General features: G+C 45.6%; 3 protein-coding genes, 1 non-coding gene and 1 pseudogene across 5 annotated transcripts in view; 4 read left to right on the forward strand and 1 right to left on the reverse strand.

Moving 5' to 3' along the window:
- Nucleotides 1-19,371: 19,371 nt before the first annotated feature.
- On the forward strand, nucleotides 19,372-19,463 carry LOC130875275 (U6 spliceosomal RNA; annotated as a pseudogene).
- Nucleotides 19,464-28,762: 9,299 nt separating this feature from the next.
- Nucleotides 28,763-58,602, forward strand: Acbd3 (acyl-CoA binding domain containing 3). Its single transcript, XM_057770304.1, has 8 exons — nucleotides 28,763-29,108; nucleotides 36,843-36,984; nucleotides 38,043-38,183; nucleotides 39,372-39,530; nucleotides 41,600-41,774; nucleotides 50,016-50,202; nucleotides 51,985-52,269; nucleotides 55,689-58,602. Exons 1-8 carry the CDS (start codon nucleotides 28,826-28,828, stop codon nucleotides 55,898-55,900), a joined length of 1,584 nt encoding a protein of 527 aa, XP_057626287.1. The 5' UTR covers nucleotides 28,763-28,825; the 3' UTR covers nucleotides 55,901-58,602.
- Nucleotides 58,603-98,827: 40,225 nt separating this feature from the next.
- LOC130874254 (histone H3.3A) lies at nucleotides 98,828-108,786 on the reverse strand. The gene is made up of 4 exons (XM_057769284.1): nucleotides 108,654-108,786; nucleotides 107,028-107,178; nucleotides 105,282-105,435; nucleotides 98,828-99,484 (listed from the first exon to the last, which is right to left on the reverse strand). Exons 2-4 carry the CDS (start codon nucleotides 107,153-107,155, stop codon nucleotides 99,356-99,358), a joined length of 411 nt encoding a protein of 136 aa, XP_057625267.1. The 5' UTR covers nucleotides 107,156-107,178; nucleotides 108,654-108,786; the 3' UTR covers nucleotides 98,828-99,355.
- Nucleotides 108,787-127,836: 19,050 nt separating this feature from the next.
- LOC130875282 (U6 spliceosomal RNA) lies at nucleotides 127,837-127,945 on the forward strand. Its single transcript, XR_009057211.1, has one exon. It is a non-coding gene; the product is annotated as a U6 spliceosomal RNA (small nuclear RNA).
- A 14,614-nt stretch (nucleotides 127,946-142,559) lies between these two features.
- Sde2 (SDE2 telomere maintenance homolog) overlaps nucleotides 142,560-143,392 on the forward strand; it is a 14,211-nt gene continuing 13,378 nt past the window's right edge. For both annotated transcript variants that reach the window (XM_057769086.1, XM_057769087.1), the window contains exon 1: nucleotides 142,560-142,720. In XM_057769086.1, coding sequence (XP_057625069.1) covers nucleotides 142,601-142,720 — 120 coding nt within the window. In that variant the 5' untranslated portion in view covers nucleotides 142,560-142,600. The remainder of the gene's footprint in view (nucleotides 142,721-143,392) is intronic.

Below are 143,392 nucleotides of genomic sequence, written 5' to 3' on the forward strand. Positions count from 1 at the left end.
TGTCAAGAGTCACAGGTTGAGAATCACTAATCCTTTCCCTCAAACACACACATGCTCTCTCTCTCCCTCTCTCTCTCTAACACACACATACACACACATATGTACACACATATATGTGCACACATGCTCACGAGCACACACACATACACACACATTCATACTCAAGTGTGCGCACACATACCCCTCCAACCTCTCTTTTTTAATTTCCTCTTTTATTTCTTTGCCAGATTTTTAGACTCAGGATATGGAATAGGAAATCAGATTTTTTTTTTTTTTACTTTTCTATGCCTTCTTCTATGCCATACATATATGAGGGTCTTGTGTATCCCAGGCTACCTAGCCTCAAACTCTTCATGGAGCCAAGGGTGACTTTGAACCTGATCTTCCCACCTCCACTGCACAAAGCTTTCCTTACAGGCATCGCACACGATGCCTGATTTTAGGCAATGCTGGAGATCAATCACAAGGCCTGTGTGCACCAGCCAAGCACCTTAACAACTGGCTACATCCTTCCAGCATTTGTTTATTTATTTAGAGACTGGGTCTCAATGTAGCCCAGGCTGGCCTTGAATTTGAGATCTACCTGCCTCAGCCTCCTAAACATGAAATTTCATACCTACTTTTATTCTTTTTTTTTCTTTGATGCTGAGGATTAAATCCAGGGCCTTGCACATGCCAACAAGGTCCTTACCACTGAATTACATGCCCAGCCCATCACTCACTCTTAATCCATTATTTAAAATGAATTGTTTAAAGGCCAAAAACAATTATGGCTATGCTAGCCTGTACTTATTATGTATGTTCTTTTATAGAAGGTGTGTGCATCCCCATCTTACTCTTGAAGAAATACGCTATGATCCAGATCAAAGCCCAGAAACCTGAGGAAGAGATGGTGTGGCCAAACTGACCTTCAGATGTGACTCCATGGTAACATTAGACCCCAGTCTTCTTGGGAGGTGAGAGACACCCGTCTCTGCCACCCAGGAGCTGCTGTCCTTCAGCTGCAGTGATGGCTGCTTCATAAATAGATACACTGTGAAGCTTACGGATCCTTAAAGGCAGCAACAGGCCAGTGCCCTGGTTTCTGAATAGTAGATTGAAGTTCAAGGCTAGCTCAGACAGCCATAGCTGAGATTAAGGTCTGGATGTGCCCACTCCAAACCCAGAGTCAGCTCCTATGATGTGCTAAATGCTTCAGGCCACTACTCTATTTGGTGTTGATAACATCTGTTGAAACAGACACAGGTGAGGACTGGGTGATACAGAAGGCAATTCTCAGACACACCTGTGCCCTGTGGAAGCCTTTGCCACCCAGAGCCACAGCTGGGCTGGTACAGACAAGACCATTGTTGCTGTTCCTTCAGCATCTTCCACATTCCCCCGCCTGACTTTTCCATCTCCAACACCCAAATATCAGAGGCCTGTCTTCCCTCCCCAAGTGCTAAGTGCTCTCTTCCCCTGCTCTCTTTGTAGTTGGAGTTGGGCCCTATCTCTGGGCTGCCCAGGACCTGATGGAGGAACCCAGGGTGCTTATTAAAGGGGAAACCAGGAAAAGGCAGCCTAGGGGAGTCAACGGCTCTACTTCCCCCTTGAGATCTCAGGGGCTCTTCGTCCCTTTGATCCCGGCCTCACTTTGATTTCCTCTGCTCTGCTCCCCACCTTCAGTTTCTGAAGTTTATTTCACAGTCAGTGGTTAGAATAGACAGAGACGGTGTCTTTCCAAAAGGCATAACATGGCAAGCCATTAGGAGCCTTTCTGTGTTCTCCAGGCCAAAGGTATAAATTCATATGACTAACATAGCATCACTTTTGATCCTGGCATGGGGACTCTTCAAAAGGAATGGCATCTTTTCTTCTTGTGGTTATTTGTGCCAGTGCTTCCAGGTAGGAAGGGCTCTCTCGGGGAATCTCTCATGAACTGATTTATGCAACTAACCAATAAGGTGGAAAACACCCGAGAAAGAAAGCCTTGGAAATGAAGATCTGAAAGAATATCAAGATACCTGAAGTCAGGTGTGCTGGAGCACCCCTGTCATCAGCAAGACCCGGTCAAAGCATCAGCAAGAAAGAATATTTGGTTCTTGAATCCATTGTCTGACTTTCAGACATAACTTTCTGGAACACGCCTACTGAGCCCTTGAGTGGCTGGATGGCTTTAACCACACCTGTGCAGCTCATGGGACTCACCTCCCCCTTGGAGATCTGTAGACTCCTACTCAACCCCCTCCTATTAGGAGCCCCAAATATACTTTCACTTCATCTCTTCACTTTTACAAACAGCACCACAGACCAGCCTCTTTTTAACTTGTTTACTTGGGGAATTAATTAAGCTCATTAACACTGAGATGTTGGTTGCGAGCTACCATTTCCCCCTAAAAGAAAAAAAAAATACTCCTTGGAGAAACAGCCCATTCTAAGGTTGAAATAGCAAATATTTTGGCCTGGAAATTTTAGGTACAGAAAAAAATGAGAAACAGTAGCAAGCTATGGAGGAGGAGGTACTCTTAAAAGATAATCTGGGGACGGGCAGACGGCTCAGTAGGTAGAAGAGTTTGCTGCCAAGAACGGTTCCTGCACACTGTCCTCTGACTTCTACAGATGGGATGAACATGGACACACACACACACACACACACACACACACACACACACACACTAAATGTAACAATAACAAGAAATTTTTTTTTTTTAAAGAATTAACTGATTTGGCCTGGAATCACTTGCCTAGCATTACGAGACCCTGGCTTAAGTTCTCAGAGCCGGAAGAAGCAGGAAGAAGCAGAGGAGAAATAGGGAGAGAGGAGGAGAGGAAAAGGGGGAGAAGGAAGCAAAGCTGGCTGTGACGGTGGGAGAACATTTACCTACCATATGTGGGGACTTGGGTTCCATCCCTAAGTATTGCAACAACAAAAACGCAGTGCATTTGAAACAAGTGGAGGCAAGGAAAATAAAATGGGGGTTATGGGGTTGAGAGATGGTTCCGCTCTCCAGACTGGCCAGAAGCAGGAGGAAGGCAGTGTCTCCAACAGCCTCAGTTAGGAGCAGGGTTTTGTTGAAATCACAGACCAAAGCCTTCATTTACTGTGTCCCAGGGAGCACCATTCCCAAGAGCACTGGAGTTGGCTGGTAGGGAGCACACTCTGCCTGTGGAGGGAGGAGGAAGACTCTAGGAGGTAGGGAAGACAGAGACTGAGCCTGGAAGCAGTAGGGGTAGGTGGGTTGTGAGGAGCAACAGCAGATGGACAGACACCAGGGTGCAGATGCGTGAGTGCCAGGCCTGTGCACTAACAACGGTGAGTAGCCAGTGGGGCCCTGCACGGAGACTGGGGACCAGGGCTCTGCATCCCTAGGATGCGGAAGGAGTAAGTTGCTCACCTGCAGAAGGGACAGCAGGTTCTTCCTCCACTGCCCCAGGGATACCTGTCCCTCCAGGAAACCATCTTCCCCACCTGGGCTGTCCAGGACGAGTAACTGGGGAAGTAACTTCTGGGCTGTCTCTAGCAATCTTGAGCATTGTCACATTTCCTCTGCGAGAATTACCTCGAGAAAGCCCAGCAAAGGAGCCGCTCAGAACTCTGTGTGTGTCCCACAGTGTGCAAACCAAGCTCAGAGGACAATTCTCCAGAATCAGTTCTTGCCTTTCTTTCATCACGTGGACCCAAGGGATCAGACTCGTTCGGCAGCCTTTGAGGCCCGCACATGTACCTGCTGGGTTACCTTGTTGGCCCTTTCTTGAGTTTTTGAGACAGGGGCTGACAGTGTTGCCCACGCTATTGTTGAACATGACAAGCCATCCCCCTGTTTCAGAGTATTGGGATGATAAGCATGTGTCACCACATCTGACTTTTGTTTTGCTTTTTGAAACACAATTCAATGTCCAGAACGTCAGACATTCTGTTTATCTCTCGTCTGTTTATTGCAGCACTGTGAGGACGTCACAGCTGCTAAACGGGTTCTCTACCACTGAACTGTATCTCTAGCCCCGTGACAAATCACATTCCAGCAGCAACATATTGTGTCCCCAGTGCGCCTAGGATACTACAAAAACTGTACTAAGACTCTCAATATTTATTTGCTATGTTAATTGAAAGAAATTTCTGAGCCAAGTGGTAGCGGTTCATGAGTTTAATCCCAGCACTCAGGAGGCAGAGGCAAGTGGATCTCTGAGTTCCTGTCCAGCCTGGTCTAAACAGCAAGTTCCAGGACAGCCAGGGCTGCACAGAGAAGCTCTCTCTTGAGATACCCACTACCCCACCCCCACCCCACCCCTACTGCTACACACACACAAAAGAAAAGAAAAGAAAAGAAAAGAAAAGAAACTTCTGAATGCACAACCCCCCATCCTCATGAAGTCTTCAGGGGAGACAGGCCTCAGCAAGGGCAGGCACACTTGTAACTTTCCTTATGCACTTTTGAAGCATTGGTGACAGCAGTTGTCCCTGAAACTCTTGTGATCTTGGGTATAGTCTGGATCTGAATGGACAGGGACATGCCAGTGAACGGAACCCGGACCCACAGGTAATTGGGAAGACTGTACTACCAAAGCAAGTTCTGCTATGAGTTATCAGCCACTGAATCAGGTAGGAGAACAGTGTGAGCTCACTCCAGCAAGCCTTGTCTGGGCTGTGTCCTTTGGGGCCTCCTGTCTGGATCCAAAGATACAACCTGGGAAATCTAGGATAAGAATTAGGTTTAAAAGAACACATGGTGCCGGTGGTGGTGGTGCACACCTTTAATCCCAGCACTCGGGAGGCAGAAGGAGGTGGATCTCTGTGAGTTCGAGGCCAGGGCTACACACAGTGAAACCTTGTCTGGAAAAACAAAACAAATAAAAAAAGAAACCCATGGCTTGAGGACAGATGTGAGTTTGTTTCTTGGGGCTCTAGGAGGCCTGGGGGACAGGGTCAGCCAGGGCCCAGGTAAGGAAGGCCTGATGAACCTCCTGGGAACATCCACCCCACTCAAAAGGTTTCTCCTCCCTGCTATCAGCCTACAGCTCCATCCTCTCCTGTGTGTGGGTGTCCTTTCCCAGCCTGGAGCCTGCTCCATCCCAATGATCCCCCACCATCTATTCAGTCACCAGAGTTCTTGACCTTGCTTGGGGTTCAGTCCCACATGGCCGTGAAGGAGTGTGCACTCTCAGAAAAAAAACCTTTTCCCAAGAACAGGTCATTGTCCTCTGCAGAGTACTCACTCTTCTGACCTATACTGACATCACCAGACTAGGATTCCTCGTGAGATTGTTCATGGTACCCATCAGAATCCGAGCTTGTTCACTCCACCTCAAGGTCAGCCCAGAATGTGCTGGCACACAGAAAAAGATTCAGTCAGGGGGCTGGAGAGATGGCTCAGTGCTTTAAGAGCATTGTCTGCTCTTCCAAAGGTCCTGAGTTCAATTCCCGGCAACCACATGGTGGCTCACAACCATGTGGAATGAGGTATGGTGCCCTCTTCTGGCCTGCAGATATACACACAGACAGAATATTGTATACATAATAAATAAATAAATATTTAAAAAAAAAAAGATTCAGTCAGTGTCAGAGAGGGTCGTGTGAAGGGGTCAGGTGCCACTGCTGCTGGCCTGTAACTAAAGGACCCCAAGTACCCCTGTGCCTCTAGATCAGGACTCCATACCATGAGCTTCCCAGAGTCTGGAATTTGTCTTCATATAGTTTCTTATTGGCTGTCCGCTCTCATGCAGGCCCCTTGGCTTCTGCAAGCTTTGTTTCCCACCTGCAGCCCATATCCTGGAGGAGCAGAGAAGCTTGCCTTTGGGACTTTCTATGCTGTCTGGCTTCCCTGGCCTTCCCTGACCTTCACGTGTCACAGCATCCAGCTTATGGTGTCCATCCTCAGTCGTCTGTGTGTGAGGCTGCAGACTGACGAGGCCTAGAGGAGGGATTCACATTTACTTTGGTTCTGTCTTCTGCCCGCCACCTACCCTGGCTGCCACCTGGCCAGGTCCCTGGCAAGGAACCCGCCCAGACCACTCAAGTCTGTCACATCCCATATACATGTCTTTGCAAAGTAGGTGGGTTGGTTTTGTTTTTGTTTTTGTTTTCTTTTTTTCTTGTGTGCTGGTTTTGGCTTCCATCTGTCAGTGAGATCCTGGTGGGCAGGCCTTAGAGGATCTCAGACAGCTTTGGTGGTGGATGTTGAGGCGGTGGTTATATGAAGATCTGGGGCCTCAAACTCATGGGGTGCAAAGGTAGAGACTAAAGCACCCACTCAGTCTGCTCCAGAACAGACGGTGCCAAAAGAAATGAAAAATGAGACCCAGACTGGGTAGTGGTGGCTCCCGCCTTTAATCCCAGTGCTCAGGAGGCAGAGGCTGGTGGGTCTGCAAAGGGAGTTCCAGGTCCTAGAAGGCAGAGAGGGCTTCTCTCAGCCCCTGAAAATGTCTCTCAGCTCGTCTGTCTCCTGAGGAACTAGACCCGCAGCCAAGGGTTTGCAGCTCTGCAACCCACCTCAATGGTCAGGCAATGGACAGCCTCTTTTAAAATCTTAGGGAGAGTATACCTGCTTCCCTGTCTTCCTCCCTGGGGGCTTCGCAGCCGAAACTTCTCACTTACTTTAAAAGGCCCAGATGAAAGGCTGTGGTCGGATGAAAGGCTCTGGGGGGGGGGGGGCCTGGCTGGAGGAAGTGGCCAGCTGACGGGTAGTTGCTAAGCCACCTGGAGAGGTGCCAGTGGAGAATTAGCATGCCATCAGCCACACCTAGGGCGTGAGGGTGCTGAAGCCTGGAGGGGCCTTTATCAGGGATAAAATCTGTCATTTCCCTGGGAAGGGGGCCTGAGTCCAAGGCCTGGGAACCAGAAAGGTGGTCCTGACTGAGCCCCACACTCATCCATAAGACTTGGTTTCCAGGGATGGAGAGATGGCTCAGTGGTTAAGAGCATTGCCTGCTCTTCCAGAGGTCCTGAGTTCAATTCCCGGCAACCACATGGTGGCTCACAACCATCTGTAATGAGGTCTGCTTCCCTCTTCCGGCTTGCAGAATATTGTATACATAACAAATAAATAAATATTAAAAAAAAAAGACTTGGTTTCCAGACCAAGGGGTGACTGAGCACAGCTGTTCCCCAACTCAGAGTCATGCTGGAATGATAGGACACCTGGGGTGGGGGGGTGCGTGTGCATGCACAACATGATGGGCAAAGTTTTTACTACAGAACCACACGCTCAGCCCTAGAAAACAGTGGTTATTTCCAACCATCTCTAAACTATACATTAAAAGGCAAAGCAAGACAGACCTGAAAGCCATGAACGCAATCTTTTTACTAGTTCTGAGTCTGGATTTATTCATCCCCTTTGATCGATTATTAAACAAACAACCCTAGAGCATGGCTAGGGAGGTGGCTCAGTGGGTAAAGTCCTTACATTGCAATCATAGCCTTCACAACCTGAGTTAGAGTCTATGAAACCCACGTGCAAAGCTGAATAGCAATAACCTCAGCACTCCCAGGTGAAAGACAGAGACAGGAAAACCAACTCACGGGCCAGTTAGCCTGGAGTACCTGCCCAAGGGGCAAAAACAAGAGAGACCCTGCCTCAGACAAGACAGGGGGTGAGAGCTAACTCCTGAAAATAGTCCTCTGGCCTCCATATCATATGCATCCCTTGATACTGTTTAGTAGTCTGAGCTACGGTAAGGCTGAGACAAGCGGATCAAAGGAGCTGGGGGTTCAAGACTAGCCTGGATACACAGTGAAAACCTGTATTTAAGAGAGAGAGAGAGAGAGAGAGAGAGAGAGAGAGAGAGAGAGAGAGTAGATGATCTCATCACACCCTTTTCCAGGAGTGTCTCCAACCGGAGGGGTTTAAAGCCTGAAGGCTGCCCCCTCCCCCTCTCCTATCAGCCTCTCTTAGCTCTGAATAAGGCCCTGAACCAGCCCTGGTCCAGATCTCATTGAAACCTCTGGGGAGGCTCTAGATCTATCCTGGGGACCCAGGTGGCGAGAAGGGACCTGCCATGCCTGCAGACCCAGAGATTCCCTCCAGAAGAGAGATGATCTTGAAGCCCATAGACATTGCTAGTGCTGTGCTTAAAGTTGCTGGGATGGAGGATTCAGATGACCAAACTCCTATTGGGTTTTCCTTGATACTCGGCCTCTCCTGTTGTTAGGGTGATTCTTGTCCTCCTCCACAGTGTTCGAGGGCTTTGGGGAGGCCCTGAGTTCTTCCCTGCTGAATGTTGTGTAACGTGAAATAGGAAGCTGCCCTCAGCTGCCCAGGCAACACTGTTCTCACTGTCTGTCAGGAGACACAGGCTGATGGTCCTCTGATCGTTTCCATAGCTTCCCATCAACCACCCCCTTCACATGGACCCAGTTACAACGCAGCTTAAGGGTCTTAGCATCCCCCCCCCGCCTCTCTCTCTCTCTCTCTCTCTCTCTCTCTCTCTCTCTCTCTCACACACACACACACACACACACTTAGAAACAGGTGTTGACTTGGGACAACTCCTGACAGACCCCATGGACTGAACCTGTTGAAAGGAGGAGGCAGGGCAGTGCTGAACATGTTTCCCAAGAGGCTGTGCGACTGAGCAGCCATAGTCCACTCTCACCATGGGCCATTCCTCCCAACTTGATATATGGGGAGGATGGGCTCACACTTCCAAGCTCTGTTCCCTTTCTGGACTCTGGCTTCAGGGGTGAGGAAAGCCAGAGCTACCTGCCTCAGAACTCTTCCTCCCTGCTGTCACACAGGAGCATGAGGAATCAATCCGTGTCCTTTCCGAGAACCCCAAATGAGGGAAGTCTTGAGGGAACAACCCTGTCTTCAGACAACCACTCTAGGGACTGAACAAGCACCTGCTCCCTGCTGTGTAGTGGCCTGGCAGTAGCCAGTGTATCCTCCTCAGTCCTCCTAAAGAAGACTTAGTCCTCATTAAAGAAAACTTTGTTTTTCATTATTATGGTGTACGTGACATATGTGGAGGGGGCAGGCCATGCGAGGCTGTCAAAGGACAACTCTGTGGAGATGGCTCTCTCCTACCTCTACTTGGGCTCCAGGGATTGAACTCCCGTCATCTGGCTGGGAAGTAAGTGCCTTGTCCCACTGACCATGCCATTACCTCATCAGTTATCATTCCAAAGTATACAACACTGTGGCATTTGGTACGTTCACACTGCGCAACCGTTAGGTCTATCTAGAACCAAAATAGTCCTGTCAGCCCTAACAGGGACCTCCACTAGCCGGTGTCTCCCCATTCCTCCCAGGAACCACTAATAAGTACTTCCTGTCTCTACAGATTTGCCTATTCTAACTACCTTACCTGAAACAGTGGGGATCACTATTTTTCAAATGAAGATATGGACACCCTGGGGATGGGGCTAGACAATTTACCTCAAACTTGATTATCTAAGCTGTTTAGTGTGCAAGGCTGGACTTGAACTCAAGTCTGCCTTATACTACACTGTAGTCTAATTTAACTATCATTATACTCCAATGCTCGTGTGTGTGTCTGTGTGTGTGACTGTATGCCACATGTGTACAGGTTCCCCTGGAGACCAGAAGAGGATTTCAGATCCCCTAAAGCTGGAGTTACAGGCAGTTATGATCTATTTATTTATTTTTCACCCAGATTTTAGAGCATTTTCTCAGGCCCATCTGTGCACTTGCACTTCCTTGTAAAATTCCTCTTTACAGAATACTGTAAAGTCGCTTTAACAAAAACTTCCCACCCTTGATGTCTGAACATCTTGGATATTTGTTTTGGTGTGGATCTGAAATGACCTCTAGGGCCCTGTGTGTTGACAGCCTGGGCCCCCAGTACAACAATGTCTAGAGATGAGTCTCCTGGGAAGTGATTGAATCCCAGGGGATCTGACCTCATCAATGGATTAATCCATTGACTTGTTCGTAATTTTTATATTTATTTATTTATTTGGTTTTTTGAGACAGGGTTTCTCTGTAGTAGTTTTGAAGCCTGTCCTGGAACTAGCTCCTCTAGACCAGGCTGGCCTTGAACTCACAGAGATCTGCCTATTTCTGCTTCCCAAGTGCTGGGATTAAAGGTGTGAGCCACTACCACCCAGCTGGACTGGTTCATAATTTGATGGGTGGTTAGGAGGCAATGGAAATGTAGGAGATAGAACTGAGTTGAAGGGAGGAGAACTAGATGGGCATGCCCATAGGACTACAGCTTGTTCTCTCTCCTCCCTCCTTCTCTGTTTTCCTCTCCCCACACTCCACAGTGGCCATGAGGGAAGTAGCCTTGTTCCATCTTACTCTTACACCACGAGGTCCTGCTTCACCACAGGTGGAGAGAGAGATGGCTCAGTGGTTAGTAGCCTTAGGTGTTCCTATAGAGGACCACAGTTCAACTCCCAGCACTCACATAGTGGCTCACAACTGACTGCAACCCCAGTTCCAGGGAATCCACGGCACCAGGCATGCACATGGTGCACACATATGTGCCTGCAGGCAAAATACCCATATACAGAAAATAAAATTAAAAAAATAAATAAAAAAGGAACAAGGGAGCCAGTGATGATGAACTGTAACTCTGACCCAAAAGAAACTTCAGGTTTTTTTTCCTTTGAGATATGGCTGTCTTAGAACTCACATGTAGACCAGGCTGGCCCCAAACTCAGAAATCTGTAATGAGTCTTTCTCTGTCCCACTACCAGCTCCCAAATAATGACACCAAGACTTATTATTATGAAAGTTTAGTCTTTACCATAGGCTTGTTTCTACTAGCTCTTATAATTTAAATTAACTTGTATTTTTTGATCTATTCTCTACTACCTCTCTTCCATCTTGTACCTCCCATTTTCTCTCCATATCTCACTGGCAACTCTGACTTTCTTCCCAGAGTCTTCTCTGTTTTGGAAGTCCCTCCTAACCTCTTCCTTCCTAGCTACTGGCCATTCAGTTCCTTATTAAACCAATCAGAAAGTACCTTGGCAAAGACACATCTTCACAGTGTAAACAAATATTCCACAACATTTCCCCCTTTTTGTCTAAATAAAAAGGAAAGGGTTTACCTCTAATACAGTAAAATTATATATAATAAGAACAATTATCAGCCAGGTGGTGGTGGCGCACGCTTTTAATCCCAGCACTTGGGAGGCAGAGGCAGGTGGCTCTCTGTGAGTTCGAGACCAGCCTGGTCTACAAGAGCTAGTTCCAGGACAGGCTCCAAAACCACAGAGAAACCCTATCTCGAAATTAAAAAAAAAAAAAAAAAAAAAAGAACAATTTACAACATCCAGTCCATTTGTATTTGGCAATTTAGGAGAAAATACTCTATTATCCACCCTATCTTGATGAATTCAGAGTTTTATAGCTAAATTATTTTCTACCGTAACTTGTATTACCACCCTAAAACTATCTTTTTAAACCTCAAAACAGTTTCTTTGATAAGTTTTTATGTCTCTCGATCTTATACACTTTATACCTCTTTTGTGAGTTTCTTTTCTGAATCTGGTAATAAGACAAATTGTAACTATAACTATCTTGTCTTCACTTTCATCAGAGACCCAAGAAGGATATAACAGTACCTAGGTAAGCAGAAAGTGCAGAGCAAACAACTCACGTAACTATAGCAACGACAGAGACATCTGGTTGCCTGGACAGTCACCCAAGTTTCCTCAACTACACAGGGACATCCATCTTTGGCCTACAGGCCTATGATATTTAACAGATTTTTCTGTGAAGCAGGAATTTTGAAGTACTATACCTCCTTGTATTGGCAAAGTTCAGCAGTTTTTTTCCTTTGTGTCCTGCTTGTCCAATTTATACAGTATACTGTTAGCAATTGAGGCAAAGGCAGTTTCTTGCCAAAATGGCTGACTTTGCCACATTGAAAACAAATTCCATATGGTGATCCTTTGATGCCCATCATTCTTTTATGAATTAGATTGCTGCTGCCAGAAGCAGATATGTCTCACTGTCATGAAAAGCCTTAAGTTATTAAACATATTAAATGCTATATTCTGTAAGTCTCTGAAGCATTTGAATATCACCTATCTATCTAAAAGATATCTATGTTGAACTTGGAAAACATACCTAACATAGCTACAAGTTTGATTATTATAGATGTCTAACTACTAACCTGTATTTCTTGTTTATTTTAAGATTGATTGATTGATTGATTGATTGATTGATTATGCAGTATCCTGTCTGCAAGTATACCTGCAGGCCAGAAGAGGGCACCAGGTCTTATTATGGAGGACTGGGAGCCACCATATGGTTGCTGGGAATTGAACTCAGGACCTCTGGAGGAACAGCTAGTGCTCTTAACCTCTGATCCATCTCTCTAGCCCCTAACCTGTATTTCCTTTTTTAAAAAAGATTTATTTATTTATTTATTAAGTATACAGTGGTCTGCCTGCATGCATGCCTGTAGGCCAGAAGAGGGCACCAGATCTCATGGTTATGAACCACCATGTGGTTGCTGGGAATTGAATTCAGGACCTTTGGAAGAGCAGGCAGTGCTCTTAACCACTGAGTCATCTCTCCAGCCCTAACCTGTATTTCTTAATTATACATTTTTAGTGCATTACATAGGTACCTTAAACAAGAGTAGAAACAAATATACAGTATAACAAAAATAACCTTAAATTTATACCTATATACAAAAATACATTAAACAAGAATAGGAATACATATATATATATATATATATATGAGAGTATGTTGTACAAGAATAGGAATACATATATATATATATATATATATATGAGAGTATGTTGTACAAAATAACCTTAAATTTGTATTAATATACAAAAATCCATATCAATGTAAAATATTTGGAACTAGTAGTTACTTTTTAGTCTAAAAGTTGATTCAATAACCTACCCTTTTATCCTATCATTCCCATACCCCCTTTCTCTTTTCAGAAAGAGATCCTTGAATCCAACCTCCCTTGCTTAGTTTCTTCCCTTACCATGACCAGTAACAATTTGCAACCAACCCCCTTTAAATGAAGATAAACATTGAAAAGCCATCGAATGAACAAAAACCACTCACCCCACCTCTTAAGAATGTGGGCATTGTATTATTAAAATTAATTCCTGCTGTTTTGAGCAACAGCATCTTTTGGGGACCCTGAGAAAACTGAGATAATGGTCAAGTCTTGGGAAAACTAACTGTAACATTGGTTGTCCTGTCTCTGTATAACGGGAAGGTGTAAAGCTTATCTGAAGTCTTAGCTGAATAGTCTGTGAGGCTGGACCATCTCAGCAGCTTTGAAGTTGTTCTGGATGCAGAATTTTGAAAAAACTGCAACAGAGGCATTCTGAGAGTCTGAATCACCTGGGCTACTTGTCTTTATTGGTGTCTGGTCCTTTTGTTCTGAATATACAAACTTTTAAAGGTAACATACATATCTGCATTACCACAAGTACAGAGTGTGCAGTGTGCAGAAGTCAACTAAAAATGATTTTTGTTCTATGTTTGAGCAGGTTAAAGGCATCTGTCAACTTTAAAAGTCCGTTTTGATGGCATAATCAACTTTCATAAGGACTCTGTAGTCAACAAGATTTATCATGTCTCATCCAGTCTCAGAGCTGTCCCCATAGTAGAGAGTTCAGCAGAGACATCATCTGTCTGTAGTCTTTCTTGGCCTCTTTTTTCGTGTCTATAGCCAAGATTTTCAGGAGGTATCCCCCAATCAAATCTCATCTTTATTAATTTTGAAGAAAACTATAACTTTCTGTTTACTGTGGAAACAAAGGCATAAGCTCTCCCCCAATTAAACATATTTTTTTACTTCCATTCTGAAGTTAAGACATTGTTATATATGCGTTGGTTTAATTTAAAGTTTTCATTGTCCAATTGTCAGCAGCTATTGTTTTTTGTTCATGATCATTTGAAAGATTCAAAGTCAACAAACTATCATACAAAATCCAGATGCCCTGTACTTTCCATCCTTATGCAGCTTATTCTTTTTATATTATTTTAATTAATTTATTTATTAAATAATTTATTTTATTTATTTTCTTTAAAGACTTTATTATTTTTAAACTGTTTATTTTTTCTATGACTGCCTATGCCCATTTTTTACAGTATCCATTTAAAGGTTTTTTTTCGGTCTGGATTACTTTACTGTGTGTTGGCTACCTTCTCTTACCTTGTGAGCCAAGCCTTAAACCCACAGTTCTGCATATGGGACTGACTTGTTTAAGCCCTCAGGCAGCAGCCATGAGTTCTATCTTTGTATTCCATGGCCTGCCAGAGAGACTGTGGAAGTAGGAAACCATGTTTGGTTCTATGTTTGTATGTTTGGAACGTTTTTAAGGGCTTTCTTGAGTCCTATGTGGAAATATGTCTCCTTACATTGGATGTTATAAGTAACAAGTCTTTCTCTGTTCCACCAGCCAACTCCTGAATAATGACACATATTAATCATGAAAGCTTGGCCAATAACTTAGGCTTGTTCATAACCAGCCCTTATATCTTAAATAACCCATACCTTTCAATCTACATTCTACCACGTGGCTTTTTAACCTTTCTTTCATTCTGTACTTCTGACTTGTTCTGCATCTCCTGGCATTTCTTGTGCACCTAAATTTGCCCCAAAGTCCCACCTCTACCTCCTACCTAACTATTGGCCCTTCTGCTCTTTATTAAACCAATCGTTAGGCACCTTGGCAAAGACACATCTTCACAGTGTAAACAAAAAGATCTTCCTGCCTCTGCCTCCTGAGTACTGGTACCAAAAGTGTGTGCCACCAAACATGGCTAAAACTTCACTTTCTTTAATAAGTTAATTTTTTTTCCAGGCATTTTGTCACAGCAAAAGAAAATGACATTCAGTTCTCTTCCATCCACCAGATGGTGTCTGTTCATCTTGGTCCCTCTTCAGCAAAAAACCTGTTTGGTCAGTTTAATCAGAATCCCCTCGATCTTTGATGCTACCTCTGGTGGTGTTCACCCACTCCTCCATCCTGCTCCATGGCTGCACATCCATACTTGCCCTGCTGTGTTTGGCACTGAGCTCTAAGTCTAAGGAGGAAGACCGGATCAGTCATCCTCATCAGCTTAGACCATGAAACCCAGTATGGACAAGTTCAACAGAACCACCATGTACGGGCTGCCCATGCATGCTTCAGCATTGCCAGGGCATAAATATCGATTCATTCCTAAGCCTGCTAAGCCCTAAGGAGATTCCATAGCCGTCTTCTTAACTTCATGATGGGTCCCCGCCCTAACAGACATCACTGTTTTTTTTTTCATCGTCCAGCACAACCACCTTTTGTGACGTGCTATGCCCGCTTCCAGGTGTGTCTGAGAGTCCTCTCTACTTAAGTGAGCCCATATGCCTGTTTGTTGTAGGCCAGGTTGTTTCACGGGGCATATGGTAGTTCAAAGAACATTTAGACTCAACAAAGAGACCGTGCCTTTCAATACGCTCTCATGGGAAGAGGTCTCCCAAGAAATGAAATGAGGAGTGAGTTACCCAGCAGGGTGTATAGTGCCTTTGTGGGGCTGGAGAGACGGCTTAGTGGTTGACAGGACTTGAGTTCTGTTCCCAGCCCTCACATCAGACACCCGATAACTTGCTATTTCTCCAGTCCCAGGGACTCCCATACTTTTTTTTGACCTCAGGAGGCACAATACTCACATATAACAAGCCCATACACTCTCATACACTCAAAGTTAAAAACTGAAATTAAAATCAACTTTCTAAAGGCATAAGTGGGGGAAAGTTCATTTATATGCTTTAAGAAAAGAGTTTAAGCTGGGTGTGGTGGTGCATGCCTCCAACCTCAGACACAAGGAGACTGAAGAAAGAGGATTCAAATTTGGATTCCATCAGAGCTACATAAGGAGACTTCGCCTCAAAAACTAAATAGAAAATAAGGTGTGGAGGGGAGTATAAAAAAGAAGATCTGGGCTCCGTTCCCAGCACCCACATGACAGCTCACAACTGTCTGTAGCTCCAGTTCTAGATGTGGCATCCTCACACAGATCTACATGCAGGCAAAACACCAATGTACATAAAATAAAAATAAATTATAAAAAAATAAATTAAAAAAATTGAAGTTTCAGGTCATCTTTGGCTACATAGTCAGTTCAAGGCTGGCCTGGTGAGATCCTGTCTGAAGTAAAATGAAAAAAAAACAGAAAAGGGAAAGAAAGAGAGAAGAAAAAATAAACAAAATTGCTTTTTCTAAAAAAGAATAGATGAAACTTGACACCCAAGACCGTACCTTTAGGACTTGTCATAAGGCCTTTTATAACCGGGGATCTGTTTAGCGCCTCCCTATCTGCCCCAGCCGGAATCCTGCTGTCTGACACCTGGAAGCCAACGTGCTGACCTGACTTGTACACATTTCCCTGGATATCTGACTTCCTGCTGCTAAGAGATATGCAGGGAGAGGGCAGCCAGACCAGTCTCAACTTCCTGCTCTCCCTGGCTCCCCTAGCATTCTCAAGCAGTGCTCCCTAGAGCCAGAAGCCTCTGCGATTGCTTCTTCCTGGGGGTGGCAGTTGATTCATGGTGCGCTGGCTGGCACACCCACCATGGTTTTCATGTACACTAAAATTTCTAGTGAAAGGTCAACCATATAAACTAATTTCTTATTCTTATAGGTTGTTTGTAATTTAAAAGTTCGTCTCTCACTTAGACAACAATGTGGACACTAAGAGAGACTTACATAGATCTAATCTACATGGGAAGTACAAAGTAGAAAAAGACAAGATCTCCTGAGTAAATTGGGAGCATGGGGACCCTGGGGGGAGGATTGAAGCGGGGAGAGGAGAGGCAGGGAGGGGAGCAGAGAAAAATGTAGAGCTCAAAAAATATCAATTATGAAAAAAAAGAAAATATAAACAAACAAACAACAAAAAGATCGTCTCTCTGGGCCAGAGTATATAGTTCTGTGGTCCAACACTTGCCTAGCATGTGAGAGGCTGGGTTTCATTCCTAGCACCACAGAATCCAAACAAAAACCAAAACTCAAGTGACACCTACAAACACAGCACTCCCTGCTGGTCCCAGGCATCCGTGGCAGAAGTTTCCTTGATGCTTCCGTGGAGAAAGGCAAGCATCTTGCCTCTTCACTGGACTCGGAGGAGTCGTGCGCCAATGTTCACAGTTCTATAAGGTGTTTCCCAGTGTTTCCCCTTTCTATCACCAGCAGGGCACTTCCAAAGTCACTGCATCAATTCGCTTCTGAATGGATGAGTCTCCTTGAGGTAGTGAAAGAGCTACTAAAAGTGATCTGCTTGGCAAAGAGGCTTTAGGAAATGTTCTCTGAAGGAAAACGACCTGCCTATCATGTTTGCTTAATCCACAGCAAATGTTTATTCAGCATCAAACGTGTGTCAGGAAGCAGGAGGCATCACAGCCATAGACTTGGAAGAAAGATAAGGAGCCAGGTGTTGTCGGGGCACAGTGCACACCTTTAGTTCCAGCATTTGGGAGACAAAGGCAAGCAAATCATGGAGAGTTCAAGGCAGAGCCCAGCATTCAGGAGACAAGACAGAAGGATCTCAAGTTGAAGGCCATCCTAGTTTGGGGGTACAGCATGGTATCCCACAGTCTCCAAGCTGCTTTCTCTCTTTGCTTGGCAAGGATCTTGTTCTGCAGCCCTGTCTGACTTTAAACTCATGGTAATTCTACTATCTCGGCACCTCAAGTGCTGGAATTATTGCTCTTGAGTTTGTGAACAGTGCTCAAACATTTGTTGAATGAATGTTTCCTCCTGGGAATTTTTTTAAGTTCCTTGCTTTGTCCTGTGTGTACAGAAAGAGACCAATACATCTTTCTAAACGGATAGGTGAAAATGGTTGAGATTTTGGAAGGAGAGGAAAGTTACAAAAATTACATTTAGGATAATTTGGCAATTTAACCTGCTCGCTGAGAACTGGGGAACATTTAAGGGACTGATGCAGTGAATTTAATAAATATTCTCAGAAGAAAAATGAAGGTAAGAAAGGGGCCCTAACCTATACACCACATCTGCTCATCCACTGGACAAGTGTTTACTTAGACTCTGTCATGTGTTAAACACTAGGAGGCAACATTGCCGCAGACTTTAAAAACAAAAAGGTGTTTAGAAGCCAGATGTGGTGGTGCATGCCTATAATCTCAGCACTTGGGAGTCTGAGACAGGAGAATCTCAATGTCAAGGCTATCCTGGGCTACACAAGTTCCAGGTCAACCTCGGCTACATAGTGAAACCCTATCTCCAAGAAAATAAGAAAGAAGGAAAAGGATAAGGAAGAGAGGGAAGGAAAGAAAAGAAGGAAGGAGAAAAGTGATTTGAAATCAAAATAAGCTAGGCCTAGTAGTTTATTTTTACAGATCTGTATTCCCAAATCCTCAGGAGACAGAAGCAGAAAGATTAGAAGTTCCAGACCTACTGTGGCTATAAGGTAAATTTAAGGTCAATCTTGGAATTTAGTGAAAACTCTTCTCCAAAGGAAAAATACAATAAGGGGATGTAGCTCAGTGGTAGAGAGCTTGCTTAACATGTGTGAGGCCCTAGGTTTGATAACCAGTAACCTTCTCAGACAGATGTGAGTGACATGTAGAAAGCAATCCATGTGTAGCGTCTGCCCTTACACTCGAATCCAGATAGATGTCTGAGATGCCAGGCAGAACCAGGTGCTGTACGTGCTGCTATTTCCTGTGTAGGCACACGACTACTTAACTCTAAAGAAAAATGAAGTTTAAAAATTTGTAGGAGGGGCTGGAGAAATAGCTCAGTGGTTTAGAGCACTGCCTGCTCTTCCAAAGGTCCTGAGTTCAATTCCCGGCAACCACATGGTGGCTCACAACCATCTGTAATGAGGTCTGGTGTCCTCTTCTGGCCTGCAGACATACACACAGACAGAATATTGTATACATAATAAATAAATAAATAAATAAATAAATAAATAAATAAATATTTTTAAAAAATTTGTAGGAAAATGGATAGACTTAGGATGTATAATATGCGTAAGGTGGGGGATGGAGAGATGGTTCAGCAGTTAAGAACTCTTGTTCTCCTTCAGAGGACCTGCGTTTAGTCCCCAGCACCCACATGGCAGTTCAAACCATCATTGCCTCTAGTTCCAGATGATTTTATCCCCGCTCCTGGCCTCTAAGGGCACCAGGAATATACATGGTACATGCATACATACATACATACATACATACATGCATACATACATACATACAAACACTCATATACATAAAATAAATCTAAAAACATGAAAATATTATGCAAGGTCACACAATATCAGAAAGAAATAAACTCCCATGTTCTTATATGCAGAATCTAACTAATAATATATATATGTTAATAAATGGACACGTGACTGCAGTATAACATGAAGAAAAGGAAACAAGAAAGGGATGAGGAAGGACTAGATGCAGGTAATGGACATGAGTTATGAAGGAGGATATTGCTGTAGAATATTAGTCAAAGTGCTCACTTTGGCGGCACATATACTAAAATTGAAACGATACAGAGAAGATTAGCATTGCCCCTGTGCAAGCATGAAGTGGTCCATATTTTTTAAAAAAAGAATATTAGTTCAAAAGATTTGTTACATTTATTTATACTATGGAATATTTGTTTAGTGATGTAAAGATGTATTTCATTCTTTATGTTGCATTTGTTTAACTCTGTGAAGCTGTGTTATTTTGCCTGTCTAAAACACCTGATTGGTCTAATAAAGAGCTGAACGGCCAATAGTAAGGCAGGGGAAAGGATGGGTGGGGCTGGCAGGCAGAGAGGAGAAGTAAGAGGAGAAATAAGCGATAGGATAAGGAGGAGATGACGGAGCCAGTCAAAAGGCCACTGAGCCACACAGCCACACAGACAGACACAGAATAAGAAGGAAAGAAAAGATATACAGAAACAGAGGAAGGTAATAGCTCAGAGGCAAAAGATAGACGAGATAATTTAAGAAAAGCTGGCTGAAAATAAGCTTAGATAAGGCCAGGCATTCTTATTTTTTATTAGAATTTTGCTTTATTGATATAAATTTATTGAGGCCAGGCATTCTTAACTAGAATAGGACTCTGTGTGTTTACTTGGGAGCTAGGTGGCGGGCCCCCAAAGAACCAAAAAGTAAAAACAACCAACTGCAGGATATAAAGCTAATTTATTTTGTAGTTCTGATTCTTTCATGGAGTGTTTGGTTTTGGTGGTGGATAAGGGCATAAAATATATCCAATACCAAATGTGTAGAATTTTTTTTTTTTCAAGACAGGGTTTCCAGGGCTGGAGAGATGGCTCAGAGGTTAAGAGCACTGACTGCTCTTCCGGAGGTCCTGAGTTCAATTCCCAGCAACCACATGGTGGCTCACAACCATCTGTAATGAGATCTGGTGCCGGCCTGCAGGCATGGAGGCTAAACACTATGTACATAATAAATAAATCTTTAAAAAAAAATACAGGGTTTCCCTGTGTTATAGCTCTGGCTGTCCTGGAACTCGTTTTGTAGACCAGGTTGGCCGTGAACTCACAGAGATCCACCTGCCTCTGCCTCCTGAGTGCTGGGATTAAGAAAGTGCACCGCCATCACCCGGGGAAAAGTGTGAAATTTCATGTGAAGCCTCACAGCTTCCATTCCAAATGCCAATTCTAATCTATAGTTCAAACGCTGGGTCTGGTGAATTCTGGCGTGTATGTTTTTATTTATCTGCAAGGTTTTTAGTAACAAACTTTATAAAATGGAAAGAGAGAACAATTAGAACAATATATTGTAACCAAAGTTACGTAGCTGTGCCCTCCCAGTCTTACTGAGGCATGTTCACTTCAACGACAGATGAGACAATACCTGTGTGATGATGGTGATGTGGAGACACAGCAGGAGCTACCATGTAAGTGCCACGCCACACAGCCCTACCATGTGGGGACTCCAGTAACAGAGAGCTAAGTGCCTCCCAAGGAAATGATTCATATCCTGGCAGGAAAGACCGGATAGCACCATTCCATCTTGCTACTAAGAACAGTGTGAAATTTAAACCTTATGAATTATTTATTTTTGAATCTTTCCATTTAACGTTTTTGAACTGCAGGTGACCACCAGTACCTGAAATTAGCTCTTGTAGATCAGGCTGGCCTCGAACTCACATAGATCCCCCTGCCTCTGGTTGCCAAGTGCTGGGAATAAAGGCCAGGGCCTCATTTGTTTTTAAAGGCAGGATGTCACTATGTAGCTCTGGCTGCCCTGAAACTTGCTGTGTGTAGAGCAGGCTAACCTTGAACTCACTGAAATACACCTGCCTCTGCTTCTGCCTTGTAAGCACTGGGATGAAGGACATCACCACTGTCCATGACAAAAGCCTGCTTTCTCTCACAGAGCCCTGGGGCTATTCCTACAGAAGACTACATCCAGAGCAGAAGCTAGGGTGTTTGGGTCTGGAGATTTGGCTTTAGGATCTTTCTCATCCTCTTGTTGACTCAAGACTCTGAAAGGGTTCTGTAAAATCATAATTGTAAATGCACTGACACTTAGGGAAAGTCCTCTGTAGATGGAAGTTTCTGTCCTGCAGCCATTCAGTCCCAAAGAAGAACCACACAGAGGCTTCTATTAATGATAAACTGTTTGGCCTATTAGCTCAGGCTTATTATTTACTAGCTCTTGCAACTTAAATGAACCCATAGTTCTTGCCTATGTTTAGCCACATGGCTTGGTACCTTTTCTCAGGGACGCATTCTCATCTTGCTTCCTCTGTGTCTGGTTGGTGACTATGTCTCTGCCTATCCTCATCCCAGAATTCTCTTAGTCTGGTTGCCCAGCCTATACTTCCTGCCTGGCTACTGGTCAATTAGTGTTTTATTAAACCAATATGAGTGACAAATTTTTGTTTTTTTGTTTTTCGACATGGTTTCTCTATAGCTTTGGAGCCTATCCTGGAACTGGTTTTTGTAGACCAGGCTGGCCTCAAACTCACAGAGATCCACCTGTCCTCTGCCTCCCAAGTGCTGGGATTAAAGGTGTGTGCCACCACTACCCAGCCTGAGTGACAAATCTTTACAGGGTACAAAAGCATATCCCACAGCAGTCTTCAGAGCTGGTCATTCTTCTAAGCAGGGCTGCACGTGTTAAGTACTGTTTGTCCCGTGTTCTGATTAGCTTCTGTGGACAGCATTCTATTTTGTAGATGTAGAAACTGAGGCATGGAGTGGTTATGTATCATGCCCAAGTTCACACAGCTAGGATAGTGGTGGGATTGCCTCTAGAGCTGTGCAAACCAGTTCCCCTTTCTGCTATTGATGTTTTGTTATTATAGATCTCCCTGACTTTCCATTTTCACTTGTATAAAATGAGGCCCTAACACCTATCTAGAACAGAGATTTGTTCTGTTTTGTTTGAGACAGGGCTTTGTGCTCAGGTATCTCAGACTGGCCTCACACAAACTATATAGCCAAGTGACCTTTGACTCCTTTATCCTCCTGCCTGAGATGGCAGATGTGTGCTACGTGGGGCTGAAGATGGCACAATGGGTAAAAGCACTGTCTACAATTGTGAGGACCTAAGTTCAAATCCCCACCATCTGCAGGAAGCCCAGAGGATGTCTATAATCTTAGAGCTCTTACGATTATAGGTCAGGTTTGTGCTACCACACCCTACGTGAGAGATTTTTTTGAGTAAGAAGTTAGGTCAAGCATCTCAGAGTAAATGTGAAATAAAACAACTAGCCATGACTAGTATTCTGAGAGCTCCCATTGGTGGTATGGCATGGGAGTGTGTGTGTGTGTGTGTGCGCGTGTGTATCCAGAAGGGCACTGTGTATAGACCCCGACCTTGCAAGGACAGAGCCCCTAAAAGAACGCTTTTGTTAAGGACCGGCACAGTAGCTCAATGGGAGAGCGCTTGCTTCACATGTGTGAGGTTTTGGATTAATTTCAAGTACTTCCAAAACAATGTTTTTATTCAGGAGAGATGACACATTGGGTCAGAGTTTGGATTCCATCACCATGTAAAAAAAAAAAACAAAACAAAAAAAAAAAAACACTGTTGGAGAGATGGCTCAGTAGCTAAGAGCACTGACTCTTCTTCCAGAGGTCCTGAGTTCAATTCCCAGCAACCACATGGTGGCTCACAACCATCTGTAATGAGCTCTAGTGCCCTCTTCTGGCATGCAGGCATATATGGAAGGAATGTTGTATACATAATAAATAAATAAATCTTTAAAAAAACAAACAAAAACCTGAGCACCAGACATGGTGGTCCATGCCTTTAATCCCAGCACTTGAGTGTAGACAAAGGCAGAGTTCCTGTGAGTGAGTTCAAGGCCAGCCTGGTCTACATAGAGAGTTATAGGCCAGCCAGGGCTGCATAGTGAGACCTGTCTTTTTAAAAAAAAATCTGTGTGTAGCCATGCACTCATCTGTAATTCCGCTGTGGGTGCTGTGGGGAACTGATGCAGAAAGATACTGGGATTTGCGGGCTACCAGTCTATCCAAGTTCAGAGTTAGACCCTGACTCAAAGGCGTAAGGTAAACAGTAATAGAAGGCTTCCAGAAGTACACCTCACACATAGCTATGCATGCCACATACACACATATGCACAATACTACATGCAAACACATGAATACGCACATACACACTCAGATACATATATGTACATGCACATATACACATGAACACATACAGTGCAGCTTAAATCATATGACCATGTCCTGTTGAACTTTAGTTTTTAATTTTTTATTTTTAATATTTTTGTTTTCTTTGAGACAGGGTTTCTGTGTGTAGCTCTGGCTGTCCTGGAACTCTCTCTGTAGACCAGGCCAGCCTCAAACTCACAGAGATCTGCCTGCCTCTGCCACTACCACCCTGCTGAACTTTAGCTCTTATTGGGAAAATTTAGAACATTTTTGTCCTCTGTAGACCACTGCCTGGGGCTGACCAGTCCTCAGCTGTGCTTGTCTGACTCCCAGGCATGCACAGCATAGAGCTTCACCTCTCCTTGCAGGCTGCCCTATCTTTTTCCTCCAGGAGTGGGTGGAGTAGCCCTGACCGCCCCATTCCGCCCTGCTGATGCAGCACTACTGCTACTGGGCAGCAGGTGGCGCAGAGGGACCTTGAAACTTAAACTTCGGACTTGAATGAATCCCTAGGACAGCCTTTATCCATCTTCACCCCATCTTTCCCTCCCCTTTCCCTCTACTCCCTCCCTTTCTCCTCTTCCTTTTGTGATTTTTTTGTTGTTGTTGTTATTTGTTTGAGACAGGGTTTTACTGTAGCCCTGGCTGGACTAGAACTAGTATGTAGACCAGGGTGGCCTTGAAGTCACAGAGATGCACTTGCCTCTGCCTCACGAATGCTGGGGTTAAAGGTGTGTACCACAATGTCATCACTTTTACATTTGAACATGAAAACATATCAAAAATGTCTTAGTGGAATCATGTCTTAATGTTTTTCAGAGCCAGGCGGTGGTAGCACACGCCTTTAATCCCAGCACTCGGGAGGCAGAGGCGGGCGGATCTCTGAGTTCGAGGCCAGCATGGTCTACAAGAGCTAGTTCCAGAGCAGGCTCCAAAGCCACAGAGAAACCCAGTCTCAAAAAACAAAAACAAACAAACAAACAAAAAGAATGTTTTCAGAGGCTGGAGAGATGGTTTGAAAGCACCTGATGCTCTTGTAGAGGACCAGAGTCAATTCCAAGCAGCCACATCAGACAGCTCCTAACGGCCTGCAGCTCCAGGTGTAGCAAACTGAAGGAGCCAACAACCTTTTCTGGCCTCCTCAGGCACTCACCCCACACGTACACAAATAAGCAATAAAATAAATCCTTAAATGTTTTTGTTTGTTAGTTTTTGGTTCTTGTTTTCTGGAGACAGGGTTTCTCTGTGAAACAAACAGCCCTAGCTGTTCTGGAACTCTCTTTATAGACCAGGCTGGTCTTGAATGCATAGAGATCCGCTTGCCTCTGCCTCCTGAGTGCTGGGATTAAAGGCCACCATTGCTGGGTCAAAAAGAATGTTTTGAGTCAAGTGGAGTGGTAAATATCTGTAGTCCCAGCTACTGGGAAGGCAGAGGCAGGAGGATGACTTGAGCCCAGAAGTTTGAAGCCAGGATAACGTTTCCAAAAAGAGAAAAACTGAATATCTTCTAAATTTTTCTGCAATCCAAGACCTGGAGGTAGAGGAACGAGGACCAGGTGTTTCGTGCTGGGCCAATAACACGGGTCAGTGAGCAAAGGCTTTTGCTGCCAAGCGTGACAAGCTGAGCTGGATCACTAAGCCCTACATGGTGGAAGGAGAGAACAAGTGGTTCCTAATCCCTGACATGTTCCATGTCATACACAGATGGATACAAAAATAGTTACATGTCATGCTTCAGTAAACAGAAAGTTTAGACCAGACAGGGCTACACGTGACTTTCTCAGAAAGCAAGCAGGAAGGGAGGGAGGGAGAAAAAGAGAGAGGGGAAGGGAAGAGATGCCAAGTGTGGTGTAGCTCACACCAGTAACATCAGCACTCAGTAAGCTGAGGCAGGAGGATTGCCTTAGCTTAAGGTCAATTGGGCTACATAGTGAGTCTGAGGCCAGTTTGAGATACATAGTAAAGCTGTCTCAAAATAAGAGAAGATATTCTGTGCCAGCAGGCCGAGAGGAATGACGCCAGCTACTGAAGATTACACCTTCTCACTTACCTGCGTAGCTTCTGGAACACATGAAGAGATAGCCTAAGCCTACTAACACTGCACGATAAGACCAGGGAAGAAACGAGTTCTCTCTCTTCTAGATAAGAGATGATGGTTCCTGAGTGCATGTGTGTGCATGTGTGTGTGCATGCGTGTGTGTGCGTGTATGTGTGACAAGGTTTCAGGGAGCCCAAGTCAGCCTTAAACTCAGTTTGTAGCAGAGGATGATCAGAAACTTTTAACAATTTTATAGTCATTGGTATTTTGCTTTCATGTGTGAGGGTGTCAGAAGCCCTGGGACTGGCATTACAGTTGTGAGCTGCTATGTGGGTGCTGGGAATTGAACCCGGGTCCTCTGGGAGAAGATGGTACTCTCAAACACTGAGGTATCTCTTCAGCCTGATCTTAAACTCTTGACTCTTCTATCTTCATTTCCACATGCTGGGACGGCAGCCATTTGCACAGTGCCCAGCCTCTTTCTTCTGTATACAGAGAGAGAGAGAGAGAGAGAGAGAGAGAGAGAGAGAGAGAGAGAGAGAGAGAGAGAGAGACCAGCTGTGCTGTTGTAGACCGAATGTCATGTCTCCCAAAATTCATGTTAAAATCTAACCCTCACTCTTCTGTGAGGAAGAGCATCGGGGAGGTGATTGGCCACAAGGGCACCACCCACATGAGATAATCATCCTTATTCAGAGGTCCCCAAGAGCTGCCCTGTTCTTCCTACCATGGGAGAATATAGCAAGAACATGGATGCCCAGGACCAGAAAGTGGGCCCTTATCACTGCTGTGTGACAAAACCTCTCCTGGGAAGATGCATCACATAGGTCTACTCACCCCTGATATGGAGCCCACGATGGACCCAAGTACAGATACCACCAAAGTCCAAGTTGGCAAACGCTAAATTTTATTGACGTTACTTCCAGGAGCAGAGATGACTCAAAGACAGCTGCATCACCAAGGCCCACCCCAGCATGAGTGACAGCTTACAAAGCTGAGAACATGAAGCACTCACCAAGGCCCACCCCAGCATGTGTGACAGCTCACAAAGCCGAGAACATGGAGCACTCACCAAGGCCCACCCCAGCGTGTGTGACAGCTCAGAAAGCTGGGAACGTGGAGCACTCACTAAGGCCCACCCCAGCATGAGTGACAGCTCACAAAGCTGAGAACATGGAGCACCCTACACAGCCTGCAGGCAGCTCAATGGTTGAAGACGGTCCCTCCAAGGTGTCTCAGTTGGTCCAAATCTCTTCCGGGCAGGATGGCTGGTTTCTGCTGCTTCCAGGCAGCTGGCCTGCTCTCAGAGTCTTCTTTACCGTGCAGCTCTCCTGTGGTCTGAGGGGGACGTCAGCTCTAATAGTTTACTCTGACAGGAAGGGGCCTAATGAATCTGGTTAGTTTCAGGGGCTCCTGAAGCTATTTTGAGTTGCTGGCCTTCCTGCAGGATGGATTGTCTTAATCTTGAAGGAAGTGGTCACCCAACAACCAGCCTTCTAGACAGCAGTGTCTTGATCTTGAACATCTCAGTCGTCAGAACCTTGAGAAATAAAGACCTGCTCTTCATAAACCGCCCACTCTGTGGTATGAAGCAATAGCACAGAAACAGACTGAGAGAAGTGACCGATGTCACTGGATAACATCATCAATCTGTCATTTTACGTGGCTTGTGATAGATAACAACTTGGACCGTGTCTTGTCACACAGGACAGGAATGGCTGTGAACTTAGAGTACATCTCAAGACCTCCTCACAGCACCAGCTTGGACCAGTAAGGACCAGTAAGGTTAGCCCATAGTCACTAGATTGCTTACTTTTCTATCTGGTTCGTGAGTGCATTGTTTCCATCTTACAAGGGAGGAAACAAGTTAGGGAACCCACTCAAGGTCACTGACGCTGAAGGAACTTCCAGCAGCCTGGCCTACTACAGTGTTCTGTTCTGGGCTCAGCCCCTGGACCATGATGCCTAGGGGCTGGATACAACAACTCCTCACGTTTGTATTTTCCAGAGGTAGTCCTTAAATGTGTGTTGAGTGGAACTGACACCAAGTGTGCATCCCTCAGTTATCCACTCAGTAAGACATTCCTAGGGTTTGTCCAGGGAATGGTACAGGAAAAGCTTGCGATTTTTCACTTTTAATAACTGGAAGACTCTGCTAGGGAACAACCCCCAGAAGGCCAGGTACACCTTTAATGCCAGCACTCTGGAGGCAGAGGCAGGCGGATTTCTGGTTCGAGGCCAGTCTGGTCTGGTCTACATAGTGCGTTCCAGGAGAGCCTGAGGATGCAGCTCTAGACCCTGGCTCAAAAACAAAACCAGCTGGGCACACTCACCTTTCATCCCAGCACTCGGAGGTGGAGGCAGGCGGATCTGAGTTCTAGGGCTGCCAGGGCTGTCACACAGAGAAACGCTGTCTTGAAACACTCCCCCAGTCCAACCCCCCAAAAAGAAAAACAACAACAACAACAAAAAAAAAACACTAAAAACCAAAAAAGACTGCTATGTACTCTCAAAACGGTTTCTCTATAACTACCATCAACTTTCCTGTACCCGCACTGACTCTGCCCTTTGGCCCTACGCGTTTGTGACACTGGTCTCAGCTATCCTTAGTGCAGGTCCCAGAGGTGTGCACCTGCAGTCAAAACGCTTGGGAGGCTGAAGTGGGAGGCTAGACAAAAGTCCAACGTGAGCTAAGTGGGTTCAAGGCCTGCCTGAGTTACAGAGCAAAAACGCACTCAAACACTTTCCCCATAGCAGACTGATTAAGGGAAAAGTGAGGACGAGGCCTCTGGGGGAGGAAAACCCTGTTTTCTACTTAAAAATAAAAACTATCCGCCATTTGCCCTGCATCTCCTCAGAGTCTCTCTGGAGACTAACTGAACCGGGCGTGCAGAGAGCGACTCTTGGCAGACTTTCCCTGCAGGGTCGGACCACGGCGTGCGTTCACCTCCCGCGCCCCCGATCCACGCGAGCAGGCGGACGGCCGGGTCCCCTGGGAACGCCGCAGCGGGAGAAGCGCCCCGGCGGAAGGGAGGGGTGAGCTCGGAGAGGGGCGCTAGGCCCCGATCGGAGCAGGACACGTAGTCCCGAGCGAGCCAGCGAGCAGAAGACGCGGCAGGGGCGCGACCCACACGCCCGGGGGCGGGGCACCAGGCCCCCTTCACGCCCGAGCCGCCTCGGCAGCGGAAGTTCCGGTGTCGGCGAGCGGGGTGAGAGGTCAGCAGGAAGTCGATACGTGGCCGCCGCCTGTGCCCGCCGAGGAGGCGCTCGGAGCGGAGATGGCGGCGCAGCTGAACGTAGAGCAGCAGCTCGAGGTGTCGCTCGACGGCCTCACGCTGAGCCCGGACTCGGAGGAGCGGCCCGGCGCGGAGGGTGCCCCGCTGCTGCCGTCACCGTCCTCGCCACCCGGGACTGGACGGGCCCCAGGCGCCGCGGGGCAGCAGCCAGAGCCCAGGGAGGCGGCGGCGGCTGAGGGCGCGGCCGAGGAGGCGCGGCGGATGGAGCAGCACTGGGGCTTCGGCCTGGAGGAGCTGTACGGCCTGGCGCTGCGCTTCTTCAAAAGTGAGCGGGTTCCCTCGCCTCTGCGGGGCCGCCCCACCCACCCGAGCTAGGCGGGGGTGACCGGAGCGCTCCTCCGTCCTTGGCGGCACCCGGAGTCTGTCACTGCGGGTCTGGTCCCCGTGTCACATCCCTGAGGGGCCCGGAAGCCTGGCTTAGCAACCAGCGTCGCCTACGGTTGCTGGGGCGCTATTACCTGGTTTAAGTTGTCTGGTTTCCGAGAGCTAGAGTGGCAGAAGGAGCGCGCGCTCCCAGGGCTCCCGTTCTGGGATGGATTTCTCCTTTTCGTTGCTCTTTCTCCACCGGTTTGCCGTTTCCTGTGGCTCGCCACATCAAACCGATTTTTTTTTTTATTTAATCTTAGTGGAAGAAAATTGTCTACCTTTTTCTAGCCTTGGAAACCGGGAGCCTATATAGGACAGGACATGATCATTCGGCGGTAGGGATGGGGCGAAGGAGGAAGTAAAATACTAAGTTTGTTTATGCCCTTTTGCTTGTATGTCCTGGTAACTTCTAAATGGTTATGAAATTTTACCTTGTAAGTGAAATTTGAAGAGTAAGGCCCAAAAGTACACTCCCACTTTCTCCCTCCCTTATTCCCGTCTCCCCCTCCTCCCTTCTTCCTTTCTCTCCCTCTCTCTTTCTCCCCCCCCCCCCGACAATTAACTTTTTTAATGCCAAATTCCGGTGGGTGGTGGTTTTCTTCCCTTTTTTTCCTTTAAAAAACTGGGTTGCTCATGTAGTTAATAATGGAGGTACCACTCAAAAGATTTGGTCAGTGGGAAAGAGCTTGACTAAATAGTCTGATTCACAAATATATTTAGTTCTTGAAAGCCGAGAGAGAGAGAGAGAGAGAGAGAGAGAGAGAGAGAGAGAGAGAGAGAGAGAAGGGCAAATGAAACTTTAAAAGTGGTTGCTAGGCTCCACATGCATTCCAGAACAGCTTATTTATGACATTTTCCTCAAAGATAGTACTTTCAGATTACATATTTTACCGGCTGAAGTTGGGTTGTTCATTGTAGTGATCCATGTTAACATAGTTTTATTTTTAAATGGCTTTAATTGTGCAAACTTGTGAAATTCTGTGAGAATTCCCAGAACATTAAGTGGTTATTCTGCAGTCATTGTATTTTTTTGTTTTTAATGTAAGAAGTGTATCCTTGAACTGTTCACTGCCACTGCTGTGCTCTAACTGGCTTGAGGACTTGGTAATGAGTTTAGAATTACTGTCTCTTGAGTTTGGAGTTTGTTGTAAGTAAATGCAAACCCACTTGTTTCTGTGCAGTTAACATAGGTATTCTTGCCCTTAAAAGTTAATTTTTGGGCTAGGCAGTGGTGGTGAACACCTTTTATCCCAGCACCCCGGAGGTAGAGGTAGGAAGGAAGATCTCTGAATTTGAAGCTGCCCTTATCTACTAAGCGAGTCCAGGACAGCCAGGGCTACACAGAGAAACCCTGTCTTGAAAAACAATTTTTGGAACTTGCCTTTCAGTAACATAAACTGCAAAAAAGAACCAACTCTAGGCTTTTTCTCCTTAAACTTAATTGTGTGTGTGTGAGAGTGTGCTAGGAATTGAACAGGAGTCTTTGGGATGTGCTCTGCGTCATTCTGAGCTACTAAAATAGGACTCTAGACCCAGGAAGAACCAACTTCTAATCCTTGATTTTGCTGCATAGGTTAAAAAAAAAAAAGGGTAATTTCATCTGAGCCCATTTTATTTGAAAATAGCAATATCTGCTTCAAGAGATTAAGTTGCTGAGCATGGTGTTAAACACCTTTAATCTCGGAATTTGGAAGGCAGAGGCAGGGGGATCTCTATGAATTTGAGGTCAGTCTAGTCTACACAGTGAGCCCTGGGACAGCCAGAGCTACATAATGAGTGCCTGTCTCAAAAACAAAACAAAGCAAAAACCTAAACAAACAAATAAGTTAATTAATTTTTAAAAATTGCATAATGGGCCGCAAATTTAGCATTGTTTTGGGTCAGACTCAATTTAAATTATTGTTGCTATATAAATTCCTAGAAAACTAACTTTGCTACAATCAAGTTTCTATATAAAGAAGATGAATCAGGTAACACTGGTTGCCTCACATTTAAAAGTTAGTAGTCTAAACAGACTATTTTAAATTGCCTTTTGAGTCGCAAGGGTCTTCAGAGAGCCCGTATTTGAGGTGCCTGAGTTACCTGCCACCTTGTAGAAGAAAATGCATTGATAGGGATAGTTTGCTCAGTTTCTAACTTAACCTGCTCAGAACTGTAGCCAAGCACTTAAAATATAGCTGTTTAGCAGTTCAGAGCACTTCTCTGTGTGGATTATTATTTGAGATAACAATGAAGGGCTGGCAGTGGAAGGGCACTAGTTGGAAGAGGAAAAGGGTATAGAAGATTAACAGAAGTCGGGTGAGTCCAGAAGTATTGCCTATGTTTTTGTAGGTTGCGTACCTCGGTGTGTGGAGGTCACAGGTCAGCCTTGGATCTTGGTCCTTCTTGAGGCAGGATCTCCTTTGCTGCAGTGGGCTGCTACCCCCATAGCTCCTGGAGAGGTTTCTGTCTCGGCCTCTCACTGGAGGAGCACTGAATTTGTAGTTGTGCACCACCACATCTGTCTTGATGTGGAGTCAGGAGGTCTGAACTTACCCACGGAGCCATCTCCCCCAACTCAGGGCTTCATTTTAATGTATGTTTTTCTCCTACAAAATAAGTGTGGCAGTTGCTATAAACTAGTGTCTTACTTTTTGGTTTTTCAAGACAGGACTTCTTTTTGTAAGTTTTAGGATAGCTCTCTGGCTATCCCAGAACTCACTGTGTAGACCAGGCTGGCCTCAAACTCACAGAAATCTACTTGCCTCTGCTTCCCTAGTGTTGGGATTTAAGGTGTGTGCATAACCACATAGCTCACAATGTTTTTAAAATTACACTTTATCTTCTATGGACTAAATGTGAATCTTGAAAGCAGGATTATCTCTTCCATTGAAAATACCTGAAAGGGTCTGGGATGTAGCTCATTCTGTTGAGTGCTTGCCTATCTAGCTTTACGACCCGGGTTCTGTCACCAGGACCATACAAGCCAGGTGTGGTTGTGCAAGTCTGTAATCACAGCTCTCAGGAGGTGAATCTGAAGTTTTTTTGGTTTTTTGAGACAGGGTTTCTCTGTAGCTTTGGAACCTGTCCTAGAACTTGTTCTGTAAATCAGGCTGGCCTCAAACTCACTGAGATCTGCCTGTTTCTGCCTCCCGCGTGCTGGGTTTAAGGGAATACGCCACCACCGCCCAGCAAGGTGAATCTGAAGTATAACATCATTCCTAGCTGTACAGATACACACACACCAAAAAGAAAGAAAGAAAGGAAGGCAGGAAGGCAGGCAATGACAACAATGTAACCTGGAGTCTGGAAGTCTGTTTTGTATTCTGTACTTGTCATAATGATGATCATAGCCAATAGCTTACTATGTCTACTTCTCTATTTTTTTAAAAATTTATTTTTATTTCATGTGCATTCATGTTTTGCCTACATGTATGTCTGTATGAAGGTGTCAGATCCCCTGAAAGTGGAGTTACAAGCAGCTATGAGGTACCATGTGGGTTCTCTGGACGAGCAGTCAGTGCTCTTAACTGCTGAGCCATCTCTCCCGCCTCCTACTACACCCACCTCTTAATTTTTTGATGAAGTGAAAGTGAAATGATGTAGGCTGGGGGTATAGCAGTGATAAGTGCTTGTTCAGTATCTGTAACACAGCATACATAGTAAGACCCTGAGTTCTGTCCCCGGGCATGGGGTGTGTACATATAGATGAAAATGTCCCTTATGATGTTCTGTAGATTAACGTTTTCCTGTCTAACCGCCAGGGATTTTTGTGCCCTTATGGATAAGGTTTACTATTAGAATTACTGCCGTGTGGATGGTGCAGACCTCTTTGCCCTTCAGGAGTATGGAGTCAGGAGACTTAAAGAGCTGGTTGATAACTGCAGCACAGGTGGAGGAAGCAGAGGGCACAGGGGAGAGGGATGGCAGGCTTGTGTGTTTGGAACATGACAGGAGATAGTTTGATGGGGGAGAGGAGAAATCTGAAATTAGATCCTGGAAGGACACGATGAAGTTGTACACAATTTAGCCTTTCTGTTAGGTGAAGAACCAGTGAAGGTTTTGTTTTGTTTTTTTTAGAGCAAATTGCTCTTAATTCTATTTTAGCAAGATTAAACTGGCCTTTCATAGCTTTTTATGTTAAGGTCCTAAAGAATTCCAAAGCTCTATGCTTCTCTGATGGAGTTAACTTGGGGAATTAGGTTTTGTTTTTGTTGAGTTATTCAGGAGCTAGATTTTTTAGATGTTTTTTCTTCTCTATTAGTTAATGGCTGTGTTACATTTGTCTAGTAAACTGGTTGCATTCATTTATGATTTCACACTAGTGGTTGTCAGTAGTTACAGTGCAGATGTTTACTAGATGTCAGGTGAAGGTTGTCTACACACTATTTTACCTACTCCTCCCATGAGACTTGCAGTTATCTGCAGTGCTGCGTGAAGGAACCTGGCCCAGACCACTCAACCAATCCATCATAAGAAACAAGGCTGGATCTTGGTATGGCTTCAGACAGGTCTTCCACTGCAGGGGGTAAAATAGATAGGACTCTGCTTTCTGATAAAATACACAGGGGAAAATGATTTCAAAAGAACTGTCTAGTTACTTTGTCCCTTGAATAGTTTTTGGCATGAAAATATTAAGAACTAGTGGAAAGATCCACGTTGGTTTTGTTTATTTTAGATTTATTTTATTTATATGTCTGTATGTATGTGTGCCTACCACTTGGTGCCTGGTACCTGCAGAGGTCAGATGAAGACAGCAGATCCCCTGGAACTGGAGGTGCAGGTGGTTGTGAGCTGCCATGTGGATGCTGAGAACCAAACTTGAGTCCTCTGGAAGAACAGCCTGAGCCATTTCTCCAGCCCCCAAGTTTGCTTTTAAAGCATTATCCCCTTAAGGAAAGTTTTAAATGTATTAAAAGAGTTAATTGTGAGTGGGGCTAGACAGATGGCTTAGAAGTTAAGAGCACTTGTTGCTCTTGCAGAGGACCTGGGTTTGGTTCCCAGCAACTTCCTAGTGATTCCCAATCATCTAACTCCAGTTCCAGGGGATACAGTACCCTTTCGACCTTTGTCGGGTGTAAGGCACAAATGTGGTACATACATACAGGCAACCACTAATACACAGTACATCTTTATTTTTATTTATTTATTTTTGAGATAAGATCTCTATTATGTAGCTCTAGCTGTTCTTGATATATAGTGACCTCAATTCATAGAGATCCACCTGTCTCTTCCTTTCCAGTGCTACAGAACACACCATAGAAGAAAGGAACCAACTCCCACAGGTTTTCCTCTGACAACCCCTCAACCCCCATAAATAAACATATGTTAAAAACAATTTTTGTTTTGTTTTGTTTTTAAAGACAGGGTCTCTCTAGGTAGCTCTGACTGTCCTGGAACTCCCTATGTAAGCCAGATTGGCCTCAAACACAGAAATCTGCCTGCTTTTGCCTCCCAAGCTCTAAAATTAAAGGCATGTGCTGCCATACCCTGCTAAAATTTGTTTTATTTTGGAGATGGAGTCTTACTCTGTAGCCAGGGTTACTCTAACATTGCTATATTTGGATTTTTTCGAGACAGGATTTCTCTGTAGCTTTGGAGCCTGTCCTGAAACAGCTCTCATAGACCAGGCTGGCCTCGAACTCACAGAGATCTGCATGCCTCTGTCTCCCGAGTGCTGGGATTAAAGGCATGCTCCATACCTGGCTGGAGATACAGTTTTAGTTCTAATCATCCTGACAGGCTTTGTTCAGTATATTTTTAGTAAGTCAACAGTGTGACTTAGCTGTGGAAGAAAAACTTTGACCTTGAGCTGCTTTGGCGGAAATATGTGGTACCTGTAGTGAGAAAGAAAGGGGCCTCTGTTCCCTGCACAGGTCAGAGGAGCCCTCCATATTGCCCTGTTTGAGGCTCATCTTCTAGAGTCAGTGATGAGATGAAACTCTCGGGAGAGAGTGACTTACATCAAGTGGGGACAACTTGCAAGGATTAAACGTGGGTCATCAGGCCTGGTGGTGGGGCCTAAAATTATCCTCTGCACCATTGCACCAGCCCCTGGTTTGTTTTTTTTGTTTGTTTGTTTGTTTATTTGGGTTTTTTTTTTAAATACATTTATTTATTTATTATGTATACAATATTCTGTCTGTGTGTATGCCTGCAGGCCAGAAGAGGGCACCAGACCCCATTACAGATGGTTGTGAGCCACCATGTGGTTGCTGGGAATTGAACTCAGAACCTTTGGAAGAGCAGGCAACGCTCTTAACCTCTGAGCCATCTCTCCAGCCCTGGGTTGTTTTTTTTTTTTAAGTTTATGTCATTTCCATATGGACTCTGCCGAACTATCAGGTGTTTTGGGTAGGGTTTCTCTGTGTAGTCGTGACTCTCCTGGAACTTTGTAGACCAGGCTGCCCTCAAACTAGATCCACCTACCTCTGCCTCCTGAGTGCTGGGATTAAAGGCATGAATCACCACATCTGGCTGTCTTCTTTCTTATTTGCTTGTATGGAAGCCTACCAGAGCCAATGATAAGGAAAAAGAATCACACAATTGGTATTAATAATAATAATGTACTATTAACTTCTGAAATTCATTTTATTGATGACTCAACTAAGAAAGTAATTCATCCAATGGCTTAGAAATGTCTGAGTTTAAACCCAGTCCATCTGCAGGCGGATCTCTGTGAGTTTGAGACCAGCCTGGTCTACAACAGCTAGTTCCAGGACAGGCTCCAAAACCACAGAGAAACCCTGTCTTGAAAAAGGAAAAAAAAAAAAAAAAAAAAACCCAGTCCATCTGATTCCAAAGCCCCTGCCAAAACATACCACCTCATTAGAGCGGTTATACTTTAAACATACCCTTTAAACATACCCTTCTATTCAAAGTGATTAAAATGAGTTTTGTTTTTTGTTTTTAATCAGTTTTAAAAATCATTTTTAACTGGGTGGCAGAAGCAAACAAATCTCTGAGTTTCTAGCCAGCCTGGTTCTGCATAGTGAGTCCAGGCCAGCCAGTGCTACATGATGAGTCCCTGTTTCACAAAGAAACAGCAATAAAAATAAGCTTTTGAACCAGGTGGTGGTGGTGCATGCCTTAAGTCTCAGCACTCAGAGTGAGTTCCAGGACAGCAAAGGTTACATAGAAAAACTCTGTCTTGGGGGAACATTTAAAAATTATCATTGTATATTTTTTAATGTATGGCTAAATGTTCAAATGATACTGTCTACATGCCTGTAAGCAGTTTGACAGATGAGTTTCTCTATGGTAACTTTAGTATAAATAATGATAGTTGTTCAACAAATAAGTCAGATTAGGTGTGATGGCACATGCCCGCAATCCCAGTATTTAGGGACTGAATCAGGAGGACTGAGTTGAGGCCTGCATGCGCTGCGTAAAGAACTAGAAACCACCCTGACTTAAGAGAAAAAAATAAAAGGAAAAAATGAAGAGAGGGGAGGAAGAAGAGAAAATATTCTATAAAGGATTTCTGTTTTAGGCTCTGACTATTAAAATTCAATAAAAAATAACAGTCTTTATATACTGCTTTTACCTGTTATAGGCAGTTATTGACTTTAGCAAACAAACCAGTGTCTTTCCAATGCTGAAAATTGTGTATTTTGACAGTACCAATTTTTTTTTTTAATTTGTTCTCTTTCAGTAAAAGATGGCAAGGCTTTTCATCCAACTTATGAAGAAAAACTGAAGTTTGTGGCACTGCACAAGCAGGTTCTCTTGGGCCCATATAACCCAGACACTTGCCCTGAGGTTGGATTCTTTGATGTGTTGGGGAATGATAGGAGGTAACAAGTGTTTTCTTTTTTAATAAATTTAATAATGATGTTAGAGGTATAATGTGAATTGCTTAAGGTGTAAATAGTTAGCTTAACATTGCAACTGAAACATTCATTTTGCTCATAGTGAAAGAAGTTTACTTACCTGGTTTTGAACATAATACAAATACAGTTTTATCTAACACTTTCTAAATAATACTAAAAACAGCAATTTTAAACACATACTACTGGGTCTGGAGAGATGGCTTAGCTGTTAGTCAGCTGTTGAGAATCAAACCATCCCCGGATGGTGGTGGTACACACTTCTATCCTAGCACTTGGGAGGCAGAGGCAGGTGCATCTCTGTGAATTCAAGGCCAACCTGGTCTACAAAACGAGTTCCGGGACAGCCAGGACTGTTATACAGAGACACCCTATCTTGAAAAACCAAGAAAAAAAATTAAAACCATTTATAATTCCAGTTTCCAGGTATCTGATGCCCTCTTTCATCCTCCAAGAGCACATACTATGATTCTCTTATCTAGACATACATAAATTGTGCCAAAAACGGAGTAATTTTGTTTGACTCAAGCTAAAATATGTAAAGAAAATAAAATATGCTTTGCTTTTTAACAAGTGTGAATAATCAAAGTGCATTTATATTTTGGATTGTTTTGGCATCTTATTTAATATATCAGTATATGTTTGTTGAAACTTGACATTCTGAGCTTTCTTTTTTTTTTTTTAAAGATTTATTTATTTATTATGTATACAACATTCTTCTTTTTTTCTTAAATATTTATTTATTATGTATACAATATTCTGTCTGCAGGCCAGAAGAGGTCACCAGACCTCATTATAGATGGTTGTGAGCCACCATGTGGTTGCTGGGATTTGAACTCGGGACCTTTGGAAGAACAGGCAATGCTCTTAACCACTGAGCCATCTCTCTAGCCCCCATTCTGAGCTTTCTGATTCTAGTAAAAGCATTTCATTTTAATTGTAGTCGAGTATTTTTTATATAGGTTTAATTAAATAAGAATCTCATTTTGCTAAAGGAAGGTAACTGTTTCTTTTATTCTTTGCAGGAGAGAATGGGCAGCCCTGGGGAACACGTCCAAGGAGGACGCCATGGTAGAGTTTGTGAAGCTTCTAAATAGGTGTTGTCCTCTCTTTTCGGCCTATGTTGCTTCCCACAGGATAGAGAAGGAGGAAGAAGAGAAAAGAAGGTGATGTTATAGGGCGTGGTAGTGGGCCCTTGCACTGATGCTTTTGCTTTGTTCTAGGTCCTCACTTCCACTTATTCTGGCAGTTTTTCAGCACTCCTGGTAGGAGCAGATTTTCATATAAGTTTGAAGGAAGCAGGGGTGCTTCCTTCTGGTTGTGCCCTTAAAGTGAGCCTCCCATCTACAGCAGCATCTTCTGTTTTCCTTTGAGCAAAGTCTTGCTCTGTAGCCCAGGCTGACCCCCTGGGTGCTGGGATTACACATGTGTACTACCACCCCTGGCTACCTTTGTCTTACTACAATAAGTTTTTTAACAAGCTCAACTGCTGAGCCATCTCTCTAGCCCTCCCCATCCCGCCTCATCACTTTTTATTGTTTGTTTGGTTTTTTTTTCTTTTTTTATTGTGTTTTTTTTTTTTTTTTTTTTTTCTTTTTTTCAAAGCAGGGTTTCTAAATTGTGTGTAGCTCTGGTTGTCCTAGAACTCACTCTGTAGACCAGACTGGGTTCAAACTCAGAGATTGCCTTTCTCTGCCTCCCAAGTTCTGGGATTAAATGCACCATAGTCCAATCCCTTTTTTATTGTTGTTATTATTGTTGCTTGTTTTTGCTTTGTTTTTCTACACAGGGTTTCTCTGTAGCTTTGGAGCCTATCCTGGAACTTGCTCTGTAGACCAGGCTGGCCTTGAACTCACTGAAATCCGCCTGCCTCTACTTCCCAAGAGCTGGGAACCCAATTCCTTTTTAAAGAGAGGGTTTCACTGTGTATTTCTGGTTAGCTTAGAACTCCTGCCTCTGCCTCTGCAGTGCTGAAAATCACCATGCCAGGCTAAGACTTGATACTTAATAAAAATGAAATAGCATAGAAAGTTGATTTATGTATTTTAGTGCATTGTTGAATTAGATGTAACGCCTTTCAAAGTTGTGTTTTTTGATTCTTGCTTTTATTTGTTTTGTTACTAAAGACTATGAAAGCAACCAGCTAATAATTATTCTTGATGTAGTCATGTATGTTGTGAGATTGATTTCATTTTAAATTTCTATTATATGGAAGTTTATGTGTTTGAATTTTTGATAGATTGCTATTCTCTGAACAGATTTTTGTTTTATTTTTCACTGGGAAGTGAAATTTAAATTATTTAAGTATAAGATTCACTGTGCAGAGTTAATTCTCTTTGTTATGTACCTTGTAGAAAGGCGGAGGAGGAGCGAAGGCAGCGTGAAGAGGAAGAACGAGAGCGTCTGCAAAAGGAAGAAGAGAGACGGAAGCGTGAAGAGGAGGAAAGGCTTAGACGGGAGGAAGAGGAGAGGAGGCGAATAGAAGAAGAAAGGCTTCGACTGGAACAGCAAAAGTGAGTTGTGTGTTAGAATATTCTTGTGACTATGTGCCTGGGAAGTAGACTCGTGTTAGCTCCTTTTCATTTTTAACAGTGACTCTTGTTTGTTTGGTTTTGATTTTTCAAGACGGTTTCTCCTTGTCCTGGATGATCTGTAGACTAGGCTGGCCTCAAACTCACAGAGATCCACCTGCCTCTGCCTCCTGAGTGCTGGGATTAAAGGCATGTGCCTCCACCGCCTGGCTGTGACTTTTGTTTTTTATCAAAGAATAATGTGTTGAAGAAATTTGGGGTTAGCTTGTAAAACCTAGAGACTAGAAGCAGCAATTGAGGTTGTTCAGCTGCTGTGTCTTGAGTTCAGGGTCTTGAAGTTTTCATAGTCTCGTCTTCTTAGTCTGTCTCTTCGTTCACTGCTTTCTGCAGTTTCTGTTCTTTGTTTTTACAAGGCTGTTTTACCTGGGAATTTCGTCTTTTTTTTTTTTTTTTTTTTTTTTTTTTTTTTGGTGTGTTTGTGTGTATCTGAGAGGCTGGCTAGAATCTGAGGCCCAGTTAAAAATTCTGAGGACTTAGAGCCTAGCTAATCCATGTATATCAGATAGCTATTCCCAGTCCCTGTACAGGACACGGGAGCTGAAACTGCTTTATTCAGTAAAGGCTGAAAGCAGCTGTCTTAGAAAGGCCTGGCTCTTCATAGGGCATCTATAAGGGGCTGGAGAGATGGCTCAGGGGTTAAGAGCATTGCCTGCTCTTCCAAAGGTCCTGAGTTCAATTCCCAGCAACCATATGGTGGCTCACAACCATTTGTAATGAGGTCTGGCGCCCTCTTCTGGCCTGCAGACATACAGACAGAACATTGTATACATAATAAATAAATAAATTTTAAAAAAAAAGACTGTCAAAGGGCATCTGTAGATACAGAGAGGTAAACAAATGCAGGAGAGAAGGCCTAGGGATCCAGGGATACAGAAAAGTTAAGCCAGAAATCTTGAGGTACATTGAATTCTCTTCGTTGTTTCCAGCTAGCTTCTCAGAAAAACCTTTAATGGTAGCTAGCTTCAAAGTGAACTATGGCCTCATTCTACTTTGGAACGAAGTTTTAATGCCATTCTCTTTTGGATTTGGAATTGAATACCTTAGGTGGACCCAGTGCAATGCTTTAGTCAGTATCTGAAGTTTTTGCTTTATTTACCTGCTTACTTCGTAAATAGATTTGAGATCTTTGGTAAGTGGTCACATAACAGTTTTGAAACATGTCGTTTTCTCTGAAGAAAGTAAAGAGAGTTGTCATAATTTAGTAGAAATTGATGTGTCTAAACAAGGTGCAGCACTGTTCAGCTGTGATCCCAGCACTTCAGAGGCTGAGTGAAGGTCAGCCCGGGCTCTATATACGACCCCATGGAGAGAGAGAGGGAGGAAGAGAAAGATCACTAAATCAAGCAGCATGCCCTGCTGTTACTGTCTTCAGTGTGTCTTAATAAAGGCACCTTTAGGTCAGATGCTGCAGACTGTTGGCTTGTCATCCTTAACAGAATTTATAGCATCGATTAGCTGTCCTCCTACCTTGTGCTGCTCTGGGCTGTTGAGGTAGGGAAACTGTAGCCAAAGTCAAACACCCATCTGTGCCCAAATGGCAGTCCGTCATGTTACAGCATCATGGTGAATTGGTGCAGTCTCTGGAGCCAGACTAGCTAGATTTGAGTCCTGGCTTTCGAATCTAGCTGCAGCTGAGTCTTGGGCAATTGCCAAACAACCTCATAGTGTCATCAAAGACTATGTGTAAATGCTTTGAACATTGCGGATCACATCAAAAGAGCACAGTAAGTGTTAAAAAATAATTAATGATGCTGTTGATGGTGGTGATGTGCTTGGTATTTATTCTCCATTCCAACTTTTCTCAAAAAACCCAAAAGTTAGAAGTCAGTTTTTTCCTTTGAATATTCTGTGCCTGGAGCACATGCCATTTGTTAAATGTTATTAGTTAAGTCTTTTTTTAAGTTATAAACTATAAGAATGAGCAGGTCATTTTATTTCGTTATGAACAGTCTCCTGTCGTCAGACTGGCATGTATTTATTAATGTTTTTAGGCAGCAGATAATGGCAGCTTTAAACTCGCAGACTGCCGTGCAATTCCAGCAGTATGCAGCCCAGCAGTATCCAGGGAACTACGAGCAGCAGCAGATTCTCATCCGCCAGCTGCAGGAGCAGCACTATCAGCAGTACATGCAACAGTTGTATCAAGTTCAGCTTGCACAGCAACAGGTATGACAGCAGCTTTAGAGAAGGTGTTGTGTTTCCATGGAACCTAGTTTCTTTCCTATCAGTTGCAAATGAATTTTGCATTAGCTAGCCTCTAAGGTATAAAGTAACTCTTCAGTTTATCTTTTAGGCAGTCTATTTAACATTATACTGGCAGTTACAAGAGAAAATACAGGCTCTTGATCCTCCAAGGATGTACTTTCATATTGTTATAGGATGTTTATGTTTATATTGTTGCGTGGGAGTTGTCTAGGTCTAGTGTCATAACAATGAGTCTGGTATGGACTGAAGTAGTGCCCCTGAAACTGTGAGGGCCTGGGTAGCTAGCCTTAGTGTAAGAACATCTTCAGACAGAACACGCAGTGTCAAGGTCAGACAGCTTTGAGGGGTTTACTTCCCTCCCATGAGCCCATAGGCTAGTTCCTCAAAACTGGGCCAGATCCATTATAACTCATCCAGCGTTCCATTCCTAAATATCACTTCAACATTTAGAAAGCTTGGATGGAGAGATGGCTCAGCTGTTAAAGGCTCGGCTCACAACCGTATAGAAAGTAGTTTAAGTGAAAGATACTTGGATTCTGTCCTGACTCTGCCATTATCATTGGATTTTCTTTTTTTTTTTTTTTTTTGGTTTTTTCGAGACAGGGTTTCTCTGTGATTTTGGAGCCTGTCCTGGAACTAGCTCTTGTAGACCAGGCTGGTCTTGAACTCCCAGAGATCCGCCTGCCTCTGCCTCCCGAGTGCTGGGATTAAAGGCGTGTACCACCACCGCCCGGCTATCATTGGATTTTCTGACATGTTACTATTGCTCTGATTTCCTGCTTTTAAAGTCTCAAGTTCTGTGAAAATAAGACACAAGAGCAAGGTTCCTGATCTCATGGGATTATAAAAGGAAGAGAATAGCTAGGTCTGGTGGTACAAACCTGTAATACCAGCTACCCAGGTGACTGAGAGTTCAGACTAATCTGGGCAACTTTAGAAGGACCCTATTTCCAAGTGGAAAAGGGAGAGAGATCAAGGGGGGCGCCGGGGGAGTAGGAAGATAATTGATTTATAAATGCTTACCATATTGGGCCATGACAGTTTTTGACAGACAAAATCAGCATACACACATTATTCATTATATAATAATAAATATTTTTTAGGAAGGTAAAACATTTTTAAATGAAATAACCCTTCTCCCCTATTTTTAGAAATCAGTGAGATGTTAAAAGGCCCTAAAGATTGTATATAACCCATGAGAGGATCAGAAAGATACTAAACCATAGTTTAATAAGCATTTTTGAGAGATGCTCCTGCCTCTTCTATGGCCTGTTTCTACTTTAGTATTTTACCCTCCTCACTCCCTCTCCCTTTTTTTTTTTTTTTTTTTCACTTAATAGGCAGTGAAATAATAAGTTTGCTGTTACATACTGTCCTGGTCATAGGCCACTATCACTTTATGTGGAGGAAGTCATTCTGGTAGGATAAATCCAAGAAATGGAGTAATGGAATTAGAAATCTCAGAATTAGTATGATCAAACTCTATTTGGTTGCTTTTGGGAATAGATGGGTACAGTAGACTACCTGAGAACTCAGCCTCACAGCTTCATAGCCATGTAAGTTCTTTTTTTTTTTTTAACAGTTACTAATGAAAATAAAAGGGGGGAAGAAAGAATTTTACTGCTAAAGTATGAACTTTGATGAACTGCTGTGCCAGTGTCTGTTCTGCTTTTGTTCTTAAGGCAGGGTCTTGTGTGGCTGAGGCTGAGACACGCACTACCTCCCAGTGCTGGGGTTATAAAGCGTGCACTGCCACACCCAGATCTTCCTGAGCTTTTTAAAACTTCTCCCAAAGCGCTTAGAGAGGGGGAGAGCAGAGCGAGCGCTATGTAAATAATTGCAGCCTACTCTGTGTATTAGATAAGAGTCCTGGGCAGTAGAATACAGAAAAGGAAGTTTATTGATTTACTGCAGAGTTTTAAGAAATGATTTCAAGAATGCCTTCTACCATCATGTAATGTTTTGAATGTACTGACTTGTTTTGATTGTATTTATTTGTGATAGCTGGTGCTTTTTTTTTTTTTAAACTAACCTTAGAAGTGATTTAGAGTCTATTTTAATATGTTGTGTTTTGACTGGGTGATGGTGTCATATATCTTTTATTTCAGCACTTAGAAGGCAGAGGCAGGTGGATCTCTGTGAGTTTGAGGCCAGCCTGGTCTACAAGAGGTAATTCCAAGACAGCCAAGGATACACAGAGAATCTCTTTCTTTTTTTTTTTTTAATTTTTTTTTAATATTTATTTATTATGTATACAATATTCTGTCTGCGTGTATGCCTGAGGGCCAGAAGAGGGCACCAGACCTCATTACAGATGGTTGTGAGCCACCATGTGGTTGCCAGGAATTGAACTCAGGACCTTTGGAAGAGTAGGCAATGCTCTTAACCACTGAGCCATCTCTCCAGCCCCCGAGAATATCTTTCTTGAAAACCAAACACACAAAGAAATATCGTGTTTTATATAGCAGCAGAGAGAGGTGTTTTTCCTTAGAAACAATTTCTTATATTAATTACCTGCATAGATAGGTCAACATACATGTTTCTGTTGGTAATCCTGTAAATGTATGATTTAATATTTTTGTTAAAAGAGTAGCATCAATCCTTGGCCTTCTGGCAGAGGCTAAGTGTTTACAAAGGTGACTTATGCTGTCACCTGCTTTGTCCTTGACCTGACGAGGGCTGTGGGAGTGAAGAAGAAACCCACACCAGTAATGTAAAGCTGGGATTGAGTGCTGTGTTCTCAGATGGAGGCACTCCAGCAGCTGCGTGGAATTCAGTGCATTTATCATACACAGCAAAGTCTGCACCAGTCATTCAGGACTTCTCCCCATACATCCCCAAATGCCAATGAGTAGTTGTAGGGGTAAATTTTATATTTTCACAGTGCAGTATCCCATAGCATTAAAAACAAATACTCTTATTTGTGCCCCTTATAGATAGGCCTTACAAAATTAGCATTGAGGGGCCAGACGGCTTTAAACCCAGCACTCGAGAGGCAGAAGCAGGTGGATCTTTCTCTTGAGTTTCAGGCTAACCAAGGTTGCATAGTGTGACCCTGTCTTTTTAATAAAAATAAATACATTTATTTTAGGGAAAGTTTTGTTTTGTTTTTGAGATAGGGTTTTTCTGTGTATTCCTGACTGTCCTGGAACTAGCTCTGTAGACCAGGCTGGCCTCAAACTTGCAGAGATCCACCTGCCTCTGTCTCTCGAGTACTGAGATCAAGGGCCTATGCTACCATCGCCCAACTTTTTTTTTTCTTTAAGGAAAAAGTAGACTTTTTCTTAAAGCACAAATTATACAATGACGTGTGTGTGTGTGTGTGTGGTTTTAAAGTCGGCAAGCATATCTATAGTTATAAAGTCTGAAAATACTGTTGGAAAAGGTTCTAGAGGAAGGAACTAGAGAGGTATAAATAATTTCTTGTTTTGGATGATGGTTAAATGGATATGTTTTATATATTAAAGTTGATTAAGCTATATAATTTATGATTTGCACACTTCTTTTTGAAATTGGGTCTCCTGTAGCCTAGGCTTGCCTCATATTTACTGTGCAGCCAAGACTGACATTGAACATCTTATCTTCCTCCCTCCACCTTAGATGACCACACTTGTGGTGGGGAGTGAGTACAGGATTGTGTGCATGCTAGTAGTCACCGTTTTACATCTTTCTGCATGTATATTATGATGCACTTTTAAGTTCCTCAAAAAGTTAGTAGCAAGTTAGAGAAATGACTCACTGGATAAGAGCATGTACTGATTTTGTAGTTTCCATCCCCTAGATTAGGTGGCTTACAAACTGCCTATAACTCCAGATTCAGGAGATCCAGTACCCAGTCTTGGACCTCTGCAGGCATCCAGACTACATGTGCATACCCACCTAACTACATATAGTTAAAAATGAAATAAATCTTTTTTTTAAGACACAATTTACTTATTAGGGTGTTTTGTTTGTTTGGTTTAGTTTGTTTTTGAGATAGTGTTTTTCTGTGTAACCCTAGATCTCCTGGAACTCAGTGTGTAAACCCGGCTGGCCTGGAACTCAGAGATCCTCCTACTTTGCTTCCCGAATACTGGGACTAAAGGCATGTGCCCAACTAACTCTCCATTCTGTTTCAGGACATTTAAAAAAATATGTTATTTATTTTATGTGTATATAAAGGAGAGGGTTACACTTGCCATAGTATGCACATAGACATCAGAGAAGAACATGCTGGAGCCAGTTTTATTCTTCCATCATGTGGGTTCCAGAGTTCAGACTTAGGTCAGCCAGTTTGGTAGCAAATGCCCTTATTTGTTACCCTAGATTTGTTCCTGTTGCTGTGATAGAACACCCTGAGAAGATTTAATTGAGAGAGCAGGGGCTTATTTAGCTCACAGTTCCCTTTGGGAAAGTCACAGCGGCAGGAGCTGGAGGCAGCTGGGCATGCCACCTCCATAGTCAAGAGAGGGAACAGTGAGTGCATCATTGCTTTCAGGGCTGGAGAGGTGGCTCAGCAGTTAAGAGCATTGGAAGCTCTTCCAGTGGTCCTGAGTTCAACTCCCAACAATCACATGGTGGCTCACAACCATCTATAATGAGGTCTGATGCCCTCTTCTGGCATGCAAGTGTACATGCAGATAGAGCACCATATACATAAAATAATAATTAATCTTAAAAAAATAATAAGATGTTGCTTTCCTCCGGGTTTTTCAACTAATACCGTTCAGGATCCCCTGCCTCGGGAGTAGTGCTGCCCACAGTGGGCTGGGTCACGTCAACTGATGAAATAAAGACAGCTTCTCACAGACATTCCCACAGCCCAATCCAATATAAACAGTGTTTTGGTGTGTTGTAATATGAGCGGCGGGGCTGCTTCCCACCGCCACCCGGCTAGCTTTACCCGAAATAATTACACGGAAACTGTATTCTTTTAAACACTGCCTGGCCCATTAGTTCCGGCCTCTTATTGGCTAGCTCTTACATATTGATCTAACCCATTTTTAATATTCTGTGTAGTACCACGAGCTGGCTTACCAGGGAGATATTAACCTGCGTCTGTCTGGAGTGGGAGAATCATGGCGACTCCTGACTCAGCTTCTTTCTCCCAGCATTCTGTCTGTTTACTCCACCCACCTAAGGGCTGGCCTATCAAATGGGCTAAGGCAGTTTTCTTTATTAGTTAACCAATGAAAGCAACAGATAAAATACAAGAACCACCTCCATCATTGGTGAGACTTTCTTCCTAGCAGATTCTAGATTATTGACAAAACTAACTTGTATGGTGAGTCAGCTTTCCAGCCCTCGGTAAACAATTTTTTTCTGGAAGATTTATTTATTTTATGTGCATGGGTGTTTTACCTGATTGTATGTCTATGCATATATATGTGCCTGCTTCCTGCATAGGCCAGAAGAGGTCATCAGAACCCTGAAACTTAAGTTGTGGATGGTTGCGAGCCCTATGTGATGCTGGGAACTGAACCTAGGTCTTTTGTAAGAGTAGTCAATGCTGTTAGCCACTGAGCCGTCTCTCCAGCTCTTATAATCGCATACTAGCTTGATAGTCTGCATGCTGAGGAGTGACCACAGTGAAGTAATGTGTCTGTTCTCCGTAAATAAGCCATTGTATTTAAGTACAGAAAACTCTGTGCAATAAAAACACTGCAATTTATAGCATAAAATAATCTTGGACTTGAGCCAAGGTGTATGAGGCAGCATTCATTGGTATTGTGTGTCAAGGCAGCCATGGGCAAGAGTGTATGTGTTGTGTATTCAGAACCAAGGCTGTGTGGAAGTTACCTTAATGCAGAAGAGTTGAGCACTGTCGGAAACACCTTGGATTTATTATACTTTGATTTGGAATGAATTTGTAGTCCTTGTGCATTCGGAAACCTTGTACTCTTGCCAGATTTTTGCGACTTCCCATATTCAGTTATGTGGCCCCAGTATGGGTTTGTAACACAATTTAAAAGGCTGGGTGCTAGGCATGTGCTGTACACGGAGATCTGTATTCTCAGTCTTTTTTATACTTTAAGACAGGGTCTCACTAAGGTGCCGTGGTAGGCATAGAACTCATTCAGTATCTCAGCCTGTTCCTGAACTTGCAATCTTCCTGCCTCAGTGTTCTGAGTATCTAGAGTCAATGACCCATGCCATGGCCTAGCAAATTTCTTTTCTTTGTACTTTCTCTTTCCCTGCATTGATATGTAGATCAATCTAGCTTCCAGCTCAAGGAGGCTTCATTCTCCTGTGCTGGGATTGTAGCATGTACCACTGTACCCAGGCTAGTATAAAATACTAAGTGAGGGGGGCTGGAGAGATGGCTCAGCGGTTAAGAGCATTGCCTGCTCTGCATAAGGTCCTGAGTTCAATTCCCAGCAACCACATGGTGGCTCACAGCCATCTGTAATGAGGTCTGGTGCCCTCTTCTGGCCTTCAGGCATACACAGACACGGAATATTGTATACATAATAAATAAATAAATATTTTAAAAAAAAAATACTAAGTGAGGAAATACTTTGACCTCTAACTTGATTTTTGTAACCCTTTTTACCCTTTTTTAATTCTTTCTTTCTTTTTTTTTTTTTTTCTCGAGACAGGGTTTCTCTGTAGTTTTAGAGCCTGTCCTGGAACTAGCTTTTGTAGACCAGGCTGGCCTTGAACTCACAGAGATCCACCTGTCTCTGCCTCCTGAGTTCTGGGATTAAAGGCATGCACCACCACCACCTGGCTCCCTTCATTATTTTAGACCAGTGTTTTTGCAGTGTGATTGACAGTTTTATTAAGTTTTAGTTAGAGCCTGAGGGTATGATTCAGTGGATGAGCACCTGCTGAGGCTAATAGTATTGGGTTTGGTCTCTTAACACCCTAAAATCTAAATTTAAAAAAAAAATTGTGTTCATGCTCTTTTGTGAGTATTTATTTCCATCCATATTAGAATAGTTGTCCATATATGAGGGTTTAGTTTGTTGCTGTAGACAGCTGTCGTATTCGGCAATTACACAGCTTCTGTGTCTGTGAATCTTCTGTGGTCATTTGTTTCTTTGAAGTATGATTTTCCTAATTTTAATTTTCAGTAGTTGAAGGTGAGGATGGGGTGGTTCAAGTGGTTGGTTTGTTGTTGTTGTTGCTGCTGCTGTTGTTGTTTGCCACTTCAGCCTCTGAGTGCTGTGCTGGGTACAAGCATTCTTAGCATACCCAATTTTGTAGTTTGAAAGACAGGGTTTCAGTGTGTAGCCCTGGTTGGCCTGGCATTCACTATGTAGACTAGGCTAGCCTTAAACTCACAGAGATCTACCTGAGTGCGGGACTTAATGAAATGTGCCATTATGCCCTGTGTATAGTTGAATTTTATTTTAAAAAGAAAGAGGGAGGGGGGATTAGAGAGATGGCTCAGCAGTTAAGAGCACTGGCTGCTCTTGCAGAGGTCCTAAGTTCAATTCCCAGCAACCACATGGTAGCATACAACCATCTATAATGAAATCTGGTGTCCTCTTCTGGCATGCAGGCATACATGTAGGCAGAACACTGTATATATAATGGATGGATGGATAGATAGATAGATAGATAGATAGATAGATAGATAGATAGATAGATAGATAGATAGATAGAGCGAGCCAAGGAAGGGAGAGAGAGAAACATTTTCTTCTACTCAATTTTAAGAATATATATATTTATATATATATATATATACACATACATACATACACACACACACACACATATACATACACGTATATATAGCACTGTTGGGCATGGTGGCATATGCCCTTAATCTCAACACTCAGGAGGCAGTGGCATGTTACTGTACTTAATTTTGCCTTTAGTAATTTTGTTTTGTTTTGTTTTTTGTTTTTGTTTTTCAAGACAGGGTTTCTCTGTAGCTTTTGAGCCTGTCCTGGAACTAGCTCTTGTAGACCAGGCTGGCCTCAAACTCACAGCTATCCGCCTGCCTCTGCCTCCCAAGTGCTGGGATTAAAGGCATGTGCCACCACTGCCCGGCTGCCTTTAGTAATTTTATCTGAGATTGATAGTTTAATCATGTTTAGATATCAGTTGGTCTTATACTAATATTTATTATAGATATGATTAAAAAACTAGCAAAAATTGATTAGTAATTTCTTAGAATGATTTAGTGTAGAGCAAATGTATGACATCAGACTTCATGTCTAGGCAAATGTTAGCCTTTCTGATGAGAGTGTTTTAATTTTTTCTCAATTTTAGGCAGCATTACAGAAGCAACAGGAAGTAGCAGTGGCTGGAGCTTCATTGCCTGCATCATCAAAAGGGAATGCAGCTGGAGCAGGTGATATGATGTCAGTTAACGGACAGGCCAAAACCCACACTGTCAGTTCCGAGAAAGAAATTGAGCCAGAAGTGGCAGAAGAAGCCTTGGAAAATGGACCAAAAGGTATAGTTTAACATATGTGTTTGTCCATCCAGATGTCATTCCCTAGACCTCATGAAAAGCAAAATTCAGGAAGACAGGCTGACTAGCTCTTGAGAGCACTTACATGTGTGTGAGAGTCCAGCACACCTTTACTCTTTGAATCTGAATCTGATGCTCCTGTTGACATAGACAGAAGTCAGGGCTTGGGATAGATGTTCGTTGCTTAACACTCACAAAGCCCTGGATTCAGTTTGAAGCTTCACATAAAACTGCCTGTTGTCCTAGCCGAGATCTGTGCTGTGGACATCTACCATACTCACCAGTTACAGCTTCTATCTTTGTGAATATTCTGTGACCATTCGTTTCCTTGAAGTATCATTTTTTTCTGATTTTAATTTTAAACAGATGAGGGTCGGGGAGGTTCAAATGTTGTGTTTTGGCTTGTTTTTTTCACTTCAGCCTCTGAGTGCCATGCTGGGTATAAGCATAGTTAGACAAGGAAGATTTCTGAAACCCATTCTGCTCTTCCTTGACCTTTTAGAACAAATAACAGAGAAACAGCTTTGGGAAAGACCTTCTTTGGTCTTACCAAGAGTTTATACCAGTATTTGTTTCGCCTTGGTTTATTTATTCTGTATATGTATGTGTATACAATGAGGTCAGAAGAGAACTTATAAATTTTTGTTCTCTCTCTCTGCCATGTGGAGTCTGACGAATAACCTCAAGTTACCAAGCTTGGTGGCAAAGTGTCTTTACCTGCTTAAGCATCTCATTGGACTTTGTTTTGGTTTGGTTTTTGAGACAGGCTCACTATGTAGCCCTGACTGGCCTCCAGCTCAGAAAGATCTGTCTGCCTCTGCCACAAAGTTGGTGTTGGGATTGAAGGCATGTGCCACCACAACTGTTGTTTTGAGACAGCTCAGGGTGGCCTTAAACTCACTATGTAGCTGAAGATGTCTTTGAACTCCAGATCCTAGTTTATGTAGTGCTAGTGATTGAACCCAGGGATTTGTGAGTACCAGGCAAGCACTCTCAATTGAGCTACATCCCCAGCCCTCCTGGTGTTTACAAATGGAAGGAAATCTTTTTGTTAGTAAATTTGACTAACTTAACTGGAAAGCCTGCTGAGTCCTGCAGTACACATGAGTATTGCTCAGTAACAAAACATTTGTCCTTTCCGTGTGGTTCGAAAATTGTCCAGGATTTTCTCTTTCTCATAGGCTCTTTTCAGAAATGCCCTTAGAGCCTCAGGATGCTCAGAAACTAAGACTTTTCAACCAACAGATAGACTGAAATGAAAGTAGAATGTTAAGCCAGGCAGTGGTGGCGCACACCTTTTTTTTTGTTTTGTTTTGTTTTGTTTTGTTTTTGTTTTTTCGAGACAGGGTTTCTCTGTGGTTTTGGAGCCTGTCCTGGAACTAGCTCTTGTAGACCAGGTTGGTCTCGAACTCACAGAGATCCGCCTGCCTCTGCCTCCCAAGGTGGCGCACACCTTTAATCCCAGCTGAAGCAAGTGGCTCTCTGTGAGTTCAAGGCCAGCCTAGTCTACTGAGTTCCAGAACAGGCTCTAAAGCTACACAGAGAAACCCTGTCTCGAGGTGTGAGAGAGTAGACTGATAGGAAAAATCACTTATAAGGTACGATGACCTCTGAGTAGATGCTGGGTCCTATAATAACCTGAGAGACTTTTCTGTTCCCTCCATCCTTGGTTGAGCCGTGTGCCATTGGTGTCAGAACACAGGTAGCCCTGTGCAGATGTAAGAACATTTCCTCTTCAGCTTTTGTAAATCCTGTTGCCTTTAGAATCTCTTCCAGTGATTGCCGCTCCATCCATGTGGACAAGACCACAGATCAAAGACTTCAAAGAGAAGATTCGGCAGGATGCAGATTCTGTGATTACAGTACGCCGAGGAGAAGTGGTCACTGTTCGAGTCCCCACTCATGAAGAAGGATCATACCTCTTCTGGGAATTTGCTACAGACAGTTATGACATTGGATTTGGGGTTTATTTTGAATGGACAGACTCTCCAAATGCTGCCGTCAGTGTGCATGTCAGCGAGTCCAGTGACGACGATGAGGAGGAAGAAGGTAGGGCTTTGTCCATATGCAGTAGCTACTGAGTATACTTCCTGCCGAGTACTTCAGGATGGGGGTATTCCATTCAGTAGTAGGATGTTCACTGAAAGACCAATCTCTCACAAAGAAGGCCCTGAGCATGAATTTCTCTAAATGCTAAAAATCTGTTTGGCAGTATGTTATTTTACTACTTTCTGGGTAGTGTTTTTCTTACAGCCTTGTACATTGACTAGTCAGTCTGTCTTGTTCTGTACCATTTTCTGTATGAACCGTCAGAGTTTCCCAGGAATTTCTGTACCTCCTTCAGACTGATAGTCATCCCAGAAGATTCAAGTCCTTAATTATATCATAGGTCCAGGTTTGACCTGGTGAATATCAAAACATTTGCTGCTTTGTCTTGGTTTTTTTGTTTGTTTGTTTGATTTGTTTTTGTTTTTAAGGCTAGGTGTCACCATGTTGCCCTGGTTACTCTAGAACTCATCATGTAAAACTGGCTTACCTCAAACTCAAAGCAATCTACCTGCATCTGCCTCCCAAGTGCTGGGATTAAAATGTGCACCACCACCTCTGTCTTGGCATTATGTTGTTTTTAAGATTTTTTTTTTAATGCCAGGCAGTGGTGCACACCTTTAATCCCAGCACCCTGGAGGCAGATCTCTGTAAGTTCGGTCTACAAGAACTAGTTCCAGGATAGGCTCCAAAGCCACAGAGAAACCCTGTCTTGAAAAACCTTTTTCTTTTTTAAGCCAGGCAGTAGTGACCCATACCTTTAATTCCAACATTCAGGGGACAGAGGCAGGCAGATCTCTGTGAGTTTGAGACCAACCTGGTCTACAGAGTTAGTTCCAGGACAACCAGGGATAAACAACAGCCAGGGCTACATGGAGAAACCGTATCTCAACCCTCCCCACCCCCCCAAAAAAAAAGAAAGGAAGGAAGGAAGAAAGAAAGAAAGAAAGAAAGAAAGAAAGAAAGAAAGAAAGAAAGAAAGAAAGAAAGACCAGAGTTTGAGTTTTTCTGAAAGAGCTTTGTGACTGTATAAGAGTCTTGCTGAGGGGTATTTTCAGTGGTAGGGCTTGTGTTCTGTGTAAACAAGATCCCCAGCACTGCAGAAACCAAAATGGGAAAGAGACAAAGTCATTTCTTGGCTCTGGCCAGATGTGATTGCTGTCACTATAATCTCAGCCCTGAAGAGACTGAGGTTGGAAGATCATTCATTATATGTTTGAGGCTAGCTTGGGCTATATTGTGAATTCCAGTTCAGCCTGGGCTAAAAGAGACTATGTCTCACAAAGCTAAGGAGAAAGGGCTGGAGAGGTGGCGTTAACAGCATTCTCTTTTGTAGGGGACCCAAGCTTGATCCCCAGCATCCACATGGTTGTTTACAAGTGCCCATAACTGTAGTTCCAGAAGAACCAGTGTCCTCTTCTGTCCTCTGCGGGCACCAGGAATGCATACTCTGTACATATATACATGCAGGTCAAAAGTCTGTGCGCATAAAATAAATAGATCTTTTTTAAAAGGAAGAAGGAAGAAAATAAAATTGCTCTGGGGTTTCATGGTTGATGTTCTTTTCCTTTGCCCATTAGAGATTTTTAAAAAGAAAATTACTTCCTACTTTCTGTTCTGAACCCCTAGCTGATAAGTTTGGGAATTATTGACATTGGGGCAATAACTGTTAAAGAGGCTGGAGTGATGGATGGCTCAGGCACTTCCTGCTCTTGCAGAGGGCTCAGGTTCAGTTCCCAACACTGGTGTGGCTCAGAACTGCCTGCAGCTTCAGTGTCAGGGATTCTGACACCACTTTCTGGCCTCACACACCTCATAAGCAGGGCACACACACATAAATAAAAATTGAAATATAAGGAAATTTTAAGGTTAGATAAGTAACTGGTAGAGGCCTGTCTGGTCTTCAGAGCAATTTCCAGCAAAGGCTCCAAAGCTACACAGAGAAACCCTGTCTCAAAAATCAAACACCCAAACTGGTAAAAGATAGCTAAAATCCCCGACCTTAGCTCTACTTTGTGTGTCCCAAAGGGAAAGTGACATTGCCTACCCATATACCATTCCTGGAACTCACTTTGTAAACCAGGCCTACCTCAGTTTCCCTTGTGCTGGAATTACAGAGATGAGTCACTATGTCTGGATTTCCTACCCTTTTTTTTTCAGCTTTTATTTTATTTTTATTTATTATTTATTTATTATGTGTGTAGTGTTCTGCCAGCATGTATTCCTGCATGCTAGAAGAGGGCACCAGATTTCATTAGAGACGGTTGTGAGCCACCATGTGGTTACTGGGAATTGAACTCAAGACCTCTGGAAGAACAGCCAATGTTCTTTTTTTTTTTTTTTTTTTTTAATATTTATTTATTATGTATACAATATTCTGTCTGCATGTATGCCTGCAGGCCAGAAGAAGGCACCAGACCCCATTACAGATGGTTGTGAGCCACCATGTGGTTGCTGGGAATTGAACTCAGGACCTTTGGAAGAGTAAGCAATGCTCTTAACCTCTGAGCCATCTCTCCAGCCCCCCAGCCAATGTTCTTAACAGCTAAACCATCTCTCCAGCCCCCAATGTATTTATCTCAACCATTGATAATGGTAAATTTGTATTTATTTAGATTTTTTAATTTTTAGTTTTTACCTAATGTTCCAAGATCTATTCCAAGGTACCTGCCACCTAATATGATTGGTCCTATTTCCTTAAATTCCCCTTGAGAATTTCTCACACTTTTAAAAATCTGACTATTCATAGACGCTGCAAGGGTTCCCTCTGTCGTGTTATAATCTAGTAGTCTTTTGTCTTCTGTACTGGCGTGCTCTTGACCCATTTTCCTTGAGGTTGTTTATATTTAATATTTTAGACTGAGACAACTTGGCATAATTATCTCATTCTTACAAGATGTGTTTCTTTCCTAATTTGATATTATAGCCCAGACAACTATTAGCAGTGACAGTCTGCTCAGAGCTGATGTTTTATCCCCTTGTATCTATCATCTCTGTGTTAGACCCCTCTCTGAACCCTTCTCTACCAGAGTTTTATATTAAGATAATACAGAAACAGTAGTCTGCCTAGGCTTCCCTCCACCATTTCTGAAATGAAGGTGACCTCATTGTGAAAGAAATCAGCAGAGCATTGTCTTTGGTGTTGCATGAGCAAGCTAGTTTTATATAAGTAGGAGTTCAGAATCGGATGGATATGGAATAAGAACAGTAAGGCTGGGAAATGTGAACAGTAGTAACCAAAGGGCCAGGTTGTCACTACCCTGGATTCCCAGAGCCCAGCAGCTGTACACAGTGGAGGTTAGAGTTGGAGACTGACTTAAGTCCTAACAGCCAGTTTTTCAGAGAATGTAGTTTCATTGCTTGATGAGTAAGATGATTTTCCTGGACCTATTGTTTGACTTCTGTCTGTTTTTTTCTCACAGAAAATGTTACTTCTGAAGAGAAAGCCAAAAAGAATGCCAACAAGCCTCTACTGGATGAGATTGTGCCTGTGTACCGGCGGGACTGTCATGAGGAAGTGTATGCAGGCAGCCACCAGTATCCAGGGAGGGGAGTCTATCTCCTCAAGTTTGATAACTCCTACTCTTTGTGGAGGTCCAAGTCAGTCTACTACAGAGTCTATTATACTAGATAAAGCAGATGTTACAGAGCCTGGAGTCTAAGGTTGGGCAGAATAAGACATTTAGTTTCTTTTGACTTTTGTGGCACATTGGAGTCGGAGTTTACCCTCTTGATCTTGTTGCGATGGTTTATGAACTCTTGCTGGGAACCAGGATTTCCTGAGTCTCTTTAGCATTGATGCTGTGAGGTTAAAAGCAGCTCTGAAGACTCATCTAGGCCTTGGGTGCTGACCAACAGAGCCTCTAGTGGATACTGGAGGCGTGTGAGCTACGTGGTAAATATTCAGTCTCTATAATAAATGGCCCAGCATCGACTGGACCTGGCTGGTGGCTAGTCCTCTGCTGTCAGCTCTGCGTGTTCTCCCAGAGCCCACAGCTACAACTCTGTTGGGATTGCTTCTCTTGTAGTCTACATCAGCTTTGACCGAATGAAGCTCAACAATGTGCAACTTTAAAACTCAAGACTTCACAGATTATAGTAGAAAAAGAAATGGCCTCCACTTGGTCTTACCTGAGTGACCCAGGTTGTTTTTGCTTTCTATATAGCTGTTTAGTTAGTTATGTTACAGAGAATTATTTTCTGAGAATCTTAAACTTAGAACGTTCAAACTGAGTAGATGATTGACATGTAAAGACAGATAAACACCTCAGTATCCTTCTACCAGGTCCCTAAGACTCTCAGGCCTTTTCTTCCATTTGCTATTCACACTACTGGTAACACAACTAGTTAATTTTGTTTTGGTACAGCATTATGAAACATCTCAAATTGAAATTATTTTCTGTAAGAGACATACAGCCAGGAGTTTTATGAACCCAAATTGACACCTACTGAATTAAAGTATGCAAAATCACTTTAATGCAATTCAGCATTTGAGGAGTACCATTGCATTAATAGAAAATCACTGCCAGGGACAGTCCAATTTTCTTTATTTATTATTAGGGCACAAACTTCACAATCCCAGTTTGGAATTACACACTAGAGAAAATGGAAAATCCATAGCCTGTGCTTAAATGTTAGAGCTTTAATCTGTGTTATATCTTACTGTGGGGAAAGGTACATCTTTGGTTTTCTTAGGAAAAGAAGTCCACATTATTATTTCCAATTTGTAAAAGTGGTTAAGTACCCAGAGAGAAGGCGGTATAGATAGGTAGTGGCAAAGACAGTGTCTGCCTTGCGTCATTTGTCACAAAAAAAACCCTTAGGTTTAATTTTAACATCACAGGCCACTTCCACCACGGATCCGTTGGCTCGCTGCAGTGTGCACAGTTCACTACATCCAGGCTATTTGAGGTTCTCATATGCTGCATTTTTTTGTTTTTATTACCTGGTTTTATAGATATTTAATTCTGTTCTCTTTTGGTTGTTAAGAAACTGGATTGTTTTCTCCTAACCAGTGCTTAATCTGTGTTTTTGAATTTTGATTTGAAGTAGTCAAATGTCTATGCTGTTACATCCAGAATATTCATTAGACTGCCCCACAGCTCTTATGTATATATAGAAACCACAGAGTTAGGATTTTTTTAATGAAAAAGTACTGTATTTAAAATGTAAAATAAACTTTTAAAAAGCAGGCACTAATATATATTTCCTTCAGCCTTTGATTACAGTTTTGTCCTTGCACATATTAAGATAAATTATCTTCTAAAAATATTGTTCTTGGGAGCAGTGTATATCCCTTTACATAGCACTGTCTGTCACACGTTCATATCCGAACAGTTTTGGTTCTAAACTTTTTTTATCGCCTTTGGCCGTTGATTAGTACCGTATAAGTGTGATTTCAGAAGATCTTGAAAGTAATATATTTAATCAATTAAAATGTTTATCTGTAACTTGTTGATGTTTCTATTCCCTGAAGCATTTAACTGTCTTTTTTCATTGAGATAAAATAAGAAATGGCTTAGATGCTTTTTTTCTGTTTAACTAGTTGAAAAATACCAAACTCTTTCTGATTAGCTAGTTTTCCCTGTGAGTTATAACAGATTTTAAATTGTCCAGGCTTGACAAGATGTGTTGGAGTTTCATCCTGCAGATGACCAGGTTATAAAGTTACTTTCCAGAGCTGCCCTGTGTGACCTTTGCTGTGGCATGGGGTGACGGTCTATTTTATACTGACTCCTGGCGGTGTGTAACCTCTCATTGGGACAGGTGGTTACAGAGCTTAAGATCACACTGGATGCAAGGTCCAGAGTTTGTTTTTAGTTTCTGTTTATTGATTTTTGTTTAATTTTTCTTTTGAAATTTGGAGAGACTGAATGAGATGATTATCTTGATCCCTATGCCATGTGGTGTACCTTGAAGTCAAACCCAAGAACAGTTAAGAGGAGCTGTTGTGATCTCAGCTTACTTTGGAGGCCATGCTTCAGAGTCTTAACCACCATCTTATGGAAGAGGAGAAGCAGCTGCTCCAGATAGTAAATGATTGTCAGTTATTCACTGAAGATTAGAATGGGACGCTTCAGCTACCCAAACCATCTTTGTTCATTCTCAAGGTTTTTTAATGCAATCTCAGATGTATGCCCATATATCTGTTAGGGGAAGAGCACATTATCAATTCATTTCTATTCACCACCTTTTAAAATGTCTATGAATTAGTATTAGACATTAGGATGTTGCTGCATGGCCCAGGCTGGCCTCAGACTTACTATAGAACCCATGCTACCTTGAATTCTTAGTCCTCTTGCTTCTGCCCTGAGTGCTGAGACTGTAGATGTGTGATACCATATAAAGACAGTGTTAAGAGTTTTTTAATTTATTTATGTGTATGAGTGTTTTGTCTATATGTATGTCTGTGCACCATATTCATGCCTAGTTCGTGTAAAGGCCAGAAGAGGCATTGAACACCCTGGAACTGCAGTTACAGACAGCTGTCAGTTACCATGTGGATGCTGGGAAGTTGAGCCCAGGTCTTCTGGAAGAGCAGCCAGTGCTCTTACCTGCTGAGCTGTCTCTAGCTCCTGTTGACTTTATCTCATATACTTACCTGCAATCCTTAACTTTGTTGCTGAGTTGAGTTTGGTTTTTGAGAGTAAATTATTGTCCCTCTTACATAACCATGCTTTCATCTCATTGCTCCGGAAGTTTCCAAGCACTGAACCATCTTTTCCAGTTATGATAAAATGCAGATACACTAAACTACCTCCGTTTTACGAGGTTGCATGCCACTTGTGAGCTGTGAATTGATTGATTTTTATGAGTATATATACCATCTTTGTCCCATGAGTTGATTATTTGAATTATTTGATCAGGTATTTAACTTAACTTGGTATAGGAAATCTAAGTGGCTGACTTTGCCTATAATTGGCACTGCCCCTTTTTTTGTCAGTGTCTTACTCTGTAGTCCAGGCTGATCTAGGGCTCATATGTAACACAAGCTGGCTTCAAACTCACAATAATCCTTCTGCCTCAGCCGCCAGTGTTCTGGGGCTACAGGCATGAACACTGCACCTGGCTGAACATTTACCTTTTGAATGTAGGCAGTCAAAATGTGGTAGGAGTACAAAATTGAAACATTTACTTTTGCTGGACAGTGGTGGCACACACCTTTAATTCCAGCACTCTGTTAGTTCAAGGCCAACCTGGTCTACAGTGTGAGTTCCAGGACAGCATAGGCTGTTACACAGAAAAACCATGTTTTGTAAAACAAAACAAAACACAAACATTTACTTTATTTCTGAAAAACATATACATATTGGATTTACATGTGAAAATTATTTTTAACTTTAAAAGCATCTCTAGGAGCCAGGTGGTGGTGGTGCACGCCTTTAATCCCAGCACTCAGGAGGCAGAGGCAGGCGGATCTCTGAGTTTGAGGCCGGCCTGGTCTACAAGAGCTAGTTCCAGGATAGGCTCCAAAGCTACAGAGAAACCCTGTCTCGAAAAACAAACAAACAAAAAACCAAAAAAAATAGGTCTAGGGGCTGCGGAGATGACTCAGAGCTTGTACAAGTCTACCAGAGGACATGAGTTCAAGTCCTAGCACCCACATCAGGTGCTCACAACTTCACAGCTGTAACTTGAGCTCCAGAGAAGCTGATGTTTTTTTCTGGCTTCCTTGGGCACCCATACACCTGTGAGCATACTCATACAAACACATACACATAAATAAAAATAAATCTCTTCTAAAAAATTCTAGGTTTGGAAAACTTTTGCAGATGCGAAACACAGGTCGAATAACCACTATCCTAAATGCTTGGTAACAGGTGTTTCTGGCTTTAGGCTTTTTCAGGTATTAGAATGTTTCTATAGCTGTTGGCATTATGAGAGACCCTGGGACCTGGGTGTGAGCATGAAAGTCATTTCTGTTTGATATGCATGTTATATTCATAGCCTGAAGATAAGTTCACTCGATAATTGGAGTCTGCCTGCATTTGACTGTAGCCCATCAGGTGAGATTAGTTATGGATTTTCCTCCACTTGTGCATCAGTGCTCAGAACATATTTGGAACTTTGAATTTTCAGATGGTTAGGCAGGTAAAGGTTCTTGCTGTGCATGTTTGACCAGCTGAGTTCGTCCTTAGTACCCCATGTAAGGGTAGAAGGAGATAGTCACGTTCCACAAAGCTGCCCTCTAATTCCCACATGTCAACTATGGCGTGTGTATGCCCTCATACACATACACACAATAATAAAGTTCAATTCTAAAACAATGAAATTCCACTGTGTTTCCCTGGTAACTACTAATAGGATAGAGCATTCCTTCTATTGAAGGATTTCTTGAGAATTTCCTGTGTCCTTTACCCACTTTAATTAAGCAAGTTTTTTTTTTTTTAGATTTATTTGTGTGTGTGTTTTGCCTGCATGTATGCCTACATGTGTACATGGTGCCCCACAGAGGTCAGAAGGTGGCAGATACACTGGAGCAAGCTACAGATGGTTATGAGCTGCTGCGGTGGCACCTGAACCTGTGCGAGAAAAGGAAGCTCTCAACCACTGCGCCATCAGTTCAATAGTGTTATCATCTTCTATTTAAGCTGGGTGTGGTGGTGCATGCCTTATAATCCATCACTCTGAGACAAGTAGATCTCGGGATTTGAGGCCAGACTGGTCTCCATAGCAAGGTCTAGGATAGCCAGGGCTACATAATCCGTCTCTAAATATATGTAATTACAAGGCTAGTAAATGGCCAGGCAGTGATGGTGCACACCTTTAATCCCAGCACTCGGGAGGCAGAGGCAGGTGGATCTCCGTGAGTTCGAGGCTGGTCTGGTCTACAAGTGCTAGTTCCAGGACAGGCACCAAAGCTACAGAGAAACCTTGTTTCTAAAACCAAAAGAGCAAGGCTAGCAAATGGCTCTGGGAAAGGCATCTGCTACCAATCTTGAGGACCTGAGTTCAATCCCCGGGACCCATAGGGTAGAAAAGAACTTCCTCAAATTGTTTTCTGACCTCCACATTTCAAACCATGGCATATGTGTACCCACATATATACCTGCACACAAAAAATAAAATTTAAAAGTATTTTCCAATTCTAGTCTGTATATTGTGTGTGTGCATAAATGTTTTAAGTTCTTAGTTTTTATTCCTGTATGGATTTTTGCTTACTTCCATATATATGAGTTTCTATACTGTTAGATTTATATTTGTATTTGCCTGCTCACATAGTTTTGCGGGGGTTTTTTGGTTTGCTTTTTTGTTTTTGTTTTTTTTTTGTTTTTTGTTTTTTTGTTTTGTTTTGCTTCTGTGACACAGGGTTTCTCTGTGTAGCCCTGGCTGTCCTGAAACTCACTTTGTAGACCAGGCTGGCCACAAACTCACTGAGATCTACCTCTTGAGTGCTGGGGTTAAAGGCATGTGCCACCATTACCCAGCTGGTTTTGTTTTTTGTTGTTGTCTTTCAAGACAGCCTTAAAGTTGGGGTTTCTGTTGTGAAGAGACACCATGAACATGGCAACTCTTATAAAGGAAAACATCTAATCAAGGTGGTGGCTTAGTTTCAGAGGTTCAGTCCGTTGTGACGGCCAGAAGCATGGTAACATGCAGGTAGATGTGGTGCTGGTGGAGTAGCTCAGAGTCCTACATCTTTCCGGTATCAGGAAGTTGACTGAGACACTGGGTGGTATCCTGAACATAGGAAACCTCAAAGCCCACCCCCACAGTGACACACTTCCTCCAACAAGGGCATACCCACTCCAACAAAGCCACTCCTTCTGGTAGTGCCATCGCTGAGATTTTGGGAGTCAGTTACCTTCAAACCATCACACTGTTTCTCTGTACTTTTGGGCTGTCCTGGAACTCACAGAAATCCACCTGCCTCTCCCTCCAGAGTGCTGGGATTAAAGGCATGCACTGCCTGACTTAATTTCATTTTTTAATGTGTGTGTCTGTGTGGGGTTGTGTGAGCCGTAGTGTAGGTGCCCTTAGACCAGAAGGGGAAGTAGGGGCTCCTAGGGCTGGAGTTAAAGGAGAGCTGCATATATAAACATATATATATATATATATATATATATATATATATATATATATATATATATGTTTTTTTTTTCGAGACAGGGTTTCTCTGTGGTTTTGGAGCCTGTCCTGGAACTAGCTCTTGTGGACCAGGCTGGTCTCTAACTCACAGAGATCCGCCTGCCTCTGCCTCCCAAGTGCTGGGATTAAAGGCGTGCGCCACCACCGCCTGGCTGAGAGCTTAGATATTAAAAGCCCTTGTTGCCTCTGCAGGGAACCCAGATTCACTTCCACATACAGTCAAGTGTGTATGTACATAAAATAAATTTAGATATATATGTATAACTGATGTGACTTTCCCTCTTGAGAAGTCAAGCCCACCCCTGCCTTGCGGCCATACAAGTGTGGCACCTCTTCCGCCCTCAGACTCCTGCTATATCTGGAGGATCGAGAACCATTAATTTAAGCCTGGACTACACTAAGTGCCAGGGCTATAAAGCAGAACTGTCTCAGGAAGAAAAGAAAATCCAGCTGGGCGGTCGTGATGCACACCAGGGAGGCGGAGACAGGTGAATCTGAGTCCGAGGCCAGCCTGATCTACAGAGGGAGCTCCAGGTCAGCAAGGCTACACAGTGAAACCCTGCCTCAAAAAATAGAATAACAGGGGCTGGAGAGATGGCTCAGCGGTTAAGAGCATTTCCTGCTCTTCCAGAGGTCCTGAGTTCAAATCCCAGCAACCACATGGTGGCTCACAACCATCTGTAATGAGGTCTGGTGCCCTCATGAACACAGAATATTGTATATATAATAAATAAATAAATAAATACAAAAAAAATAGAATAACAACAAAAATTCACCTTAGTTGGTTGAGCTTTCTGAAAAGTCCTCATGATGTAAGAGTTAGCTGTTTCTCCACTGCAGCAGATATAGCACAGATCACAGGAAAACCATCTCCAAACACATCAGGGGAGGTTAGTCGGTTTTCCTGCAGTCAGTTTTCCTGTTGACCTGTGACCTCTTGTGATCTAAGAAATGAGAGCTAGCCCTGAATGGCGTTCCTGGCAGGTTGAAGGAGGTGTGTGTAAAACACCTTTGGCAGCCAGTGAGCAATAAAAATAGTTAAAATGGGGGTAGGAAGGTGCCTCATCTGCCCTTTGCACCCCTCAGTAGGCTGTTGAGATCCCCAGAGCCCTGCTGCGCGATGTGGCCCTTTGCTCCCTTTGGACCTTGCTACAATAAACTGTGAGTGGAGGAACTAATGCCCTGGCTGCTCTCTGCATGATCCCCGGCTCCTCCAGTTCCTAACAAGAAAGGTTGGTGCTTCCCCTGTAAGGTGCGGCACTTCTCAACGGGAAGTAAAGTGGACTTTGGCACTGGGCAAGCAGGTGTGAGCTGCTAAAGGGTTCAGCCTGACACAGATGGCAGTGGGGGTGCGATCTGCCCTGGGACCTGAGCTATGTGGAAGATCAACTGGGTTTGCAGAGCCACAGACTCGGTCATCCTGATGCCTGTCCTGTTACTCATGCCTCAGCCTGAACTGGGGACAGGGGTGTCATCGGGCTCCCCACATCAGCTTGGGAGCAGCTTGCAGTCAGGGTCTCGGTCACATTCAGTAACAACTTATTAAAACTGAGCATGGGCTTTTTCCCGCATTGCCTCCAAAGGGGTCCCGCTGTGTCGAGATGAAGCTATCACCTTCCCACACGCCGGCTTCAAACTCTTTGAAACTGGACAAGCACAAACTTTGTAGTTTTTTTCTTTTCTCTCTCTCTTTTTTCTTTCAAGATGGTTTCTCTGTGTAACCCTGGTGGTCCTGGAACTCTCTAAATCAGGCTGGTCTCAAAATCAAAGATCCACCTGCCTCTGCCTCCTGAGTGTAGTGTGAATTCTAATTGGTCTTAATAATAGAAACCCCGAGTCGGGTTAGTTGCCGAGGTAAGAGGTGGCTGGATCTTTCGGCATTTACCTCTATATCTGACTCTGGGTTTTTATTAAAACCAAATAGAATTCACACTACACCCTAGTGCTGGTGTTAAAGGTGTGCACCACCATACCCGGCACAACCCCACCAGCAGTGACTAAGGGTCTTTTCCTCCGTATACTCGCCAACATTTGTCGTCTGATTTGTTGATGACAGCCATTCTGTCTAGAGTGAGACACTATCTCAAAGTAGTTTTATTTTGCATTTCCCTGGCTAGGGATACCGAACACTTTTTGAAGTAGTTATTAGTTGTTTGGGGTTTCTTTTTTGAAAACTGTTTTCAATTCAATTGTCCCTTTATTTATTATCAATTGTATTTCATGGTATTTAATTCTGATCTACATAGTTCCAGGTTAGTCAAATGAGACTCGGTCTCAAAACAAAACAGATGTTTTCCTGCAATTCTTTTTGTATTCTTGCTATTAGCCGCTTTATGGAAGTGAAGCTGATAAAGATTTTTTTCTCATCCTGTGGATTGTCTGCTCTGCCGTGTCTTTCGCTGTGCAGAAACTTACGATTTCTGTAGTCCCCTGTGTTGATACTGGGCTCAATTCCTGTGCTATTGGTGTTCTGTGCAAAACGTTCTTGCCTGCCCTGTCTTCCAGGGAATCCCGTTTTCTTGGAAAACTTCCAGTGCTTTGGGTTTTTTTCCTTCCTTCCTTCCTTCCTTCCTTCCTTCCTTCCTTCCTTCCTTCCTTTCCTCCTTCCTTCCTTCCTTCCTTCCTTCCTTCCTTCCTTCCTTCCTTCCTTCCTTCCTTTCTTTCTTTCTTTCTTTCTTTCTTTCTTTCTTTCTTTCTTTCTTTCTTTCTTTCTTTCTGAGATAGGGTATCTCTGTAGCTTTGGTTCCTGTCCTGGAACTAGCTCTTGTAGACCAGGCTGGCCTCAAACTCACAGAGATCTGCCTGCCTCTGCACCACCCCCCGGCCCCATTCCCAGTTTTGCCAGCACTGTTTGAGAAATAATCTTTCCCTCAGTGTATTGTTTTGCCTCTTCTGTCAGAAATTAAGTGCCATGACTTTGTCGTTTCATTTCAGCGTCTCTGCTCTAGTCCATCAGTCTGCTTGTCTGTTTCTGTGCAGGCAGGAGGCTGTCTGTCACTAGAGCTCTAGAGTGGGATTTGAGGTCAGTTTTTGCTTTTGTTTTGTGGTCAGTATGTTAATACCTCCAGCAGTGTTCTTACCCCATATATATATGAAGATGAAGGGGGCTCTCTGGGAAGGGAGGAAGGGTAATGAAGGAACACATATGAACAAAATGCACTGACCTGTGTGTATGAGAGTGCCGGGCTACCTGTGAGGGTCAGTTGGTGGAGCGTGTGCCTAACAGTTTCAGAGCTCTAGGTTTGAGCCCAGTGCCACATGAATTGGGCGTGGAGTCTCACAGGTGCGAGGCCAGCACTTGGGAGGTGGAGGCAAGAGGAGCAAAGTTCAAGGCCAGGCCTCAGCTGGGCAAGACCTTGGGGAGAGAGAGGACTGAACCAGAGCCTTGCACCTGCCATCTGCAAGGCAAGGGCTTCACTGACCCACATCTAAGAACAACAGTTCCTAAAGGAAACCAGAAGCGCTGCTAGCACCGCAAACTGCTTGGGAGGGGAGTTCCAGCCAGGAGGGAGGAACGCCACAGGTGCCAGAGAGCAATCTTGCTCTCAGAGGCTGGCCTTGGCACGTCCTGCCCCTCGAAGCCTCCAGCCTGCCCAGTTAAAAGAGGCGAGGGCCAGGCTTGGTAGCACAACCCTGTAATCCCAGGCAGATCAGAAGTTCAAGGCCAGCCTGTCTCAACAAAATCCAAGAAAAAGAGGAAGTCAGGGACCCGTAGTGTCGGTGAGAGTGCCTGTAAACCTGGCCCTTGGTTCCATCCCCACACTCAAAAAATGGAGGTTGCAGCTTCTGAAATTAAAAGTCCAGCCGCTGGTTTCCTTTCCCAGAGGCTGGTCTTGAAGCTTTCAGAGCTGCTGTCTTCAGGGCATGGCGCCCTGACAGGGTGGAGCCCACTTCAGCTTGCTCTCAGCTCTCAACAGATGGGCCCACAGCTCTCACTGGGCAGGCTCTGGCCCTTCTGAACTGAGCCTCATTGCCACAGAGCACAGTCTTCCTCTTAGGGAGGCTCGAGGAGTTTTCTTGGTTAACAATAAAAGGATATTGCTGTCCTCTGCTGCAAGTCACCCCGCTGAGCCAACCCCTGGAGATGCTGGGATCAGCAATAACTTGGAACTTGAAGGTACCAGGCCCAGCATCGCATTGAGACCAGTCCTTCTGGAAGTTCGCGCTTCAACCAAGGGAGGCAAACTTGTTAGAAATGCGAAGTAGCAGACACCACCCTTGACCTAACCAGAAACTCTGGGGGTAGGACATCTGCCTGCCATCGCCACCTGTGTTTTTGAAAGCCCCCACGTGTCTCGGATGCACCCTTGAACTTGAGAGCCCCGCTTGTTGAGCCCAGCTGGTACAATTGGTTGAGCGCTCTGCCGGTGTAGGCACTGAAAGTCTCTGGGGTGGGGGAGTGGAAAAAGTCTTGTATAGATCCTGGCTCGCCCTCCTGGGAGCCACGGTTACAGGTGTGTGACTCCACGCCCACTCTATAAAGTCTGGAGTCCCGGAAACCTGCTAGTGCCAAGCAAACAGAGATGACTTGTCACCAGGAACTTCAGGTCTTGTGTTTGATCGGGTTCCGGTCTGGTTTGCTCCTTGTTGCTATGACCAAAAGCAACTTCAGGAAGGTGTGTTTGGCTTACATGTCCACATCACAGCCCATGATCAAGGGAAGCTGGGCAGGAATCTTAAGCAGGAACAACAGAGGAACCGCTGTCTTCTGACTCGCTCTCCAGGACTTGCCCAGCTTGCCTTCTTAGACAACCAGGACCACCTGCCCAGGGATGACACTGTTCACAACAAACTAAACCCCTCCCCCACACCAATCGCCAATCAAGAAAAATGCCCACAGACACACCCGCAGGTCAGTTAGTCTATCAGAGGCAATTCCTCAGTTGAGGTTCCCTCTTTCCTGGTGACTCTAGTTTGTCAAATTAACAAAAACTGACCCGTACAGGTGCCATGAAACAATTTCCACTGGGAAAATAAAGAAAAAGAAGAGTAGTTTAACACGATTCGCTCATGGATCGGCAGAAGCATGGCCTGGGTGGGGTCATCTCTGCCGACTGGTAAGCTCAAAGCTAATGTGGAGTCTCCCGACATCGGCTCAGCCCCATGTCCTGCGCTCTGTTCTCAGGCCCCTCACCCACACTTTGGGTCCCTCTGGCCATTGGTAGTTGCATAGGGGCTTCCAAGTAGATGGGCTTAAGATGTGGGTCCCTGCCATCAGGAAAGGTCACACACAACTGAGTCACGATCTCCCAGGTTCCAGGGAAGGAAACAGACTCCAAGGTCCATAGAAGGCTGCCTGCCCCAAGTGGTAAGAAGTGCATGGGGTAGAAGACTGTGTGCTGCTGTCTTTGGGAGACACTCTGCCATTTGTTTGGTTTTTTTTTGTTTTGTTTTGTTTTGTTTTGTTTTTTGTTTGTTTGTTTGGTTGGTTGGTTTTGTTGGTTTTTGTTGTTGTTGTTGTGTTTTCGAGACAGGGTTTCTCTGTAGCTTTGGAGCCTGTCCTGGAACTAGCTTTTGTAGACCAAGCTGGCCTCAAACTCACAGAGATCCTCCTGCCTCTGCCTCCTGAGTGCTGGGATTAAAGGCATGCGCCACCACCGCCCAGTCCTCTAAGTGTAGGATGTATTGAGACTGGAGCTGGTACTCCGAAAACTTGGTCTGCAGTTCTAGGAGCCTGAGATACCTTTTGACATTTGAGAGGGACAGATGTGGGCTTGCAGGGGGTGGTGGCTGAAGAGCAGGGCTGGCTTTGCAGATCGTGACAGCCGCTGCTGTTCCCTTCCTAGATTCGGGAAGACAAAGGCACAGCCCTGATGTGAGTGAGGACTTTAAGGATTTCAAAGCATCTTCGCCTCCAGTACCTATCTGTACCTTGTTCCATGTCCACTTAATCCTTCCGGTTTTCCAGACAGCACATTCCATTTGGGGCAAGGAGACCTGTGGTGTTGTCCTTGAGCCTTCATGCCCGATGTGGCGGTTCTTCCCGCTGGTCCTGCGTTTTCTGGGACATCTGACTCCTCTGCAGAGGTCGGCGGTTGGTGCCCATATTCCCCGCCCCTCCCAGACTTTCCGGTTCCTGCCCTCCTCCGTGGGAGATTTCTGAAGCTGTGCAAATCAGAAGTTGTTGCTCCCCTTGGCTGCTGCGACCTGTACCACAACCTGCATTCCAGCCCCATCTCCGGCCAGGACACACACCGGTGTAACGTCCGCAGCCGCCACACTTCTCAAGTCTCAACCTCTCAGAACCTGTAAACGGCTCCAGCGGATTTCAGGAGCCGAGGGGTCAGACCTTGGTTGCTCTTTGGGAACGCCTGGGAAGGAGATCTTATTAGCTTTGATGCCATCTAGTGGACACATTTGGGCTTGCAAAGGACTTACCTTGGTCCCTTTCTAAAAATCATTGTTTATGTGGGGTAGGGGCTCTCACCACTGAAGGAGTGGAGGTCAAAGGACAACTTGCAGGAGATGGCTCCCTCTTCCATCGTATGGATCCTGGGCAACCCCACTCAGACCTCATGGTTGGCAGCAAGTGGCTTTACCCATTGAGTAAAGTGGCTTTACCCATTGGTCGGGTCTGTTGAGTGGGCCCTTCCTTTTCTCCGGCTGCCCGTCCAGGCTCCTTTTGCCTTCCTCCTCCTCCTCCTTTCTCCTTCCCCCTCCCTCCCTCCCTCTTTGAGACAAGGGCTCAGTATATAGCCGAGGCTGGCCTCACATTCATGATCCTTCTGGAGTGGTAGGATTGCAGGATGCTACCACACTGTGCTATACTTGGAGTTTTTGAGACCCCAGTTCACAGTCCGGTCTCACAGCCAGCACCCAGCTCATCACATACTGCCAGCCTCCTGGCCAATGTCAAATCAATGCACCTTCAGATGTCACCAACAGAGCCTCAGACAGAGCCACTGGCCCTCAGGCCCCAGATCTGCACTCAAATGTATGTGCAACATAGCACCTAGGATGAGCTCTGGTTCATGCCTATACTCTCAGGACTCTGAAGGCTGAGGCAGGAGGGTAGGACATTTGAAGCCAGCCTTGGCTACATAGTGAGACCTTGTCTCAAGAAACAAAGAGCAGAGTCTCTTTTGCTTACACCAATGACCGTCAAATGCTGACGTCCAATCTGTGGTTCCCCCTGCACCTGCGCTAGAGGAACTTCTGCCAGTCACATTGAAGGATAATGTAAGCTGGGCATGGTGGCTTACATGTGTAACTCCAGCATTCAGGAAGCTGAAGCAGGAGGATTGCCTTGAGTTCCCGGCTATTGGAGCTACATAGTGAGTTCCAGTCAATTTGGACCATAACGCTCTCTCTCCCCTTCCTCTCCCTCCAAATCACACTTCATAAGTGAATCCTTTCTTATTTATTTACTTTTTGTTCTTTGTGGGGTTTTTTTTAATTCTGTTTTGGGGTTTTTGTTTGTTTTGTTTCTCCAGGCAGGGTTTCTCTGTGTAACTTAGGCTGAACTGGAACTTACTTTGTACACCAGGCTGACCTCGAACTCACAAAGATCTGCCTGCCTCTGCCTTCCAAGTATTGGGATTAAAGGCCTGCGCCACCACCGCCCAGCTTATTTGTTTTATTTTTTGACAGGACAACTTTATGTAGCCCTTGCTCTCCTGGAACTTACTGTGTAGACCAGGCTGGCTGTGAACTCACAGAGATCCACCTGCCTCTGTCTCCTGAGTGCTGGGATTAAGGGCCTTCAGTCACCATCCATACTTTCTTTGGGGTTCTGAGCAGTTCCCTGAGATTTTCATTTGCCTTCCACAGCCCAGACCTCTCGGAACTGAAGCCAGGCACGTGCCGCTAGTGACATCAGTGGGGAACGCCGCCTGGTCAGCATAAAAGGCCATAGGCCACATAAGCAAGACAGTGCTGCTTGTTGCAGGAGCAGCATCAGGACCAGCACTTGGTCAGGATGTGACTAAAGGCAGTTTCCACATGGCGGGAGATAACTGTTCTTCCTGTGTCCTCAAGGTAGGGACCCAGGAAGCTCGGTGGCTCCCACCTGTGCTGTCCCAGGCTCTCCAGACTGATGGTTGTTTTTGTCCCATTGTGAGGAAACACCTGCCGGAAATGACTCAAAGAGTGAAGGACTCATTTTAGCTCACGGTTTAGAGATTTCCACCCATGGTCCTTTAGTCCATCCATTCTGGGTCCCAGTAAAAACAGAGCCATCTTGGCAATGGGCGGTGTGCAGGAACAAGGCTGTTCACTTCTAGGTAGATAGAAATAGAGACAGGAAGGAACAGGGGCTCTGTAACCTTCAAAGGGACCCCAACCCAAGTCACCTACTTTCTCCTCCTAGGCCCGACCTACTAAAGCTTCCACCAGTTCCCCAAAGAGCACCAAGAGCCAAGGACCAGCCCCATCATTCCATCCAGAGGAGACGCCCCGCCGAGTGGGCACTGGGGATAACTGGGGGAAGTACACACGCCTGCCCATTTCCTCATGACACATGCTGGGGACAAGCTAACGACGTAACTGTCACTTTAAACATGTGGTTCACTTTGGAGCTCATTCCATGCAGCCCCATCCTCAGAGGGGCTGCTTCTTGGGGAGCTACTACAGTTTGAATGATACTGTCCCAGCTCAACAGTACGAGGTAATGCCTCGGTGATCCTTCCACCACAGGATTGGGGGCTTATAGAAGAGCCAGAGAGAACAGACTGTTCTTCCGGAGTCCTGAGTCCTGAGTTCAAATCCCAGCAACCATATTGTGACTCACAACCATCTATAATGAGATCTGGTGCCCTCTTCTGGTGAGTCTATATATAATAAGAAAATATTTAAAAAGGAGTTGGAGGTTGGAGGAAGCAGCCTTTTGTCCTTAATCCCTCCCCCATGGCACAGAGCCTCTCTCCAGACACCCAATCCCACCAGATCTTGATCTTGGCCTTGCCAACCTCCTCCAGAACAATGGTTTGGCTTGGTTTGGAGGCAGGGTCACATAGCCCAGGCTAGCTCTGCACTTACTCTGTTGTCAAGGATGACCTTGATCTTCTGATCCTCCTGCCTCCACCTGTTCTGCGCTGTGATAACAGGTTACACCATCATTTTTGATTTTTTGTCACCCTGGGGATCAAACTCAGGGTCTTCCTGCATGCTAGACCCGCCCTTTACCAATGGAGCTACACTCCCCAGACCCTCAGCCTCCAAAATTCTAAAATCAAATTTCATTGTTTATGCATTACCCAGTCTCCTCAAATTCCTCCCCACCCATCCTTCTTTCCAGCCACACAAGGTGGAATGCTTGCTCCTCCCAGAGGCTCCCCTTGCTCTGTGGACCTCGAGGTTCCTGCAGACTCAAAACATTCATCCTCTCTCCCATCAGAGCTAAGGACCCACACCATCAGGCCGCAGATACTTTAGAGCATACTCTACTGAGGCTCCCTCCCCACCTAGCTCCCTTCCTTTGCGGTCCTCAGCAGAACCAGGACTAAGCCCAGGGCCCCTTTCCCCCTCTTTAATCCCCCCATCCGCCGCAGCAGCAGCAGCAGCAGGAGGAACACGCGGGAAGTCGCCTGGGTCTGGCTGGGTTAAGGGTCTCAGCTCAAGGTGGCATCTGGGTAAAGCCGCACACCCAGGTCGCCAGGGCAGCACAGCGGTGTCTGGGCCACATTTCCAAGCAAGATCCCCAAAACTGAGTGTGTATTGATTCGGAACCTCCGATAAGCTTGGTAAACAAGGGAAAATTTGAAAGGGGGGGGGGTTTATCAGCCACCATCCGTGTCCCCTACAGAGACCGGGGCTCTTCCATTCTGACCTGCTGGCCTCAGGCCTCCCACCCTGGATGCGCGGCATCCAGTGGCGGATCCTCGGCACGGGAGTAGGAGGGCGTGACACCAGCACAATAGCCACCATTTCCGCTGGGTGCGCGGTCCCTGCCCGCTCCTCCCAGGGCACAGGCCTCGGGGGCGCTCCTTGCCTATTTGGTGATCCATGTGTCCCCCCACTGGTTTCCAGGAACTAAGTGTCAACGAAAGCTGGATTCCTTTCTGCAAACAAGGAGATACTCGCTCAGGGTCTGTGGATCTGGGTCACCCCGCCCTTTGCGGATTGGGGACTCCGCGCCCCAGGCTCGAAAGATGGCCACCAGAGGGCGCACGAGCGCCGCCACGAGTAGAACCTCCGCCCCGGGCACCGGACCCGAGCCCGGGCCCAAGTGCTTCAGGGAGGGCAGACCCGGACCACACGGCATCCCTGCACAGGGTGGCCAAGTGATGTTGGGACTGTGGAGGGGCCAACTTAGGGCCCTCTCCAGGATCCAAGTCAACAGGGACCACCAGCCAGAAAAACCAGTAGGGTCACTGTGTGACCTCCACCAGGGGCTGGCCCTACTTGAACCTGGGTCTCTGCCTGGGACAGCGAGAACCGCCTGGATAAAGGGGTACGATTCCGAGGCTCCCTCCAGCGGGCGGACAGTAGAGTAGAAGTGGCCTAGAGACCCTTTGGAGGCTACCTGCCGGGACTTAACAAGGGGCTTTTAGGTACCGCAGCGCAGAGGGTGGGAAAGGGGAGCCTCCAGGTCCTAGTGCACGCCCTCCCCCAGGCTGAGATTTTTTTTCCCCCCACACACGGCAACCACGATCCGAAGCCCATTTTCTCAGTACGAGATCTGGCCTGCCCATTAGCAGACCTGCGTGGGGCGAAAATAATAATAAATGTAAATTGGCTCAGAGAATAAGGTGCAGGCAAATCGCTTTCCCTTCAGGCTAGGGGTTTGGATATGAATTCTTCTGTAAAAATTACCCTGGTGAAAGTTCTACAGAGCTACAGTGGCTTGAATTAGTGTACCCCATGTATGGAAGGTTTGGTCCCCAGTTTGGTGCCACTAACAGGTGATGGAACCATTAAGAGGGAGGCAGTGAGTTGAACTAGAAAAGCCCATGATCCACTTCCAACACTGCACCCCTCTAGCCAGAGTCTAGCCTCAGGTCCTCCCCCTGAGGTAAAAATCTGTTTTCCCCAAAGACCATCTCTTTCAGTTCCTCCCTTTCTCAACCAAGGCAGCCTTGCAGTCTCCTCCGTGTCAGAGGAGAGACAGACACCAGAAGGCCCCCAGGGCAGTGGACCGAGGTCATCCTGACCCATTACTTCCCATCACTCCTCACCTCCGGGTTAGCATCAGAACTTCCAACCCAGCTGGAGAGGACAGTCCCCCTATAAATACTGAGTCTCTGTGTCACCCGGTGAACAACTGGCATTTCCTCCCAAGCCAAACGTGCCCAACAGACAGGATCGGGCCCTCGGAACTCTAAGGTGGTGGTGGGGGACGCAGTGATGGAGGCCCAGCACAGACATTTTCTAACTGGTGAGGTTGTAAGTTAGTCTGGTGGCAAAGAGAGAGCTGTGGTAACCCAGGTGAAAGAGAAACAAGACTCTGTTTAGCCCAAGAACAGAGAACCTGTAGTGAGAATTCTAATTGGTCTTGACAATAAAACCCAGAGTCAGATATTGGGGCAAATGCTGAAAGATCAGAGAAGTAAAGGAGCCAGCCACTAAAGAAACTTTTTACTTCCACCGAATCCTCAGAACAAAGGGGTGAGATGCTGTCTCCACCTCCCTGGCTGTCTCCACCTCCCTGGCTGGGATTAAAGGCATGAGATCCCAAGTGCTGGGATCAAAGGATCAAACTGGCTGGGCTCTGTGGTTAACTAGTCCACCCTCTTATCTTCAGGCAAGCTTTATTTGTTAGAGCACAAACAAAATATCAACACAAGAACCTTTGGGGGGGGCTGGAGAAATGGCTCAGAGGTTAAGAGCACTGCCTGCTCTTCCAAAGGTCCTGAGTTCAATTCCCAGCAACCACATGGTGGCTCACAACCATCTGTAATGGGGTCTGGATGGGGTCTGATGCCCTCTTCTGGCCTGCAGGCATACACACAGACAGAATATTGTATACATAATAAATAAATAAATAAATAAATAAATAAATAAATAAATAAATAAACAAACAAACCTTTGGCTCTCCAGATGTGGGCTGATGAACCAAGGCCATTAGTACTTGTCCTGGCCAGCTAGTCCCAGCGACTTCTCCTCATAGACCCTCAGACCCAATCCCACCCTCTCTGAGCTGTTGTTGCTCTGAGTTATCAAGCCAGTTCCCTCCAGTCCTGGGATAGGAGGTGTCACTGGCAAGTGACACTGGCAAGTGCTTACTTACCCCATGGGTGTAGAAATGCTCTCTGCATATCTGGGAGCCAAAGCCTCTCAGCTGGAACATGGAACAAATCCTGTTTCCCCAGACTCAGTCAGTCAGATGCTAAGGGTGGAGGTGCATGGGTAATTCATGCTGTCCCCAAATGCCCTTTTGCCACTTTGACTGATTTATTTATGAGGCAGAGTCTAGAACTGGTGGAGCAATTGCCTAGCATATACCAGGACCTTGTTGGATTTCCTTAAATGACACTGGGAAAGCTGAGGCTGGAGGATTGCGCCAAGTTCAAGGCCAGCCTGGGACATACAGAAAGAGCCCCGGTCTTAAAACGATCAAAAAACAAAGACAATATAAACAATGAGAACTGGCGAGGCGGGAAAGGCTTTCACCATCAAGTCTGACAGCTAAAGTTTGATCCCTGGGACTCACGTAGTGGATGGACCGAGCTGATGCCCAAGTCATCCTCCTGCCTCCACATCCGTGCCATGGCACATGGGTGCACCCACACACGGAGACAAAATAAATAAACAAGTGTGCAAAAGATACCTACAACAAAAAGCTGGAGTCTTGCTCCATTGCCCTGGCTGGTCTCCAAGGCTTGAGGACCCAGCCTCAGCCTCCTGGGCAGCTGGGACCAGAAGTACGTGCCACCACACTTGACCAGTTCCCTTTTGCCTTTTTACATTTTGAACTGCTGGGCTCGGGTACAGCTCCAGGGTAAACTGATTGCCTTGCATTCAGGAGGACATGAATTCTACCCCCAACCCCACAAAGAACTCTGAACCATTTGGCTGCATATGTAGGCAAAAGCATTATAAAAGCCAGGCATAGCCGGGCGGTGGTGGCGCACGCCTTTAATCCCAGCACTCGGGAGGCAGAGGCAGGCGGATCTCTATGAGTTCGAGGCCAGCCTGGTCTACAAGAGCTAGTTCCAGGACAGGCACCAAAAACTACAGAGAAACCCTGTCTCGAAAAAAAAAAATCCAAAAAAAAATAATTAATTTAAAAAAAAAAAAAAGCCAGGCATGGTGGGTCCTATCATAGCACTGGGGGAGAGTCAAGAGGACTGAATTTTAAGGTCATTGGTAGGAATATAATAAGAATCTGTCTTGGAAAACAAGACAATAACAACAATAAGAGAAAGAGCCAGGCAGTAGTGGCACATGCCTTTAATCACAACAGAAGGGGGACAGAAGAGGGTGGATCTCTATGAGTTCAAGGTCAACCTGGTCTACAGAGTGAGTTCCAAGTCAGGATAGCCAGGGCTACACAAAGAAACACTGTCTTGAAAAACTAAGAAAAGAAGGGAGGGCAGGAGGGAGGGAGGGAGGGAGGGAGGGAGGGAGGGAGGGAGGGAGGGAGGGAGGGAAAAAAGAAAGGAAAATAGGTTTTTAGAAAAAGGTTTTCTCTGTAACTTTGGAGCCTGTCCTGGAACTCGCACAAGCCTGTCCTGGCCTTGAACGCACTGAGATTTGCCTCCAGAGTGCATCATCACCACCCAGGAAAAAGAACTGTTTTAGTGTCTGTGTATGGGTGTTTTTTTACCTTCTTATATGTCTGTGTACGTGCCCGAAGATGCCAGAAGAGGGCGCCTGATCTCCTGGAGCAGAAAGTGAATACAATTGTGAGCAGCCAAGTGGGTGCTGCAAATTGAACCCGGGTCCTCTAGAAGCTCAACCAGTGCTCTTAACCCTCTAGCCCCCAAAATCTTTATAAATACTGAAATACATAAACGGGAACTGGAGACTCACAATAGAATATCACACAAATCCTGGAGAAAATATCACAGTGAGAGGACCCAGGTGTAATGCCGGGCAGTGTTCTGTGGCAGCAGCCCAAGGATCCACTGTCGTAGGACTGGGAGACACAGAGGGAAGCTGGGGCCTCCCTCATCCTTAGAGACCAGTTCTGCCCACAGCTCCCTGCCGAGGTTGGGCCCTCTGCTCCCAGTTAACCGGCGCTCTTATGGTCTAGGGCACCTAGGATACTGCCAGCATTAACCCGCTACCAGGTCTCCTCCCTTCTGGGAGCAGAACCTCATTTCTGACTTCCCAGGGCGGGTGCCAAGGCACTGTGGGCTCAGCAGTAATGAGACAGGCAAGAAAAGTGAGAGCCGTGTTTCCGCAGAAGGGGACCCTCAAGTACCCCGCAACAAGCCAGTAGTGCAAGTAGCTCTGGCTCCTGGCTAGGTCCGAGGTTCCTGACCCAAAGCATACTTCCGATTGGACCGGAAGTGCGTCCCCATCCTGCCAGTTGCGCAGGAAGTGGGAAGAGGCTGTCAGAGAAAATCTGCACTACTGGCCCTCAATAGATCAGTCTCCACAAAAAGAGAGATCACTGGTTCTAGCCTCGATATCCTCACAGACATTTGTCACTCTTGTTTCCTTTCTAAAGTGATGAGGTGACGCCCTGGAACCAAAGTAACCCAAGATTTGTCCTCTGCTGTGGGGCGAGATACTTCTCAGCGGTGCTTTCCAAAATTCCCTCTCCCCACAGGACTGGGCAGTGGGAGGAGGTCCTCACCCCTGAGCCCCACCCTGTCTCTGAAGGGGGTCCGTCATCCCACTTAACGTAAATTTCACTCAGAGAAATGATCCTAAGATCGTCCCCTTCCTCCCCTCTTTTTCTGTCTTTGGCTGCACGTCCAGGACCTGGAATGACACCACCACCACACTCAGACTCAGAGTGGGCCCTTGGAGGAAAACCAGCCACCAAGTAACAGGAGGAAGACAAAAGAGCCCCAAGCAAGAAAAATAAAATAAAATAAAAGGTATGAAAATAGGCTTAGCTGCTTTAGGGTATTCCTTTGTATTTATTTTTAGCAAGGATTGTGTGCCTAGCTCTGCATTAAAATAGCTGATGCCACCAACCATTGTTCCCGGGACCTGTGCGCGGCAACCCAGCAGGTTTCTGCAGCACAAGGGGAAGGCAATGCGTTTCCCGGCTCACCCAAGCTGAACCCAGTGCAAGTGTTTCACGGGTCTTTCTCGTCGCACCTTCTGGGTGCGAAGGAAAACAGAAGCCGAAAGAAAGCTTTAGACCAGGCTGAGAGCTGAGGAGGCAGCCATGCTTGTGGACTTAAGCTTCCAGAACGCACTTCCTGCTGACCGTTTTCAGGGAGACGCTGAAATGTGCACGTGATGTCTCCACACCTGGCACCCCAAGGAGACAGAAGAGAGGCCACCACTGGTGGGTCTCCCACTCCATTTGGGGCTTGCCTTTAAGGATTTTTTTTCCCCCTGGAGACGGGCTATGAGGAAGACTTGCTAGTTAGCAAACCCTACCCTAAGATAACAAAATTTTGTCAGAGCCTTTTTCAGGCCCACGGGAGGAGGCCATCTGGGAGGTACACGTGAGCTCTAGGCTACCAAGAGACCCTGAAGGTTGGGGAGGGGGGCTATGAGACACTCACTACCTTTGTCCTTCTATGACTCAGTGCTGGTGACCTGGTGGCAGTGCCCTTCATGCAGAGCTGGACAGAGTCCCTAGAAGCACAGGGTAGGAAGAATGTCATAGCGTCTGAGGAAGACTGTGTGACGTAGGAACGTAATTAAATTCATCCTCGGGGTCAGTTAGCACTCATGTGCTCGGGTCAGAAGCCAATACTCCAGGTCAGGCTTATCTACATAAGCCCCAGCGGTGTTACAAAGTCAGGGTTTTATAAAATGATTTATGTCCCACGTGTGACCAGATAGAAAGACTGAGCTGGCACTCTGCTCCGAAAGAGCTTCTGCAAATCCTGCAAGTTCCGGGTGGGTCCTACGGTTCCCTGTGCTGAGGAGTCTGTTGGCCGCTACCATAAGAAAACGGCTGCCCTTCCTTCTAGGAGCTCCTGTCTCATACACGGGACCTTGCGGTGGTAACAACACTACGACCTCCACCGCGCTAGTCTCTTAACTATTCTTGAGCTCCAATTTCTGCGTCTGTGATCGGAGATACTGACAGTCATGCAAGGTGGTGGCGATGAGCCCACAAGCTTTCAAATATCAAATTTCTGCTGCAGCGCCCTGCGGCTGTGTTACCATAGCAAGGTCAGAATCAGGGTCCCAACCTCTCCAGGGTCCTGGGGCTCGTGGTCACCCGCTCTCCGAGGGCGCCTGCATCCCGGACCAAGCTTTCTAGGTGGCGGGAAGAGCGCAGCCTAAGCGCCGGCCTCCAGTTGACCCACAGCCCTCTCCCAGGCAAGGATTTCTCTGGTCCCTCTCCCATCCCCCTCCCGTGTCCCAGCTCTTGGTTTCGTCTGGGCCTCGGGATCCCCCGGGTCCCACCGCTCGCTGCTCGCGGGCAAGCCGCCGGACTCTGGCGCCTCGAGCATTGGAGCAGGTCCTACTCGCGCCGTGGGAGTGGGGACCTAGGGGGCTGCCCCTCCGGCCCTTGCCTTGGGCCAGCGGTGGACACTCGGTAATAGGAGCGGCTGCAAGGTCCGCCCTGGCCCCGCCCTGGCGCAGAGAGCTGCTGCCAGGAATTGGAATATTAATAGGTACAAACTTCCTGGAAAGATTTTCGTCTTCGCGTTAGATGACCCCGCCTTGTCGGCCTTACGAAAGAAAAAGCCTCCGGGGGCAGGCGGCAGGGAGCCTGGGACCTACGGGAGCCGGGGACACTTGGGACCCTTGGAATCGCCGGCTCACTAGAGCTGGGGTTCATTGGCCCGGGACGCAGTCGGTGGCTTGTCGCAGACGCCACGAGGCAAGGCCGGGCTCGCGTTTGTAAGCCAGGTCCCCAGCGGTGGAGTCCGGACGCCTGAGCGCGCGCCCCCAGGAGCGCGCACGCACTGAGACACCGGGCGTCCTTCTGCAGCGGCCGGGTTCCTCCTCCCGGGTAGGTTTCTCTGGCCTCTGGTCACTTGGCAGCATCCAAACAGTCCTGCTGCTGGTGCAATAGGGGCGCGAAGTTCCTTCCTCCAGGATTCTCTGGCCCAGCCGCAGTTGTGGTTAAAGCCCACCTCGTTCCCTCCCAGTCGCCAGAAGAGGACAGATCGATCAGGAAGGGCCCTACCAGCCGCTGCCATCCCTGCCCTCACCTTGCTAATAAGTCAGATCCCAATGCCCACGCAGGAAGCTCATTCCCCATACAAAGTCTGGGGTTCTCAAATATTCATTGAAAATATTTTCGATGCCAGGTCGTAGTGGCAAGCTTGTAATTCTGCACTCTGGAGGCAGAGACAAGAGGATCGCCCAAAGTTAAGTCCTTGACTTAAATACAAGTTATTGCTACAAAGCAAACACAAAGATCTTCCTTTGTTGTTGTTGTTGTTATTTTTATTTTCCGAGACAGGGTTTCTCTGTGTAGCCCTGGCTACTGTCCTGGAACTCACTTTTTAGACCAGGCTGGCCTCGAACTCACAAGATCCGCCTGTCTTTGCCTTCCGAAGGCTGGGATTAAAAGCAGGTGGATCTAAGTTCGAGACCACTCTGGTCTGCAGAGCGACTTCCAGGACAGCCAGGGCTACACAGAGAAACCCTGTCTCGAAAAATATAATATAATAAAATGCAGATGTGAAACAAACAATAAGGGCAGAGACAATGAAAGTTCAAGGAAGAGGCAGGAAGAAGACAGAGCTGTATTTGTAGCCATGTTTAAGGCTGGGATTGGGACAGGGTGCTTGGGAAAGAGCAAACCAGCCTCGCAGGCTCATTAATTTAGATTAAGACAGGCCTTGCTGGTTCCGCCAATGGCATCGGATTTAGGAGGCAGTTTTGGGCATGCTGAATTTGTTGCACTCTTTGGTCATCCAAGGGTAGGATTGAGCAAATACTGGTCTGACAGGTCTCCACACAGAGATGGAGGCGGGGCCCGGACACCTGGGAGACAGGAGCGAGCAAGCACGCACCTGCCGGTCCTGAGCTGGCTACCAAAGGAACCACCAGTCCAGCCAGCCACCTGCCCTTATGGAACTCATGACATTACAGAAATTGTTTAGATAGGGTCTTACTATATAGCTCTGGCTGACCTGGAATCTATTGAGGCTGGAGAGGGGGCTCCGTGGTTAAGAGCGGTCTCACTGCTCTTGCAGAAAGCTAGCTTGTTCTCAGTAGCCACGCTGGGTGGTTTCCAGTTGCTCTAAAACCAGCTCCAAGGAACTTTTATGCTTTTCATTTTATGTGTATGGGTGTGTTGCCTGTGTGACTGTGCACCATGGTGCCCAGGGAGGCTGGAAGAGGGCATGGAACCCTCTGAGTTGGCCAGTCCCAAATCCTCAATAACTCCTCCTCCTCTTCCTTTTCTTCTTGTTTGTTTTTGTTTGGTTTTGAGACAGGGTTTCTCTGGGTAGCTGTCCTGGAGCTTGTTCTGTTGACCAGGCTGGCGTGACTCACAGAGATCTTCCTGCCTTTGCCTCCTGAATGCTGGGATTGAAGGTGTGTGCACATGCACAGATAATTAGGCTGTATGAGGCTGAAGACAAGCCGGGAATGGGACAGCACACCTTGAAACCCCGCACATGCAGGAGGCAGAAGCCGGTGGATCTCCGTGAGGCTAGCCTGGCTACAAATGGAGTTCAAGGACAGTTAGGGCTGTTACACAGAGAAAGCCTGAATCAGAAAATAAAAGAATGAAAAGCTGAATGTAATTAGGGTGGGCAGTGCTGTGTGTTCCAGGACCCAGCGCAGAGATGTCAGAAAGGGCCCTGATTCAGCCTGATTCCTAAATAACAAGAATTCGGGGGTAGGGGGTATAACCCAGGGTTTCATATAAAAGGAGAAGATCCAGAGCCTTAAGGAACAGGGTGACGGAGAAGGGAAGGAGACCAGGCTCTCGGGACATGCCTTTCTCACTATCGGTTCATTAGCCCCAGGGATCCCCCCAAGGATGGGGCTCTTGTGTATCTTTGCAGATTTTCCTGTTAAATCTAACACAATCCAAAACCTTCCAACTATCCAAGCAGATAGCGGTCCTTTCTCATTGCAGGCTCCAGAAATGGCCAGAAGCAAGGCAGAGAGGCCAGACAGCCTACTGCTGTCCCCAGGCCCTGAAGCTACCCTTGCCTGCTGCCTGTCATGCAGCTTCCTTGTCTGCATGGGAGACTCTCATTGCTCTTGGCCCTCCGGTATCCAGACAGGGTGTGTGGCCAAAAGCATGGACAGCTCAGGTGTTCCTCGGCCTCTGAGTGGCAGGCCCCACTTGTTGCTATCTTGCTTCATCTCCACTTCAAACCCCAAACCCCATTCTGCTCTGTTCGTTTTGATGGCTACTAAAGAGACCAGTGAGCAGACATGGGTGGAACATCCCAAGAGGCGTCAGGGAAATCCAGCAGAGGTTCCTGGGCAGCAGGGACCTTGGTAAGACTGGATAAGGACCAAGATGGAGCTGTGCCGGGCCAGGGATGGGTAGAGATGCATTTCCTAGGAATGAGGACGGCACTGAAGCAGTGGCCGCGTCCCACATGCTGTCCTCTGGGGGGCAAGGGACAAATGAAGGACAGAGGCAGCTAGGAAGGTTCCAGTTTCCATATCCAGGCAAGAACTGACCTGCCTCTAGTCTGGCTCTTACCCAGGCTGAACAGGCTTTGTTTGCCCAGTGAGTACAACACAGCCAACTTCCATCTTCCATAGCGCTGACCTCTGACTAATGGACTAGCGTTGGCCCATCAGCTACAGTTGGAAGTGACCCAGGTCCCTTCTGGGTCAAAAGCACAAGTGCTCTCTGTGCCCTGTCTTCCCATGCCAGAGTAATTGTCCATAAGGTAGCTCTTCGGGGACTCTGGATCCCTGAGACACTGGGTAGCCTCATCCTCCCTCCAGGGGCCACGGAACATGGCTGGATGATGAACATTACTGAATGTGGTCACTGGGATCTGGGGCTGGTTGGATGTGACTTGCAGACCAGGTGCAGCCCCCCCCCCGCAGCAGCAGCATCCCCCATGCTCACTGCTCCTGGGGTAAGTAGAGCGGGCAGAGAGCGTGACTGAAGGTTGAACTGACTGGGATGTCACAGAGCACAAGGATCAACACCTCTGGTCCTGCTGCCCAGTGAGCTGAGCTGCCCGGGTACATGTGCTGCCGTGACTCAAGATGAGACGCCAGAGCCTGCGGAAAGGCGACAGTGACAGGCAGGAGGAGGCAGAGAGAAGGCAGGGAAGAGCAGTGGTTCCTCCGGGCACTGGACCTGTCTCCGGAAGGAGTAAGGCAGGAGAGTAGACTGGGCCCCAAGGCTGAAACAGCCTCCTCACTGAATCGACCTCCTGCCAGGCACTCCTGGTCACATGACTTAATAACTCATAATAAAGATGGGTGCAGTTGTGAACTCCTTTAATTCCAGCACTTGGGAGGATTGCCATATGTCTGAGGCCAACCTGAGCTTCCTAGTCAGTGCCTCAAACAAACACAAATAAAAATATAACACACATACAAATACATACACAAATACAAAAACATACATGAACACACACACACATGCAAACACCCCCACACACAATCACCCAACTTTTTTTTTAATATTTATTTATTTATTATGTATACAATATTCTGTCAGTATGTATGCCTGCAGGCCAGAAGAGGGCACCAGACCTCATTACAGATGGTTGTGAGCCACCATGTGGTTGCCGGGAATTGAACTCAGGACCTTTGGAAGAGCAGGCAGTGCTCTTAACCGCTGAACCATCTCTCCAGCCCCCTCACCCAACTTTTAACACACACACTTAAATATATATAAAACTCACAAACTGCCGGGCAGTGTTGGCGCACGCCTTTAATCCCAGCACTTGGGACCAGCCTGGTCTACAAGAGCTAGTTCCAGAACAGGCTCCAAAGCCACAGAGAAACCCTGTCTCAAAAAACAAAAACAAAAAAGCTCACAAACTCAGGCACACACAAACTGAAGCACACACAAACACAGGGTTGCTCTCTGCAACAGTCCTGGCTGTCCTGGAACTCATTTTGTAGACCAGGCTGGCCTCACACAGAGATCCACCTGCCTCTGCTTCCCAAGTGCTGGGATTAAAGGCGTGTGCCACCATACCCAGCAGGTGACGGTATCATTCTATAGGCCAAGTAACTGAGGCAGAGGGGGGCGGTGCTGAGACTATCTCAGCAACTTTGGACAGACTTGGAGGGCAATCCCTTTCCCTTCTCACTCTCCTTTTCCACTCTGTGGGAGTGGAGATACCCTTGGCCATCAGCCAAATGAGCCTTGCACATTGCCATTGGTCATGGAAGCTGTGACAGAGCCCAGCCTCAATGGTTTCCCCTTCAAAAAACCCGCTCGGAGAGTTCTGGGATAGTCCTGGCCCTGGATATGCCCGCCACTGTGTCTAAGAACTCCACAGTGTCACGGAAGCCTCTGGGACAGGGTATCACTCAGGTTTGATGGTTTGCCGACAGCCTAAATTCTGTGTTAAAGCAGAGACCAGAACATGAAGCAAGTCACGTTTTTGCAGCTCCTCTGAGAAGAGGATCCTGCCTTTGCTGGGAGGCCATCATTCCCAGCTCCACCACACATGGCATTCCATTAACTCGCAGGGCCTCAGGAGAGGCAGGGTAACCGGTGATCTGATTCCATCACTGAATGAGCTGTGGCTTCCCAGCTTCCACGTGACCAACGTCACATGGCTGATGCCTGGGGAACTGGCATTGGGACCCAAGGGCTCCCTAACCTCAAAGTCCACATTTCTAGCCTGGGCCATGAGGAGGTGGGGGTTTCCCATGGAGTCTGGCAAAGGAGGGCCTGAGGGCTGTCACAGTGGACTCCAAGAGCCTGCCCGGCTTCATAGGCCCAGGCCTCCAGAGCGCCCTGCCAAGTAACCTTAAAAGTGTCTCTCTGGGACTGTGGCTGGCTGTTTCTTGGCAGTTCTGAGCATGATGGCTTGCTGATACCTGGCCCTGCTCCTTGAGGCTGTGACCTCTGATGGCTTCAGAGACTGCTTACTGTATAGAACATTTGCTGCACAAGCCCAAGAACCTGAGGTCAGCCACGTGTCTGTAACCACGCACACACACACACACACACACACACACAGAGAGAGAGAGAGAGAGAGAGAGAGAGAGAGAGAGAGAGAGAGAACACAGAGACAAGAGGACCTTGCTGGCCATGACATCTCTGCTACCTGCTGTTGCAGGGGCTTCAACCTCTCCCCGCAGAAGTCTGTGAAGCACAGCACTCTAGAACTCTCCAGATGCATGCTGACTCTCATTGTCCATTAGGAGATAAAAAGAGAGGGCTGGCTAGGGGAATCAGCTCAGTGGTAAAGTGCTTGCCCAGCATGTATGAAGCCTTGAGTTCCAACCCTAGCAAAAATAAAACAAAAACTTCAAAAGAGGAAGGTGTGCATTCCTGGACACCAGGAAGAATCCGCTTTATATATGTAGGAATCTTAGCCTAAAGCAGATTTGAAAAGAAGCTGCCATTTCTTGTTTTTGTTTTTGTTTTTTGAGACAGGGTTTCTCTGTGTAATAACCCTGGCTGTTCTGGAACTCACTGGCTTCGAACTCACAGAGATCCGCCTGCCTCTGCCTCCTGAGTGCTGGGATTAAAGGCGTGCACCACCACCCCCGACCCCCCCCCCCCCAGTGAGTCACCATTTCTTAAGCACCTAGCCCGTCAAGTAACTAATCCGGGCATTTGTATGTGTGTCCGTGAGGGAACGTGAACGTGTGTGTCATGCTTAATCCTGACTACGGTTTAATTAGATTTGGAATCAGCTGAGATACACCCTGAGCGGGTCTGTGGAGTTTTTCAAGGGAGGATTAGCTAGCTAGAGAGAGAAGGCCTTCCCAGGGATGGGAGGGCAGAAGGGTGTGGGACCAGGGGGAGAGGGGTGGTGAAGTGGGGTGGGAGGGTTGGGGAAGTGCTTATAAAGTAGTCAGATTTAAAGTCTGAGGGACCTTTTCTTTTTTCCTTCCTTCCTTTCTTTTTTTCTTTGTAACAGCCCTAGCTGTTTTGGAACTAGCTCTTGCAGACCAAGCTGGCCTTGAACTCACCTGAGTGCTGGGATTACAAGTATGAACCACCAACCTCCTGGCTCCATCTAGGCCTTAAAGGTGTGATCCTCCTGCCTCTCTCAGCTCTGAATACCTGAGATTACAAGTCTATGTCACCAGACATGACTGCAGTTCTTGAGATCTGGTCTCACTATGTCACCCCGGCTGCCCTGGAATCCACTATGTAGACCAAGCCGAGGCTGAATACACAGACTTGCCTGCCTGCCAAGTGCTGGAATTAAAGGCGTGTGCCACCCAAATAATCACACAAAAAACTATATCAATTCCAACACTGGCTGATGGCTCAGGCATTTTTCTGGCTAGCTCTTACATCTTAAACTAACCCATTTCTATTAATCTATGTATCACTACAAGGCTGTGAACTGCTTTCTCCTTTGGCAGCTACATGGCATCTCCTTGACTTCATCTTCTTTTCTCCTCTATCTCTGCTTGGAATTCCTGCCTTGCTATATTCTGCTCTGCCATAGGCCAAAGCACCTTCTTTATTAGTCAATGGTAATAAGATATATTTACAGCATACAGAGGGGAATCCACATCATCTGTCCAGGAACTCACTATTTAGACCAGGCCTCCCGAGGGATTAAAGGTGTGTGCCACCACCGACCAGCCGTTCTGCCCATCTTTTATCTCTGCTCAATTTGCCAGTAGGCTTTCTTCTTCCCAGGGCAGCCCCAGTTGAACAATCCCAGGAGGACAAGAACCCAGGAGATGTGTTCTACTGCATCAATCTTAGGGAAAGTCCAGATTGGCCTTTCTGGGGTCACATGCCCTTCTGAGGTCACATGCCTAGCAGTCCAACTGCTATGGCCTGGAGATATATCACCACAATCCAACTGCCACCAACATACATTTCCTTATAGCCAGAAAATGTTACTGGAATTGGGTAGGCGTAAGTGAGCTGCACCACTGGCACTATAAGTACCCCCTGGTCATGATCATAGGATGTCACCCATTGTCCCCACAGATGAAGGGGATCTGTAGACAGAACACCCGAAGTTCACAGTTTTCTGGTGTAAGGAAGTATTCTAAAGCTGTTAATCACACCTCCCAAAACTAAGTTGTTTGAAGGATTTAGTAAAGCAATGAAATATGCATGTGTAATATACTAGGTGTAGTTATGTTTAAACTTCTCATCAAGTAAGGATATGTTTGCAGACAGATCTTTAATAGGAACATAAAAAGCTTTTAGAAAGCTAAACCTGTGAATTTGTCATGTGGCATCTAAGCCCCAAAGTCCTGGTTTACGTTTAAGCTGGCTTCAGATTCCATCTCTTTCCCTTGTCCCACGTCGTCATTTCTTTCCCTGTAGGTGTAATAAAATGCCCCAGCCAAAGCAACTTTAAGGAGAAAGGGCTTATTTAGCTCACAATGCCAGGTTACAGATGTCACTGTAAGAGAGTCAAGGCAGCAGGCACCCGAAGCAACCAGTCCCATCATGTCCACAGCCAAGAGCAGAGAACAATGGAGTCATACAGGAATGCTAGCTAGCGTTCAGCTTGCCGCCTTCACTCACACAGTTCAGAATCTCCCTGCCCAGGGGATGGTGCTGCCCACAATGGGTAAATCTTCCCACCTCAACTGACATTATCAAGACAATTCCCCAAAGACATGCCTACAGAACAAACGAATCTACAGAGACATACCTACAGAACAAACGAATCTACAGAGACATACCTACAGAACAAGCTAATCTACAGAGACATGCCTACAGAGCAAACCATAGAGCAAACCAGTCTACATAGACATGCCTACAGAACAAATCATAGAACAAACCAATCTACACAGACATGCCTACAGAACAAACCAAACTACATAGACATGCCTACAAGCTAATTTACATAGACATACCTACAGAACAAACCATAGAGCAAACCAGTCTACATAGACATACCTATGGCCCGGTGGTGGTGGCGCACGCCTTTAATCCCAGCACTCGGGAGGCAGAGGCAGGTGGATCTCTGTGAGTTCGAGTCCAGCCTGGTCTACAAGAGCTAGTTCCAGGACAGACTCCAAAACCACAGAGAAACCTGTCTCGAAAAACCAAAAAAAAAAAAAGACATACCTACAGAACAAACCATAGAGTCTACATAGACATACCTACAGATCAAACTGATCTATGTAAGCCCTCACTGAGACACTCTTCCCCAGGCAACTCTAGATTGTGTCAAGTTGACACTCTACGAAGATCTGCCACCCTCCCACCTCCATTCATCTTTTCACTCAGTTTCCCCTTGTTTTAGATGCCTCTCAGGTCCATCCACCCCAATCCTACCTCTACCTTAAGGACATCATCAGATTTTCAGGGTCTTCCCCCAAAAATCTTATCTTTTTTGTTTGTTTTGTCATGTTTTTGTTTGTTTGTTTGTGGGTTTTTTTTTGGTTTTTTTTTTTTTTTGGTTTTTCGAGACAGGGTTTCTCTGTGGTTTTGGAGCCTGTCCTGGAACTAGCTCTTGTAGACCAGGCTGGTCTCGAACTCACAGAGATCCGCCTGCCTCTACCTCCCAGTGGGTTTTTTTTTTTTACAGTGCTTTTCTGCGTAGCCCTGGCTGTCCTGGAACTTGTTCTGTAGACCAGGCCAGCCTTGAACTCAGAGATCCACCTGCCTCTCTCTGTTTCCCTGGAGTGCTGGATTTAAAGGTGTATTGATGTGGGAGTGATTTCTTTCTAATTTGTTGCTTTCATTGGTTAATTAATAAAGAAACTGCCTAGGCCCATTTGATAGGCCAACCCTTAGGTGGGTGGAGTAAACAGAACAGAATGCTGGGAGAAAGAAGCCGAGTCAGTGAGTCGCCATGATTCTCCCACTCCAGACAGCCGCAGGTAAAGATCTTTCCTGGTAAGCCAGCTTGTGGTGCTACACAGAATATTAGAAATGGGTTAGATCAATATGTAAGAGCTAGCCAATAAGAGGCTGGAACTAATGGGCCAGGCAGTGTTTAAAAGAATACAGTTTCCGTGTAATTATTCCCGGTATAAAGCTAGTCGTGCAGGCGGGGCTCCTATTACAACAGTGTATGTCATCACCCAACCCAAATGCTCCATTTTAAGGTCATTTTCTTCTCTTCTGGATTCCCACAGCCCTGTGTTGGGACCAGTGAGCAATGTGGCTGGGTAGCTTCTGAGCAGTGGTTGGGCTTTTCCCAGCACAGGGATTCAAACTGTGATTTTGCCTCAGGGAGGATTAGGTCACAGGACTTGAGGCACTTATACATTGGTGCAGATTGGGGTACAGATTAAGCTGGTGTACCAGAGGTCCCCAAAGTGGGTCCCCACAAGACAGACACTTACTTTCTCTCATATACGTATCAACCTAAAGAGACATAGTGGTGGCTAAACTCTGATACTCCACATTGCAGAACTTGGGTCTGGAATGTTCCCTATAGGCCTGTGTGTTGAAGGCTTTGGTTCCCAGCACTATTGGAAGTGGGGTCATTGGTGATGTGCCCTTAAAGAGGGCATTTGGGAGTTGGGTGGTAGGTCCCTCAAAAGGCCAAAAGAGTTAAATATCACACAACATGTGACTTTTTATTTTAAATCTTAAGCACTTACTTAAGAATAAGAAATAATCAGCTTACTACAGACACCATTGTTTAGGATATCTTATTTAGGTAAAAAAAAATAAGAAACAAAACATTAGAAACATATTAAGAAAATTAAGAGACTGGGTTAAAGAAACATCAAGCAAATAATTTGGGGCAATAAAAAAAAAAAAACAAAGCAGCCGGGCGGTGGTGGCGCACGCCTTTAATCCCAGCACTTGGGAGGCAGAGGCAGGCGGATCTCTGTGAGTTCGAGACCAGCCTGGTCTACAAGAGCTAGTTCCAGGACAGGCTCCAAAACCACAGAGAAACCCTGTCTCGAAAAACCCAAAAAAAAAAAAAAAAAAGGCAAAAAATATTTTCTGCAGCAATCCAAGCAGCAGCGCCTGGATGTTTAATTTATTTTGTGTGTGTATATATATTGTTCATATGTGCCTGTGTACGTAGGGGGTGAGTGCCTGTGTGTGTATGTGTGTGTATTGTTTGCATGTATCTGTGTACGTAGGGGGTGAGTGCCTTTGTGTGTGTGTGTGTGTGTGTGTGTGTGTGTTGTTTGCATGTGCCTGTGTACATAGGGGGTGAGTGCCTCTGTGTGTGTGTATGTGTGTGTATTGTTTGCTTGTATCTGTGTACGTAGGGGATGAGTGCCTGTGTTGGTGTGTGTGTATGTGTGTGTATTGTTTGCATGTATCTGTGTATGTAGGGGGTGAGTACCTGTGTTGGGGTGTGTGTTTGTGTGTATTGTTTGCATGTATCTGTGTGCGTAGGGGGTGAGTGCCTGTGTTGGTGTGTGTCTCTGTGTCTGTGTGTAGGCCAGAGATGGACTTCCTTAATTGCTTCTCCATTTTAATTTTCTTTAAAGATTTTATTTATTTATTATGTATACAGTGTTCTGGTGCTTGTACGCCAGAAGAGGGCACCAGATCTCATTACAGATGGTTGTGAGCCACCGTGTGGTTGCTGAGAATTGAACTCAGGACCTCTGGAAGAGCAGCCAGTGCTCTTAATCTGTAAGCCATCTCTCTGCCCTCCGCTTTAATTTTTGAGGTGGGGTCTCTCACTGAACCTGGAGCTCACTGATTGGCTAGGCTGGCTGGCCAGCAAGCCATGAGATCCCCTGTCTTCCTCCCCAGCACTGGCTTACACGCACATATACAGTGCTTGCCTTTCAGGTGTGCCAAGGACCTGGACTCCGGTCTTCATGTTTTGCTAGGTTTGAACTTGCTAAGTAGCTCAGGCTGGTTTTGAACTCAGGGCAATTCTGCTTTAACTTCTTGCGTGCTGGGATTTCAGGAGTGTAGCACTCCTTCTGATTTCACTTGGCTCTGTGATCCAGCAGATCCGAGAATGTTTCTGTTCTTTGGCCAGTGGAGACATTGGCTGTGGCTTAGGCAAGCTCTACCAAGAGAAATGTAGCTCCCACCTCCAGGGTTAGGGGACGAAACAAGAGTGTGGTATATTCGCAGGTGGCCACTGACTCCAGGCCATGGGTCATCATCAAGTAGCCAGCATCGACTGCACGCCCCCTCGCCCACCGAGTCATGAGCTGGGCTTACACAGCAGCAGCCTGTCACCCTGTGGAGATGGCACAGGAGCGATTGGGCACCAGCCGGCACAGAAGGCACAGGTAAGCTGTGTGAGCAGGTGGCTCAGACACCTCCACAATGACTCTTGCTTCACTGACGCTGTTCCTAGGACCTCAAAGAATGTCCCTTGTGATCTGTTGGCGGAGAAGGAATGGAATCAGGCCTGACTTACAGATGGCTCTGCCGGATATGCTGGCACCAAGAGAAAGTGGGACAGCTGAAGTCCTGCAACCCCACTCGAGGAGACCTGCAGAACTTGGGTGGGCAGAACACGAAGAGGCACATTTATTTGTGTGCTTGGCCTGAACTGAGAGATGGATGGGAGTCAGGATCTCCCAGGACTTGGGGATAAGGAAGGACAATCCTGCTGTCAGGGGACCTGGGAGCCTGAGGACGATCTGTGTGGACAGATCTCTCCGGTAGGCACAGCATGGGAGGAGGTATTTATGTCACATGTGTTTACTTTGTCAGCTGGGCACCAAAAATGACTGAGACAATCAAGTTAAAAAGAAGGATGGTCTATCTGGACTCAGTTTGGGATGTTCCAGCCTCTTTCTCTTGGGCCTGTGGCATCATGGTTGGTGCAGTGGTAGAGACAAGAGAGGGAAATAACAGTGTCCTACAACCCCTTTTGAAGGCACACCCCCTGTGACTTAAAATCTCCTACTTGGTCCCATTTCCTCAAAGTCCCAGCTCCCAGTAGCATCGGGGACAGAATCAAGCCTTTTAACACACAGTCCGTCAGGGGGGCACATTTAAACCACAGCTCCCAAGAGCATTGCTGCAAGGAGCCCTGTCAATCAGGTGAGGAGAGCATACCCTGTAGAGGTGGGCCAGTCCCATCCCAGCCGTCCCAGTGCTGGCTCAGTGGGTCTGTGTGGCAGTGATCACGGCAGCAAGGGTGGCAGCTGCACATACAGCCAACACAGGGATTCACTCTCCCCAGGTTCACCGCCATCTTCTGCCTAATTGGCCAACAGCAGAGACCAACGTTCAGCTCCCCTTGCTGCCCCACCAGGCACCCAGCCAGCCACCCAGTGCAAGCCGACCACACTGGATTCTTACATTATGCTAAGGACAAATTTGTCCTTTGTGGGCTCTGGGGATGCCTTCCCTGCCCTGAGTACTCAGTCAGCACTGTCAGCCACATGGTACCTTGCCACCCCTTGTCACCTGGGTGACAACCATACAGTTTTGCCTCTGAATAAGGATTTTGCCTCACATTGCGATTAGAGTAGGAACGGGTGGTGGTGGCACACAGCTTTAATCCCAGGCAGAAGCGCGTGGGGGATCCCTGTGAGTTCAAGGTCAGCCTGATCTATGGAATGAGTTCCAGGAGAGCCAGGACTGTTACACAGAGAAACCCTGTCTCGAAAAACAAAATAAAGAGGGGCTAGAGAGATGGCTCAGGGGTTAAGAGCACTGGTTGTTCTTCCAGAGGTACTGAGTTCAATTCCCAGCAACCACATAGTGGCTCACAACCATCTATGATGAGATCTGGTGCCCTCTCCTGGTGTGCAGGCAGAACACTGTATACATAGTAATTAAGAGTAGACAAGGCCTGGTTTAATCCCACACCATACTGCCCAGGAGTATGATTTCCTTCCCAGTGGAAGGATAAACAGCTGGGTACTTACATTTGTGAAAATGCAACCCTGTCTGTCAGGGCAGAATGGGTGCACTGAAAAGGAGATTGTCACATGGTCTTCTGTGTGTCTGGGGCTCAAGGGGTAGACAACCTAGGGGGACCCAGGCTCGGATACAAAACAAACACGTTGGGACAGGGCCTAGGGTGTAGCAGAGCCAGGGCAACGCTGCATTGAGGTGGCATCTGTGTGGAGGATGCCCTCCCTCCCACCTTCTCGGGTCCCTTCTCCACCCAGTGGAAGCTGAGTCCCTATGACTGAGGAGACCTAGCTCTGCTGGGGCTTGGGTTTCCCTCTTCTCATTGGTGACTTTTGGACAACCTGCTAAAACTGATCCTGCCGGTGACCCTAAAATGGGAAACCTCCTGGGCCCATTGTCCCCTAGATCGCCTTTTTCAGCTATTTGCCCATGGGGGGACCTTACAGCCAACTTGAAGTTAGGGGAATAAGCAGGCTTGACCCAGAAGACTGGAGGTCACAGGCGGGAACCTGGCAGCCGTGTTTCTCTTCACCCAGGTCCCAGCGGCTTCTTGCTAGGTAGTTTAAGGACCCAGACTGCATTTTCCAGGCATAAGAGACAAGGCACCGGGCAGCGGGAACCCAGCACCGCTACCGCGGGAGAGCCAACTTGGCTAGCACAGGCCCCCAAGAAGCATAGGGAACCCGAGGGAGCTCGGGAGCCTCTCCAAGGAGTGCTGGAGGAGACAATCGCGAGCTGGAGCAATGGGGGACCAGGGTCATGGCTGGGGTCAGAGCACCTGCAGTACCAGCCGACACTCCACATGGCGCTTGGGATTTGCAGGAAAAGCCTGATGCGCGGCCATCTGCTGGCCTGCCTGGAGCCAGTGTGGTTGCTTTGGTACTGCCTTCGGGGAAACGAAGCTTAGGTGAGCGGACTTCATGCGAAGCTAGGGACAGCCTAAACCCTAGCCACTTCACACACACACACACACACACACACACACACACACACACACACACACACACACACCGTTCCCCTCGCTCGGAATCAGGCTCAAATAAGATGACCAAGAAGCTTTTCTATACATTCTTGTGTTTTTATTCATGTGCCTTGGTGTTTTGTCTCTATGAGTGTCTGTGTGAGACTGCCAGATCTCCTGGAACTGGAGCTACAGTTACAGACAGTTGTGAGCTGCCATTTGGATGCCGGGAATCGAACCCAGGTCCTCTGGAAGAGCAACCAGTGTTAACTACTGAACCACCTCTCCAGCCCAGCATTTTTTCAGCATTTTTTTTTTACACCTGGACTTTTCCCTGACACTTTTCCTTATTCTTGCCAGCATCGCCTTTAAAACCAAACTATCATTAATCCCAGCACTCAGGAGGCAGAAGCAAGCAGATCTCTGAGTTCAAGGCCAGCCTGGTCTACAGAGTAAGTTCCTGGACAGCCAGGGCTACACAGAGAAACCTTATCTTGAAAAACAAAATGAGATTTTTTTTTTTTTTTTTACTTTCTCTGGCTTGCTCAGCTTTCTTTTTTAATTGATTTTTATTGAGCTCTTCATTTTTCTATGCTTCCCTCCTCTTCAACCCTCTCCCAAGGTCCCCATGCTCCCAATTTCCTCAGGAGATCTTGTCCTTTTCTACTTCCCATGAAGATTACATCTATGTATGTCTCTCTTAGGATCCTAAAGCAAGATATTTTTAAAATCAGGGTGTGGTGGTACCAACCGTGTGCTCTCCCAATACTTGGGAAGCAGGAGGATCCAGGCAGGAAAAGTTCAAGGATAGCCTGGGCTACATAGTGAGTTACCTGGCCTACAGTGTCTCAAACTTGTTTCAAACCACTCTGTCCAAACCACCTGTGATTCAAAATTTAGTGCCAACTAAAATCATGGGTTTGATGTGCATTTTCATTAATTTATAAATCTTTAGGATGTTCATTCATAAGTCACTTCACACTGTATGCCCAGTGCCCACCAGCTATCTGCTGTACCAGTGGCAAGTGGCTGAGTGTGGAGTCGCAGGACAGGGATCCCAACATTGGGAGACAAAGGCAGGCAAATCCTGACTTCAGAGGCAAGGTTTCTCTGTGCAGCCCTGGCTGGCCTGGAATTTGCTTTGTAGACCAGGCTGGCCTCAAACTCACAGAGACCCGCTTGCCTCTGCCTACTGAGCGCTGGGATTAAAGGTGTGCACCACCACTGCCCGGCTCCACTATGATTTTTAATATTAAATTGCTTCAAGTTTAATGTGTAAAAATTCATTTAGAATATGAAAGCTGTTACATTTAGGATAGTAACATAGTGAAATAAAATGTGTATTGTGACCTGAAACAACACACATTTTTATAAGCTCTGTTGTGGTCTGTCTCCCATGATGCATTTGTTGGAGGAGTCGCATCAGTGAGGTACAGCCTTGAGGGAAGCTGTGGGAAGTGCTGCCCTCAGAAGGGAGCTGGATCGGTCACAGGAGAGCTTTGCTTTTTGCTTTCCTTTTTTTGTTTTTGTTTTTCTGTTTTTTCGAGAAAGGGTTTCTGTGGGTAGCCCTGGTTGTCCTGGAACTCACTTTGTAAACCAGATAGGCCTCAAACTCACAGAGATCAGCCTGCCTTCACTGCCTAAGTGCTGGGATCAAGGCATGGACCACCACTAAGGGGTAAAAATTACATTTATTTATCCATTCAGTTATTCACTTTGTGGACGTGTGGAGCTGAGGACAACTTTAGGGAGCTGGCTTATTACAGGACGAGTATGTTTTCTTGGTGATGGACCTGGAGATCAGCAAAGAAGATGAACAGCAGCCCAGAATACTCACAAAGGGAACCAGCCCTGAACACACTCCTTGGCCATTTGTACAGGTTCATGGCCCCAAGCTACATTTTGAGCAGTTAATATGTTTCAGGGACAGAAATTCCATGGTATGGTGGTTTGGACAAATGGAAAGATTTACAATGTAAAAATATTGTCTTCGCTATTCTAGGTCAGAATGGGGCTGTTTTCTCTAGGTGGGTGTTAACCAACTCAGCCTGCCTGCCTGGGAGACAGAGATGCTTCCCGGTGGGGACCAGGATTTAAGGATGCCTTGACCCAGTGCTGCCCTCTTTGACCTGCCCCAGAGAGGTACCTCTTTGATTGGGGTTGGCCTTTTGGCCCGCTGTGAGTCAAGAATGTCTCCTTTTGTTATGGGCATAGGGTCTAATCTTAGTGAAGAATGTTTGTTTGAGACAGGATCTCAGTGAGTGTTGGGATTAAAGGCTCAAGCTACCGTGCGCAGCAGGGATAAGTACAGATTTTTCCTGCCTACAGCTTCTGACACATCTGGTTAGCATCCACCTCCCCATCCTGGAGCTCACTTCACAGGATTTCCTAAACATACTCACTGATCCTAACACCGCTACCACTCCCAGTTTCTCCTGATTGCTTCCCTTCAACACGTGAATCTCAGGGATGCACCTCAGGTCTTCCAGCTGGCAGCAAGGGCTCACTCACCAGTTCCCACTAGCCCCGTTTGATGGGAAGCCCACTTGACTTGTAGAAGCAAGCATGACCTTGAATTCCTGAGAGAAATGCTAGTGCCTTTTCTCAGGCACACCCACATACACCAAGTTTTCGCCATCCTGTCTTTCAAAGACCTCCTGGATGCCAGCACCAAGTCCAAACTACTCTATCACGGTTTCCTGTTCTTAGTGACACAGCAGCCAGAGTGATCTCATCCCAACACACTGTCCCATCTTTTCCTTTGTCTTAACTCCCTGGAGGCTTCCATCCCATCCAGTGTTCTTGTGGGTCTTCTGATGCCCTGCAAGCTCTGGCTCCTTATCTGTTCTTTGCTGCAGCCACACCCACACCCTCACCTGGTTCCTGGAGCAAGCACACCAGGCTGTTTGCACTGATTGGGACCAGCAGGACCTAACACACTTTCCTCTCCCACCATGTTGCTTGCTGTCTGTTCCTTCAGGATTTTACTTGAAAGACATCTTGCTGATGGCCATGTGAGACACCACCCCCAATTCCTTTACAACGTATTTATCTCCGTTTGTTTTACGCTATTATTTCTCAGTGAACTCACTAGAATGTGGCCCCATCGACACAGGTGTTCTGCTTGCTCTGTTCTGGAGCATCTCTTGTTACACAGGGGCAGCTCCGTAAGGACGAGTGAGGCAAAGGTGTGTGTGTGGGGGGGGTGCTGCTGGAGGTTACCTAACACGAAAGTAGCAATTGGCCCAGAGCCTGGATTTTTAAAATTTTTGTTTGCCTGTGTGTACTGTGTGAGGGTGTTGGATCCCCTGAAACTGGAGTTACAGACAGTTGTGAGCAGCCATGTGGGTGATGGAAATCGAACTGGGTCCTCTGGAAGAGTAGTCAGTGTACAACTGAGCCATCTCTCCAACCCTGGGCCTGGATTTTTAAACTGTAAAGCTTACTGCAGACATTTCAACTCGAACTTTGCAAAGTTAATAGTGGTAATAAATATAACACACATCCACCAGAATTCCTACGAGGGTGCCAGTGCTTATATTCTATGTTTGCTACTCTGGTGAGTCCAATACTCAATAGCACAACACTCAAAGCTGCTGGTCTCCCATTTGGAAAAATTAGAGGTTTGAGGCCAGGAGTTTTGGAACCCATCCTGGATCTCACTTTGTAGATCAGGCTGGCCTTGAATTCACAGAGATCCACCTGCCTCTGCCTCCCGAGTCTGCATGAAGTCAGAAGAGGGCTCCATTACAGATGGTTGTGAGCCACCATGTGGTTGCTGGGAATTGAACTCAGGACCTTTGGAAGGTCAGGCAATGCTCTTAACCACTGAACCATCTCTCCAGCCCAACTGGTAACTTCTTAAAGCTCCCTTATTCTTGCTGAGGGTGGCGGCCAACACATCAAAAGTTCCAGTCCACAAAGACATCAAAAACAAAACAAAACCCAAAAAACTGCTCCAAGTTAGAGTGGTACTTTTATTATTTTTGCAATTCTATCGGGAGTGGGTAGACAGCATGCACATCGAAGTCAGAGGGCAATTCATACAGCAGTTCTTGAGCTGGGCCTAGTGGCACACACCTTTAACCCCAGCACTTGGGAGGCAGAGGCAGTTGGATCTGTGAGTTTGAGGCCAACCTGGTCTACATACTGAGTTCCAGGACAACCAGGGCTACAGGAGACCTAGGTCAAGAAACAAGAGATACTTTTACTTGAAGTCTTACCTGTAACACATTCCAAGACTGCTGTCTGAAGGTCAGTCAGTGCTCCATACAGCAAGATTCTATATTTATGACAAAATGTACCAACAATCTAAAAATAATTGCACTAATTTGTCCAACAGACTTTTTTTTTGGAGACAGGGTTTTTCTATGCAGCCCTGGCTACCTTGTAGACCAGGCTGGCCTCAAAATTAGATGTTTGCCCCTGCCTCCGGAATGCTGGGGTTAAAAGGCATAAACCAGATCTAGCTTACAAGGATGAGCCATCACACGCAGTGTACACTGCTGAAGACTGAAACCAAGAACAAGCTTTTTATAGACTCCCAAACGCTGGGATTAAAGGCCTGTACTAACACACCTGGCCCCAGTCGATTTCTTTCTTTTTTTTTTTTGGTTTTTCGAGACAGGGTTTCTCTGTGGCTTTGGAGCCTGTCCTGGAACTAGCTCTGTAGACCAGGCTGGTCTCAAACTCACAGAGATCCGACTGCCTCGGCCTCCCAAGTGCTGGGATTAAAGGCGTGCGCCACCACCGCCCGGCCCCAGTCGATTTCTATAAGCACCTATAATCTGGTTTCTGCTAAAAAAAACAAAACAAACAAAACAAAAAAACAAAAAAAAAAACCCAAAAAACTGCCATCTAGTGTGCTCTCTGCCCAGTTAGTTAACACTGCGTGTCCTTCAGTGTTTCAGCTAAGTTCATGTTCTTAGTGCCTGTCATCACACTTCACATTAAACACTCCAATGCTAACCAAAACAAGTTAATGAATGATTGGTGCTTGAATAACTTAATATGCAGCATTTTGGAATAGTAAGACCTTTCGATCTATACATTTTTGTTACCATTAAAGGTTTAATAGTATATATAGTATATACTGATGATTACACTCTGGTTTTTCGAGAGAGGGTTCTTTATTCAAATTATTTCCAGGGGGCTGGAGAGATGGCTCAGTGGTTAAGAGCATTGCCTGCTCTTCCAAAGGTCCTGAGTTCAATTCCCAGCAACCACATGGTGGCTTACAACCATCTGTAAAGAGGTCTGGTGCCCTCTTCTGGCCTTCAGGCATCTACACAGACAGACTATTGTATACATAATAAATAAATAAATATTAAAAAAAATAAATAAAAAATAAAAATGTCTTTTAAAAAAAAATTTATTTCCAGGTGCTCCAGTTACTTTTTCTATGTCTCTCAAGCTTTTTTTTTTTGGGGGGGGAGGGTAGGACGTTTTTGGAGACATAGTTTTTCTGTGTAGCTTTGGCTGTCTGGAACTCAATCTGCAGACCAAGCTGGTTTCAAACTCAGAGATCCAACTGCCTCTGCCTCCCAAGTGTTGGGATTAAAGGTGTGTACCACTACTGCCTGGGATCTCAAAAAGTTGTCTCAGACATAAGGTGATATAGCAAATCCCTGGATATTAAATTTGTATCTGTAAGGTTGATAATAAAGACCAAAAGCAGGTATAGTTTAATGTATTTTAATAGCAAACTTACAGGAACAGCACAGAAGACAGACAACATTAAAAACATGTACTTGCATGTAGGACAACTCAGTTAGAAAAGTATAGTGAATGATGGTATCTACTGTATGATAAAAATGCTACAAACACCATTTAGTTGCCGTCAATAAGAAATTTACTTATTTTAAAAAAATCCAAATGCTGGCATTGTCCAGAAAATTTTAACAGGTTTATTTATAATTGTTATAAAGTTGAACTGTTGAAATGTGTTCACTGAAACATTTTGCTTGCATTAATGCTTTACATCTTGCATTTATATTAAAAATTCACACACAAATGAAAATGGAAAAACTGCCAATACCTGATTTCTGTCCCCTATTTTTCCACTCGCAATCATATACTTAGGTACCTTTTGACCCCATGGAAAAAATATCTAACATTCAGAACTACTGATAACAGGAAGAAGAGGAAAAAAAATTTTTTGAGAATGAAATGTTTCCCCTCATAGTGGACTCTTAAGCACGTTCTCCGCGTATGCGGCGTGCTAGCTGGATATCTTTTGGCATAATTGTTACACGTTTGGCATGGATAGCACACAGGTTGGTATCTTCAAAAAGGCCAACCAGATAGGCCTCACTTGCCTCCTGCAACAACAATAAAGAAAAATTACTACTGTTTCCAACACTTATATAGTAAAACCCTTTAAAAACTTACTTTTTAATCAAAACTTATATATAATCAAATGTTCATACTAAAAAAAAAAAAATCTACCAAAACAACACAAAGCACCAAGACACGTCAAAGAAGCCAATTCTAACATTCCCGCCTTACAAGGGGATTGTATGCAGCCCAGTATCTCTTCAGTAGGGACACCATGGCAGCTGCAATACGGAGAACAAGTCCCTAGCACATATGATCCCATCTACCTTCTTGTTTACACTTTGTAGTGCTGAGTGAGGACTGAACTCAGCACCTTGCTCTTTGTTCTTTTATTTTCTCTCTCTCTCGTTTGTCGAGGTAGGGTTTCTCCGTAGCTTTGTAGACTTGTCCTGGCGCTTACTCTGTAGACCAGGCTGGCCTCAAACTCAAAAGATTCACCTCCCTCTGCCTCCCCTCCCAAGTGTTGGAATTAAAGGCGTGTGCCGCCACCGCCCAGTTTGTCCTTTCTTCAGTTCTACAGGAGTACTTAATGGTTCCAGAATACATCACAGATTGGTTTACTTTTATCTGTTTAACCAGCTCCAAAGTACTTTCTTCCAAAACCTTAATGCGCAATGACATTTTGTGCCCTCTAGAATGCTGATCCTGTCTCTACCCACCCTATTTCACTGTAAGATTCCCCAGGGTATTTTCTTATTCATCCTACCACCTAAAACTTGCTAGCAATATGAACCATTCATTGACACTTGTCATGTAATGTGATAAGGAAGAGAGAACCCAAAGCCTACAACTCACAAATGCTGGCATTATTTGTTCTCTGGGATCCACATGATGGAAGCAGCCAACAAACTACTGCAGGTTATCCTTTGAATGGCATATTAGCATTCACATTCCCACACACACACAAATGGCTTCATTTTGAAAGATGTTTCTAGGGTTCCTAGGGTAGAATCGGGAGTACAGTGCAGCCTAGTGGCATCCCCTTTCACCAATACTTCCCACAACAAGACCGAGATTCTGCTTCATAAATACTAACAAAGATCAGGCGGTAGTGGCACATGCCTTTAATCCCAGCACTTGGGAGGCAGAGTCAGGCGGATCTCTGTGAGTTCGAGGCCAGCCTGGTCTACAAGAGCGAGTTCCAGGACAGCTCCAAAACCACAGAGAAACCCTGTCTCAAAAAAACAAAACAAACAAAAACAAAGGAAGTGAAGAGGAATATGGCTAAACACAAAATATACACACGGAAAATTTTTACAAATTACTGTGCTGAAGAGGGCTTTGTGTATACTAAGCAAGTGCTCTGTCAGTGGAGCACATTCACACTTTTGTCCTTTATGTATAGATTTGGGTGGGAAGGTTTGTGTGTACCAGAGATCAACCTCAGGTACTGTTCCCTCAAGAGCCACTTGCCTGCATGCATCAGGCAGAGATGGACACTGGGGCCTTTGTCAGCTCTTACATTATTTTTCGAGACATAGCTTTTTATTGAAACTGGAGTCCTCCAATTCAGCTAGGCTGGCAAGTCAGCAAGTTCTTAAGGATCTGCCTATCTCCAATTCCCCGGCACTGAGATGATAGACACTGTGTCCCTCTTTCAGTGTGTACTGGGGATCTGAACCCAGGTCCTCACACGTGTATGAGGAGCACTTTAATGACTAAACCATCTTTCCAGTCTCAACTTTGTTTTTTGAGACACTGTCTGTCTCGGAAATCTGGGACTAGCCAACCAGGTTAGGCAGGTTATACACTGAGCCCATTAGTAACATACACACACACATATTTAAATTTAGGCCGAGTGCTTTATTTTCTTTATCCTTTATTTTGTAAGATTCTTTTTTATTGTTTTATAGTTGCACTATAAATTTTCTCTGCTCCCCTCTCCCCTGACCTCGACTTAGTGTCAGTATTTAAAAGCATCTACCACCACGGACAGCTTTTTACATGGATGTTAGAGATTGAACTCAGGCCTTCATGTTTGCAAGATAAGCACTTAACCAAGCTTTCTCTTCAGCCTCTACTTTCATCCTTTAAGGAATCCTTAGTACCCCACTTCTATAAAAATCTGCCTCCCTGGAGGAATATGTTCTTGGTAATTAAGTTATACTCCAGTTACTTGGCACTCATATTGGCCCTACTATGTATCAGTCAGCTTTTACTATCCTTCAGTTAATTTGCTAAGAGATCTCATTCTATGTAATGCTTTGTTCCCATATAGATGTTCAGTTTTGCTGGTTTGCTTTTTATACCTAACCCTAATTAAATCTCCAGCTGGGCCTACTAGTTCAGGCTTCTACCTACTTTTGAGGCTGAGGCAGGAGATCACATGTTCAAATCTAGCCTGGACAACTTAGCAAGGCCCTGCCTCAAAAATAGTAACAAAAATCTGTTCTAGGAAGCCAGGTGGTGGTGCACACCTTCAGTCCCAGTACTTGGGAAACAGAGGCAGGTGGATTTCTGTGAGTTCAAGGCCACAGAGTGAGTTCCAGGAAAGCCAGAGCTCTGTTATACAACAGAAAACTTGTCTCGAAAACCAGATCTGTTCTGGGGATAAGCATGATTCACAGTATGGCACCACTCCCCAACTCTTTTCTGTACAACTCACTCATATCTTATATATTCCAAACCAAAATCTTTACTGTTTAGAAACTCATTCTTGGGCTGTTCTACAAGTGAAGTAAAAAGTCTAGAAAGTGGGCTAGTGGGATGGCTTAGTGGGTAGTGGCTTGTTGGCAAACCTGACACTCTGGATTTGATTCTTGGAAGCCTACGTGGTAGGAAATCAAATCCTCCAACTTGTCCTGACTTTCATGTGCACATGCACAATTGCAAAAATAATAACAGTGAGCTAAGTACAACACACTGTGGCCTGCTCTCGGGAATTTACAACATAGAAACCAACAGAAGTTTCTCAGTAAGAAATCAGTTTATCTTGTTTAACTCAGCATTAGGATGAATGTTCTGTGAAGGGTAGCACAAACTTCTAGGAACTAAAGAAGTGTCAGGTTTCTGAGACTATTTGCTTCTAAGAGTTGTGTTCTGGAAGATTACTGAATTCACAACACACATATATTCCCAATTCTTTTACCAAATGCTCCCAAATCCCTTTAGCACTAAACTTGTAAAGAGAGCCCAGAGCAGGAAATCTGACTTCTAGGCCAGCCAGGTCTAAACAATAAGACCCTGTATCAAAATAAGATAAAGCATGTTATGACATTAATTTATAACATTTTCTATTGTTTTCTCAGGTTATTTCTCTGTGTAGCCCCAGCTGTCCATAAACTCATTTTGAAGACCAGGCTGACCTCAAACTCAGAGATCTGCCCACCTCTGCTTCCTGAGTGCTGGGAGTAAAAGTGTACACTACTACACACAGGTAATCTATAACACTGAATACATTTACGATCTGACTCGTTTCAAAACTGTCCATTTTTAATATACAAACATTTTAGTTCAAGTTCCCTGGCATTTAGGGTAAAAGCTAAGCATCCCATCGGCCAATTCCCAATTATCCATATCTACCTCTCTGAACTATTTATATTCCTTCCCTTTAGTTGTGTAGTCATCTCCACAACTCTCAACCTAGCTTCCTTTACTGCTAACCAGTAACCTGGGCATAATTCAGTGTAGATAGAGTGCTTACCAGGGAAGCAGGAGACCCTAGATTCAAGCTCCATTTTGGACTGCAAAACAGAAGTACACTGCTCTGTCCCACCTCCTTTACCACGCTACTGTGTCTAAGTTATAAAGTACTGCGCAGTACACAAAAGCAACACCACCCAAGTAATACATAGGATTTGAAGTCATCCAGTTTTAGGGATCTTAGAATGTTAGGGAAGGGTGACAGAGAAGCTATTTTTAAAAGTTAATGATGCAGTTTAAAAAAGATTAATTTGTTATGTGTGGGCGTGTGGGGAGCCTGCTTGTACCTGCTTCACACCCATGCATTCATGCCAGTGCCCCCAAAAGCTGAAGAGGAAGAGTATTAGATTCCCTGGAACTGAAGTTACTGATGTAGATGGGAAATAAAGGAAAAACAGCTTTTAACCACCGAAGCATCTTTCCAGTGCCTACAATCCTTTTGTTTTTTCGAAATAGGGTTTTTTTCTGTAGCTTTGGAGCCTATCCTGGAATCTTGTTTTGAGACAGGGTTTCTCTTTATAGCCCTGGCTGCCACGAACTTCCTATGTAGACCAGGCTAGACTCAAACTCAAAAGATTTGCCTGTCTTACTCTCTTATTTCTGGGATTACTGGAATGAAGGGCACACACTACCATGCCTCTCTTCTTTTTAAAAGTCAGAATGACAATATGTATTATTCCAGGTTAGTCTTGAACTAGCTATGTAGTCCACCCTGATGCTGACTAATAACCCTCTTGGAACTATTCATGAGTGTTAGAATTACAGACCAACAAACCCCATCACGCCCAGCTTAAAGTGTATAATTCTAATGCCAAAAATAGAGTAACTTGTTTTTAAGAGACAAAGTTTCACGGTATAGCCCAGGCTGGCCTTGAATTTGTATCAACACCCTTGCCTTTGAGTCATCACAGATTAAAGTGCTGTTTGGAATCCTATCTGCTTCTAGATCCTACTTCAACCAGACTTTTGTCTTGTGGTACCTATAGGGCCTTACATATACAGATAAAGAACAGGACTACTATGTAGCATCTCTAACACTTTCGGAGCTATAATCTTACAACTAATCTACAAGCATGCACACACACATACACACATGAAAAACTTTGACTGGTTAACACTTGGCTAGCTGGGCAGTGGAGGCGAACACCTTTATCCCAGCCCTTGGGAGGTCAGCCAGAGAAACCCCGTGTGTGTGTGTGTAGTTTGCCTATTATGTTTTGGATTTGATCTCAAGCATCACATAAAGCAGGCATGATAGAGCATGCCTGTAATCCCAGTCTTCAGGTATATGCTGGAGAAGTAAAGTTCAAGGTCACCCTCAACTATACAGCTGGCTATTTGGCTATTATTTCAGAATAAACCTAAATAAAAAAAAATTAGTCCACTCAAAAATCAGGACACTAAAAAAAGTGCACATTTTGCTTGAAATCATTTACTGGTAACTATGAAACCGAGTAATATTGACAATGGACATTTACACGTGAATTAATTTAAAAAGACAAGCGTTCTCCCACCAACATGTTTAATAATTTCAACTGAAAAAGCTTTATTATCGGCATATAAGGATGATAATGATAATACTTCCAAGTATAGTGATGTGTTAGACACAGTCTACTAACAGTAATTAGAAAACAAAAGCCATTAGTCCTTTTAGGGTTCTTAGAGATTGTGATTTGTTCAGAGGATTTATAAGCAGCTTTTAAAATATAAATAAAATTCTAAGGAACAGTATGGGGGGATTTTGGTAGCTGAAATTTCAGTCATTTCAATCTACCATGAATTTAATGGATGCCTATTCCTGGAATTGACCAATCAAATGAAGCTTAGCCTAACCACAGAAATAGTTCAACCAATTATATGCCCATTTATTTAGGTTTCTCAAAACAGGTTTTCTATGTGTAACCCTGGCTGTCCTCAAAGATCAGTCTCCCTCAGCTTCCCAAGAGCTGGGATTAAAGGGCACGACTACCCAGCTACCTCGAACCATTTAACCTTTAAATTTCATCAACAGTGAATCATACCTCACAGCCTACCTCGTAGGCTTATAACAATAAAGTTACACGAAAACAAAAAAGATGTGTAATTGCTCTTGATACAAATCATAACAAGAACAAGGGTTTTCCCCACCCATCAGTTTACCTGCAAAGCACCAATAGCTGCACTCTGGAAGCGCAGATCTGTTTTGAAGTCCTGAGCAATTTCTCGCACCAGACGCTGGAAGGGGAGTTTGCGGATCAGAAGTTCAGTGGATTTCTGATAGCGTCTGATTTCACGGAGTGCCACAGTACCAGGCCTTCAAAAGATAACATTAAAGAAGTTGTTACTAAATCAGCATACCACACACAGAAAAGCAGCAATTCAGCAAATTTTCAAAGAATGAACTGCTCAACTAGTCTTCAGTAATGAATTTCACAGATCACTTTTATGATCTGAATATTTAATTCTTTTTTTTTTTTTTTTTTGGTTTTTCGAGACAGGGTTTCTCTGTGGTTTTGGAGCCTGTCCTGGAACTAGCTCTTGTAGACCAGGCTGGTCTCGAACTCCCAGAGATCCGCCTGCCTCTGCCTCCCAAGTGCTGGGATTAAAGGCGTGCGCCACCACCGCCCGGCTGAATATTTAATTCTTAAGAGGAAGATCACTTTTAAAAATAAAAAAAGGCAGTTAATCAAGCCCTACATTCATTTTTACCTGTACACACACACATCTGAGCTAAATATTACACAACTTTGAGCTGAATATGATATTGTATGCTTGCAGCACTGAGGAGGCTCGATACCAGCCTCATCTACATAATGAGTTTCAGGCAAGCCCAGGTTAACTGGAGCCCTACCGTCCCTGTTAGGCTAGCAATAAAGATGGCTTAGACGCTCCCGTGTTTATCACTTTCCTTTGCCCCATCTGTGCCTTAGATTTAATGTCCTAAAAGATTTAGCCCATTTTACTACGATTCACTTGACACAGCTGTATTCGATCCCCACTATTCTATCCTCAGTTATGATTACATTTGAAAACTTGATTTCACATTGTTTCTTCCACATGGAAGAAAACTTTCTAAAATTAAGTCACTGCCCTATTTTTTTTAACACCCAAATATTTCTTCTACTGTATGAGCTCTTCACTGTAAAATCTGTTTATGCAAATTTGGGCAACTTGTGCCCTCTAATGGTAGATGTCCTTAACAACAGTGCTTACATCAAAATAAAATGAGGTAATAAAGGAGGGAAAAAAAACCACCAAGTAACTATGATCAATGGGGACTTTAATGGTCTCCCTAAGGCAAGCTATTACTTTACAAGTGATGAGGGGCAACCTAGGAAAAATGTGTGTGTTTGTACACACACACACACACAAATTATATATACAACATATATACAAAATCATTTACGTATATAAAATACATGTGTTCATAGTATACACAAAAGTAACCATTTACTAGTTAAAAAATTTAATAATGGGCACTCGGGAGGCAGAGGCAGGCGGATCTCTGTGAGTTCGAGGCCAGCCTGGTCTACAAAAGGAGTTCCAGGACAGGCTCCAGAGCTACAGAGAAACCCTGTCTCGAAAAAACCAAAAAAAAAAAAAAAAAAAAAAAAAAATAATAATGGCTAGTTAATAGTGTGTCCTATTATCAGTTGGGTACTGGGTCCCTTTAGACTTTAGATCGGATTACAGCTTCAAAATTTTATCAATAAAACCTGATACCAAGTTACACATATCCATAAACAAACATGCATATAAATACATATACTAGCGGTAGTTAAGTATTTAAGACGGAGAAATATCTTTTCCCCAAAACAAAAAGTACGACTGTTACCTACCCATCTTCTTGTTCAAGTGCATGGACATACTGTTAAGACACTTTTTTCCTACCCCTTTCAAAAATACCTGTAACGATGAGGTTTCTTCACCCCTCCAGTAGAGGGCGCACTCTTGCGAGCGGCTTTTGTAGCCAGTTGTTTCCTGGGTGCTTTACCACCGGTGGATTTACGGGCAGTCTGCTTTGTACGAGCCATGGTATGGGCACCTCCTTACTTACCTACCAGCATTAAAACAAAACAAAAAAAAAAACCCATCATATTCAACTAAAACATACACATTTTCCTGCCTGAAGCCCCCCCCCACTAATCAGTATAGAGGAGAAAAAAAGCTGTTATATAATTAATCTGAAAGGGCGCGGATCAGGTCTACTACCCAAATATGACTTAAAAACAAACTAGAAAAAATTGTCAGCATTAATACTCATAATGCCAATTCCAAGCGACAAACGGCCAAAACCAGTGAGATCACTCCAATAGGTTTTGATTCAATTTCTTTAATTAAAGTAGAAATTAGAAACGCCTGCAAACATTCGATCACAAAGTCAAATGAACGAAGCCAAACCACAGAAAAGGTCGAGTCAAATTACAGTTAAAAAAAAAAAAAAAATTAGAAAAAAAGGTTCCAGCCCCCCCCCGCGCCCCCCCCCGCGCTTGGCAGTTGGATTGCTGTAAATATCTGAAAACATTCTTGAGGTTTGTATCTTTACGGTTATGTTGATAAAAAGGCGTCTCGAAAGACAAGAACAACAGCTATTGCCAGTGAGCATTCCACAAAGCCCGTCCTCCCGTGCTTCGCTATGGAAGCCGACTGCCCCGCACCCAGGCTTAATTAGCGCTCGACATCGACAGCCCGGCCCACCCCAACACCACATAAACTTTTGGTTTTGCCTCCCCCGGGTCCCTGGGTACCGGACCTGCCCGTCTCGGCCCCGGCGCCCCGCGCTGGCAGCAAGCGACTCGGCTCCCCAAGACTAGCACAAAATGGAAACAATTGCAAAACGTATCCGATTCCCTTCCAACCAGAGAAACAGCAAATCGTTCGAAAATACCCCATCCTCTGCCACGTGCCGCTCGCCACAAAAATGCAAAAGTTCTTTTTTGTTATCTTGAATTTCATATGCATCAAGTTTCTTTTTCTCCAAAAAAGGCAAAAAAATGTTCTTAAAATCTTTTCTTCCTTCCATTTTAAAATGGGGAAGAGAGAAACGGGGGGGAAAATATGGTCGGTGACCAGAGAAGAGACAAGATGGTGAAGCTCAGCCACAACTGTGGGGAGGCAGCAAAAAGCGAGTTAGCCCGGGGTGGGAAGCGGCGGCGATTTTACCCATTTCGCGCCCGAAAAACTGCGGCCCGGGACCCGCAGGCGGCAGTTGAGGGGCTCGCGCGGGACATGGTGAAGGTCTGGGGTCCCGGGAAGGGGCGGCGGGCGGGATTTCACCGAAGAAAGGGGAGCCCACGGCGCGGGAGGGCGAGCAGGCTCGGCACCGCGGCGGTGCCGCCGCTGGGCTGAGGCGGAGACGGGGGAGCCGCCGCCGCCGCCCGAGGGAGAGGGAAACTCGCTCCCCATCTCCGTTTCTGCGCCAAAAAGTTTGCGGGTCGAGCCCGAGGGACTGTGGGTGCCCTCCGCGGCCCGCTACGACACCAACGGCGGACGGGGCCGGCTCCGGGAACGCGGGCAGACGGAGAAACTTACCCCCCTTCTCCTTCGGCTGGAGCTCGGCAAGCGAGAGGCGGCGCTGGCGTTAGAGAGCGGCGGCGGCGCGGCGACGGCTGCGAACACAATTGAAAGATGGCTGACACCGAGGCTACCTCCTACACACACCGCCCCGCCCCGCGCCGCGCGCCAACCAATCACACACAATGGAGGGAAGGCTCGGCCCCGCCCAGGCCCCCCGCGCGCCCCGCCCCGCCCCTCCCCCCGCGCGCTCGTTCGCTGGCGCGCGCTCGCTCCTCCCCCGCGCGCCGCCCGCCCCTTCCTCCCGCCGCCTTTCGCGGTGTGTACAAACACAAAAGACACGCCGAGGGGCCTCGGGGCCTGCGGAGGCGCCGTCCGCCCCGGTCCGTCCCCGCCTCGCGCTCCCTTCCCACCGGGTGCGAGCGCCATCGTGAGCCCCCGAAACCCGGCTTTGGGGTGCAGCGGGGCGAGTGGGGGGATGGGAGGGCGGCACAGGCCGCGGACCAGCGCCCGGCCTGCGGGGGGAGGGGCACCACCCCCGCGCGCGCCCCCGAGGCGCCCGGCTCGCGTGGGGGCGGGGAGAAGGCCGCGGCCCGGCGGTCGCCGCGCCCCAGTTGAAAACGCGCCCTAGCAGGAAGCTGGCAAGTGGAAGCCGGAGAGTCCCGCGCCCACTTTCGGCCCGCGCCGCGCCGCGCCGCGCGGCAGGGGCGGGGGACCCGCGGTTCTCTTCCCGCTTTCGCTCCCGGCCAAGCGCGGGCACGTCCGGAGGGTCGGGGCCAAGTCGCCTGAGGACAAGTTGGTCGTCGCGGACTCTCGCCCGGGGGAGGCGGGGCAGCCAGGTGCAGCCTGCCGGGCAGCGCGGACAGTGCCAGCGCTTCGCCGGTGGCGGCACCGGGGCCGAGGGACAGGGCTCACCCTCTCTCCCTGGGCCTCGCGACGTTCTTGATGCAAGATGGCTGTGTTTTGTAAGCCTCTGAAACAATGTGCAGCACAGCTGTAGCTGCCTATTGCCCGGCTGCCAGGCCGGCCAGAGTGGGCCTTTGAACCGCTTCATCGTGGGCGGATTGCTGTAGGAAGAAATCGCGTGACATAGTAGTTTAATGTTGTCAGTTGTAAGAGGCTGAAAACGGCAGGTATAAGGAAAAGCTGCTGTAGGGCTTGCTGTGTTTCCCGCTTTCCCACTGCTCAGGAGCTCGGGCAGCACTGCATAGCTGAAGTTCTCATTAACTGCCCCACAAACATCCCCCAGATGGTATTGACCGGGCTCTAAAAGTATGTGTGAAGACGTTCGGTAGGAGGGTCATGAAGAAGATCCCAGAGGGTAGGGAAGGAGATAAATTTTATAGATGACCTCTCAAAGCAGTCTCTTCATAAACATTATCCTGAAACAGATCTGTGGTATCAGATAGGAGAGAAGAATTGGATTTGTCCAAGGTCACTTAAGAACAAACCCAGGAGAAACAAAATAATCCAGACCTCCTGTTTCATTATTATTTAATGAGTGTTAAGTGTTGCTGTGATGAACACATGCAATCTGCGACACTATTCTAAAAGCACATATGCAAAAAAAGCCTGCACTGAACCACCAGTGAAGAAGCCCTATGGTTTGAGCCAAGAAGCATTCTTTTTTCTTTTGCTTGTTTTTGTTTTGTTTTCAGGAAACTAAAATATTTGTTGCTAGATTTATCCCAGAAGGCTGTTGCATATCAATTGAATCAATCATATCTTCAAGAAATGCTAACGTAGCCGGGTGGTGGTGGCAGCGCACGCCTTTAATCCCAGCACTTGGGAGGCAGAGACAGGCGGATCTCTGTGAGTTCGAGACCAGCCTGGTCTACAAGAGCTAGTTCCAGGACAGGCTCCAAAACCACAGAGAAACCCTGTCTCGAAAAACCAAAAAAAAAAAAAAAAAAAAAAAAGAAATGCTAACGTGTCCCAGATAGTACTCTTTGTATGCTTGCTAGGTTTTCCCATGCTTTATTCCTGACTTTAAGCAAATATTTCTAAGGGATGGAAGTACTGTGTCAAGTGAACCACTTCATGGAGATAGCGGGTTCTCTGAAAGTGTCCATCTGTAACACGTAAGTAATATTTATGTGAAGGCAGCACACAGGCTTTTTCTGCGAATATGACTGGTTATCCTTGGTAACTTCAGGAAGTTTTCCAAATTTGCCCTGTATGTATGGCATCCCAGCTCTGGTCAGTATGGTTTTGGAGGGCTGGGATTGTTAGAATGGAATAGCAGCCCCACCCTGGTTGAGTTTTTCTCTGGAAGTATTGCCTTGCACAGGAAAGCTGCCCTTGGCCAGGGACGAGAATGCCTCGGAGCCCCAAGAGTGGCCAAAGACTGCAGCTAAGGGCAGGCAGGAGAGCTGCTACTGCAAAATAAGTCCTTTTCAAGAAGGATTCTTAAGGGCACTAGTCTGTTCTTTTAAGGGGTCTCCCCGTGTAGCTCTAGGGTCTCCCTGTGTAGCTCTAGGGTCTCCCATAGCTCTTGGCTTCACCTGGAACTGACATGTAGACCAGCAGCCTGGCCCCCTGCTCCAGAGATCTGTCTCCTTAAGTTCTGGGCTTAAGGCTACATGCCAGCACATCCAGCTACCAGAATCCACTTGTAGAGATCAGTTATGGCCTCAACATTTGGAATCTGTAATAATGGGAAGGAGGGGAGTGAAAGCTTTTAAGTTAAAATATTTCTTCTATACTGGTGGCACACGCCTTTAATCCCAGCACTTGGGAGGCAGAGGCAGGTGGATCTCTGTGAGTTCAAGACCAGCCTGATCTACAAGAGCTAGTTCCGGGACAGGCTCTAAAAAAACTGCAGTGAAACCTTGTCTTGAAACACACACACACACATATTCTAAAATAGACTAATAATTAGAATAGACTAATTGTAATGGTCTGTCCTGTCCCTTTAAGAGACAAGCCCTGCCCACTCCACCCTCCGCTGAGGCAGGAAGATCTTCCTGCTCTCTCTCTCTCTCTCCTCTCTTTCAGAGGCAGCTTCTGCCTTGCTCTCTTCTCCCCACTTCTCCCCTTCCTCTGTCTCTCTGCTCTTCTCCCTTCTCTCCTTCCTTCTTTTCCCTTTCCTTTCATAACCCACTAAATAAATACCCACTTCCTCACCTACCCTTCTGGGTCTTTCACTCATCATGCGACTCAGTGCCTAGGACCCACTGGCCCTCATGGCTGGTGGGCCACTCGGAGCTCCCTACCCGGGTCCCCGCTTTCGTGGCCTGTAGCAGTCTCAGCCCCCCACCCCCACCCCGCCTGCTGCCACTTGGGGACCTGCAGTGTTTCTGCCACTACGCCCCTTGGGGAATCCGCAGCATTTTATTTTTACCATTACTCTAATATTAGAGTAGACTAAATATTTGCTTACAAATGATAGGATGAATTGCCAAAGCGTGTGTGTGTGTGTGTGTGTGTGTGTGTGTGTGTGTGATGGTGCATGGCTGTAATCCCAGCAGTCCAGAATCAGATACAGAAGAAGGATGGCTGGGAGTTTAAGGCTAGCCTGGTCTACATAGGGAGACTATATTGAAAATACAAAAATGAAGAATGTCAATCACTGTTTATTCTCCTTTGTCTGCTGTTCACCAAGCACAAAGAATACTGTGTTACCTTTGGAAGATGTTTCTGGACACCATTCTTTTCTTTGTTGTGCTGATTTAAATCTATCATTTTCTTACTGTTTTCTGCTAGAAAGAATATAAACTCTAGACTAGAAATAGTTTTGTCTGTTTCTTCTACTGATGGAGCATTAGCCCACTGCATACACATTAACACATTGGAGCCCCTTTTCTGCTCACCCACTCCTGTGGAAGTTGTCATACACAGTAGATGAAATTGTATAAATTACTCCTATGTACCCATTTTATTGACTGACGACTAACTTTGTGTTCCATCTGCACTGTTTTTGCTTTGATGAGTTCTCACTGTGCAGCTAGCTCAGTCTGGTCTTGAACTCAGGATCCTCTGTCTCAGTCTCTGGTATGCACCACCACACCCAGCTCCAGTGAACCTTTTGAATGTCTAACCTTTAGCTTCTCCTGTGGTCACACTTTGTTGAAAAACGTGGGTTATTTGTCCTATGGCCTCAGATCCTCACCTTTCTCCAAATTTCTCTCCTTTTGTATTGCCCAGAGATAGCAGTCTTCTGTGTAAGTGCTCAATCCAAAAAGTGCAGACTCCTCCTGGGTAGTCCTCTGCCTTCCTATGAACTTTCTGTTTGAGACAGAATCTCACGTTGGCCAAGCAGCTTCACTGAACCTCCTGCCTCTACCTCCCAAGTGCTGGGAAACGTGTGCCAACACACCTGGTTTTACTTGGTGCCAGGGATGAAACCCAGTGCTTTGTCCATTTGTGTAGAGAAAGCACTCTACCACCTGAGCGCCAGCCTCATCTCTGTCCTCCCTTTCTTTCCTTAGCAAATGTCACTGTGGTATGGGATGGGTTTTAACACTAAGACCCTGACTTTGATTCCCAACAAAACATTTTTTCCCTTGAGACAGGTTCTGGCTGTCCTGGAACTCTCTCTAAAGACCATGTTGCTCTTGAACTCAGATCCATCTGCCTCTGCCTACTGAGTGCTGTGACTAAAGGCGTGTGCCATCGGGTGCCACCACTGCCTGGCATGGGTACTAGTAGCACACACCTTTAATCCCAGGACTCCAGAAGCAGAGGCAGGCAGATCTCTGAGTTCGCGGCCAGCCTGGTCTACAGAGAGTTCCAGGACAGGCTCCAAAGCTACAGAGAAACCCTGTCTCAGAAAAGGAAAAAAAAAAATCCTTTTTTTTTTTTTTTTTTTTTTTATGTGTACTGATGTTTTGCCTTCTTGTATGTCTGTGCACTGTGTGTATGCAGGTCCCGGCTCAAGAAAAGCAGGAGTGTAACTCAATGGGAGAACACTTATGTAGATTGCAGGGGTTCCTCGATTCTATCCCAGCACTCTGAGAAAGAGAGGAAGAAGGAAGGTGGGGAAAAAGAAGAAAATAAGCAGGTTCAGTAAGTCTAACTTTTCTTGTGGGGAAAGGAGGAATTGAATTTCCTTGGTAGACTCGAAAATGAAACCAGAGATCAGCAGCCACAGAAACAAGAACCTGGCTTTACCTGGGACCTCAAAAGTATCTGGCACTGTTTTCTTTAAGAGTCCAAGCAACTGTGTCCTCATTTTTTTCTAGTACCAAAACAGAAAATGAGGGCTGGCTGAAGAGATGGTTCAGTGGTTAAGAGCTTTTGCTGTTTCTCCAGAGGACCCAAGTTCAGTTCTCGGCACCCATATCAGGTGGTTCTCACCTGTTTGTGATTCCAGCTCTTGAGGATCCAATTCCCCCTTCTCCCTCTGCAAGACACCTGCACACAGTGGTATATACAAACACTACAATGTGCTGGGGGTGATGGTATACATTTGTAATCCCAGTACTTGAGAGCCTGAGGCACGAGGATCAGGAGTTTAAAGGAAGGCAGCCCTATGCAGTGGCACATGCCTGTAACCTGAGCACTTAGGAGGTAGAGCCAGCCTGGACTACATGAAACTCTGACTCAAGATCTCTACCTCCAAAAACGTTAGAGGATAAGGCAGGTGTGGTATCCCAGCTACTCAAGAGGACCAGTAGTTCAAGGCTGGCCTGAATTAAAAGTGTCTCAAAGAACATCTAAAACGGGACTACAGTGGGTTAAAGTTCTTGCCAGCAAGCATGAGGACCTGAATTCAGATCCCAGCACCCACGTAAAATCCAGGTACAGCAGCAGCACATCTGTAAACGGGGAGGCAGAGAGAGGCAGGTCCCTAGAGCTCCCTGAGCAGCTAGTCCAGTTAGACTGGTGAGCTTCAGGTTCAGGGGAGAGACTGTCTCAGAAGATAAGGTGGAGAGCAACTGAGGAAGACTGGACTTTGAGCTCTGCCCTCTGCACTCAGCCCTGTGCACAGATGCGCGTGTTTATCATGCACTTGCACACAACGGAACGCCTGAAACCACATGTTAGCTCACACTATATCCATAGGATTAAAAATCCTTCCTTCCCTCCCGCCCCTTTTTTCTGACAGAGTCTTGCTATGTTGCCCAGTCTGGTTTAGAACTCAAGATCTTACTGCCTCAGGCTCCAACATGTTAGTATAATAGGCATGTGCCACCACAACTGGCTTTTTACAGGCTTTTATTTGATTAAGGTTGATCAAAGTTATTAGAAATACATGTTTTAAATCTTAAAATGACATTTAATATTTTTTAGCTAATAAGAATTCATAAATGTTTGAAAAAATGTTCAGCTTCTTTAGTTATCAGAGAAATGCAAATTAAAACTGTTTTGAAGGCCACTGAGATGGTTCAGTGGGTAAAGGCACTTGCTGCCTAGTACAAAGACCTGGTTTTATCCCCAAGAGAGGACCAACTCCCAGAGGTTGCCCTTTGACCTCCGCATGTGTGCCGTGCATTATTTCCTGTATCTACAAACATGTGGGAAAAATTGAGTACTCTTGGGATCACCAACCTTGTGTCCAGCCCCTGTTTGTCTTGGGCATGCTTAAAAACTCTGCTATACACTGCCAGAATGGCACACATTGTATCTTCAAAGTGACATTTTTTTGTTGTTGTTTTTTGAGACAGGGTTTCTCTGTAGCTTTGGAGCCTGCCCTGGAACTAGCTATTGTAGCCCAGGCTGGCCTCGAACTCACAGGATCGGCCTGCCTCTGCCTCCCAAGTGCTGAGATTAAAGGCAGGTGCCACCACCGCCTGGCTTCATAGTGACATCTTTTAGGTACTTGGTGACTTCTCCAATATGCATACCCTTGTAGGCCCTAGCAGTTTCTCTGAGACTTTTCCCCCCCCCGGAGACAAGTGTTTCTCTGTGTAATAGTCCTGGCTGTCCTGGAACTCTCTCTGTAGACCAGGCTGAGATCCACCTGCCTCTGCCTCGTGAGTGCTGGAATCAAAGGTGTTAGCCACCACTGCCTGATTTTCTTAAGGTGAATCCAAAGATTTGAACCCTGGCTCTCCTGGAACTGGCTATATATCAGGCTAACCTTGAACTCAGAGATCAGCTTGCCTCTGCCTTTCAAGTGTTGGGAGGATTAAAGGTGTACACCATTGCCACCACTGCCTCCACTGCCTCCACCACTGCCTCCACTGTCACCACTGCCTCCACCACTGCCTCCACTGTCACCACTGCCTCCACCACTGCCTCTACTGCCATCACTGCCTCCACTCCCTCCACTGCCACCACTGCCTCCATTGCCTCCACTGCCTCCACTGTCACCAATACCTCCACTGACTTCACTGCCTACACTGTCTGGTATAGTTTGAACTTTTAAAAAAAGATTTATTTATTTATTATGTATGCAGTGTTTTGTCTGCATGTATGTATGAAGATGCTAGATCTTACTACAGATGGTTGTGAGCCACCATGTGGTTGCTGGGAATTAAACTCAGATCCTCTGGAAGAACAGCCAGTGCTCTTAACCACTGAGCCATCTCTCCAGCCCTAATTTGAACTTTTTGATTTGCATCATTTTATAGGGTTTTCTAGGTCAAGAGAGCAGGTAACCATTTTCATAGCTTATCCTAGGCTGCTTAAATAAATAGTCAGGGAAATCTATAGATATTATGTATATGTAGGAGATGAAAGTAAAAAGGGAACTATAAGAAGAAAGGAAGAGGTCTAAATGCAGAGGGAAGGAGGAACTAGAGAGGGTACTAGGATGTTTATGTCATGAAAGCAGAAGGGGAAACTATTTCAGGGGAAGAAGGGAACCAGTAAGAGAAGAAATAGGGACAGGGGAGGCAGGGGGCCAAATTAAAAACAAACACACACACATATGTATAAATGAGACTAATTATATGCTAGCCAATTTTCTTAATTGGCCAGTGTTTCTAGTGCGTTACATAAATATACTAGACTGGACATGACTGTGCACGCCTTTAATCTCAGTGCTCAGGAGACAGAGGCAGGTAGATCTCTGTGAGCTGGAGGTCAGCCTGGTCTACATAGGTTAACTAGAGCTATAATCCAGAATGAAATATATCCATCTCTTTGTGTGTGTGTGTGTGTGTGTGTACATGTGCATATATAGGTGTGCATGGAGGGCAGAGGACAACATCCAGTCTCTGCCTTATTTTTTTTATTTATTTATTTATTATGTATACAATATTCTGTCTGCATATATGCCTGAAGGCCAGAAGAGGGCGCCAGATCTCTTTACAGATGGTTGTGAGCCACCATGTGGTTGCTGGGAATTGAACTCAGGACCTTTGGAAGAGCAGGCAATGCTCTTAACCACTGAGCCATCTCTCCAGCCCTCTGCCTTATTTTTTGAGACAGTGTTGTTTGCTGAACCTGAAGCTTGCTAATTGGCCCACAAACTCCAGGGATTGGATTACACGGTGCCTAGCTTTGTGTGTGGGTACTGGGGGTCAAACTGAAGTCTTCATGCTTGTGTGGGGTTTTTTGGTTTTGGTTTTGGTTTTTCGAGGCAGGGTTTCTCTGTAGCTTTGAAGCCTGTCCTGGAACTAGCTCTTCTAGACCAGGCTGGCCTCGAACTCACAAAGATCCACCTGCCTCTGCCTCCCAAGTGCTGGGATTAAAGGCATGCACCACACGGCCCAGCGCTTGTGTGGTGTCTTACGGACTGAACTATTTCCCCAGCCCTTGAACCCATATACTAAAGAATATAAATGATGACATAGCATTAAAGCTCTTGGGCTAAGAGTATATTTCAGCAGTAGAGTATGTGCCCTAGGTCCAATCCCTCACGTTAGGGGAATAAAAGCTGCAGTAATTGTGTTTGCTTGCTTGCAGTGACTTTAAGAAGGGATAGTACCTAGACAGAAAACCATGGTTCTTCTGTAAGGAGGGTGACTAACAACACATTTAACATGGGTCCAAAGTAGTAGCACTTGGTAAACATCCCTGCCTTCTTTCATTCTTGACATGTAGGGGCTACTATTCCACAGGCACCAGAGATGCCACGGACAGGTTGACTAGTGGAGGACCCAACCACCGGCTCCTGGAGCTCAGTCATTCTGCTTCCTTTAAACATGGTTTTCAGAGCTACCAAATGAGACCAAAGGAAGCTATGTGAGATATTGTTGTGTTTTCTTCTTCTTCTTCTTTTTTTTTTCCCTTTGGTTTTTCGAGACAGGGTTTCTCTGTAGCTTTGGTGCCCGTCCCGGAACTAGCTCTTGTAGACCAGGCTGGCCTCGAACTCACAGAGATCCGCCTGCCTCTGCCTCCCGAGTGCTGGGATTAAAGGCGTGCGCCACCACCGCCCGGCTGTTTTCTTCTTCTTCTTCTTCTTCTTGTTCTTCTTCTTGTTCTTCTTCTTGTTCTTCTTCTTCTTCTTCTTCTTCTTCTTCTTCTTCTTCTTCTTCTTCTTCTTCTTCTTCTTCTTCTTCTTCTCCTTCTCCTTCTCCTTCTCCTTCTCCTTCTCCTTCTTCTCCTCCTCCTTCTCCTCCTTCTCCTCCTTCTCCTCCTCCTCCTCCCTTCTTCTTCTTCTCTCAAGACAGGGTTCTCTGTATAGCCCTGGCTGTCCTGGAACTCACTCTGTAGACCAGACTTGTCTCTGCCTCCCTGTGTGCTGGGATTAAAGGTGTGCACCACCACTGCCAGCAGCTTCTTTTCTTAGAAAAACAAAAAATAGCCAACTGAACTTGGGAATGATGGTACAGGCCTGTAATGGGTGTGTGTGTGTGTGTGTGTGTGTGTGTGTGTGTGTGTGTGTAAAGATGGAGGATTGTCTCCAGCTCAAGACTAGCCTGAGATACATATTGTATTCCAGGCTATCCTGGGCTATGGGAAAGACAACCCCCACCACAGAAGAAACAAGAACCACAGCTATTTAAACATCACCCCTTCTTAATTTGTCAGCCTCAGTACAGCATTTATTTTCTTGTATATTATCTACGGAGAAAGGGAGGGGGGGATTGACACTAATGTGAAATCCTCCAAAACACTGTCAGCTTTGACTGTTGTTGGTGAGTAACAGAGGCAAGCACTCTTAGTAACTGAGCTGTGTCCCCAGCCATGGAGACATAGCTCTATGGCAGAGCCCTTACTAAACATACACAAGGTCCTGGGTTCCATCTTCAGTACCACAGAAGTTAGGGGAAAAAAGCAGCAGAAGCCACTAAGTCATTAGAGATGAATGGAGAGGTGAAGCTGCAGGACCCTGAAGCGCAGAAAGCCGAAAGGAACCTTTCTTCCTGTCCCACCCAGTCCCTTGGGGCTCCATCAGTTAACTCTGTTTCCTGCTCTTTGAATTTAATAACCTGAGATGGCCAGCTGTGTCCCCAAAACACCCCCTGCTAGCACCTCCCCTTCATCTGGGCTGACTTCTGGGGCACCCGAGGAAAGAGCAAGAAAGACTGCTCTCGCCCAGTACCTACCCACACATGTCTATGCGGACTGAAGTGGATTCTTGGCTTTGTTTTTACCCCCTGTAATTCCTGACACAGACACTTAGAGTGACTGAAAGGAGACATTTCGCCGAGAGCTTTCGGCTTTCTCCAAGCAAGTGTCAACTGTGCCGACTTTCCCCTGGTTTCCTACCTGGCCTCGTGCTTGCTCAGGTTACTGCCTGCTGCCTCTCGTGCTGCAACAGCCTCTCTTTCCGTCAGAAACCTGTAAAGCAGGGCCCAGAAAGGCGTTTGCTGCCCAGTCTGATGACCTCAGCTCTATCCCTGAGACGCACATGATGGAAGGAGAGAATCAATTCCTGAAAGTGAGTGTGGGCCCACTTACATACTCCCTTAAATAAATAAATGTCAAAATATTACTTTAAAAAGGCAAAGCAATAGTAAAGATGAGACCTATTGCGAAGAGCACAGGCTTCCTCGGGTGGAGTCCTGGAGGGCCTGTCTGCTCCCTTAATCCTCCCGGCAGCTATGGAACAAATGCTATGATTATCACTCCCACTTTACAGAGGAGAAAACTGAGGCAGAGACAAAGTTACTTGTCCAAGCTCACAGAGGAATGATAATAAGGATTCAGACTGGTCAGGCTGGCTCCAGACTTGGCGTTTTGAAGCTCTCATTATTTTTATGATAGTAAAACCCAGCAATGCATAGCAGCCTGCATCAGAGAGCCGAGAAAACTTGATCCTTTGGAAAAGAACAAGGCTATCTTTTGGGAAGGATGATTGTAGTTGTCCTAGTTTTAATTTAATTTTAATTTAATCCTAAGCACAGATCACCATCTCCCTGTTTACCGAGAACATGGAGGGAAACAGGTATGACTTCTGCCAACATCTCTCGCACAGAGACATCGTCAAGAAACAGTCCCTGATTGCTCCAGTCTCCAAGAACTTGCTGTTGCCTCACACTGGCTCTCGGTCTGGATCCCTTCTAATTATTTTTGGATGATAGCTATATGTCTTAGTTTCAATTGCCATAACCAAATAATTGAGGCTAGATATTTATAAAGGAAAGAGATTTGCTGGGCAGAAGGGCATAAACCTTTAATCCCAGCACTTGGGAGGCAGAGACAGGTGGATGGATTTCTGAGTTCAAGGCCAACCTGGTCTATAGAGCAAGTTCCAGGGCAGCCAGGGCTACACAGAGAGACTCTGTCTCAAAATATCCCCACCCCCAATAAAAAGAAAGGTGTTTTGTTTAAGCATAGTTTTAGAGGTCCCAGGTTATAGGACACCTCTGCTTAGTTCTGGTGAGGATCATGGTGGGTGATGTCATGTCAGGAGCCTCTAGTAAGACAGGTCATGTGACAAGACAGGAACTAGGAAAGAGATTCAAGTGCCAGCTTTAGTTTTTAGATGTTCGTTCATTTCTATAGTGCTGTGTATGGAACATAGGCCTTGCTCATGCTAAGCAAGTGTTTATATGTTTTGTGTTAGCTACTTTTCCCATTGCTACATCAAAATACCTGGCAACTTAAGGGAATTTCCTTAGCTCACAGTTTCAGAGGGCTCAGGCCATCCTGGTGGAGAAGGCCTAGCAGAGAAGGTCAGTTTACATCTGTTCTGACAATCCAGGAAGTGGAAAAAAGAGCCCTCCAGGAAGGCACCAGGGTAAGATGCAGTCCCAAGGACACATCCCCAGAGACCTGCTTCCTCCAGCTAAGCCTACCTATTACCTTCAGAGTGGGGAGGGGAGGAGCTCTGAGTGTGTGTCAAGCAGATGAAGTCTTGAGTGCCGAGGACTGCAGTGCCTCAGACCCATGGGAATGGCAAAGTCTCCCAGGGTTAGTCTTGGGAAATGGCAAAGCCTCTCTCTGGTCCAAGTACAGATGGTACAAACAATAGACCTTTAGCTAAAACCAGTGTGTGTAGAAATACCAACCACAGCTTCCTCTTCTGGGGTGTTTGCACCCTGAGACTGCTCCCCTGTAGAGGACTGTTGACTGAGGTTTCTGTCCTGCCCAGTTCCCGCAGTTGTTAAGTCCCAACGAGAAACCGCAGTCAAAAGAGGACTCCTACTGAGATTGGTTAGCCCTTCTCCTTGTTCTGCTGTCTACAGTACACCTGCCTCCTTGTTCAGATGGATGAAATGTATGCAAAGTTTCTGGGCCGCTGGTGCGTCCATCAGAGCACACAGCTTTCTATGTGTGTTTTTTCTATGTGTGTTTCCTCATTCCCTTTCTCTCCAGTTAGGCCAATCCCTAAGCTGTGCAGGCCACGGCATCTCACCACCTCTTCTCTTTTATTAAAGATTTATAATTTATTATGTATTTTCTGTCACAGATCTCATTATAGGTGGTTGTGAGCCACCACGTGGTTGCATGATTGCTAGGAATTGAACTCAGGACCTCTGGAAGAGCAGTCAGCAGCCAGTGCTCTTAACCTCTGAGCCATCTCTCCAGTCCCATTTGACCACTTCTTAATGTGATTTTATGATGGACCCACTGAGGGTTAATCCATTTATCAGGTTGGAGCCCTCAGATCAGTCTCTGGGAAACTCTCACAGTACAGCCTGTGCGTGCTTTACTAATGGCCTAGGCATTTTCCAGTCCAATCAAGTTGACAATCAATATTAGCCACCATACCTTTGTAATAAGAAAAGCAATACACGGAGCTGGAGAGATGGCTTGGCGGTTAAGAGCACTGACTGCTTTTCCAGAGGACCTGGGTTCAATTCCCACATGGCACCTCACAACTGTCTGTAAATCCGGTTCCAGGGGATCTGACACCTTCACACCAATGCACAGAAAATAAAGTTAAATAAATCCTTAAGATACTCTTTAAAAAAGAAAAGCAGTACATTAATATATAGACAAGAAGAAAAGATGGTGCTGAGGTACTTTGCTCAGGTCAGAAGCTTCTGTAACAAGGCGGCATGTGTGTTTATTTTCTATGCTGTGTAACACACTCCCACACATGTAGTGATTTAACACAGCACACATTTATAGCCTCACAGCCACTGAGTTGGAGGTCTAACCGTGGTATAGACCTAACCATCCCAAGATTGTCATTCTGCTCTCAGCTAGAGCTCGTTTCTCCTCCAGGCCTACCTAGGACAGGTTCTGCTTCCAGATTCAGACTGTAGCGGAACCCAGTTCCTTCTGCTGCTAGACCAAGGCTCTGGCTACTTGCTGAATGTTGGGAGAACACTGCTTTTAACTCTAAAGATGCTCGTAATTCTTTGCCTCTTGACTCCCACAGAGGTCCTTTTATAAACGGCAGAGGTTATTAGAAACCAAAAAGGGAGAAAGAGTTAACTAGACAGAATCTTAAGCCAGGCTTGGTGTTTCTGACTCTAATCCTGGCACGTGGGAAGTGGAGACAAGATGACTACCATGAGTTCAAGGAGTGTGGGTTTTAGAGTGGATCCTGTCTCAAAGCAACAACAATAGAAGAAGAGAATCTCTCATAGCATTACCTCACCACAGAGCAGCCCCCACCGACTTTGCCATATTAGAGAGTGGTTAGAAAGTCACGAGGTCTGTTCACATTCAAGAGGAGCTTTGGTGAAAAGCAGGTGGGGTCTCTAAAAACCACATAGACTGATCTCTACAAACAACTCAGAAATTCATATAGGATCTGGATCCACTTCCTCAACTTTCTAGTACATTCCAGTAGCTGTCCCGCAAGCACCAGTGATTCCTCCCTAGATAGGTGTCCTGGGGAGCTAATGCCCTATGAGCAGGCTTTGGCTCACGGTGAGTGGGAATCAGAAGCCTCTTCACTTCCTTCTTCTGGGTAGGGACACTCAAAAGCCTGTTCTGTGCTGTCCCTCAGAGACCCCAGAGGGTCACCGGCCCCTATCGCAGCAGTAACAGCTTGAGTCACACTGTCCTTCACCCCTTTTCCTTCCCTCTGACTCTCTCCCCTGTTCTAGTCTCCTTAAAAATATCGAGAACGTGTGTGATGGTGATGCTTTTGATCCCTACACTCTGAAGACAGAAGAAGCAGATGGATTTCTCTGAGTTCAAGGCCAACCTGGACTGCATAGCAAGACCCTGTCTCAAAACAAACAAAATTAGCAGCTGGGTTAAAGGAGAGGGAAATATGGAGGGGTTCTAAGTGGTATAGCTTCAATTTTGTGAAAGAGTCATGGAGGAGATAGTGGCTGCTCAACACTGTGCATATTTGTTTATAAGTTTTCTTATCTCTTTACGCTGCACAGCCTGACCTGGTTATAGGGCTATGCCTGTATTTCAGTGGTAGAGCACTTGTCTAGCTTGTACCGACTCCTGGCACCCAATACCACCAGTGGGAAAACAGAACAAAACACTAATGTGTTCCTGTTGTTTTTAAATTTTATAAATTGACCTTTCATCATAAATTATCATTGAGCACTCATTTAATTGACGTTTTCTCCACTTGATTGTTAGCACCATGCGAGGACAGAACCAGGATGTCCTAGTTAGCGTCTACTGTCAGGCTGACAGAGGCTGGCATCATCTAAGGGAGTCTCAACTGAGGGATTGCCCAGATCAGACTGGCCTGTGTCTGTGAGAGACCATCCTGACTGAGGACTGGTGTGAAGGGACCAGCCTATGGTGAGTAGCACCATCCTTAGGCAGATGCCTTCGCTATATCAGAAAGCTGAGCGGCACATGGGCCAGTGAGCAGCATTCCTCTGTGGTTTCTGCCTCCAGGATTTTTACCCTGGGTTCCTGCCCTGACTTACCTTAATGATGCATTGTGACCTATAAATGTAAGCTAAATGAACCCTTTCCTCATGTTGCTTTTTGTCAAACAGAGTGTTTTATTATAGCAACAGAAAAAACAACTAGAACAGAGTGTTTACAGATTCTGGAAGCAGCAGCTGCCATGATGCTTGTCAGTAGCAGGTTCTCCATATATCCTGGCTGGGGTGAATAGAGCTACCTTTCTACCCTGAAGGTGGGCTTTCTACTCCCACAATTCCCCACAGTTCCCCAAGTCAGCTGTCAGTTGTTTGTGATTAAGACACTTAAATTTCTTCTTTTTTCCTTCCTTTGCTTTTTTGTTTGTTGTTTTGTTTCTTGAGATAGGGTCTCACTATGTAGCCTTGGCTGTACTGGAACTCACTCTGTAAACCAGGCTGGCCTTGAACTCAGAGATCCACCTGCCTCTGCCTCCTGAGTGCTGGGATTAAAGGAGTGCGTCAACATTGCCAGGCAAGATACTTAGATTTCATCTGAGCAAAAATATCTTGTTCCTTTGGAGTGGGGTAGATTCAGGAGGGCGCAAAGGGAGTTTCATGTTGTCTAACTGTAAAGGAAATAGCCTGTCTTCTTCTTGCATTGTCCCTCCAAGTACCAGAGGCCAGCAGTGGGAACTAGGGATTACCAAAGGAAAAGGCCACAATGCACCAGAAACATCCCACCCAGCGCTGGAGGTAAACAAAGGGCAGGTGAGCAAGGACTTCAGCCTCGAGACCCACGGCTGTGTTAGTTCTACTTATAGTCTACTTCCTGCCTATGTGTCCTGCCAACCCTTCTAGCCCACACTTCCGGTCTCCTTGGGCCACACCCAGGGTTGTCATGGGAGTAAACGAAGCTTTGGGTTTAGAGGCTCAGACTGCCTCCAGCTGTCAGCGCTGAAGGTGGTAATGGTGTGGGATTGATGAGGCCATCTCTACTGCCCTGTCCTCCCTTTCCTCTCATTGTCAGAGGACATGGCTAAATAAACCTCACGGTAGTTGCATCCAAACACACGCCTGGGCCTAAGAGGGAAGGAAACCCCTTTCCGGCAGCTAGGAGCTGTGGAGGAGAGCGCAGTGGTGTGTAAGGAGCCTGGTTGCAAGCTCGTCGTCAGAACTGGATATGGTGCAGGTTTTGGCTCTAGCTTGTGCCTGGGAATGACTAAGAGGAGAAGAGCTCTGGGCAGCCATACCAGTCAGCACAGAGCCCAGCCCCCACAGTCCTCTGGGGCCGAGGAGCCCTGCCCAGGAGAGCTGGCTTTGTTTGTGTCCTATGAGTAAGCTGTGTGCTCATGTGTTTGGGCGTGGCCAGCTCTAGTCACCACATCACCTCGAAGGGCTCCAATCTTAGGTCTGTGCGGGGTTTCTCCTGTGGGAAGAGTGCAGGTTCCCCTTCAGAGGACTATAGATGGATGCCATGGTCTCTGGGGGAATGTAGAGCCCAGGTGCTTCTAACACATAGTTGCTTGCGTCTTGAATTCCTCGTCAAGCCGAGAGATGCTGCTGTTGGCTATAGAGAGCCAATTCCCCACACTGGCTCTGCCCCCTCTCCACATCAGGAGTGCTTCTCTCCAGTCACCCCCAAAGCCTGTCAGCGGCTGTGATATGGCCTCTTGTACAACATTGGGCTCTCTCTGTAAATCTGCCTCTTGCTCCACTTCCAACTCCAGGCTGGATAAACGCTGCCAAAGGAACGGAAGGGAATGAGCATTATCTGGGGACCGCACTCACAGGGCCGCGCACCCACGAGTGCGAGTGCATCTTGGGTTTCCGACAAAGGTGTGTTGCAAGTGAAAGGTGGTGTCTTGTTTCAAACACCATGGAGCTAATGATAGTGGGAGGTGGGTAGCCCAAATGATACTGTTGTGGATTCCCCGCTTAGGAAAGCACAAATGCATCTTGGCAGACGGTGTTCAGGCTGGTAATCTCTCCATCAAACCTACTCTTCCAGTCCTTGCAAGCCAGTCACCAATGTGGGTGGAGCGTTATCTCGTGGGAACTGCTCCCAAGGACCTGACATTCCATTTCAGAATACGTAAGGCATGTTCCCAGACCAAGGGCCCCAAAAAGTGGCCACAATTACACTATGTGCTATAGATCACACATGGATGGTTTAATTTGTAAGCCCTAGCTTTGTTGGTCAAGCATTAAATATGTGGAATTGAAATATATAGTATTTGCCCTTCCCTTGCCTATTGTAACACTGCTGAGGTTAGGGGCAGCTATCATGAGTGTTCTACATAGAATCCACATCTTCTCATTCTCAGATTTGGGTAGTGGCAAAGGTACTAAATACATATGCCAATTAGGAAATGAAAATCCAGTCATTATTCAGAGAATAAATATTTCAACACATCATCTCAAGCTATAATTAAAGGCATGAAGCTTTGTTACTGGGAGAACAAAAAAACAGAGAGGCAAACAGCTATTTTTGGAATTGTTCTTATCTTCAATGCAATCTACTACTTACTGTTCAACGGCCTAAATAAAATACCATAAATTGACATATTGGAGAAATGGCTTACAGAGAACAGGGAAGAAATGCAGAAGGGGTGAGAACAAGAGAAAAAGATCTTTTCTCTCGTGAAATGATTAAGGGCAAAAAATGAAATAATTAAAATCCACACCCTTTGTATCACAAGTTGAGAGACAGTATATTTTAGTTTGCCCTAAATTTACTTTTTATTTTGTTATGTCTTTCAACAAAAAAGATTATTGTAAGAGTAGGATATATACAACATGTGTGTACACTAAAGAAATTTGTCATATGTATCAAAGATTGTGTTATTTCACACATGACAAATCAAATGCAAGACTTCATATGTGTATATATGTGTATATGTATATATGTGTATATACACAAATGTACCTATGTGTGAGAACATGTATGTATGTATGTATGTATGTGTATGTATATCTTTGTATGTGTATATACACACACACATAGTCACCCTTCAATATCCATGAGGAATTTGTTGTAGGATTCCTTGGAATACTAGAACCCATACATGACCAAAAAAGCCCCTTATGTGTGACACTTGCATATAACCTATCTATATCTTCTGTGTACTTGAATCATTTCTAGATTAATGGGAATATCAACTTCAATGTAAATATAATGCAGATGGTTGATTGTTACAATGTATTTTTGGAGACTAATGAGAAGAAAAATGTATACTAGTTATACATGTGGTATGAATCTGTAATCCCAGCACTTGAGAGGCAGTGGCAGGAGGATCACAATGAGTTTGATTGGGCTACAAAGTGAGATTGCATTTAAAAACAAAGCAAACGGAAGGAAGGAAGGAAGGAAGGAAGGAAGGAAGGAAGGAAGAAGAGGAGAGAGGAAGTGTTTAAATAATGTCAAATCAAAGCTGCAGGATGAAAAAAGACAAATGAAAAATATTCCCCCTAAACAAGGTTTCTCTGTGTAGCCCTGGCTGTCCTGGAACTTGTTCTGTAAACCAGGCTGGCCTCAACCTTAGGTATATGCCTGCCTCTGAGTGCTAGGATGGCATGTGTCACTACCACCTGGTGACAAATGAAATTTTTTGTTTTTTTTTTAATATATATATGTATATATATACATATATATTTATTTATTATGTATACAATGTTCTGTCTGTGTATATGCCTGCAGGCCAGAAGAGGGCACCAGACCCCATTGCAGATGGTTGTGAGTCACCATGTGGTTGCTGGGAATTGAACTCAGGACGTTTGGAAGACCAGGCAATGCTCTTAACCTCTGAGCCATCTCTCCAGCCTGGGCGGTGGTGGCGCACGCCTTTAATCCCAGCACTCGGGAGGCAGAGGCAGGCGGATCTCTGTGAGTTTGAGGCCAGCCTGGTCTACAAGAGCTAGTTCCAGGACAGGCTCCAGAGCTACAGAGAAACCCTGTCTCGAAAAACCAAGTGCTGGGATTAAAGGCGTGCGCCACCACCCCAGGCGACAAATAAAATCTTAAAGAGAGTAGTTGGCAGTGCTGGAGCAATGGACCCAAGCTCGACTTCCAGAACCTACATCAGGCAGTCCCAACTATTTGTAACTCTAGTTCCAGGGGATCTCCTCTGACATTTTCATTCGTGTACATACCCACATACAGATACATATAATTAGAAATAATAATTCTCGCTTTGGCAGTACATGTACTAAAAGTTAGAATGATACAAGAGAAGATTAGCATGGCCCCTTTGCAAGGATAATACACAAATTCACGAAGCACTCTATATTTAATTTTTTTTTAATTTTTTTTTTTTTTTTGGTTTTTTGAGACAGGGTTTCTCTGTGGTTTTGGAGCCTGTCCTGGAACTAGCTCTTGTAGACCAGGCTGGTCTTGAACTCACAAAGATCCGCCTGCCTCTGCCTCCCAAGTGCTGGGATTAAAGGCGTGCGCCACCACCGCCCGGCTTTTTTTTTTTTTTTTTTTTTGGTTTTTCGAGACAGGGTTTCTCTGTAGCTTTGGTGCCTGTCCTGGAACTAGCTCTTGTAGACCAGGCTGGCCTCGAACTCCCAGAGATCCACCTGCCTCTGCCTCCCAAGTGCTGGGATTAAAGGCGTGCGCCACCACCGCCCGGCTAAAATATTTTTTTAAGAAAAGATAATTGGGGCTGGAGAGATGGCTCAGAGGTTAAGAGCATTGCCTGCTCTTCCAAAGGTCCTGAGTTCAATTCCCAGCAACCACATGGTGGCTCACAACCATCTATAATGAGATTTGGTGCCCTCTTCTGGCATGTATGTATACTAAATAAATAAAGTCTTTTAAAAAAAAAAAAAAAAAAAAAAAAAAAAAAGAAAAGATAATTGACCAGTTGCTCTAGGATATTGATTTTTTAAAAAAAAATATTTATTTATTTATTTATTTATTTATTTATTTATTATGTATACAATATCCTGTCTGTGTGTATGTCTGCAGGCCAGAAGAGGGCACCAGACCTCATTACAGATGGTTGTGAGCCACCATGTGGTTGCCAGGAATTGAACTCAGGACCTTTGGAAGAGCAGGCAATGCTCTTAACCACTGAGCCATCTCTCCAGCCTGGATATTGACTTTTTGAAATCTTTTCAAGTTTTTTTTTTTTAAAGATTTATTTATTATGTATACAGTATTCTGCCTACATATATACTATAGGCCAGTAGAGGGCATCAGATCTCATTACAGATGGTTGTGATCCACCATGTGGTTGCTGGGGATTGAACTCAGGACCTCTGGTAGAGCAGTCAGTGCTCTTAACCTCTGAGCCACCTCTCTAGCCCTCTTTTCAAGTTTTTTTTTTTTTAAATATTTATTTATTATGTATACAATATTCTGTCTGTGTGTATGTCTGCAGGCCAGAAGGGGGCACCAGACCTCATTACAGATGGTTGTGAGCCACCATGTGGTTGCCGGGAATTGAACTCAGGACCTCTGGAAGAGCAGGCAATGCTCTTAACCACTGAGCCATTTCTCCAGCCCCTCTTTTCAAGTTTTATAGAGATAGAGAGGCCATGTGTTCTACAGGGCTCATGTGGAGGCCGGAAGGCGACTTGTGAGAGTTGATTCTTCTAAGAGGTGAGTCCTGGTGATGGAGCACAGGTTATCAGTCTTGGGCAAGGGCATTTACCCAGAGACAGGGTTTCACTGTTTAGCTCTGGCTGTCCTGGAACTCGCTTTGTAGACCAGGCAGGCCTTGAACTCACAGAGATCCTTCTGCATCTGCCTCCCAAGTGCTGGGATTAAAGGCGTGCACCACCTCGGCCCTGCTTTAAATTAATATTTAATTAACAGTGTTTTTTTTTCTGAATTGCATACATGATTGACTCTCCATATTGATGAATCCATCTGCAGATCTTATCAACTGTGGATTGAAAATATTCAGAGAGAAAAGGCAGACTTCGTGGTCCACACCTGTAATTCCAGAATCTGGGAGACTGAGGAAGGAAGATTACGAGTTTGAGGGAAATGGAGAGATGGCTCCATAATCTATGAACTCATGTAGAGGACCTGAGTTCATCAGGTCTGTAATTCTAGCCTGGGGGACCTAACACCTTTGACTCCTGGGCAGCTCACATGCACATAACAGTACACAGACACATGCATGATTACGAACCATGAATCTTTTCTAAGAAGAGTTTGAGGCCTGTATTTGCTACATAGACTCTGTCAAAGAAGAAGCGAAGGAGGTAGAAGAGGAGGAGGTGAGGAGGGGGCTGGATAGGTGACTCCGTGATTGGGAGCACTGACTGCTCTTTCAGAGGATCTGGGTTCGGTGCCCAGCACCCACATAGCAGTTCAAAACCATCTGTAACTCCAGTTCCAGGGGATCGGATGTCCCGTTCAGGGGATGTTCTCTTCAGCCTCTGTGGCCCTGTGCACAGGTGGTGCACAGACGTACAGGCAAGCATTTATATGCATAAAACTCAGAAGAAGGAAGAGGGCTCTGTGGAGAATCTGGGGACGTATGTAGTTGGGTTGGTAGAGTGCCTAGCAGGCATGAAGCTCTGGGTTCAGTTCCTAATACTACATCCAATCAGGCAGTGTATATGCCTGTAATGCTAGCACTCACGAGGGAGTGGCAAGAAGGTAAAAAATTAAACTTGACCCTCACCTGCCTGCCTGGGCTACACAAGACCCTGTCCCAGAGAAGAAAAAAAAAGTAACACATAATGTATGTTTAAGGGGTACTTGATGATGAGCTGGGTATTATGGGCGACACATGCCTTTAATTCGAATTCTCTGGAGTCAGAATTTTTTTACAGCCCAGATTTCCACCCATACATAGCTAGGCAATCTTACTTCCCCTGCAAATTGGAAAGAGATGTATTTTTTTTCTTAAGTAGATAATGTGATACTGGGGATAAAGGTCATTGGGAGAGCACCTATTTAGCATGCACACAGCCCCAGATACCATCCCTGGCTCCACGAGACATAAACAAATACAGTAACTGATGGCTGGAACCGGAAGCGCCCAGATGCTTGCAAAGAAGCCTCCGTGAGGACCGGCTGGAGTTCTGATGTCTGTTTACTTCTAAGTAGTGCCGTGAGAATAATTAGTGTTTGTCCATGTCTCTGAGATCTTCAGATGAAAGGACGTGCGGAGAGTCTAGAATTAATACGAGATTCCCATGACTCAAAGCCTCAGAGGACATTTCACAGCACCTTCCAGGGTTTGCAGGCTGGGAAGAGGCCAGGGCCCCTCCCCTGACAGTGGCTGAGAGGTGGCCGCTCAATGCTTGGGTGTTCAGGGAAGGCAAATCTGGAAATGAAGCTGGAGATAATGAGGATCCAAACTGAACAAACCCTCGGCTTCCTGAGCCATCGTGAACTGGGGTGTTGGGAGGAGCCCTTTGGTAGGGAGTTTTTGGCCTCTGGGGATTGTTATCTTGCTCCTGATCCTCCATCCTGCGTGGGTCTCAGACACTGATGTGACAGTCAGGCCCAGCCCACCTGGATTCGAGCTGCATGGTCTACCAGTCATCACAGCTCAGAGTATTTTCTGGTTTAAGGATACAGATTTGAGACTCATGATCCTTGCGAAGCTTTGTGGACACCAGTCTTCTCTCTCTCTTTCCCTGTTCCTACCTCTCCCTCCCTCCTCTCCAACCCTCTCACCCTCCCTTCTGGATAATACAATCGATCTCTTTTAAAATCTTTTCATTGCTGGGCAATGGTGGCACACACCTTTCACTTGGGAGGCAGAGGCAGGTGGATCTCTGTGAGTTCAAGGCCAGCCTGGTCTACAAAAGCTAGTTCTGGGACAGTCAAGGCTACACAGAGAAACCCTGTCTTGAAAAACAAAACAAACAAAAAACCAAAAACAAAGAAAGAAAGAAAGAAAGAAAGAAAGAAAGAAAGAAAGAAAGAAAGAAATAGAGAAAGAAAGAAAGATGTACTGTGTGTATGTGTGTGTGTGTCATAGTATGTTTGTAATGTGTGCAGAGATCAGAAAACAGCTCGTGTGAGCTGGTTCTCTCCTTCACGACGTGAGTCCAGGGATTGAACTCAGGCCACCAGGCTTGCTGGCAGGTGCTTTTCCTGATTATCAGCTGCATTCTGTCGTGACTCACACTAGAGAATAGGTTTTCTCCAGCCTCCATGTTCCTTGAAAATAAACCCCTCTCGCTTTTCCTCTTTGCTCTGTTCCCGCATCCTTGCTTTGGGAGGCTTCGATTGGTCCCTGTTCCACAGCATCAGTTCACTAGCCAGAAACAACATCTCTATGTCAAAAGCTGTGACTGCCGTGTTCACATGGAAAGAAAAGAATTCCAGCACGTCTGCAGGCCCAGGCAGACACAGAGAGTTTTGATGAAACAGTAAATCATAAGATACTGTTAGGGTGTGTCTCAGATGGACTGGCAAAAGACCAAACGTCCTCAGTTGTGAGCTAGGAAGGAGGGAAGGAGAGGAATGGAAGGAGGGTAATAAAGAAGGGTTTAACAGACAGGCCTTATGCCTGGTGTGATCATAAAGCTTCTTCTTCTTCTTCTTCTTCTTCTTCTTCTTCTTCTTCTTCTTCTTCTTCTTCTTCTTCTTCTTCTTTTCTTCTTCTTCTTCTTCTTCTTCTTCTTCTTCTTCTTCTTCTTCTTCTTCTTCTTCTTCTTCTTCTTCTTCTTCTTCTCTCTTCTTCTTCTTCTTCTTCTTCTTCTTCTTCTTCTTCTTCTTCTTCTTCTTCTTCTTCTTCTTTTTTTTTTTTTTTTTTTAAGTTTTGCCAGGCAGGGTTTCTCTGTGTAGCTCTGGTTGTCCTGAAACTCACTCTGTAGAGCAGTCTGGCCTTGAACTCAGAGATTCATCTTCCTCTGCCTCCCCAAAGTGATGGAGTGCATCACCAACTCCCGGCTCTTGCTTTGCATTTTGAGTCAAATGCTCATCCCTTCATCAGGTCAGTCATTTCCAGTTTTTTGAGGGACAATTTTGGTTAAGGGTCAGTGTGAGATGAGGCGTTCCCAGGCTGTGGTGGCTGGCATACTCAGAAAGCCCGTGATTTAATAATAAAGACAATAACAAGTTCCCTAAAGATTCCAACCCTGAGCCGGGCGATGGTAGCGCATGCCTTTAATCCCAGCACTTGGGAGGCAGAGGCAGGCGGATCTCTGTGGGTTCGAGACCAGCCTGGTCTACAAGAGCTAGTTCCAGGACAGGCTCCAAAACCACAGAGAAACCCTGTCTCGAAAAACCAAAAAAAAAAAAAAAAAGATTCCAACCCTGACCCTAACCTTGTTCTTCTCTATTTGTACTTGAGACAGGGTCTCATATAGGCCTGGCTGGTTTCAAACTCATGTCACCAATGATAGTGGTGGCACACGCCTTTAATCCCAGCACTTTGAAGGCAGAGGCAGGAGGGTCTATATCAGTCTGAGACCAGACTATCTACAGAGTGAGTTTCGGGACAGCCAGGGCTACACAGAGAAATCCTGTCTCAAAAAACAAGCAAGCAAAAAAACAAACAAATCCAATACAGACACACACACAAAGTATAAAGTCACAATTTTTTCCATTTTGCTGTGTAGTCTGGTGTTGGGGTTGGTGGCTCAGGACCAGCAGGACTGATCGATCTTTCCTTTGTCTTTATGTTCTGAGAGGAAACCGTGTGAGCAGTCTCAACCTGTATGACTTGTTGCCCACCAGCAGAACTTCCAGCTCCTTGATACTGGGGACCAAGAACTTACAGAAACCACTGTGAACATATGCTTTGCTTTGCTTTCTTTCTCCTTGCTCACATAACCACATTGGGCACCAAAGCCTGACCCTTAAATGTCTCTGCAGGGCTCCGCTAGTGCCCTGGGTTCCCACCAGCCCCTTCATTTTGACTCATTAGTTTGACTGATACCAGGGAACTTCTCGGTTGGGATTCTGATGGTTTTGAGATGTAGGGGAGGTCTGAGAGTAGCTGGGATGCCGCAGTAGATGATGTTCTGTGCCATGAACAGCACCAAACAGAAATGGCAGAAGGGGTAGTTGTGAAACAGAATCTAGCAACTGAGCAATGCTTTGTCCTCTGAAGCTCATGCCTGGCGTTGGTGTCTGCAAGGAGACAATGGTGTGGACAGCCTTTGCTTCCTGACTCACACTTTAGGGAAATGAACAATTAGGACTGAAAAGAGCACTGACCTAATTCTACCTGCTTGTGTGTGTGTGTGTGTGTGTGTGTGTGTGCACGTGTACAATGGAGTGTACATGCTGGTGTGTGTGAGTAAAGGCCAGAGATCAACTTTGAGTATTTTTCTCCATTGCTTTCAACCTAATCTTTTGATGAGGTCTCTCACTGAATCAAGTACTCACTGATTGGCTAGACTGGTGGCCAGTGGGGCCAGTGGGGCCAGTGAGCCCTGGGATCTGCCTGTCTCTGCCTCCGTTGGGTTAGGCTGTCAGATGCACGAGACCATGTTTACTTCCTTTAGGTGGATTTTAGGGATATGAACTCAAGTCCCCTTGTTTGCCTAGCAGGCCTTTTACTGACTGAACCATCTCTCTAGCCCCTGGGTTTCTATAGTTTTTCTTCAGAAAGCAGCAGGAGAATGAGCTAAGGGTTTCTCACAATTCTTGCTCCTGGCCTTGAACATCTCTGCATCCTTGGAGACTGGCAGGCAGCATCACCACCAGGGACCGTGTAGGAAATGCACACTGTTCTCAGAAGAACAGAATCAGAGTTGGTGGGACTGGCCCTGGAAGGTGTTAAAATTTGACAGCTATTGGCCCAAGGGGTAAAGCATGTTACTAGGTGGTGAACTGGGATTCAGCTTTCGTCTGTTAATGACTATGCTTTAATCCTAGTGTAAATTGCTATTCTTAGCTAGGCATGGTGGCATGCACTTATAATCCTAATACTTCAGAGGCTGAAGCAGGAGAATTGCTGGGAGTTTGACATCAACCTGGACTTTTAGTGAGGTCAGGGCCACTGTGGGGTAGAATGGAGCCTTGATTTTTTTGGGTTCTTTTTTGTCTTTTTTCTTCTGTCTTGCTTTTGCTTCCCAGATTTTATATTTGAAAATGATAAATTCTCTCATTTTTTCCCTCTTTTCCAAGAGCCAGCCAGTAATACTGCAGTTTTCTATCTGTATTTCATCTTTTGCTGGAGTCAGAATTCCTCTCTGATACGGGTGCTCCTGCCAGCCCCTGGCCTCTCTGCCCTGAAGGTCACAAGGCTGGAGTTTCGCCCACCATTTGAAACAGCCTGGGCCAGCTGACATAAAGGATGTGACTGCCTGGCCACCTGACTGGGAGAAAATCTTCCCCTGGGCTCAGCAATCCTACCTGGTCCAGCCTGGCAGCTCAGGAAACACCTGGTGGGTAGGTCAGTCTACACAGAGGAGCTGAGGGCCACAGCCCGGAAAGCGGGCACACATCCTCCTTAACCTGGGCAGAGTAAGTATGGTGTACAGAAAGGGCCCTAGGTCCTTCCAGAGGAAGGCAGAGCAGGAGGTTTGGATAAGGCACGTGCCCTGAAGCACACATTAAACTAATCAGCATTAGGAGATATGGGAGGCGGGGCCTTTCACAGGTGATTAGGGCTCTGCATACATGAATGGATTAACCTGGCCGTTGGATCAATGGATTAAGGAGCCACCTCAAGAGTGGGTCATCTCTAAAAGCCAGTGTGGGTGGAGCTCTTGGGTCCGTCCTCTCTGGCCACCTAACACTCTGTCCTATTACAGGATTCTGCCGCAAGCAGACATCTCTGGCTGTAGGCTCTCCTGACCTCGGATCAGAGCTGAGCCAAATGAAAGCGGCCTTTTATGTAAAAAGTGTCAGGTGTTTCCTTGCAACAACTCAAGATGGGCGGAGACAGTAACATTTTATTATTTGCTTTTCTGCCTTCTAAGAATTAAAATGTCGTTAATCCCAGCACTCTGTAGGCAGAGAAACCCTGTCTCGAAAATCCAACACCCCTTACCCGCTAAAAAAAAAAAAAAAGAAAGAAAGAAAGAAAAAAGAAAGAAAAGAAAAATTCAACTGAGAGTTCTTGAAGAAAGGGCCTCAGTTCACTACATATCACGCTTCTGAGACTCGACAGATTGTGTTATGGATGTATGTGCCGCAATGTGTGTGGGGGGAGAAGGTTTCAAAGAACAATTTGTGGCATTTGGTTCTATACTATGGGTCCCAGGGACAGAACTTAGTTTATCAGGTGTGGTATCAACTGTTTTTACCTGTTGAGCTATCTCACTGGCCCCTCACTGAGGACATAAAGCAATGTTTCCATCTACTCCCAGTAAATATTTGAGTCCTGCCCTGTTTCCTCCCTTCCTCTCTCCCGTTTTCCTTCTGTCTTCCATCCTTCCCTTTCAGTGATGGAGATGGAAGACAGGATGAGTGTGCTGGCAAGCACTCTGCCATGGAGCAGCACACTGAAGCTCCATGCTGGTCTTGAGTTCTTACTAAGATCAAAAGAGAGATGCTTGTAAAGACAACCAAGGAAGGAAAGCCTGCTCTGTTGCCAACGAAATCTAAGAGAGTGGCTAAACCAGGCAGTGGTGGCACAGGCCTTTCATCCTATGACTTGGAGGTAGAGGCAGCTAGATCTCTGAGTTCAAGGCCAGCCTGGTCTACAGAGCGAGTTCCAGGTACACACTGAAACCCTATGGGGGTGGGGAGTGATTAAAACAATGAAGTATAATGTCTGTGGTGGTGGTGCATGCCTTTGATCCCAGCATTTGGGAGACAGAAGCAAGTGGGTCTCTGTGAGTTCAAGGCCAACCTGGTTTACAAATCAAGTTCCAGGACAGACAGGACTGTTACACAGATAAACTCTGTCTTGGAGGAAAAAAAACCCAAAAACAATAAAAACAAACAAAAAAACAAACCCAACCAAACAAACAAACAAACAAACAAACAAAAAAAACAAATGAAGTATCCTAGCCACAAACTGACCAGTGGAACAGAAAGGAGTGTCAGGGACCTGTGATGGCATTTACATGAGCAATGGCATCTGAGACCAGTGAAGAAAGAAAGAAAACACCATAAATGGAGTTGGAGAAAAATTATCATCATCTATATGAAAAAGGATAAAAGTGAAATCTCTACTTCTAACTAAAAATGAGCGCAGTACCAAATGGACTGAGTCCTTAAATATCAAAGATAAACATAAAACCTCTAAGAATGCCATGGGTGGTGGAACACATCTTTAGTGCCAGTTTGAGACCAGCCTGGTCTCCATAGAGAATTCCAGGCCAACCAGAGTTACATAGTGAGACCCTGTCTTAAAAGAAAAGGCTGTACGGTGTCACAGGAAGACAAGGACATGGCAAAGAGTATTCCTGCAGAGTTGTCCCGAGAGCCTGCAGGGGACAGGGAAGGTTGGGGGAAAAGCAAGTATGGAAAGAATGTTGGGAAAGCAAAGGCAAAAGTGTGACTACTCTGGCAATGAGGGAGAAGCTCTGTAGCTGGTATGGTTGAAGTACAGGTCTAGACATAGCCTATGTGCTCGAATCTCAGGGTCAAGCACAGTGGTGGGAGTTCATTCAAGGCAGAGACCAGGATACCAGAGACACTGCGTTAGCTCTGGAGGAGGGGGGTATGATGGGTCTGAGCACTGACTGAATCTTCATGGTGTGCTGTGACCATACAGACTTCTGTCCTTTTTTTTTTTTTTTTTTTTTTAAATATTTATTTATTTATTATGTATACAATATTCTTTCTGCGTGTATGCCTGAAGTCCAGAAGAGGGCACCAGACCTCATTACAGATGGTTGTGAGCCACCATGTGGTTGCTGGGAATTGAACTCAGGACCTTTGGAAGAGCAGGTAATGCTCTTAACCACTGAGCCATCTCTCCAGCCCCCAGACTTCTGTCCTTATCCAGTAAGTTCCTTTAGGCTTTTTGACTCTGTGCATGAGCATGGGAGGACAGGTGATGTCGTTATGTTGAGTTCACTTAGCCCTCAAGTGGTAGAAGGAAGCCTGTGTGGTTTGAATGGAAATGCTCCCATAGGTTCATAGGGAATGGCATTATTTGAAAGGATAACCTGTGGCTCTGCTGGAGGAAGTGTGTCACTAGGGGTGGGTTTTGAGGTTCCGGAAGCTCAAGCCAGGCCCAGTGACTTACTCTCTTTTCCTGCTGCCTGCTGATTCGGATGTAGAACTCTCAGCTACCTCTGCAGTACCATGTCAGCCTTCCTGCCACCACGCTTCCCACTGTGATGACGATGGACTAAACCTCTGAAACTGGTAAGCAAACCCCAATTAAATGCTTTCCTTTGTGTTACTGTTGTCATGGTGTGTCTTTACAGCAATAGAAACCCTAACTAAGACAGAGCAAGACCCCACTCACCAGCATTGATCCCGGGAACTAGGAAATAGAATGTGGATGATGTGTGTGGGGAAAAAACTCTACATGCTTGTATCATGCACAGACCATCTGTATATGAAAGATGTGAGATAATAAACTGATAAAAAGACCATGTTCATCGGGTGGTTGGGGTGAACACCTTTAATCCCAGCACTTGGGAGGCAGAGACAGGTGGGCCTTTGAGTTTGAGGCCAAGCCTGGTCTACAGAGCGAGTTCTATGACAGCCAGGGCTACACAGAGAAACCCTGTTTCGAAAAACAAAACAAAAAAGAGCAGGTTCGTTTTGACGCATGGTTTTAGAGCACCCACCTATTTTGTTTGTAGATGTCTAGTCGGGGTGCAGGGTGATAATGATGGGAATGTATGCTAATGCCACGCCCAGGGAACAAAAGGAAAGAAGAAGCCAGAGTCCACAATCCCGTTCAAGGCCATGTGTGAGAACAGGTGTGTGTGTATACATGCGTGTGTGTCTAAGCACTCATACACACCAGGGTTCCCTCCACTCAGCACTGTGAGTGCGGGCATAGACAACTATCTACCATGGTACCTGGCTCCCATTGCTTTCTTTAAAAAAATAATTAATTGGTGGTGGCGCACGCCTTTAATCCCAGCACTCGGGAGGCAGAGGCAGGCGGATCTCTGTGAGTTCGAGGCCAGCCTGGTCTACAAGAGCTAGTTCCAGGACAGGCACCAAAGCTACAGAGAAACCCTGTCTCGAAAAATAAAAATAATAACAATAATAATTAATTGATTAATACATGATACAAGGTCTCACATATCCCAACTGGTGCCGAACTGTGTGCATCCCAGGATAACCTTGAAGTTCTGATTTTCCTGCCTTCACCTCTGGAGTGCTGGGATTATGCCGCCATGCTAGGTTTATGGAGCCCTTGAGATCATGCCCAGGCTTTGTGAATGCTAGGCAAGCACTGTAGCAAGTGAGCTACACCCCGGACCCTCCGCTCCAATTCCTGTTTCGTTCTTCATGTGTGTGTGGAAAACTAATATTGATCTCAGGAATCTTTCCGTATTCCTTGCCACTTTCCTTGTTTATTAAGGGGTGGAGTCTCACCTGAAACTAGAATTCCCTAATGATGCTAATTTGGCTGTCCAGCTTGCTTTGGGGAGTCCCTGGTCTTTGCTTCCTGAGTGTCGAAATCAGAAGGGCTGCTATACCCACTTGGTGTTTATATGTGTTCTGGGGATCCAAATTTCAGGCTTTACGCTGGTGTGGCAAGCCTTTTCACCACCGAGTGTCTCCTCAACCCTCAAATTTCTTTTTATTAAGAAAACATTTACACTTATTTATATGTGTCTATGTGTGCACTTGGGCATGGTGTGTGTGTGGAGGTCAGAAGACAACATGAAGGAGGCAGGGCTCTCCACCATGTGAGTCCCAGGGCTTGAACTTGGGTGCAATCATTTTTCCTCCCAGAGCGGTTTCCTTAGCCTGCCTTCAAAGCTCTCAATGAAACAAATCACTTGATGGTGTTGGTGAGAAGAATAAAGAATGGTTTTGTAAGCTAATGTTTCTCTTATCATGCAGACTCTGGTGACATTTACGGCCACAGAGGGACAGGATTCATCTATGGCGTCCACTGTGAAGAAAGTGCTTGTTGGTAGTACAAAGAAGTGGGCTTGGGCTTCTATATTCAGCTCTGGTTGTGGGTCTGGTTTTCATCGCTGTTCTGCTGCTCTTTTTCTGCCATCTCTTTCCCAGCTTCAGTGCTTAAACACAGCCTTTTCTACCTCTGTTTCCACCTCACCCTGGATGCTTCCTGTGATTTTCTATCCAATAAGAGAAGGAGAGTGGAGTTTTGCTTTCCCTGGCAGCCAAACATCTTGGGGCTTGCTCCAGGCTCCGCCTCCCACAATCCAGCGCCAGTGTGGAACTCCTAGGCTCTTACCCAGATGCTGTTTTTTCCATCCCAGGAGCCTACCTCATTGTTCCTAGGACTGAAGACAACACTTGCCAATTTGGGAGTTGTTGGCAGTTTTGCCTTTGTGGCACTAGAGGAGTCAGTCAGCGTATCCCATTGTCCTTTGTCATGAAAATGATATTAATAGCTTTTCCTTTCCGCCGAGCCTGAACATGGCTGAAAACACAGAAGAGCGCCTGGCATGTCACACATGGACACAACCTGGAAAGTCACCGGATTAGGAGTCTTGCTGTGGAAAGCACCAGTACCGGCTCTGCTTCCTGCCCTCACAGAACAGCATGACATTTGGCTCAATCAAGCCCCTGTCATGGGTTGCCTCACAAACATTGCCTGCCTTTTGTTGTCATTTCCTGGCAGTGAACAATCGTCCCACACTGCCTCAGGATGCTCTCTCTCACCATGTCCCTCTCGTGGCAGCTGAACCAGTCCTCAAAAAGCAGACGTACAGCTGGAGTTGTTCTTTTGGGAACACAGGCAGGAACAAAGGCAGTGTGGCTGGCCTGGAAGAGTACCAAATGTGCAGTCCTAGGAACACAGCTGCATGGTTCTGACAATGGGGGAACTGCCCCCCCATTAACTTGTCACAGCCACACATGATTTCTCCCTCTGACACCATGAGACTGGGAAGGTGGCAGCAGTAACTCCTTTTACACAATCACTGACTGGCCTCACCCCATAGCACTGGCCACTGGCTAGGACAACATAGTTTCAGAAGCTAAGTGAACCAGTTGTCTTTCTAGATCTTTTTTCTTCCTTAATTAACATGCATCGTGTACTTGACCACACCTTCAACCTCTGATGCCTCACTTTCCCATTACTTAAATAAATTTATAGAGATTGATTCAAGCTGATTTCTGTATTCTCAGCATAGGATGGTCTATGTTAATGGGAAATATGCTTCTTCAAATGCACACTGGGAATAACTAGTGTTAGATACCAATTCATCAAATATCCAACTAATATTTATGTAACATCTACTTTGTCTATTTTACAAAGTGTATGGAGCTCCTTGAGAAGGTTTAATAGATTGCTCAGGAGGTTTGCACCCTTGAAAAGTTAATTATGATTAGTTTGTATGTTAAATGACAAATGACTGCTCATTACTTGGGACTTTTTCGTAATAGGAACTTAAATACAACCAAGGGATAAAAAGGGAATTCATTCAGACATTAGGTCTGGGGAGTTGTAGATTCAATGTTAGTAATAAGTGATGTGGACTTTCCTTGTTAGAAGGAAATCCTTCTGGAACCTTCCAGCTGACAAAGCATTATCCTGACAAGGAAATGTCACATAGCCCCAAACTGACCATTATCTGGTTATTTGCGGAGGCAGAAGCAAATGGTCATTTCGGATTCTCAGAAGGTGGAAATAATAAACAAGCAGGACTGCACGCTAAAGGGCGGAATGGGAAAAGACTGAAGGGCATGTGCTTTCCAGTTTGTCCCGCTTCCATATTGATGAGATACCCACTGATAAAACATACTCTGTGCAAATTTTCTTCATCTTCTGGAATCTTACTAGAGGCCATCTCCCGCCTGTGTGTAATAAGAAAAGATCTGTAACTTCACAGGATTTAGAATTCTATTTTGTTTATTCTGGCAGTTAAAACATTTCCGATTTTGTGCTTTCCCCTCAGCGATTAGTTCCATCTGCCTGCACCTTAACAGCAGAGAACACGATTCTGTGGGCCAGGGCATCTGCGTTCAGGAGGCAGAGTTATCTCCCGCTAATCCTCCCAGCTCACGCTAGCAGTTTTCAGTTGTTCAGTATTTTAGAAACACCACCATGCCCGCATATTAAATATTAAGGGCCTCTTTCAGCTCCCGAACCTTAAAAGTTATTCTCTGCAAAATCTGCGCGAGTGTTTCCATGGTGCAGAATGAACGTTGCAGCGAGGTTTTTTGGAAGCAGCATGACTATAAACGTCATTCCCGCCCCTGCCGTTCACAAGGGCCCATTTGCTGTGAAATATTTTGAAAACACAGCAGAAGCGGGGACAGCGCAGAGCGCAAACATGCAAAAATAAGGACGAGCCGAACGTGGTGGAAGGACGAAAGGGCGGGGGATGGGGGGAGCGGGGGCGGGATGGCAGCTTCAGGATTCAAGAAACGAACGTAAACCTAGAGGGAACTAGTCGGGCAGGGGCTGTGGTTCGGGGACCACGGGGGACCGTTCCCCAGGAGCCAGGGGGCCTTGCGGGTGGAGGAAGCCGCCACCGAGCCCGCATTCTCCCCGCAGCATCGGGGAGCAGGGCCTTCCTGGCCACAGTCCTCCCAGACCCAAAAATAGCTGCAGGAACGCGAGTGGAGCTCTGGCCTGCGGCGCTAGGCGGAGTCACAACCGGCCTTATCGCTGACAGTCACAGCGCTCCTGCCGCGCCCAGAGCTGGCCCTTTATAGCCGGTCCCTCGAGCCCCGCCCTAGCAACCGCCCCTAGCAACGCCTAGCCTCGCGCTCTGGGGTCTTATCGGCCTCCGGCAGGCCTTTCCTGTCCCCTCCCCCACGCCAGCCTCGCGACGCCGGGCCACGTGACTGCACTCCTGGAAGGCGGGGTGAGTGGAACCACGCGGGGCGGGGCGGGGCTGGGCGGGGCGCTGGGGGCGGAGGCTTGTCGTCATCAAGATGCGACAAGATGGTTGTGTCGCCTAGTGTTCGTCAGCGGCTGGAGGTTCCGTTCCCCAGGCGAAATGGCGGAGGCTGCGGTGCTGGCGTGGGTTCGCGGCCCCGGAACCGGGTGCAAGGCGCTGCCGTGGGCCTCGGCTAGGTGCTCCGTGCGCGATGTTGTCTACCGACACTGCCAAGAACAGGTGAGGGTCACGGTGGGGGAAGGAAACTCGCCGGGCTGGATTTGTCGTGGGCGCGTCTTTCCTCTGAACTTTAAAATTTTGTGACTGAGAATTCTCCAGTTTCAGATGCTTCCGATCAGTATTGGGGCCTTCCTCTGGTATTCTATGACGGTAGTTGTTTTGCCTCCACATCGTAGGAGAAAACAAAATCCAGTTAAGGCCCTTATCCAGTCTTGATTAGAAACTCTTTGGTTCTGTTTTCTTTATGCCTAAATGATGCCATTAAGACTTGGTTTCTTACATTCATATTTGGATAGGAATATGCTTTTTTTTTTTTTTTTTAATCCACCCACCGGGACACTCGGTTAGTTACAACCTAGAGAACAGTTCATAACCAGACCCAGGCCAAAGGACGTTTAGAGAAGGATACAGGTTCATCTGGTCGCTGGTCAGGGCCAGTCACTCACAGGTTCTGTTGACGCCATAGGTTCTTGGTTCTCTTTAGACTGCCTGTTCCCTTTGTCCATGTATTTATGAAATCCTGGTCAAGGGCTTCTAAAGTTGTGTTCATTAACTCCCAAGGAAGCAATCCTTTACTATGAAATCCTAAACCTCTTCGATTAATCTGGGCATTTCGTCTAGAACGTTTTTTGTTTATGACCACACTTTTTCCGTGTTGCTGGAGTCTCTTTT

This window comes from Chionomys nivalis, chromosome 5 (assembly GCF_950005125.1).
Source record: "Chionomys nivalis chromosome 5, mChiNiv1.1, whole genome shotgun sequence".
Lineage (NCBI taxonomy): Eukaryota > Metazoa > Chordata > Mammalia > Rodentia > Cricetidae > Chionomys > Chionomys nivalis.

Bases quoted from the DNA above. Each gene is read 5' to 3' on its own strand.
- LOC130874254 (XM_057769284.1), bottom strand. From the start codon at position 107,155: ATGGCTCGTACAAAGCAGACTGCCCGTAAATCCACCGGTGGTAAAGCA. The intron at 105,436-107,027 runs GTATTTTTGAAA...TATCTTTTGAAG, and splicing joins AAGAAACCTCATCGTTACAG to GCCTGGTACTGTGGCACTCC. The intron at 99,485-105,281 runs GTAAACTGATGG...TTGTTGTTGCAG, and splicing joins CAGCTATTGGTGCTTTGCAG to GAGGCAAGTGAGGCCTATCT.
- Acbd3 (XM_057770304.1), top strand. From the start codon at position 28,826: ATGGCGGCGCAGCTGAACGTAGAGCAGCAGCTCGAGGTGTCGCTCGAC. The intron at 39,531-41,599 runs GTGAGTTGTGTG...TAATGTTTTTAG, and splicing joins CTTCGACTGGAACAGCAAAA to GCAGCAGATAATGGCAGCTT. The intron at 50,203-51,984 runs GTATAGTTTAAC...TGTTGCCTTTAG, and splicing joins CTTGGAAAATGGACCAAAAG to AATCTCTTCCAGTGATTGCC.